Genomic DNA, 136,861 nt, shown 5'->3' with positions numbered 1-136,861 from the left:
GCTTCTCTAATGCATTTCACTGCCTAACACTTTAGTTTCATTGCTTGAAAATTCAATCTAAGCTTTCATTTAGACTTCGAAGAAAAAAAAAAAAAAAAAGAAATTCTGTACTCAGATGCCCAAGCATGAGGGTCATTTGAAGGCACAAAGTAATTCATACACTCCACTGAACAACAGCCAGTGTTTCAGTGGAATCTGGGAGACTTTTTCCAGCTGCTGTGCATCTGGAAATGAGCAGGGAGGATGACTAAATAGAAAACATGAGAACACATGTAATCTCTGTCACTGGAGATTGGCAACATGTTAAAAAAAAAAAAAAAAGTGTGTTGTTTGAATCCTGTCAGCCCTCTCTGTCTCTTTCAGCCCTGGAAGCTCAGACATATATACATATAAAATATATATTTTATATATGTGTGTGTGTATGTATATAACTATATATATGTATTATATATTTATATATTTTTATATGTGTGTATATATTTATATCTTTTTAATATATATATTTTTTATATTTTTATATATATAACTGAGACACATATAAACTAAGCACTGAGTCTCAAGTGGGACATACAGGTTTGTGTATATTAGGCCCAAGCTCAACGTTTATAGCAGGAAAATCAGGTTGCCAGTTTTCATATTTTAAAACTGTTATTGCTGCATTTGGACAGTCCTGTATGTTCTGGCTCCACAAGTCCTCACTTAGATGAGAACCCCCATTCTCCTTGAAAAAAATAAAGTTATTTCCAGTCCTCATGGTTTCAGAGGAAGGTCTAAAAGTGTGGCTGTCCAGGAGGCTCCTAAAGCAGAAGGTGACACATCACTGGTGTGCCTTCACTCCATTGCTGCTGGGACAGGGAACTCCTGCCTTTGCATGCTTGGGGTTCCCAATTCAAGGGAAGAAAAAAACAAAACAAAACAAAAAGCACAAAAAGGAAACCAAAAAAAAGTCTGCTCTGAACTCCATTCCAACATTCAGGTCACCACCCTGCTCCTTTCTTCCCCACACCCAAAGACCACACACTTGCGCTCGCAGCCCCAGGCACACGCCTGCCTGCCAACGAAACCGAGGTTGCAATCTCACTGCAGTCCTGGTTATCTTTCAAAGGAAAACGTCCTAAAAGAAACCCCAGGAGCTCCGTGGTGCAGCCCCACCCCCGGCCATGGAGCACGACCACACTGGCAGCTCACAGGCTGTGCAGAAAAGGGATTTCTTCTCCTTGGGAAAGTGGCCAAGGGGTTGTTAGAGGAAGCAGCTGCTTGGAGGCAAGTCACTGCTGTTAAAACATTTTCTGCTCTGAGGGAATGAGAAGCATTGAGACAGGCTGGGGCATCTCTGGCCAGCGCAAGAATCACTGGGGAATTTCAGTTTTTCTTCTCCAGATTTATTTATTTATTTTATGTTAAGTGCAGGAGCGTTCCATGACACCTGCAATACTTTGTTGTATTATCAGTTTGAGAAAGAGGAAAATGGGGATTCCTTGTTTGAACACTGGTGTCTTCATTCTGCAGGACTAATAACATTATTTTAGTTTAAAAATCCCTGTGAATATCTACTGGGCTGACCACTGTGTTGCTTTGTCTTAAATGGGGGACAAAATGGCATTTCCAGAGACAGAGAACAATATTGCTACTGTGAGTTATGTTTGATGAAGAGATTTCTGCCAGGGGTAGTATTTTGGTCCTGTAGAAAGGACAGTAGTGAAAATAACTACTGGGCACTGACTGAAGTAAAACCTAAAAGCTTTCACCTTGAAGAGAACTTGCCTTGAAAACATTTATTCTTTCAGAGGTGCCTGCCAGCACTGGAGAAGCCGTCCGAGGGAAGCTTCCCAGAGAATGCAGTAACACATGCAATAAAGAGATTTTTCTAGTGAAATACCCACTTGTGAACTGTTCATGGGTGTAAGAAAAATGGATCCGAGGTCTTGCCACCTGAGTTCCCTTCCTCTCCCTCAGTAGGTTATCAGCATGAAAACAGGAAATGAATTGGACACCATTAATAAAACATGAAGCCTTCGTGTTCAGGTTCTGTGCTCTGTCGTTCAAGTGTAGAAGACACTGTGTGAGAAGGAAACAGAGGAGTCACATCCACAAGTTCATTTACTCTTTTTAACCACACAGCAAACTTTGGCTTAGACTTGGAAGTAAAGCATTCTTTTCTTCCCCTGAATTTATTGAAAAGCTTTTAAGCCCTCGTACAGAAAACCTGAGGGATTGTTGCTGAACTGTGAGTAGTCTTTCAGAACATAAAACGTTTTCCTAATGGATTTCACCAATAATTAGATATTGTCAATACTGATTTTTTTTTACTCAAAAGTGTCTTTCAGTGTGATATAACATTTTGGACCTTGTTTTCTCGCATTTCTGTTTGGCGCTGTTGGCACGGCACAGATTTTTTTTCACTGTTATAAATGTCCTTTTTTTTTTTTTTGCCCGTTGCTGGTTTGTGATTTTGGCCACATCCCGAGATGGGTACTTTACTCTTTTGGGGGGCTCATTTAAATGTATATGATTCACCCATCTCATAAAAATCTTTTTTTTTTTTTTCACCAAAGAACAAATTACTAACCTCAAAGAACAAAGACCTGTATGAAGCAGACTGAAAGATCCCCCTCCCCAGCATCACCTCCTTTTCTGTCTGTGCTTTAAAACCATCTCACGAAAGCTTTTGGTCCCAGCAGCAATCCAGGGATGAGAGCTTGCAAACTTGTTAGGAAAAAGTCATGGGAACCAAAGCAGAAGACCCGGTTCAGCCAGACAAAGAAGCCTTCTGCAGCTGTAATAAAGGCTTGGTTTGCTCTATGGGGGAGTTTAATTGCAAAATACTTAGCATAGGTGAATCATAAGAAGCCTAACTATAGGAAGAGGTTAACCACAGTTATAGGAAAGATTCATCTGAGGCTACAATAAACAAGTTTTTTGGTGGGAAGGAACCAGAAGATTCTCCTCAGCTGTGGCCAGGTCCACTCCCGAAACTCAAGGGTTGAGCTGTGAGTCCAAAGCAGGTCCCTGCTGACTTTAGACAGCTCTTTTAGGAAGTAGTTAAGTAGAAGGTCAGGTGGAAAGATAAGATATTTATTGTTAGTGGGAGTTTTTATCAGGCTGCTGTGGCTGGAACCACTAGTTCATCTCCCATGGGAGACAGTGCTTCTCATTAAACCCTACCACAACTGTAAATGTAACCTTGAGATTATTAGAACGTCCATATTTTTGAACGAACTGACCTATTCTCACTGTTAAATAAATATGGAAGCACTGGTTCCTGGCTCCTGTCAGGAAAAGGAGGCTCCAGTCTCAGAGATTTTAGGCCAGGTCCAAATTCCTTCAATTATTCCTGCGCAGTCTCCTTCAAAATAACCTGTTTGCCCGATGTGCCTCTTGCTTAATTCCTGAAATGCAGAAGACTCAGAATAGGAGAGAAACCTGGGCAGTGAAACAATCCACAATCAGCAAACTCAAAAATTCAGTGTTAAAGTTTAACTCAAACATTTTTCTTTGCAGCCATCTACAAGTTTGATGATAGGAAATCGGATTTAACTCATTACATACAAAGGGATAAACTGGTAAATGTTCATTCTCACCCAAAACCATCAGTTCACTAACAGGGTAGAATCACGTTTTCACTGAAATTTATGTTGCCACTTGGTTTACTTGTTCTTGTTGTCTGGCTCCATCCATAACAAGTGCAGCCAAGCTCTAATTCTCAAACTCTTTGAAGTTAGTCTCATGAGAGATAGGCTAGACAATTCACTGGAAAATATTAAAATTATTAATAAGGTTATTCCTAATTGTGCAAAAGGTTCCATATTAACATTTTTTAATTATTATTTTAGCACATCTTTTGTTACTTGGGGTTTGGATCACAGGATTTGCTTTTCTACATTATTTCATCTGCTGTATCCAGGAACCACCTTCTGTTTGCAGTTTGGGGTTATTGGAAATAAAAACTGCAAACGTCTGTGGATACTGAAAAATAATGCAGCTGCAGGCTGGGATGGGTGAGTGGAAGTCTGAGTGAACGTGATCAGTTGAGTGGATGTTTAACTGGGTGTGCTCATGGAGGGGTACCTTGATATGACAGAGGGGATGTGAGGCTGAGCATGATTTATGGAGAGTAATCAGCACTGCAGCTCCAACAGGAGTCTCTTAACTCAGATTAAAACACAGCAGCACCTGGTGCTTGCTGCAAATACATTTTTTTTTCCTGGAAAAAAAGAGAGCGTTTGCCTTCTGGAGGGTTTTCTAAATAACACATCTCTGTTCTTTTTTAAATATTAGTATGTTAAATGTCCAAAGAATTCGTGCTGAAAACGATGCCTTGGTTACATGATCATTTTCCCAGTAGAGTACCCAGGGCTGTCTGGAAGCCACCAGCAGTGTCTGAGGAGGGTGGGCTGGGATGGACCCCTCTGAGGCAGGCCCTTGACTGAATCATTCATGCCAACTTCCCTGCTCAAACTGCATCTGACTTGTATGGAAATATTTCCTGTGACTACGTTTTCAGCCCGCTGCCTGTAGGAATGTCTTACATCAGCCATTTTTAAGGCCTTTTTTTTTCCCCTTTGCATCTAACCTAAACTCTCCCTTCCCTAGCTCCAGACCTGTGCTTCTCATGCTTGTGTCACCTGCCCCTCCCTCTCCTCATCCTCCTGCATATTCACATTAACTGCGAGGTAATTAGGGACTGATCCTGTCCTCTGAGTCTTTGTTTCTCCAGACTGTGACTTAAATTCTACCCTCCTGCAGCAAACTCCACTGAGATCTTAAGGACTGGTCCTTTTGGGGGGGCACTTGCTGTTGTATCTAGTTCTCAACGCAAAGTTCTTTGATATTATAATGTTGTAGTGGCAGGAGACCCTGGTTAAGCAAAACCAGAACTGGCTGTCCCTCCCTCCCTCCCTCCCTCGGGGGTTTCAGGTTATTAACAGGGCTTTGCTCAGCTGAGCTGAGGGATCCGTCAGGTCTCTGCCCACATTCCTGTCTTGCAGCTTCCCAATTCTCAGACTATTTTAAAAAGCAGGAACAAGGTAGCTTGGATGATCCCAGCAGATCCTCTGCATGCCATGGACACTGATCTTTTGAAGTTAGAGGCTCAGGACATCCTGCTGTCCATCTCTGCCCACAAGAGGAATGTGTCTGTGAACTAGACCCTCTGTGGGTTCAGTCTGCACCCCAGCAGTGGCTTGGCAGTGCCAGCTCCCAGGGCAGGGGATGAACCTGGGGATGAACCTCGCCTGCCCACCAGCCCCTGCTGCTCTGCCCCTTGGGAGCTGTGCTCTGAGTCCCCTGCTTTAACCTCATAAGGCAGCATTATATCAGCTGTTTTATTGCAATAAAAATTAATCCTAGCAACTGCAAAGTCGTTGTCTTGGGTGAAGCAGCATTTTGGAATTGTTTGGCACAACCTGCTTTCAATAAGCCCCTGTTACACAGGTGTTTCACACTGTTTACTCCACTGTGTAATGTGGAACTGACAGCAGCATGAAATGGTTTGCAATCTCTTGCTTCTCCCTTTCCTGAGCATCCTCACAAGCAGCAAAGTTGCTTCGTGTGCTCATTGAAAAACCCTCCAAAATTTGTGCTGGAGCATTCCCTGTTCTGGGAATCTCACCAGACCATTCCCATTCTGTGCTCTTCTTTTCAGGATGTGCACTGCTCTTTAAGTCACATCAACAGAAGCTACCAGATCTCTGATACTTCTCAGCCCTGTTTCAGGGGGAAAAATATAGTGGCACTGGAGCCAGAAAAAGAGTTTGGTTCTTTCGAATCACGTCTTGCTTTGGGATCTTTTCATTTGCCTCTGGCACTGTACGAGCCCTCCCCTGAGTTTTTCATCCTCTTTCAAGGTGCTGTAACAAACCTCCTGCTCAGCTGGCTCAGCTTGCAGTCTGTGGTGGGTCTCCTGCTCTGTGCACAGGTGTGCCCTGGGACTGGGACAAGCATCCGCTGGCACTCGGGGCTGAGAGGCTGCTGGCCTGCCTGTGCTGCAGCACGGGGTGGGTCTGGCAGCAGCACCTGAATGACTGAAAGCTCGGTGGCCCAGATGCCACCCTCCTGCCCTGCTGGAGCTGTGCAGCACCGTTTTTGGGGTTTTTGTTTGTTTGTTTGTGCCTGGTGAGCAGGCTGGGTGGTGATGCTCAGGACTACATAAACTGGGTGCAGCCCAAGACTTCCACGTCTGCGGAAATCCAGGAGGCTGCATCTCCCTGCTCCACTTACAGCCTGTGCACCACAGGGCAGCACTGCCAGCACCAGGGAGAGGGCTGGCGTCTGGTTTTTTCTCAGGATTAGTCCACCACAGCCAAGCGTGCCCAGATTCTCCTCAGTGGCCTCTGTGCCCAGCACCATCCTGTGCTGAAGAGGGTCTCTGCTGGGTGGCTCTTCCAGCTGGGGATCAGCAGGCCCTGGACAGAGTCTGGAGTGCAGCAGTGATCAGAACTACTTAGAAAGTCTCCTTGAAGAGTTCTGTGACATCTATGTCTTGGTGGACCAGGTCTAGGACAGTGGCCTGCCAGGCACTGGGCATAATTCCTGCTGTAAACTTGTGATATCTGGAGCAGGGAGTCTGACTTCAGCATCTTCCAGACAATCCCAGTGGCAGAAAGTATCTGAGGAATCCCACAGACTCACACCCAATTTTCAAGGCCAGCGTTTCTCCCAGCATACACAGCCCTGCCCAGGAGGCTAGCCAGGCTACATTATCTGCAGTTTGAATCTGGACATGAGGAGGCAGGTGCTGGGAAAAACAGGCAGGCACATGAGTAGTCAAAGGCAAGAGCAAGTGTTTCAGGTCTGCACACTCAGCACATTGTGCCCCATCCAAACTGGGCTGGGGATGTTGGAGCAGGGAAACAGGGAACAGCAAGGAGTGGTGCAGGGCTTCTGCCAGGCTGAGCACAAGGCCCCACTAACGCTCTGAGAGATGGGGAAGGGAATTTCTAACAGTGAGATTCAAAGAGGAGAATTATAGGGAAAAAGCCGAGCACATTGGGCTGAAGTTGCTGAGGGCTGTGATGAGAGACCCTCTGCCCCCTCAGTGCCAGGGCAAGGGGTCAGCATCCCACACCAGACTGGTGTCTCCATGGGATGCCCAGCTCCAGCCAGTGCCTGGAGAGCTGCACTGGGACTGGCACCCTATGAGGACTCTGTGTGTGATTGTTCAGCTTCCAAATAGAGCCTTGGCAAGGAGAAAGTTGATGGAATTTAAATGGGGGAGCCAAGGACTGATCTGTGCTGGGGAGGGTCTCAGGCCATGGCCAGGAAACGTCAGGTGCACGGCAGGGGAGTTGGTTCCTGTGCTGCCAGCACAAATCTCTTAATAGTCTTTTAGTCTCAGCAAGGCCTTAAAATCAATCAAAGGATTAGCTAAGCAAATCTGGTTTTGTGGTACGTGATCCAGCTTTGTGCAATTGGATCTAACATTGCTCAGACTCTCCCTGGTGACAGGGGCTGCCCCTGTGCCACCCCCAGCTGCAGGGCCGTGCAGGAATGGCTGCAGCTGGCAGGGAGCAGGGAGGGGAGCGGGGTCCCACCCCTGGAGTAACCTGCTCAGGGGCAGGAATGCCAGAGCACAGCAGGGCAGCGTGGCTTGTGCCAGCCCATCACTCCCCTTCACTCAGCATTTCTCCCTGCAGAAGCTCTCAGGAGGGAACAGGAGCCACTGACCCCTTCTCATGAGCCACTGACCCCTTCTTATGAGCCCCTGACCCCTTCTCATGAGCTACTGGCTTCATGTGGCTTCTGAGACACTTTTCTCTCAGGAACAGGTAAACACTGTGATCCCTTTTCCCTCACAGTGGTGGCTCCCTGGCTTTCAGAGCTGAGCTGCAGACAGGGACCAGGTAGACCCTTCCCCTACCACATGCACTGCTAAGCCTCATCCCCACAGGACCATTTTGGAGCTGCCAGCAGTGAGGGAAACAACAAGTTTCCCTTGACATTCTGGCTCCTGGCAGATCAATACTTTAATTCATTTGATGACAAGAGCAGCAATCCACCCAGCTGACACCTGGCAGCGTCTGTTTCCAGCCTGGTGTAGGAGTGTTTGTGCAGCTTCTGACAAAGCAGTTTGCTCTCTCTCCACCTTAAAGTTACTCCAAGGGACAACATGAGACCTCAGCCCCCTGCCAGGGCCTGAATCCCCCAAACACACTGTAGCTGCAGATCTGCATGTGGTCACTGGACTTGCTAAGCAGTCATAATGGCAAAGTGATGTGAGGAATCACGACATATCGCCTCCAGAAGTCAGCAGCCTCAGTTCTCTGGCAAAATTCTCCTCTGCCCCTTTTTTTTTTTTTTTTTTTTCCCAGGCTCTTCCACAACCTGTGGGCCAGGCTGGTTCAGTCTTGGTGCAACATAACACGAAGTGAAGCCTGGCTGCTGGATTATCCAGCTCCCTGTAACCGTGCTGACTCGTGAGCCTCACAGCTCTGGCCTGTCATCCACTGGGAGCTCATCTATGCAAATTTGCTACAAGAAAATGAGGTCTATAAATAATGGACACCTTGGGCCTGCATGTCGGTACAAGGTAATCCATTGCCTTGCTTGAAATGTATCCGGCTATATTTCATGCTTCTACGTGAAAGTTACAAGGAAGGAAAAGTACCCAGGATAAAATCCAACCTGGGCTCGCCTTCTGACCTAAAAAAAAAAGAGGCGAAAAGTTCCTTGGCACAAACTGGAACTAGTTTGGAGACCAGTCCTTGCAGTCTGTGCTGAGGGGGGCTGTGCTGAACGCTCTGCCTCCCTCACAGCGCCTGCCCGCCTCCCCAGTGGTTTGTTCAGAGGGAATGTGAGAACGCTTATTGACACCATTTGCCCAGCAAAGGGCTACCTTAGATGCTAACAAAAACCAGCCTGTTCCGTTTTGTTCCCTTTAAATATTTTCAAATGGAACGTATTTTTGCCCCACGGCAGTTTCGACCCCCTGAGAGGCACTTCTCTCCTGGCTGCTGCTTTGGGTGGCCCAGGAGTCTTGGGAAGACAGGTCACAGAAATCCAGCTAAATTGTTCAATTCTTTCTCTCTCCTGGCTGATAAGAAATTTATATACATGGAAAATATTCAGAAATGTGCATCAAGGCTGATGTGGGGTATAGAACAGCATCCACAGGAGGCACAGCTCCACAAACTCTGATTCCTCAGCATGAGAAGATGTGACTGCAGGACTGTGAGAAGTCTCTGGAATTGTGAGTAGCATGAAGAAGTCACTCAGAGGTGACTTGTTCACTGGTTCTGGTTCTCCAAACAGAAGAAGGCTGGCTCTCTGCACAGTGTGTCGTTTATCTGCAGAAATGTTTGCTGCAGAATGTTGTGCATGCTGAAGGTTTACATAAATAGAAAAAAAAAATAAACCAGACAAGTTGTGGAAGGGTTAAAAAAGGCTAGTGGCTATGGAATAACAACCCTCACTTCTGTCAAGGGAGATCTCTGCAAGCTGTCAGGCCCTGGGACTATTCTGGAGAGGCACTGGGGCGAGCTTTGTGCTGTCCTGACAGTCCTCCCTACACCTCTGCTGCTGGACAGAGCATTTTCCCTCTGACCTCCTGTAGGCATCTGATGTTATGTTCCTGTGCCTCTCCTCACCCATGATTTCCACCCCGATTAGCTTTTTGTAAAAATCACAGATTTAGTGTGATTTACACTTAAATTCTGCACTAAATATATTTTTTTTTTTACTTTGAAAAGCATCTGGACAATTCTTTCTGAAAGCACCTTCTGGCTACCCACAGAGCATTCTGAAAAGGATGAGCCTTTAGATAGGCTGGCAAGTCCCATAAATAGTAAATACTATTGGTTCTGAGAATTGAATTTTCCCTGGGAAGTCTGAATCTCTAGTTCTATAACGGCTTGGTTATCAAATAGATGATTTATATCTCATTAGGTATTTCCATCTGTGGATGGAAAAAGCTTCTATTGCATAACATTCCCTGTGCTCCTGCTTCATCTCTCACCGCTGGCAGAAGTGTTTTGGGGGCCCCAGATCAGCCTATTTAAATATTCAGCTCAGATTTTGGGGTGCTCAGGCTGCTGGGTTTACAGGGAGTCACATGCCTCAAGGACAGAGCTCTGCCCCAGAGCTCCTGCCTCTTCCCAGGATGCTTTTTCCAAGCTTGGATGCAAATCTCAGTTGGTTCTTTTCCAGCATGTGTTTGTCCACTTTTGGTCCAGCTTGACCACAGGACAGAATCTGGGTTTCTTGCAGTTGCAGGGGAGTTTTGCAGTGCAGTTGCTCACAGGTGTTCAGCCTTGCAGGTGCCTGGGGAAAAGGACAATATCTGCAAAGCCAAGTGCATTCCCACATTGCTCTCCCCATCTTCCACCTCGTCCATCTGCATGTGGACTGCTCTGCTTCTGGGGGATAAACTGGAAAACAGCAGTGCCAGTGGTAATCATTTGTGGAGAGAAAATCACATTGCTAAAGAACCCTGAGAATTTTAATTACTCACAAGTACCACAGGATGCCTGGCTTTGAGCAGTCACTGGGAATAGATTGTCCTTACGTGCACAACAAAGAACCTGCAAACCGTATTCACAGGCAGGTTAAACAGGGAATATTTAAAGAGTAAAAGGAGGGAGAGTGTTGACATGAGCGAAAAGAGGAGGGGAATACTGGGCTCAGTGCCTGATTCCTAATCCCTAAACTGCCTTTACTATAGGATTGTGAAAGCAAGGAGGAATAAACCTAATACCACAGTTCCTTGCCATCCAGCAACTGTGTATTAATACAGTACTGCTAAGGTAATTAACCAAATCAGACTTAGTCCGGTGCTGAAAGGGATTTCTTCCCCCAGGGATAAGCAGATGTCTCAATCTAATTATACAAGTTATTTAATCAGAACCAGAGGTCGGGTATCTAATGAAAATACTCCGTGGTGTCAGGGGGGCAGTTGCAGCTCTGAGGCAGTGCAAAGGGGGAGTACAACCTTCCACACCAGTGCACTTCCTCATGTTCTACCTTTAAGTCAGGATCCTTCAGGATCTCAGGACTGAAAGAAAAAAGAATATATTCTAGCAAAAGTCAGCTTCACTGCCTGGTATGGAAAGAAAATTCTTCTAAATAATGTGACTGGTGCTCCACCCACCCAGAGTGCTGACACAGAACAAACAGCTGTTGTGTCTGAGGCAGCTGAGAGGTCTGCAGAACCGTTTTGTGAGCCTTGCCTCGCCCAGATAAGAACTGTAACAGGTGTCTAAACCTGCCCATGGCCCAAGCCTGCCAGCTGTGGGGGTGCAGTTGTTAACAGCACAGGCCTGCAGGGGAGAGCTCACTGTGCTCTCAGGAACAGGCAGAGCCCCTGAACCCATCATTCCTGGGACACCCGGGTGTCTGAAAGGCAAGAGGAGTACCAGTCCCACTGGGAAGGCTGTGCTGCTGTCACCAGAACTTCGGACAATCACAGACTGGGACACAGCCAAGCTGCAGCAGGAAGAAAGCAAGTCTTCCGTGGTGCTGCTAAGGATTTTGTTGAGAAGGTTGCAGGAAATGTTGACCCAAATAAGTGAGGCTGGGATAGAAAAGAGTTCAGAACAGTAGCAGAGTGAAGAGATGACACATCATTGCAGCATGACTGGAGAGAAAGAGCAGATCCTGAGGGCCTGTCGACTGCAGTGGGAGTTTGATGGCCCACAGTACAGTTAAACAAAACACAAGAAATACAAGTTGTGGCACTGATCAGAGCTTGGATGAGACGCTCCTGTAACCAGTCTGAGAAGTCCTGGGCCCATGCCAGTAAGCTACTTGCAACACACAGGAACAAAGAGAACTTTGACTTTGAACTCTGCTGTCCTACATCCACAATGACAGAATATATCACAGAATAAGCTGAGTTTGAAGGACCCACAAGGATCATCGAGTCCAACTCCTGGCCCTGCACAGGACCATCCCCAGGAGTCACACCATGTGCCTGAGAGTGTTGTCCAAACACTTCCTGAACTCTGTCAGGCTTGGTGCTCTAACCGCTGCCCTGAGGAGCCTGTCCAGTGTCCAACCACCCTCTGGGGTGAAGAACCTTTTCCTAATATCCAACCAAAACCTCCCCTGACACAACTTCAGGCCGTTCCCTCAGGTGCTGTCACTGGACACCAGAGAGATCAGTACCTGCCCCTCCTTTTCCCCTCACAAGGAAGCTGTGACGGTGATGAGTCTCCCCTCAGTCTCCTCCAGCTGAACAGACCAAATGATTTCAGCTGCTCCTCATACAGCTTCCCCTCAAGGCCCTTCACCTTCCTCATTGCCCTCCTTTGGCCGCTCCTTAATAGTTTATTTATATTGCAGCGCTCAAAACTGCACCCAGAACAGCTGCATTTTCATTTGCTCTATAAATGATATCACTTCTTTCATCACCTTGTACCTATTCCACACCAAATACCCAAGCAATCTGCCCATAAAAAAACCCCCCAGCTGCTTGTGCAGAATACAATGGCTTACGACTTCAGAACCTGTGCAAAGACATGTCTGGAGTGTTGCACCAGGTGACGGCACTGAACTTGCTCCTGTAACACAGCAGGAACCACTCCTGCCTCATCAACAATGCAGCCCAGTGGGACACAGACAGCCTTCATCCAGTCCTCTGCCTTCTTTGAAGCCCAAATAGTCTATGAAAATGAGACTGAGGAACAGTTCTTTTCGAAGGCTTGCCCACTTGCCAGCTCTGTGGAGCTGCAACAGCCTCTGCCTGTGGAGGTTTCTCTTCTAGAAGCAAAACTGTCTGATGTCTGTCATTTCAGATGTGATGATCCCTCTTTGAAAATTCAATTAACTAAAGCTGGTTCAGTTGGAAAGGTGAAGAGCTCAGGGTTTGTCTTCACAGGGAGCAGCAGAATGGAAGTTTGAGCTCAGGCAGGGGAGCAAGGTCTTGGCAGTGACTACAGTGAATGGTCACTTGGTCCATTGGCACTGGAAGCAGCAGAAACAATTCTCTGAAGGCAATTCATCCCCCTAAGGCAGGTGCTGGTTGGGAAGAGGGGCTGCACTCAGAGGCACAGCCCTCCTGGCAGCGACCACGCTCCAGGCTGGAAGCAAACGTGGAATTAATGTCTCTTCCCATCCAAGTCTGTGGAGGGATTTTACAGGCGTCAGTGGCAACAGGATCAGAGTAGAATCTTAAGGCTCTTCCCCTGGAGCTTAGAGGAGTTTAATGGAATAAAGTCTAAGTTGTAATTAATTGGCTTCTACGTCTCCTGCAGGAAAGAGTTAATGAAGGCAAAGCTTGTCTGGCCAAGGGGCTGGTGTGACTCCTGTGGAGCTGTGACTCACAGATGGAACACCCTGCCAAAGCATTGGGCAGGCTCCTCATCCTCATCCTCATCCTCATCCTCATCCTCATCCTCAGCTCCTCCTGTCCCAACAGCAGCAGTGTGGATTTGCCCAGCAGTGTGGCTGTAAATCCCTTTACAGCACCTGCTCTTCCCACTCACTTCAATGCTGTTTGTTTGCACAAGAAAACATTGTCTCCCAGGTAAGACCCTACACATTTTTGATGTTTCTGTGGTGCTGACCCCCATAAGTGGGACTGAAGGAAGTCCAGGTTAATAAAACTATTTAAATGATTAACAAACTGGCCCAAGGGAGGGCAGAAACCTGTGGGCTGCTGAGAAGCAACACACAAAGAGAAGTTGCTGTGTGAGCTGGTCAAAGATGAGCCTCAGAACTGGCCAGGTCTGATATTTTCATCACTGACCTTGGCTCAAAAAGAGATAAAGAAATTAATTTTTTTGGTGGCGTCATGGTTACAAAAGAGCCCTGACTTAGTGAGATGCTGTCCCAGGCATTATCTGCTCACCACTTCCCTTTCTCTGAAGAGAACGGGACCAGTGAAAAGCCACCAGCAGCATCAGCTCTCCACAGATGATTCCAGGTCCTTGTTCCCAGCGTGAGAAGAGCCATGGTGGGGTCCTGGGTGTGCTGGGGTGCAGGCAGGGAGAAGCAGAGTAACCTGAAGGCTGCTGCCCGATTCCTGCTCTCCAGAAGCACATTGTCACCTGAGAAGTTAATTTCGTTAAAAATGGATGCTTTCCTTCTTTCTGAACTCACCCTCTGCCTCAGTTAGCACAAAAAGGCTGATGAAAAGTCACCTAAAGTGCAACAATTATCACCCAGTGACAGTTCAGGCAGAAGATAGGAAGGACTCTTGACAATAACCTGAATTATATCACTTTAAATCCATACTGGCAAAACATAAATATATGGATTAGCACCAATATAGCAGATCAAAGCCTGAGGTGGAGTGTTTAAACAAGGCATAATTTGTAGTAACAACAAAATTACAGGGATTCATCCCTTCATCTCCCAACACTTGCACCTCAGCCTTGCCACAAAGAAAATTTCTGCCTCCCTGTTTTTTCTGTATCTGTACGTTTCTCAAAACATCTCAGTTTGGGAAGCCAAGCTGGGAAGTGTGGCCTGTCAATATGGTGAGAGAGGTCTGGAACTGTGCATCATTGGAGTAATCAGTGTGGAGTGGGGTGAATAAACACCCATGTCCTACACCAAATACGACTGGAAAATGTGAAAGTTAACCATTCTCCGTACAATTCCTCTTCCTCAGCAATGGGTCTTTGCAGGTTGCTGTGCTGGCTGCAGAGGGACAAGCACAAGAGAGTTCCTGAGTCTGAGCAGGTGCAGGGATTCCCGAGATCCTGTCACTGCACTCCAGTAAAATAACAGCTGCTTCTGCTCCACGAGCTGAAATTAGATTGACAGGATCAAGTGATGGCACAACCACAGTCACCTTTACCTGCTGAATGCATAACCTTTCTTGCTGAACCCCCACCAAACTCACCCCCCGGTCTTATCTGTTCTAAACTATTTATTCATGTGGTTGCTTTATGTGAACTGCAAAGATCCTCCTTAAACAGAAACCAAAAAACTTCATTATTAAGGTGGAACTGAGCTGGGAAGACACAGAGTGAAGTCACCAACCTCCTGGGTTATTTTGGGAAGAAACACTTAGTGCCTCAGGCAGCTGGTGCTAAGCCCTCCTGTTACCCCTGACCTCACTCAGGAATGACTCTGGGTTTAAGATGAAGATTTTTTTTGGCCCTTATGCAGAGGTAGGGAGGACTTCCCCAGGATGAGGGGAGCAGAGCTCTCCAGGGGTGACAGGCAGGGACACCAACTGCAGCAAAGGAGGAGAGGGGACACTGGACCCTGCCCTACCCCAGCAAACCAGGAAAATCCCATTTGGCTTTTGGAGAAGGGGGATGGGGAGAGGCCAGGGCAGGCAGGTTCACAGCAGCTATCACCCTCTTTTCTGCCTGCAGCACCACCACAGCTGGATGACTGTAGCCCTGGTTTCGTGCCTGAGATGTTTTGGTTTTCTGAAATTCTTTTCCCGGGGAATTTTCTGTAAACCAGAGACATGTTTTTTGTAATTGTAACTTTGTTTTTCATTCCTTTTCCTAGGAGGGACTAATTCTTGATGTCCCTCTGGTCTGAGCAATGTGAGGGAAGAAGTTTGCCTGTCACAAATCAAATTGGTCCATGTAAAATAATATATAAAGGAGACACATCCCAAAAATAAAGGAGTCATTTTCAGCCGTCTGAAGTTCAGAGTCTGTGTCATTGTGGTGTACAACAGCGTCAGATGACCACACAGGAGCTCTGGGCAAGGATGAGTTTTGTGCACACAAAACTCCACAGCACTTGAGTGCTGGCCTTCACTGAGGGTGAATACCAATACTCCTGTGCTTCTGCATTCTCATTTATATTATAAACACTAATCGAAGGGTTTGAAGCAAAAGACACACAGAGAATTCAGAATGGATGGGCAGCAAATGTCTTTCTCTAAAGCTGAAAATTAAATCTGTTTTCCCTTTCTTACTTTTCCTGAATCCAATATAGATTTTACCCAACCACCAGAATTGCAAAACTCAGGCTTCACCAGACAAGACTCATAACATTTTGTTCCCAAGCTATGGGTAGTTGCAAAGACAAGATAAAATTTCAGAAGGGAAGAAATCAGTCTCCAAAATTCACACTTCTGAATAATCAGCTTTTCAGAAGCAGCTTGCTTTCCACGGTAAAGAACAGCTTTTTTTAAATTCAAACCCTTCAGCAACATTAACATTCATACCTCTTATCTCAAGGACAGCACCTCGACAGCAAAATGCCACATCCATCACATGGGAATATCAGCAACTGTCCGGTCTTCTCGAGTAGGAATAAAGTGCATGGAATAAAGTTCCATGTCCTAACAGCTGCTTTCTAAAGCTGCCACATACACCTCAAAACACGGGTAGGACTGTTATTGTTTCATTATGGCACTTCCTGGGCATCCAGGATGAACCAATACTGTATCTGTGAAGAAAGATCAGGAGAGGCATAATGCAGAGAGACACTGCAGTGCCACCCACGTGCTCCAAGCCATGCGGAGCCACTTGTGGAGATGGGAATGTGCATGTTTTCATCTCTGTGCACATGCACAAACCCTGCTGGAGGTGGAGAGAGGTGAGGAGAGCTGGTGGGTTATCCCTGCCTCCTCCTGCGTGTGATAATCCTGAAGGCTGCGGTGCATGTTGGTGGATGTGTGTGTACATCTTTTTTCCCCTTTGTTTTGTTTATTACTTTTGATCCCCTGGGGCATATCTCTGAGCTGAAGAACTTTAGAGCTGATATAGCTTTTTAAAGTGGGGATTATGTAAATGCATATTATGGGGCTTTCATAAATAGGGATTATTTGTCGGCTACATTTGAGCGCTTCCTTTGGAGCCATTAAGGCCTGTTGTGTAAACAGGAATTTAGTGACTGCCTAATCTAAATTTCATTGATTCAATAAAAGATCACAACGGCATTTTTTGCATTCATTTTGGTCTCATGAGAACATATTTCTGGACAATTTTCAAATAATTACAGGACTGTATATGACTACAGCTAATCACAGTGAGCATACACATTTGTATTAACTGTTCTCCGTGATTTATTCTCTAGTTCTCTTCCTCTCTTGTTTTATGGCTAAATGCACTGTGTAACCTGTTAACTGTCACTCACCAAATTAAGAATTCCGCATGTTTAGATGAGCAAGGCAAAAATAAGATTTTGCCAAAATGCATAGCCACCCCAAAAGTTGTAAAAATTTATCTGTGCTCTTCGATGTCCTAGATGAAAGACATTTAGGCAACGTGCTAAAAATTCTGGGAAACGATGCCTCTTGTCCGGGCAGTTTCAACCTTACAGGCAGATTCTACTTGGAGAATTGACTCTTGGCCTCCTCTGAGCTGACAGGTGATGCTGGTGTCTTTCCTTGACACAGAAATGGTGCAAAGCCCCTGCTCCAATATTTGATCCAGATGTTCCAACTGATGTCCAGGATGGGCCCAGCCAGGAGCAGCAGCTGCTCACTCAGTGCAGGAGGCCCAGAGGTGAGGCAGTTCCCCTGGGATGTCCTGACAGGACGCAGCTCCTCATCACTCTCATCCCAAGCCATCCTGAGCCTCCTCCCCATTCCCTGGGGCTGGCCAGGGGAGCGGAGCACGTGCCGCAATCACCAGCAGGTCCCTGGCTGTGCACAGCACTCCCAGCTCTTCCCCTCCGTGCAGAGCCTCCTCGTTATTTCAGTCCTCCCACCAGCCTCGGATCCAGCTGCATTAGGCAGGTTCTGATGCTGTCACAGTCACACAGAGAATGAATCATATCGAACATTGCCCATGGGGTTGTTTATTCCTTGAACAGGGAATGGACTGCATGCCAATATCCCTGGCAAGGCTTAATGAAGGAACTAGCTTTTGCTAGGAAACCTGGATGCCCTCCTACAGGGATCTGCTGGATGGTATGGCTCTGAAAAGCTATGTAAAAATAAGAATAGATATAATAAAAATTATTTTTAAAAAAACAACAAAGGGAAGACAGTTTAGACATTTTCAACATAATGAAATCTTAGCAGGGTCTTTCAAGCTGTGCAGCTCCTCAGTCCCAGACCTCAGTGGGGACAGGGAGACCAGGAACTCAAATATGCAGGTCTGGCTCTTGAAGTGCTTATACAGGCATCTTATTCCTCCCTGTCCTCTTCACTTAGGGTCAGCACCCTCTCCTTCGCTTTTATCTCCTTCTTGTTGTTTAATAAAATGGATAACTTTGCCACTTGGCTCTGACTTCTGGAGCTGGGAATCACTGAGAGAGGAGTTAAATGGGACTTTCACATCTTCCTCTGCTGTTTGCTGCTCCCAGTTTTTAAACTGTACTTCCATTAAGCAGAACAAGCCCAAAGCACAATGGGTGCACAATGCCTTGGTTTACAAAAATCATTTGATCAAACATAAATAAACCAGCACTGCTGTGTGAACAGTCTGTGATGGGGACCTCAGCTATCACACACGATGTGTTTTCTCCTTTGGTAATTTCTGAAACATACCGAACGGATGAAAGTTTGAAATGCAATCCAGTCTTCAGCCTTTGGAAATTATTCATTCTATTAATGATTTACTGATTTATACACAGCTTATTTTGCATAAAGTTAGAGCTGGGCACATTTATTCATTGTGATTCCCTTAAAAACGGATATAAATATCAAAAGCAATTGGCTACCAAAAATTTTAATATTATAGCACTTTATCAAGGAGAGTTGACATGAATATGAGTCTGGGTCGGAAAAAATACACAGAAAATGCTTAACCAAGTATGATATTTTACAGCACGTCACTGAATCATTTGAAAGGCTTCTATTCATTACAAACGTATGCAGCGTGTGCAAAGGATTCCTCAGGAAAATAAGGAAGATAAATTATTCTCCAAATGAAATATGCTCCATGATCTATTGGAACCCATGTTTCCTACCAAGTCCAGCCTTTCTCCAGGGCTTAAAAGAGACACAGAGTTCAGTGAAAGGAACTAATTACATGTAATTCCACAAAATGCACGTGCTCAGTCCCAAACTTCTCCCCTAAGACAGTGGATAGCTGAGGCTGCCAGCAGCAAGGTGTGTCACTCTCGAAGCTGTTCTTCCCATGATTCAGCAAAGCAAGGCCTCCCCAGGCCCCTGATGGGATGCTGAGCTCTCAGCAGGAACCAGCACCAACCCCGCGGCTGCAGGTTTGGCCCTGGGCTGCCGAAAGGCAGGAGCGGCTCCTGCGGGGCTGGGAGGTGCCACCCGCCCACTGCAAGCCCGGAGGAGGAGCCGGACCTTCCCAGCCCTGTGTGATCCCACCCAGGAGCTGCGTGAACCAGGGCGAGGTCAGTGCGGGGATCACAGGGTGGTTGTGGGCAGCATTTTCACCCCGTGGCACCGTCAGTGCCACCACTGCACCAGGACAAGGCGCCAGTGAAGGCAGAGGTGGGCACTGTGCTGCACGTGTGCCAGTTTGGGGGGTTACAGCAGCCCTGCTTGGTCCCCCCAAACCCAGAAACCAAAACTGGTTCTTCTGTCTGCTGGCTCCAACAGTCCCAGCATGGGACTGGAGAACCCAAGTCCAAACCAGTGCTTTGGAACACCGAAATGACAAAGTGCCTCCAGCGCACAGGGAAGGGATGTGGCACCTGACAAAAAGCCCTTCAGGAGGCTGCAGCTAATGTCCTTAAGAGCAGCAAGGCACCCTGCCCAGCTGAGGAGAGTGCCGGGCATCTGTGTGCGGCCATTGACATGTTACACTCGTACACATATTGATCCGACGGTTCATTGTTCGCCCAAGCCCTTGGCAAAGGTCACTCTCTCTGCTCCCATCTTACAGACAGAGCACAGAGACACAGATTAATTTTTAGAAGTGATGAATGTTCCTGGTGCCCACCCTGATTCACTTTGGGCCTCAAGCCCCAGATGAAGTCTGGAGCTGGCTTAATTAAGGCATCCCTTGCCCCTTTCCCAGCACCGCCAGACATGTCTGTTTCTTGTTGTCATTGTCTTTTCCCACAAATTCCTCCACCCTTTATCCTGTGCCAACCCTCAAACCGGCTCAGAGACTTGCCTCTGAGGCAGCATCCAAGACCCACATTTCCCATGACGCCCAAACAATCTCAGATCCTCATTCCTTGGCCCTCGCTGCTGTATCCTATGGAGCGTTTAGGAAGGCGCTCCCACCTTTCCGGGGTCCAAGTTTACCAAAAAGCTCCATCACGACTTTTAACGTCCCGAGTCGGTCGTGATTACCGGTGGCTAAGCACCAGTGGCACACGGGCCGCGGGAACCATGGCTCCCCACCTGCCGCCCCGCAGCCAAAATCCAAAGGGCAGCGGGTCCGCGCCGCCCCCGCGCCCGGCCCGTGCGCCCGGCTCGGCTCGGCATGAATGAACCGCGCTCCTCCAATCAGCGGCCGCTCCGCCGCGGGCCGCCCCTCCCCTCGCCCCCGCCGGCCAATCCCGTGGGCAGCGCCCCTCCCGCCGCCGTCCAATGGCGAGCGGGGACGGCGGGGCGGCGCCCCCGCGGCCGGCGGCGCCCTATGGCGGGGCGGCGCGCGCCTCCCGCGGCGGCGGGCGGGCCAATGGGGCGCGGGGGCGGGGCGGGCGCGCGGCGGCCCCGCGCCCCGGCGCGCGGCTCTAAAGCGCGGCGCAGGCGGCGCGGCGCACACGCCATGGCCGCCGCCGCGCAGTACCTGCCGCGCTCCGCCGCGCTCATGCACCCCGACGGCGACCGCCTGCACCAGGGCACCACGTACCGCGAGGTGCAGAAGATGATGCACCACGAGTACCTGCAGGGACTGGCCCCCGCCGCCGGGCACGCCGTCGGGCTGGCGCATCACCAGTGGCTGCCCAGCGCCGGCACGGACTGGGGCAGCGGTGGGGGCGGCGGGGGCGCGCACCTTCCGCCCGCCGACCACGCCAAGGGCGGCCCGCCGGGGCCCCGTGAAGAGCTGTCCGCCGCCGCCTTCCACCACCGCCCGCACCTGGTGCACCAGCCGGCGGCGGGCGGCGCGGCGGGCGGCTGGGCGCAGGGCGGTGCGCATCACCTGCCGCCCATGTCGCCGCCGTCGGGGCAGCCGCTGCTCTACGCGCAGCCCTACGCGGGCCTCAACGGGATGCTGGGCCCGCCGGCGCCGGCGCTGCACCACGGGCTGCGCGACCCGCTGGGCGCCGAGGAGGCGGGCGGGCACGAACTGGCGGCTTCGCCGCCGCCGCTGGGGCCGCCCGAGCCGTCGGACGAGGACGCGCCCAGCTCCGACGACCTGGAGCAGTTCGCCAAGCAGTTCAAGCAGCGGCGGATCAAGCTGGGCTTCACGCAGGCCGATGTGGGGCTGGCGCTGGGCACCCTGTACGGGAACGTCTTCTCGCAGACCACCATCTGCCGGTTCGAGGCGCTGCAGCTGAGCTTCAAGAACATGTGCAAGCTGAAGCCGCTGCTCAACAAGTGGCTGGAGGAGACGGACTCCAGCACGGGCAGCCCCACCAACCTGGACAAGATTGCGGCGCAGGGCCGGAAGCGCAAGAAGCGGACGTCCATCGAGGTGGGCGTCAAGGGCGCCCTGGAGAACCACTTCCTCAAGTGCCCCAAGCCCTCGGCGCACGAGATCACCTCCCTGGCGGACTCCCTGCAGCTGGAGAAAGAGGTGGTGCGGGTCTGGTTCTGCAACCGGCGGCAGAAGGAGAAGCGGATGACGCCGGCCGGGGTCCCGCATCCCCCCATGGAGGACGTTTACGCACAGGCGGACACTTCGCCGCTGCACCACGCGCTGCCCGGCGCCGTGCAGTGACTGCCCGGCCCCCCGCGGGCCCCGACGGCGGCGCAGCGGGCGCGGGCAGCGGGGGGACGCGTTTTAATTTATTCTCTCAGACTTGGCCCGGCCGCCCGCTCCGCGCCCCGCGCTCTTTATTTATATTCGCCCGCCGGAGCCGCAGCGGCCGCCGCAGCAGTAGCCAAAGGTTTGCGATCTCTAATTTATTCCCTTCCTCGCGCGGCCGGGAGGCGGCGGAGCCCCCGGCTCGGCCCCTCCCGCTCTGCCCGGCCCGGCCCGCCCGGGGGGACGCTTCGAAAAACCATTTCCCGGCCCGTCTCTCTATTTATTTCTAACCGTGCGCGGAGCTCGCACCCTCCCGTTGGTGGGTTCAGTCCGGTCCCTTCCCCTGGGGTTTTCGGTTTGTTTTTTTTTTTTTTTTTTTTTTTGTTTGTATCTCTTATTTGCAAAACCAATGTAGACTGCGAGGGTACGTTTCTATTTATGTTATAGTAAATATTTTATTACTTACATAAACCATTTACCCAGGAACCAACCGGTCTCGTGTCGTCTTTGCAGGCTGAGCGCCCGGCCGGGGGAGCGCGGCCGTCGGGGCCGGTGGCGGCGGCGCTGCCTTAGCCCGAGATCCCCGTTCCCGGTGGCCGCCGAGCCCTTGGGGAGCTCCGTTCCCGGTGGCCGGAGAGCCCCCGGGGAGCTCCGTTCTCGGTGCCCCGCGGTAGGGCTTTGCGCACCCGGTAACGCGCTTTGGACGAGCCGCTTCCCTTTGTGGATGCGCTGCCGCGTTCCCCGCACCTTCCGCCGTGTTTTTGACCCATCCGAAGGGAACTCTCCGCGGTTTGAATGGAAAAGCAGCCCGCACGTAACTTTTCCTCCCGCATATCGCAGGGGTAATACATGCACACTGAGTAGATTTCCGTCTACTCAAACCACGCTCTTGCTTTTTCTGATGTCACCAGCTTTCCTTTTCGTGGTTTCACGCCCGAATATTTTTGTGGTTGTGCCAAGAAAGGCTGAAAATACAGGTTTTTTGCATTCTCAGTTCTTTGAAGAATGATCCTGTATCTCTACTTTAAACCTTCTCTTGCAGCACCAAGGAAAGTCTCATGAGAGGATTGTTTGCCTTTGCAGGTCCTTGGATTCCTGCGGTGTTTTGTGTGTTGGGAGAACTTTTGAAATATGTCCCCATACAGAGCTCTTGCACTGATTAAATACTTGATCGAAATCTGGTAGTAAAGGACCAAATTCTTTTTAGTTGGCAGAGAATTTACTGATGTTCTCAGACATCTGGCACTGGATGGTTCCCCCACTTTATTCAGTACAAATGATGTGCTGTGAAAACAGAAGCTTTAAAGGGGATTTTCTAGTGAAAGCGCTGCGTTGTGCATTGCAATTCGTGTATAAATCTTTTTAATATATATAAAAAATTCTAACACACCAAATGTAACTTACTCTTGAAAATTTATACTTGAAAATTCTTGTCTTCCTTGCAGTTTGATTTTTGTTGCATCTTGTGCCTTTGGTGGGGGTGTATATTACTTGTCTAAACAATGTCACATTTGCCATTGACGATGTTATAATTTACTGCATTTTCAATGTTTCTGATAATGTAGCAATTCTACATCAGCTAATACAAGACTACCAAGTTCTCATTCAAAATTCTAGTAAACTGATTTTTTTGAGATTTTAAAATAAAGTCACTTTGAGCAGTTATTGAATCAAATACTCTGTAAAGAAATGGTTCACTTTGTGATAAAAACAAGCTAGTGAATGCTGTGGGTTAGGGTACTAATAACTTCCCTTGGCATACAGAGCATAATACAGAATCTCACTTAAAGGGTTTAGTGTACAGTGTGTGTTGTGTCTGCTTTTGCTACAGGCTTGGCTTCCTTTTTTGTAATGAGACTGGTTTTTATAGAAGAGCAGAGAATGGTAGGGCTGTTGTAGAGAGCCTGAATTCAAAAAGTTTTGCTGTTTTTGCTGAATATTTACTAATTTCTAAATAGCTAAGCACATGTAGTAGCTTAGATGATACACTCCAGTAAAAAAAAGTAAAGGACGAGGATGATTGAAGGGTTTGAGTCAATGTATGGTGACAGCATTTAAATTAATTTCCAACTCTGAGAATCTGTCTTTAGCTGTTACCTCGTGTGTTCCCCACACATGTACCATTGTTTTTAGTGTTTTGTCATGCTGTAATTGCAGCCTTTGCTTGAGAATTTCTGTGTGACAGCCAGGTTTTAAAGGGAAGAAGAAACAAAATCAAAACTGAACAAAAGAGGGAGGTCTTTTTGTTTGCTTGTTTCTTAAAGAAAACAAACTCTTTTGCACTGAACGTTTAAATGTGCTGATTTTCTATGGGAGGAGAAAATTCAGTAACCTCTTCACTCTGAGCTAACCTGGATGGCAAACAGGATTTGTATTGATACTCGGAAGGGAAGGGTCAGTTTTCACATTGGGTTCTCCTAATGGATGAGATGTGCAGTGAGTGCTGGGGAGGATGAGCACCCTTGGGTTGTTCTCTGTGTCACATTGGATAAGGCACTGGCAGCCCCGCTGCATTAGCTCTTTTCGTGCTGTTGAGCAGCAAAAATAAAATTCTCTTTGTACATCTCCTTTCTGCGGTGCCGCAGCGCTCAGCTGTGCTAAAAATCAAATGCCCCAAAGGTTTGCCTATCTTAGAAATAACTTGTTAGTTTTCCTGGTCAGGGATTAAATAGCAATTACTGGAGAGAGCCTTTTTTTTTTTCCTTCTTTTTTTTTTTTTTCTGGTGGTTGTTTCTCACTAAGGTGAAAGCATGACCTCATGCTACTACACCAGTAGTAAAGCCAGGAAAGGTAGGACTCTGGTGTTGCTGCATTAAAGAAAAGCAGATGTACAAATACTTATTTAACAGTGCTCAAACAAAGTAAATGGTAAACAAACAAAGTAGGAAGTGTAGATAAGGACCGGGAGCACTGGCAGTGCAGTTAAAGAGGGGTTTAGGTCTGTGCTGATGGGAAATCTTTGCTCTGACCCAGGAGCACTCTGCCCCAGCAGATGCCCTTCAGAGCATTCAGGCTCTGGTTAATCCCATGGTGGCACTGGGCTGTGCTCTTTGCACTTGGGACAGATGTCGTCCATCACCAGGGGCTGGGGTGATCTGCTTGCCTTGCCCAGAGGGGCTGGTGACCCAGGGTTTACATCTCAGGCTGCCCAGGGGAGCTGAGGTGGTGACCAGGGGGTCTCTGGCCGGATGGGGAAGTTGGTACCAGGTGAATGCAGCCCTGGTCTGGGCTCAGCCCTCCTTGTGCTCACAGAAGGGTGTGAGCTGTGCTGTGCCACCCTTGCCCGGGCAGAGAGCCTGTCTCTGCTCCAGGGGCATGGGAGGACAGCTGTGCCTCCCAAATGCTGTCATCTTATACATTGGCTGTCGGTAATTTCAGGACATTGCTGTTTGCTGTAAGGCAGACAATATTCACTGGGGCAGCACTTTTCCCCTTTTACTTGTAAAAAGATGGACAGTTGCAGATCAGCTCTAGGAGAAGGTTGTAGTATTCCAGGATCCAATCTTCTCCAGGTTTCTTGTCTTAGACTGTTATTGCTGCCACTTGCAGGAGCAGGGAATGCATGCTGTATAACAACTGCCGAAGTGACTACAGCACAGCAGTTTGCCTGGCGAGGCACAGTCGCTCGTAATTAGCAATGCCGTGTTCATCTTATGCTTTCCACTGAATCTGGTCTCTTCTGAGGGCTGCCCAGCCAGAGCTGTGCCTGATCCCAGCACAGCGCTGCAATGCAACTGGCCCCTAATGAGCTAAGGCAGCAGCTGAAACACTGTAATCTCTCCACATGAAAATCCAGAGCATCGGCGTTAACACCATAGTCTTGTTCCCAATTTTGCCCAGTCCTGCTTGCTCTCTCCCCTAGAAGGAGAGTTCCAGTACCGTGGGGTTAAGCAAATCTTGTAATTCTGTGCTAATGTCGTTTGCATATATTTTAATTTGATGCTAATTCTACCGTTGGTTGTTTGGAGCTGGATCAGCCCCAGGACAGCTCAGAGTTGTCATTTCACAGGTACTGGGAGCAGACTTGGGTCCTGCCCCAGGGCAGAGCTCCACAACTCTGGAATTACTTCTCCTTAGCTGCCTTGTGTTTTTCTTACAGCTGGGTTGTTTGAAAGGAGCACATCCTGGCTGGTGCTTGCCCGTTGTCGTGCGCGGAGGACGGGCACTCGGTGGCTGCAGCTCCCATGGGGGCTCTGCCTGCTGCCAGCACCTGCTGTCCCCTTTTCCTCTGGAGCAGATCAGCCCCAGCAGGGTCAGGAGCAAGCTGAGGTGGCGTGGGGGGTGTTTTGGTTCTGTTTAAAAATGCTAAATGTCTATAGATGACAGTGTCTGTTCTCGCCGAGTTTCATATTGCTGCTCAGGGGGACCAAGGGCAATGTTCCTTCCTGAAACGGGCAGCTCCAAAAGAGCAGGTTTCCTGCAGGCTCCCACCAGCCAGTACAAGGTGGGCTCTGAGCAGCAGCATCCCTGTTCTGCATGTATGTGCCTACAGAGGAAACACACAGAGAAGGAGCTCGTTAAAGCCTCTCCTGGGAGCCACCACTGCGCTTTGCCGAGCTGATTTATGGGCACTCAGCTTTGCTCCCACTTGTGATTTGTTGCCAGTGCATGCCAAACTTTAAAGGTATTTCTTTATTTTCCTTTTTCTCGCCTTTCTTCTGGAGCATTCTGCCTGAGCAAGGCATTTTTGCAGCATGCAGGACCCGTTTCCTTGTGGACATTGGCTTCTCTCGGCTCCACGGGGGCAATCAATCTGCTTTCCATCACTGTACCAGACTCTCTAGGGCCAAAACTCTCAGCAGTTACCAGAGCCACACAAAAGGATTTCCTACAGAAGGTTTCCAAGCTGGCTGTTCTGTCAGCATGTTCAAGGAAGGTGGATGGCTCACTGAAGCTGCTCAGCTGTGTGTCAGGAGCTGCACCCTAAAAGCTGTGTCCTTCAAAGTAAATCAGTGAACAAGTGCACAAAAATCCTCTTGCAAATATCACGTACATGCACAAGAGGTGTTGGATGCTGCATGGAAATGGCAGCTCTCATGTGGATCAGTCGAAGGTGTGAGAGAGCCAATGGGCAAATGGGCATCTTTACATTTTACTGTACTGCTTTGGTTTGTTTGGTTTGGGGTTTTTTGTTCGTTTTTTGGTTTTGTTTTGGTTTTTTGTTTGGGTTTGTTGGTTTGGTTTTGTTTGGATTTTGTATTTTTGTTTGGTTTTGTTTTGTTGGGGGGTTTTTTGTTGTTGTTTTTTTGGGGGGGTTTTGTTTGGTTTTTTGGGGTTTGGGGGGGTTTTTTGTGGGTTTGGGGGGGGTTTTTTTGAGAAAATCTGTCCTGTGATTTTTATTACCTGGAGTTCACTGTGTATTAGTACCTCTCAGTCACACTAAAGGCTATAAGACTGAGATTATGCTGGATCATAAATTTGTAGCCAGACAAAAAACTGTAGGAAATGAATTTACACATTTGCATCTCTGGCAGTGATTTGCAGGATAAAGAGTCAGGCTGTTGCATTGGATAACTTTATGTTTGGAGATGTTTTAAATAAATCATTAGTTTTAAATTGGAGATGTTTTTTCAGTCATGTTTAAGACTATCCTGGTTACAGACCAACCAACAGAAGGATGGGCAGTGAGGGAGTTGTAGTACACGAGGGTGATTTTGAGATCTGCTACAATACAGGCTTTCCTCTAAAATGCTCCCAGAGCTACTGGATTTTACTCCCAGATCTCCTGTTCATTTTCTTAAGGACTGTGAGAAATGTTCAGGATTTCCCCCCCTCCCCGGTGTTCTTACTTCTCACGAAGTGATGTCATAAAACATGACATTAAGCTGCAAGGGTTAATTTGCACGGGTTGCTGAGCCACCTCAGCAAAAAGAGCTGCAGCAGTGTGAGCTGCAGAGGGATTTCTCAGTCCCTCTGGTGGGGAAGAGCATTCCCGTGTGCTCGGCTCAGAACTGCGCTGCCGGGACGGAAAATCGCTGCGCTGCTTCCTTCTCCCACCGGGATGGGAACACTCCTAATCTAGTAAAAGTCTTCCTGATCTGGTAAAAGTGCTTCTGCCCCTCCTGCCCAGGGCTGTGGAGAGCAGGACGGGCTGTTTGCCTTGAGGATAAGCGCTGTGGAAGGGCATCACCCACCGCTGGAGCGCTCCCCATCAGCCGGGAGCCGCGCGGAGCCGCAGCTCGGGCTGACAAGCGCAGCCCAGCGCCGTCTCCGCGGCTCCCGGCTGACTCACGGCAGCGCGGGGTTATTTTTACGCACATGGCCCGTGGCGTGTATCTGGCAGAGCTGTCTGGAGGAGCGATGACATGCCGTGGGGTTGGACATTGTCGCCTGCCCTCATTCCTGCCAGGTCGGGGTCAGGATGCGGCTCTGAATTTCTCTTCTTCAGGACCGAGGTCCACATCCCGTGTGCCTCTGTGTGCTCTGCAGAGCTGGAAGTGCCAGGAGCTTGAGAATGCTCAGCGTTCAGGACGGTTCTCATGATGTTTATTTTCCCCGTGCCATGCCATGGGCTCGGGTGTCAAAGCATTTGGGAGCAAAGGGATGAAAGCTGTCACCAAACCTGACCTCCCTTGTGCTCCCCTCAGAGTCCAGGTCTGTGCTCACAGGATGGGCCAAGCACTGAGGCTCAGAGTGCCTCAGACTTGGAGCTGACAGCTAAAAGCTGCCTGTCCCAGAGCCCTGTGCTGTTCTCCACCCTGTGCCCAGGGCAGGGGCTGGCTCTGCCCCCAGCGGGGCTCTCTGCCTTGCAGGCTGGCCCAGCCTGGCTGGTGTTGGGGACAGGCGCAGGTCAACGTCATCAAAAGGGAGAGAATCGAATCAATATCTGGAGTGCTTGATATTCTGCCTAGTGGAACACTTGTAATGTCTTTAATTACTATTTCTAAAAGCACCGTGGAATGGAAGGCAAAAGGCAGAAATAAGTAGCGAGGGGGTGATCAATTGGGCGTGAAACCCTTGTTATTGATCACCTTTAACCTCTGCTTAAACTAATGACAGAGCTACCATTTAACTGTCCCCAGGCACAAAGCACATCAATTGTACAAGTGCCACATAAATCATGGTGGGCTGCAGCACGTTGTGAGTGGCCCCTGGGGCCAGGCTGCCCGTGGGGAGGGCAGGGTCCCCTGAGCTGCAGGGGACACTCCCAGGGGGGCACCTGCTGCAGGTGTGCTCGGCTGAGCTGCTGCTCCGATGTTTTGCACAAAAAGGCTCCCGAGAGCAAAGCCACATCGCAGCTCTGAGGGCAGCACGGGGCTGGAGAAATGTCAATATTTCCCCTCCATGCCTCTTTCCCTATAGAGATAAAAGAAGATTTATGCTGCTGGGGATCCCCTTGTTGCCTGCTCCTAACCTCCACGTGCCGTGGCTGGGGCAGCACTGCTGAGGCTGGGTGAGTTTGCAGGAAGGACAGAGAGGACTCCAAACAACAATCCCGGGTCAGCAGGGGTTGGAAGCAGCAGAGTTTGGGGAGGCAGTGACGTAGGCACAGAAAGAATCACCTTTTCCCATATGTCTTCTGCTGGCTGCCTGACTTACCAGCTGTGCCGGAATTGTCTATGCTGCTTGTTATAGGGGTAAAAAAAGTCAAAATCAAGATTTGCAATGGGCAACACAGTCAGCACAGCCTTGCAAGATAACAACAACAATATTCATTAACATTCAATCTACAAATTATCCCATGAAGCCCCAGCCTGGAGATTTGCCAATTTTCAATACATGACAATGTTGTCTAATATGTTTCCAGCACAAGAGCATTTCCAAGGCTGTGCTGGATATGTGGCATCACAAAACCATCAGCTGAATCTCCTGCCGTGCACAGGGCGAGGGCTGTGCCTGCCTTTTGAGGGGAATGTTTATCTTCAAGACAGGATGCCTGTTCTGCAAATTCAGTTCCCCAAAGAACTAGGAGATGATCTTTTTCTTGATGTTCCCTATTCTTGATGTTAGTGAAAGCAGAGGGCTTTTATTGCAGCTTTCGAAAAGCTGTTTGTTCCCAGAGCTGTTTAGGAAGATTTGCACTGAGCCCTGGGAAGGAAAAGGGCAGTGGGGGGTCACATGAAGCAGTGTGTCTGTCTGTCCATTCCTCTTGGGACACTCTCAGGATCCCTCCTGTCCCTGCAGGAATGAGGAAAAATCCTGTCTCATCTGCTGCTTGATGGGCTGGATGATGCTGAGCACACGTTTGGCCCACGCCTGGCATGGCTGTGCACATCCCTGGAGGATTTTCTCAGGAGACCCTGGGTTAATAAACATTTTGCCATTGTGCTGCCATTTGGAGGGTTTCTACTGAAATCTTAAAAATCTTTTGGGTGTCCTCATCCATCAGCCACTGGAAACATTATTGATAATACAATCATGCCTTTTTTGGTCACTCTGATTCACTTTTTTTTTTTTTTTTTTCCTGCTGAAGATCCTGTAATTTGTCACTGCTGGAAGGTTGAGAGATGATTGGAATGTGCCCAGGTGCAGCAAAGGCAGCCCAGGGAGGGGAGGCCTCTTGCATCCCTCTACACCCACACTGACAGGTACAGCTGAGGGAAGCCTGACACAGCCCTGGGGGAGAGCAGGTTTGACATCTCAATCTCTGCTGTGGCCAGACTCGGGTTCTGGTCTGTGCCAGGGGATCCCCCTCTGGGGTGTCACCAGTTTGGGTCTCTGAAGCACCTTGTCCCCTCAGTTCGGGGTACTTACAGTGACCTGGATGATCTCTGGTTTCCCAGGTGTGTCTGCTGACCCCAGCGACAGGGCTGCTGTGGGAGAAGTGTGAACAGAACCGCTGCTGCATTGGCCCCACAGCCTGCAGGGATGTGACTCCCCTGCTGCCCTGGGCAGCCTGGGCCAGGACTTGTGTTGGTACAGGCACTGCTGCTGCTCCTCCGTGAAGGAATAAGCCATGGGTGCCATTAGCTCCCACTTTCTAGAGGCTTCTGAGGCCTGGGAATCTCAGAGCAGAGGGACATCCCACAGAACCTGCACTGGGCCCTGCTTCTGCCGTGGAGGGTTCACCTGGATGCTTGTGGTGGCTGTGGAGGACACCAGAGGCTGCAGCCCCTGCACAGTGAGCAGAGAGAGCGTCTCAGTGCTCAATAAAATCTCCTTCCATGTCAGTCCAGAGGGGCAGAGCTCCCCACTGACAGCAGCTGCACTGAGAGCTTGGCATGGATTTGCATAGATGAAATGATTTCTCCTGCCATTCATTCAGTCTCTCTGTCTGCCAGCTTCCCTGCTCCTCTCTGGAATCTGAAGTCCACACAGGGAGCATTCAGCTGGCCACGAGCTCTTTACTGAGCGTTGCTTTGCACAGATGTCCCCAAGCAATGCCATGAATTGTTGCTCTATAGTCACTAAGCTGTTTGGGAAAACATTTCGGATAACTGTCCTACGCATTGGGGTGACTGAATTGATGGCATTTGAATGGTCAAAAAGATAGTGTGAATTGGAAACAATGCTGTCCCTGTCACAGGCAGCAGGAGAATTCCAGCTGGTATTTTCATTGTTAATGATCAAACCCAGAGCACTGTGTGGCCTTAATACCTTGGAAGGGGCTGGAGAAACGCACAAACCGGCCTGTCACTTCCCCTTCTGGATTTTCCAAATGCCAGGGAAGGAATGCTTTTAAAATTGCCTTTCAGGGCTCCACAAGTGACACTGTAGCTTGCCTGTGGGGAGGGGAGGAAAGGGACCACAGTCCTGGCAGTTGCCAGAGAACTTGTGGCGGCCACTAAGTTTGGGAGCTCCCCCACCCTTGAGTGGCAAGGCAGCACCTCTGCCCACAAAGGTGGGAGCAAACAGCCAGTGGTGCATCCCATGCAGTGGCAGGCAACGCTCCTGGAGGTGCTTGGCAGTCAGGAGAGCTTTGCTGCTGCATCTGGGCTTGGCAGAGCACAGCCACCCTCGCCATACATCATCCGCAGGAATGGGCACTGGGGTAACACATTACAATAATACATCATTAGAGTGCTGTTGCTATGGTGATGTATTAGGGCAATACATCATTACATACCTTCCATCCGTGATGTATTACTGCAAACATGGCTCCTGCCAGCCCCAGCACAAGGACCACAGGGGAAGGCTTGTCTTTTTGCAGAAACTTTACCCTTCCCCTAAGGATAAAATATCTGAGAGTAGTGAGGAGACACAGGGCAGGGGCTGGCCCCTCTCTGCTGAGCCCCTTTCCTGTGTGACTTGCTCCATGCTGAGCCTCGTGCTGTTTTCTGGGGACCCAGTGTCTGCATTTTAGTGCTGCTGGGCAGAGGGATCTGCCAGTGCTGCTGGGCAGAGGGGTGGGATCTGTGCAGGCCCTGCCTGAGCCAGAGGGTCTGGAGCACCTGTGGGTGCACCCTGCAGTGCTGCTGGAGGGTTGGGGCACGGCTGGGACCCTCCTGTGAGATGCTGCCCTGGGCTCCTGCTCCCCGTGTCCCTTACGCTGTGCCCTCGTGCAGGGGCTGCATCACCCTGAGGAAACTCCTCCTCTCCTGTTCCCCAGGCAGCCAAACCTGCTGGTGGCATTGGTGGTGCCCAGGCCCGGGGCAGAGGGGGCAGATGGACCCAAAAAGGAGCAGCCAAGGCTGCTGCCGCCCACCTCCCCATGAGCAGCTCCCTTGGGATCACTTTTCGCTCACTCTTCCCCTCAGCCCTGGGGGTCCCTGCCTCTGGGCTGGAATGGAACCAAAAAGGTGAGCCCAGGAGAAGTTCCAGCCAGCTGGGTCCTCAGCATCCCTGGGGTCTTTGCAGGGCTGCACTCTTTTCAGCTCAGTGGGCTAAATAAATTGCTTCAGAGAGCAGACTGGGGAAGGAGGTTTCTTTCCCTGCAAAGTCTGTTGTGTGCATCAGATATAATTTGATTTTAATTAGTGGACAAGAAAGCAGCATAGTTAATAAAGTATGCACTGCCTTTTGCAGGGATGCCAGTCTTGAATTCCTAGAAAATGGAATCAAATCAGAACGCCCAGTGCAAGGTGAGCCAAGGCTGAGCATGTGTGGGCAGGGGCATTATAAACAGAGTCCCAGGAGACATCCCTGACCCCTGTGGTATCCCGTGGTCAGGATCACAGCAGAAAAGCAGTTTGTGGAGCTCATGCTGTTGTTTGGTGTGGAGATGCCCCAGCAGCCTGAGACAGAGTTGTGTGCCAGCTGCATCCAGGGACTTTTCAGCTGGCTCCCCTGCCTGCTCTCAGCTCGGGCATGGACAAAGGTGCAGCTGCCCATCGCTTCCCTCCCTTTTTCCTGCACCTGGAGGAGCCTCAGTGCCTGTCCCCCTCCCTCGTAGGGCACAGCTGTGACAGGGCTGCTCCCGGATCCTCCCATCTCCAGCTCTGCTCGGGGGATGCAGGCTCCCAGGCAGCCCTGGCTGCGGCCGCTCACACACAGCAGCTCGTGTTTGGGCACCAGGTCGTCTGGGCTCCCTTCCCAGCAGTGTGGGCTCGTGGTTAGACCACTTAAGAGCCAGGCTGCCCCCACATCGCCCTGCAGATGCACACTTCCTTCCCCTGAAATCTCTGTGGGAGCACAGCCTGCCCACTGAGGGCAGCAGGGCAAGAATAAGAGCTTGGTTGTGCAGACTTGAAGCATGAAATAATATCCCCTGGAACGGCCCTGCTGCTGGTTCCCGAGCACTGTGAGATGTGAGACACTTTAGGAGAGCAAAGCTGTGCCTGCCCTCGATGCCAATGCTTTTAAGGGTTCAGCACACTGCCCTGCTCCCCAGCACCATCGAAGCCAAGGCTGCTTTTAGCTCCTCAATCAATTGGATTCAATTAAGTGATAACGTGAGCCTGTGGGCAGAGCAGCGATTGCTTATCCCTGTATCAGCAAATCCTCCCCAGGTAGTGCAGAGGGGTTTGTGTGCCCTGGGCGGGAGCTGGGCTGTGAAGTCCTGGTGAAACCTCTCCTGGGAGAGAGGAGAGGAGAGGAGAGGAGAGGAGAGGAGAGGAGAGGAGAGGAGAGGAGAGGAGAGGAGAGGAGAGGAGAGGAGAGGAGAGGAGAGGAGAGGAGAGGAGAGGAGAGGAGAGGAGAGGAGAGGAGAGGAGAGGAGAGGAGAGGAGAGGAGAGGAGAGGAGAGGAGAGGAGAGGAGAGGAGAGGAGAGGAGAGGAGAAGGGGCTGCCCAGCGCTGCTGTGACAGTGCAGCCCCCGGGAGGCCGAGGTAGGGTTATTTAAAGCGCTGTTTTCACTCTGTTCGCACCAGGAGGCTCAGCTAGCCCCCACCCTGACACGTCTGGAAGCGTTTTGGGGAGGCTCGTGGGCATCCGAGAGCAGCAGAGCTGCCTCTGCCGCTGTCCCCCTGCTCCCCGGCCATGGGGTGTGCGGGGCACCGCGGCGCTCTGAGGCCAGACCTGGCTGTGAGGGATGTCACACATCAGTAAACATCACTGTCAAAAAGGACAGCGAAAGGTTATTTATCAGAAAAAAACCAGGCCGGGCGGCGGGATTGCAGCGGCGGTGACATGTGCTGCTGCCGGGGCTGCGTCCCGCGGGGGCTCGGAGGGCTCGGGGGAAGCGCTGCGGTGCCGCTCCCATCCCCGCACCGCTGGGAGCGCCTGCAGCCCCGCACGGGGCCTGTGGCCAGCCTGGGGCCACCAGCCTGCCCGCAGCACAAGGTTTCTCTCACTTTCCCCGGTGCAATTAAAGCTCTGGAGGAGCGATGGTGTGCTCGGAGCAAGCCAGGCTTGGAGGGGCTGAGATTTTGGACTTGGAGTGTTGCCCTGACTCCTGAGCTCCTGAGCACACACAGGGATTTGTGTGCTCCGGGACTTGAGGAGCTGCTGTCCGTGCAGAGACAGGGGTCTCTTCATCTGCTGGGGCTGCGGGAAACTCTGTGTGCATGTGAGTGTGCTTCTCTGTGACGTGCTGGGGATTTGAGGACAACGTTTCGCAAAACAAAGCCAGGCAAGGTTATTAATTTTCAAGGCAACACCAACGAGAACACGGAGTCGCTGTTGAATTGCTGATCGTTTTCTGGTGGCTGCAGTAAAGAGATTTGTGTGCCACGTTCGCCTGTGGCCTGGTGCGCCTGCTCTGCCTCCACAGGTGATGCTGCACAGGTGGTGCTGGAGCTCTGTGGGGCTGGGGCTGGTGAGTGGTGGGGCAGAAAGCCCCAGTGCCTCAGAGCTGGGCTGGGGAGCAGGGCCAGGGCCAGGCACAGGACATCTGCTGGTGCTCCCGATGCCAGGGCTGTTCCCAGAGGAGCACTCATGGCCTCAGGGATGCCCTCAGCACATCCCTGGCACAGCTGGGAAGTTTTGCATCCTCCAAACCTGTCCTGACGCCGCAGTTCAAGGTAGAGCCCCAGTGCTGTACCCTCCCTCTCCCCATCGCCTACCTCTGATTAGAGCCCTCAGAACAAACCTGCTAATGCCTTTCCCAAGCTCTCGCCCCCACACTTTTTGCCATATAAATCACTATAATTAAAGTGTTTGGAAAATGCTTTGGGAGCCCAGACAAGCATCCCCACATGCTACACACCCAGCTTGGCAAGCCTGACTTCCTGCTGCACCCACCCTGCTGCCCCGGGCGCTGCATCCCTTCCCTCCCCAAGCACCCAGCAGGACAGGAGAGAGGACCCAGGATGTTCCCAGGCTGTGAACCTGCTCGGTGCCTGCCCAGGGCACTGCACAGAGCAGCCTCCCAAAGAGAGAGGCCACAGGGATGGGACAGGACCCCTGCCAGCCCCTGCACCACCAGGACAAGGCTGTGAGGGGAGGTGGGCAGGGCTGCTCTGGGGACTGGCAGAGCCTGCTGGGATGGCCTGGGCACCAGGATGCAGCCCCAGCTTCCCCCTCCAGCACAGCTCTGCAGGGCAGGAGCAGGTCCCATCCTGCCCTAAACCAAGGCATGAGGAACACAAGGGGTTTCGGCCTGTCGTTTTAACTTGGGGCAGAGCAGTCCTTCAGGAGCTGGTGTGAGCCACCACCTGGGGGGGAAAAAAAAAGCCATTTTTCAAGCCATGGGCAGCAACATCCATGAGACATTAATTTTTAACACCGAGCCCCTGGAGTGCAGATCAAAGCAACTGCATGAAGAGGCAAAGGGAAGGAACAGAGCAGCCGGAGAGGAGACACAGCTGCCTGAATGGGAGTGGCACAGGCAGGCAGCGACTCTCAGGAGCCCTGTGGATGTGGCCAGGCAGGCACAGTGGCCTGAGCAGAGCAGCTCCTGGCAGGGGGAGCCTCTTGGGACACCAGTGTCTTTGTGGCTCCTCTTGTCACCACCCCTGGTGGCCTGGCCCCCTCCTGCCCTTCCTTCCTCCAGTGACCATTGATGGTGTCCCCAGGCCCCTCATCCCCACCCTCTGAGCTCCGCAGCTCTCTGCCCAGACTCCACTCCTGCCTGTTTGTCCTCCTCTCTCCCACTGTGCTCAGCTGCCACCACCTGTGCTCTGTGCCAGGAATATTTGAGTCACCTGCACTTTCCAGTTCTATTCCCAAGAGCCCTGCTGCTCCCTGGTGCCAGCACTGCTGGCCCTGCCACAGCAGCCCAGGTGCAGCAAAGGGCACCTTCCCACCCATCCCCCTGGCCCCCGGAGCTGTGGGAGGGTGGGGAGTGACCCCCCCAGGTTCTCCCCAGGGTTCACCTCCACAGCCGGGTCCCAGTTGCACTCCAGCCCTGTGCTGGCTGCCAGGAGCTGGTGGCTGTGCTGCAGGCAGCACCTTTTGCTGACCCCGCCAACCCTGCCCAGCTGCACCAGGGCAGCATGCAGGGCCATTCCTGCATCCCCTGCACCTTGACTCTCCCCCTCTGTGGGAAGCTTAGATTTTAAGGCTTTAGACTATATATGGTCCAGAATATATATGGGGCAATATGGAGGATTTAGAGCGTTGTCCAAGTCCTTCTTCTTCATGGTTTTGAGTGGTTTTTTATTATTGGGTGAAAGGGTCTGCACTGCCGACCTTGGGTGGTCAATTATGGGGTCAAAAGTATAAATAATACAGGTGTCATCTCGTTATTGGGTGATGAGCGCTTAAATAACCTTGGAAAGAGTTAGACATCTCCATTTTCTACCTTACTCGTTAGACCTCACAACTTGTGAGGCTGTAATATAGATAAGAATTAATAAAGACTGAATCCAAACATGAAACTGCAACTCCCGTGTATTAATCCTGGCTCTAACCCGAAGAAAAGAAAAAAAGATAAGGAAGCAACGTTTTAACGGTGCCACTGGTGTGAGGAGGAACTCACGACCTTCAGTCCCCTCTGCTTTCCCAGTCACCCAAAAAGACTGAGATCCACATGCAAAGATCTCCAACTGTCCTGAAGAGTGGCCACTGTGGGGATTTCACAGCCTGACAGAGCCTGTGACCATGGCAAGCTGCTGTTTGCTGCCCCTTATCCTCCCTCAGCAGGGAGGGCTTGGCAGCCCTGCTCTCCGTGCAGGCAGAGCCCAGTCCTGCTCCCAGCTCCTGCTCAGCGTGTATTTTTACCTTCTAATGAAAGCCACTGAACTGCCTGAAGTTGCCTCTCAACTCTTCTCTGGGGCTTGGATTGCCAAGAAATGATTGACGCGTTTAATAGAGGCAGTGGGTGCAGAGGAATTTGGCAGGAGCCCAGGCTCATGATACACAAAGGATACTGCCGTTCCTGCTGGGGCTCTCTGAGCTCTGCTCGCCCAGAACACGCTGTCCTGTGGGGGGATGCTGCTCTCTGGCTGAGGAGCTGCGAGCTCAGGAGCCCTGGGAACAGGGCAGGGGCTGAGCTGTGGGATTGGGGAGAAGGTTTGGGGCAGGGAGGGCTGTGTAGGGCTGCAGGGCACAGCCCTGAGTGCAGCCTGGAGAAGCCAAACCTCTCTCGGGGCCTTTTTGGTTTTTCTGCTCCTTTGTCCGGGGTTTGTCCCCACACTGGGGCTGATGTGTACAGCAGATACTTGCCTGGTTTTGCATACACACACTCCTGTGTGAACCTGCAGGTGAAAGGTGGGGTTTTTTGTTTGTTTTTTTTTGTTTGGTTTTGGTTTTTTTCCTTACATTTCCTGGAGAGAACCCCCCCTGCCGTGCATGGACTAGTTTGGGGCCAGCCCACACAGATTGCATTCAGCACACACACACACCTGTGCATGCGTGCTCACATGCACACGTGTGAGCTCCCCTGCACCTGTGGGTGTTCTCCCTGCTCCCTGTCCCACCCCTGAGCGCTGGCATGTGCCATGAGACACCCACACGCCAGACAGGTGTCACTCAGAAACAAATACATCCCTTGGCACTGAGGAAGAGGTGCTGCAGCCTCCCCTTCACACTGGAGCACTGTGTCAGCCAACTCCAAGGTTTAGACCAGCACAGTCTGAAGGCTTTTGTCTCTGCAGCCTTCTGGGAGGTATCAGAGAGTGACCCTTGGCCGTTTCTTCAGCTCAGGAGCGGGGTTAGGAACAAAGGAACAAAGCTGCCTGTCAGTCCCTGACCATGGGGGCTGACCTCGGCTTAGCTTTGTCCCGTTTGAAAGGCATCGTGAAACCACCACTAAAATTACTAATACCTCACCCTTGGGTGTTCTCAGAGGGGCACCCATTCCAGATGTCTCTGGAGAGTGATTTCCAGGAGCAGGCTAGAATTGAATTCTTGTGTATTCAGTGTATGCATTGCTCATCCCCTGGAGCTTCCCTTCTCCTGCAGATATAAAGGGCAATTTGTAGAGCTTACAAAAGGCTTATTAAAATATCATTGTGAAAGGGTGACATAAGCACCTGAACAGAAAAGAATAGGAAATATTTGTCTCATTAACCGGAGACTTAGATGTCTCTTTTCCTCCTCCTTGTGTCTCCATCCTATAGGAGGGTGACGGTCACTTATTATCGCGTGTGGAGAGAAAAGCCTCACTCCTGGCAAGATGTGCTGATTTCCATGAAGCCTCTGCACCTGGCCTGTGCTCTGCGGCGGGCAGGCTTGGGAGAGAGCCTGCCTGGTGCTCAGAGGGCTGGCACATTCTTTCAAATAATGCCAAAAGAGCAGCATTATCCCAAAGCAGCCCAGGCTGAGCCCCGTTTGTGTGGCCGCAGCCAGTGTGGGCTGGAGCACAGCACGGGCTATTAGCATGTAATGAACACAACAATTACTCTGTAAGGGGGAGAAAGGGTTAGGGCCAGGCGGAGTTTGAAGAATAAAGGCTTGTTTGGGGGAATTATTCACTCGGTCCCTGCTGTAGGTGGACGGCAGCAGATTAGAAGGAAACATTATCTCTCAGGGCAAGTTCAGAAGGACAAATGAAGCCAAACTGGCACGGGCTGAGAGTCTCAATACATTATTCTCTTTGCTCTACAAATCTGTGAGAACAAAGTGCTCAGTGTAAATGTTCACCAGGGCCTTTTTTACCCTTGTAGGACCACAAAAGTTCAGCATGAGATGAAGGGACACGTGTTGGCTATTAGTCCACTACAAAGAGCATTTCAGTTTAGAATTTAGAGTCTCATAAAAACATTATTGTCTGTATCCCAGGACATTTGTTTGTTAGGGCAACACGGACTGAAAAAAATGTGCCCCTCTGAGGCACAGCTGTGTGCCTCACCAGCCTCACCATGGCTAGCCCACCTCAGGGGCCACCTCAGGCCAGCCCTGACACCCTGAGGACAGCCCCTGAGCCTCAACAGCAGTCCTGTCATCTCTGCAGGCCAAGAAGGATTGCTGCCCTGAAGAACACTTGGTCTGGTGTGTTTTGCTGTGGCAGGAGGTTGCACCTTGCTCAGGGTCCTCTCACCCAACCTGCAGTCCTTCATGAAGCCTCCACTGCCATTTCTGGCCCTGCTCTGCTCATGCAGGTCTGTAGTTTATACATTCGCCAGGTCTGAGGCAAGGGAGAAGTTTATGTCCAAGTGAAAATGCCAAGGGTCACGGAGTTCTTGCCTTCCCCTGCCCCAGAGATCACAGTTAGCTCTTGGGAGCACCGAGGCATCTTTCCCCTCAGCACTTCTCTCCCATCAGGAGCCCTCCTTCCTGAGGGTGCTTCCCTCAGGACTGACAACCCAAAACCCAGCTGGAGCTGCTGGACTTGGTCCTGGCTCTCTGGGTGAAGTGCAGTGGATGGCAGCACAGAGAGGATCAGAACACAGGATCTGACAGCCCCTCCTGGACTTGCAGACTGGAATAAACAAAATTATGGACAAGCATTCACAAGTACATCTGTGACACTTCTGGGTTGTGAGCTGCTTGCTGCCTTCCTGGTTTAGAACGATTTTGACAAAAAGCATCCATATGATTCTGATATACTTAAGCCCATGGCCAGGCTTTATAAGATGCTCGACAATCTATGGGACAGTTTTTAGAAGCATTTTGTTTTGCATTTGGATTGTCTTCCAGCTACCAAGACGATCAGCTCTGGGCTTAGTCAGCAGTGGGAGGAAGGTTCTGAGGACTTGTGCAGTAGGAGACTCAGCAGGGCCACCCCAGGTCTGTGGCTGCCCCAGGACAGTGCCAGGAGCTGTGGGCTCAGAGCAATCCTCATCTCTCCCCCAGATCTGTTTGTCCTCCCAGCCTCAAAGGCAGCCAGCACACAGCATCCCCTGCTCCCTCCAACTGCACAGGGAGCATGTGCTTTTAAAAGGCTAAAAAAAAAAAAAAAAAAAAGGTGGAATATATTATCTATTCACAAAGTCATTGTAAATATTAAAGAGCCCATGAGGGGAAATGTCTCTGATGATGTCTTTTCAGGAGTGTGGGAGAAAAATCCATGCAAAGGCACTATTGAGGGGTATGGCCAAAAGGCAAGCCATGCTTTGAACTTGTTCAAAGCCGCAGGGTCGGCAGTCTTCCTGGGACTGCAGCTACCCAGCCCTCCGCAGAGCCAGCTAAAAGGTCACTTCAGCAAATCCACAATTTAAATAAAAGATACTAAGTCCCAGAGAGAGCTATTTGAAAATAAAAGGCATCAAAAGTGAGACGGATGCATCTTTCTGAGTGGCAGAGGGGCCTGGAGAGCTTCAGCTCAGTGACAGAGTGTCTGCGCAGCGCAGGGAGAGGACAGGTAGCCCAGGGGCTTCCAAGGGGTGCACCTGCAAGCACCTGTCCCAGCAGGAATGGAAAGGGAGCCTCCATCCCCCTGTCTCCATGCCCCACCAGCCCCCTTGGCTGCACAGGGCCCTGGGAGTCTCTCCTGCCCTGCCCCACCACTATACCCAGCATACCAGGGCTGGAGAACCCTGCCCCTGCTGCCACAGCAGCTGTCATGGCCAGGAGGACAGAAGCATCTCTGGAGAGGATCTCTCCATCACCTGGGAGAGAGTTGTGGCTTTGGAGGACTCATCTCCTGTGCTCCTGAGGTGTCCCAGAAAAGGACAGAAGATCACTAAGAGCTCTGAGGAGACACTTTGATTGGAGAGGCAGGCAGAGTAAAGCAGCCCGTGGTGTTATGTAATGCAGCTCTGTTGAAACAGTGCAGGAAAGTTGCCTTGTGCCAATAAATCAGGCGGCCACGGAGGAGCAGATGTGAATCACACCTTGCTTCATATGCCCTGCAGTGTTTTCACTTATTGTTCCAGTTTTAAAGATTAATGGCACTCAGAGATGAGTATTAGCTACGCTTCCATTTCATACTCATTATCAGAAGAGCTTTTTTCAGCATAATTAGCATGGATCAAATTTTCCAAGTGGTTCGGCAGTCTTGCTGCTGTTCCTTGGCTGCTCAGAATGCCTGGGACGTCCCACTGCTGCTGCTGCTGGGTGCACTGCGCCCCTAAAGCACCACGGAGAGAGAAGGGGCACTACTGAGATGACAGCAGCCCAGAAATGGGGGTTCCCTGACGTGGGCTGCCAGGAACCCCCGCGTTCTGACACAGCTGGAGGGGCTGGCAGCCTCTCCATCGCTGAACAGGAGGTTCTGGCCGCTGTGGGTCAGCCAGGGGCAGGTGCTGGGGCTCCCCAGCCCGGGCAGCAGCAGCCCTGAAGCCCCAGTGCTGGGGCTGATCTCGGCTCCAGGCTGCTTTGTGTTATCAGGGCACCCGTGCCTGGTGCCCAGCAGGTCAGGGCGTGAATTATTTGATACCCAGAGGAGTAACAGAGGTGGGTTACCCACACCAGGAGCCCGGCCTGGCCGTGGGGCAGGAGGTCTGGGAGGGAGGATGTGGGGCTGGAAGAGGTGGTGGCTGGGGAAGAAAAACTTGCTGGGATCTCCCAGGGCTTGTCTGGGACTGCTCTGTGGGGCTGGGGCACGCTGTCCCTGCTGTGTCCCCCGCAGGGCTGTGTGTGTGGGTGCTGTGCCTGCAGGGGAAGGTGTTGGCAGTGTTGGGGGGGAGATCAGTGGGGAGCAAGTAGGCTGTGGGCGCTGGTGTGTGCCTGCCAGTGGTCTGGAGAAGGCCAGGGAGCACAGTGCAGAGCTCCCTGCTACACCCAATCAACCCGTGATCGTTTCTATCATGAAGATAAACTGGCCATTGTTGCCAAAAATAAATGTTAGTGTTCCAAATCCACACTTCAATAGCACCAGCTCATTAGAGATGCATATCATTTGGCTCCAGTCCCACACCTTCTAGCTCGTTATAAATATGCAGTTGCTGCTGGCTCTACCCCAATCATCTCTGCAATCAGAGCTTTTAATTAGGTTAATTAAATTGTATCAAACCTCGCAGGGACGCAGTTCACTGATGCTGATGAGGCAGCCAAAACAGACCTTAACTCTAGCTCTAATGAAGGCCCTGCTGCAGCTAATAACAATGCATAATAAATTAGTGCTTCCCTAGAAAGGTGCACCGGGGCTTGTGTTTCAGTAAATGATGATCTGTATGCACTAATTCACTATTGCAGTCTTTAGGTCTGCCAAGCCAGGGACATCCTGGGAATAGGTTCTCACTAAATAATGGGCTCCTGCCTGCTTGGAGCAATGCTGCTCACCTGGGTCCTCTCAAGGCACTAACGGCTTCAGGTGCACAACTGTGAGACCACAAAGCAAATATTTGCTGCTTTCACCTTGCCCAGCCCCGGTCCTCTCTTGATGCCTGGCATCTCTCAACAGAAGCAGCAGCAGGTATTTCTTTATTTATTTGAAACCTTCTGCAGTGGAATTTGGAGGGAAATGGGTGGCTGTGTATAAGTGTGGCAGCATGAATGGGGACAGTGCCCTGTGCCCAGGCTCTTCCCAGACATCACCCTAATCAGGTGGGGGAAGGTCCAGGTGGCCAAGGAGCTGAGGAACAGAGAGGTTTAGGGCAGCCATGCTGAGCAGCAATTAGTCATTCCTGATTTACATTCTGCTCTTTCAACTCCCTGCTGTGAAGCTGCTCAGGCTTGAGCGGAGGAACTTCGCCACCCTTTTCTCCTTGGTGCCCTTGGGCAAGGCACCTCAGCTGAACCTGGCTGAGGGATCCTGGGGAACAGCGGGGCCAGGGCAGCCACTCCTGCAGCTGGAGACCCTGAGCCCACAGTGCCGCTGGTGACCCTGGGCTGGCAGCAGCTGCTGGGTGAGCAGCGGGATGATGCAGAGGGTGCCTGGGAAGCAGATGGTAACACACAGGGCAGCACTGTGGGCAGTGGGATGGGTGGGATCAAGCCTCCCTGCTCTCCTTTGTTGAAAGAACGCAGCTTGGGGGGTCTGCAGAGGCTCTGGGGGTCCCTCTGGCTGCCACAGCTCACGGCCACTGATGGACACCCCCACAGTGACTGTCCTGGGGGGATCCAGAGCCTCCTCAGGCAAGTCAGCTGCTGTTACCATGCCCTGGGGACCCCACTGTGCTCTGCAGTCTGGTTCAGGAAAATGGGGCCTACAGGAAAGCAGCTGAGAAGCCTAAGGGCTGGTGATGGTTCTCCTGCTAGTAAAATATATTGCTGCAGCTGCCTAGAGATAATCCTGCAAGCGTAGTCTGCTATTAATGTTTATAGACACTCATTATCAATTGAGTTCTTCAGGACCTGAACAAGGAATTACACAAGATTATTATATGGCACAATATTATTGAGTCACCTAAAATCTGAGCCGTGAATCTCTGGGGAATTTTGATATCTGTATCTTTCAAGCTGCAGGGAATCTCCTTGCTAAATAACCTGTTGGTTCAGCTTTTGATGCTATAATTATCACAAACAAAAAATAGCTGTGGGCATTTTCTCGCTGTCCTTCCCCATGAGGGCCCAGCTAGAGGATGGCAGATCCCACCCATGTCTCACTTTAAATCCTGTGCTGTGGCCCAGTGAGCTGGGTTTTTGATTCAGTTATAAGGTATTGGCTCTTTCCAGATCCGTGCAGAAACATTTCAGTCCTTTAGTATGAGGATACCAAGCTAAAGTCTTTGGGAGTCAAAGAGCAAGGTCTTTGAGAAGGTCTGGATTTTTTTTTTTTTCCTGGAAGCCACTGGGAACTCTGCCGGGCAGCAGGTGTGAGTCAGCCCTGTCTGCTAACGTAGAAGCTCAGAGATCAGCACCTGGCAAATCCTTCACTACTGCAGGCAGGAGTAGGTGAAAAATGTTTGTGCACAAGAGCTGGTACCTCCTTTTAGTCTGTTTTGGCCACAAGATGATAAACCACTCCACAGGCTGTGGGATTAGTACCCAGGCTTTGGAGGTCAGGCTCCAGCAGGCAGCCTGCTCAGTGTGAGCACCACACATGTCACAGTGCTCTGCTTTCCCTTTGGGAAAACCTTCATGTTTTCCCAGGGAAAAGTGAATCACAACAGGCACAACTTTTGCCACCGAGACCCCACCTTGTGATCACGAGACTGTGTGTTCTGGCTGGTTCCTCAGCTCCCAGGTGCCAGGGGACACTAGCACCCCTGGGACAAGCAGTGTGTCCCTTGACCAGTGACTGCTCAAAGAAAACCTCACAGCCACCTGCTGCATCCCGTGACACCAAACTGGGAAGAGATGCCTTTCTTCCAGGGAAGAGGGCACCTGTGCCCATCCCAGCACCTACTGTGCCGTGGCACAGGGGTGGACAAGGCAATTGCTGGGCCAGGTTGCTGCTCTTCAATTCCCGCTCCAGGATTCCTTGAGGGTCTCCCAGCAGAACTGCTGCTTGCCTTTCCCAGCCTTTCCAGCGGCGCTCTGGATGCAGGTAAAATCAATCAAGGGCAAGGATTAAACAGTTACCTGTTTAAACCTCAGCCGAAAGGATCTCCGCTGGCAGGCGGCGGTGACCCCGCGGGAACGTCCCCGCTGGGACACGGCCCCGCCGCGCGCCGCTGCTGCCCCCTGCCGGCCGGGCCCGGCACCGCGCCCGCCCCGCCGCCGCCGGGAGAGGGATGAGCGGGCTGGGCCCGAGCGCCCGGACCGAACTGAGCCGGACCAAACCGAGCTGAACTGAACTGAGCCGAGCTGGACCAAGCCAAGCCAGAGCGGACCGAACAGAGCCGGACCAAACTGAGCTGAGTCAGAACGAGCCGAACCGGACCAAGCCGAGCTGGACTGGACTGAGCTGAACCAGACCGAGCTGGACTGAACTGAGCCGGGCCAGACTGAGCCCGACCAAACCAAACTGGACCAAGCCGAACCGGACTGAGCTGAGCTGGACTGGACCGAGCTGGACCGGAGCGAACCGAGCCAAAGCATTCCCACACCCTGGGTTTTGTTTTCCCCTCCCGCTCACCCCATTACAGAAGCCGCACACTCCGAGTTCTGCAGACTCCGTGGATGCTCCCTTGTAAGATTCTCCCCAGAGCTCTCTCTGCATGGCAGGAACAACTGGAGCTGTGTTTAAGCACGTAAAACCATCGTGTTTTATCGCCGAGCTGCTTGGAAAGCTCCTAAGTAGCTCAGGGCCTGAGAAGAGCATCTTTTTTTTTCCTTCCCCCCTTGAAGACCATGTGCTCATTGCTGGCAGGGACAGGACGATGGAGAGAGATAAGAAAAGGAATGTTCACACGGAGGGAACGTGCCTGGGCTGCTCCAGGACACTCAGGATGTGACTGCACTTCCCCCATCCCTGGCAATGCAACGGCCCAAGGAGAACCCAGAAGACAAACTCTTGTCCCACACTTGGCTGCTGCATTGCTCCTCCTCACACAGAATGTTGGCACTGCCTCAGTTTGAACTGAAGCAACTCTGGAGGAAAAGCACACAATGGAATAGAGTGCAGCTAGGCAAATGGGAGGGATTGTGGGATGTTGGGGAAACGACCAGAGGGTAATTCACCTTTAACCTGCTTGCAAAGACAGCTGAAAAAGCTGAGCTCCACTCTCATGGGTTTGGACAGGTCTGCTCAGCCCCAGAGCTGACAATCCCCAAGTATCCTCCCTGTCCCTGGGCTGTGCTTAACCCACCACCCTAACATTCCACCACGACCTTGACTGTTCACTGATTCTTTATGGTGCATCTCACCAGGACACTTAGGCAAACCTCATGGCTTCCCACTGTAAATATCAAGAGAACACACTTTGATTTATTAATCAATTAATTAGGATGAAACACACTGATGGCTACCACAGGCCCACAGGGATTTGTTTTAACAAAGTGCTGAGCTGCAGTCAAAAGCAGGCTGGCACCAGTCCTTCTCCAGGGGATGTGGCTCCTCCTTTCTGAGCAAAGACTGTAACAATTATTCCATGAAATTAACGTTTCCTCTGAAACTTGAACTTGTAAATAGCTGGACCAGTCTTTGTTTCTTTCTTCACCTTTACCTTATGAGTTTTGTCCTGGAAAAAAAGAACAAGTATAAATATTTGCTGCCATGCAAGGTGAAAAAAAAAACAACCACCCACACAAATCCGAGTGCCTGTCAGGGTCTGACCATAAAAGAAAAATTGTCACTTTGCACTGTTTAGGAGAGGATTATAATTTTATCTGCTCTTTTCCCCTTCAGGCTGTCAGGCACAATCTGCTTTGCTCACAAGCACCAGAGAACAGGAGTCCCATTGAGACAAAGTAATTTCTGTGGTCATTTGGCTTTTTAAGACCTCCTCATAACTTACAGAAATGGTTCCCTGCTTCTGACTCCTAGTGACACTATTTTGGACTCCTTGTGAGCACCATTTTACAGCTGAGTCTTTGTCCTTGCTGACAAGGTGAGACCTGGACTAGCAGATACAATTTACTGGAATGCTTCATCTCCTTGCTTTTTCCATACTAAAGGAGGATTACTTTTCTTTAGGAGTTACCACTATTAAACCAGAATGAAGAAACAAATACAACATACACAACACAGACAATACCAGAGCTAATGGCCTGAACAGGACAGACTTGGGAGAACCAGAACCAAACCCCTCACCAGCAGATCTTTCCGTGTCTGGATTTTCTGGGAGATGACAAACATGGCTTTCTCTCTCTCGATGCGCTGCCTCAGGAGGTCATACTGGTTCTTCCTCTGCTGGGCTAATTTCTGGAAACAAGAAAAAAAAGCTGTTTTAAGACAGAGGTGAACAAGACATTATGGTCTAAATCTTCCAAATTTCAATGTTGAATGCAAGAAAACATTTGGCCCCCTAACTAAAATCCACTTTATCCAGAGGAGGGAGAACAAAAAAAAAAAAAAAAGACAGATCAGAGACCAATTCCTGAAGTGCTCAGAACTTACAGAGGCCTCTCAAAATGCAACTTGTTGGGTCAAGTTTGCCTAATGAGAGTGGATAGCTTTCCCAGCACAGGAACAGCATTACTGCAGGTGTGATCTAAGTAATTAAATTAGGGAGAACAGATCCCAACATGCTTAAAATATGACTCAGACATTTAGGAGAAAACTAGTCAGTCTACGACTCGTCCAACTGCTTTACTGACAAGTCAAATTGAGACAGCTGGCAAGAGGAAAGGGACCACAGGGTGTTTATTATCTGACACCTGAGTCACAAAAAAACAGGTTAAAAATTTACCACTCGGCAATTTTAAGACAACTATTTTTACCTTACACACAACTGACTTGTACTCACAGCACTGTCCAACAGATCTGAGTTACCTGAGCAGAATCTACAGCAGTAAAGCCAAGCAGGGAAAGAGTACTCTGTGTTAGACCAGGAGATGTAACTGCAGGCTCCAGGCAGTCACCTGCTGATTGAGTGACATCCACTGCTGCCTTGTTGCCAATAAAAATTTTAAGAAAATGTGGGAAGAAAGATAGAGATAGTGCTAAAGGCAATCCTGCCTCCCATATAATGCAGCTGTGTTAATTACCAAAGAGTGGGAACAGCCTTGCCCTCACAGCTGGGTGTGATAAAGAGTGAGTTAGTTGGTAGAGAGTTCAGTTGGAGTCTGCTGGCTGTGCTGTGAGGAGGAATGGACAGGAGGTTGTGCAAGGGACAGACAAGGTTAGGTGGCTGTGTGAGGGACAGAGAGCAGCAAGCTGAAACTGCAGAAGGAAGAGAGAAGGAGAGAAAGAGCCAGAGCTGTGTGGAGCTGCCTGTAGCATTGCTACATAGAAAAGGTATGGAAGACTTCTACATGACATACTGCTGATACTTGAGGCCCTCTGAAGTTTTTAATGAAGCACTCTGACTGCAGTGGCCATCTCGACTACAACAAGAAAACAATTCTGTTCATCTCCACAATGGTGCAATTAATCCTTTTTAGTGCTTGTAATATAAAAGATGTAAACTATGAAGAACTCTATAGGACAAACAGCAGCAATACCTTGAGGTGGACAGGATCAGTAGGTCCCTTCACTGTCTCTCTCTGCAGTGTTGCAATGGTTGGTCGGTTGTACACTCTATCCACGAGCTCAGGAACCGTGTCCAGGTGAGCAGCAACATCAAACTCCTTAACTACAGAGAAAAAAACATTAGGAATAAACTCCCATGACTCCTTTGATAAGCAAACGTGTTGCTACAGTCAGCAACAGGAGCCCCAGCAACACAGCTCCTGCACAAGTGATGTCTCAGCTAGTAACCAAAAAGGATTTCTAAAACTTTTATTCCTTAAAAAAAAACAAAGTGTTTTTCTTTTACGACAGTGACAGAACGAGCTCTGTCACCGGTTCCAGGCTCACCTTCCCGCCCCGTGTCCACGAAGAAGAGATGCTGGCGCGGGCCGCTCCCCGCCGCGTCCAGCAGGTGGAGCTCTGCCTTCAAGCGCTCGATTTTCTGCGGAAAGTCCAAGTTTGGCCAAATTCAGAGAGAGAAAAATCAAGTCTCCCCCGAGGACGTTTCTGCCTGTTCCTCCGGGTTACAAACAGCTGACATACATATATAGTCTATATTTATGACATGTCTTCACAACCTTTCCAGACAGAGGGTCACAATCCACACATGCACAAATGGCTCCTCTGTTTGGCAAAGGGGAATTATTGCCACGGAACCACCAGCAAAAGAATGAAGGAAAGTTTAAAACCGGCTTTGATTTTTTATGCCCAGTGAGAATTTGATTCTGTTTCGTGAATCAACATCAGAGCGTACAACATCTTCAGAAGAGGATCGTATTTTTGTGGATTGCTGACCTACCATATTCCAACAACCCACTTCAGATTATTGTCCTCAGCCGGGAGAGGAGAACACTCTTTAACTTCCTGTAACTTCTCATCCTCTATAACTCCCTGACAGGAGAGTGCAGCCTGGTGGCAGTTGGTCACTTCTCTCAAGTGACAAGTGTTTTCCCCTGTCCTCAGCACTGGTACGGCTGCACCTCGAGTGCTGTGTCCAGTCCTGGGCCCCTCAGTTTAGCAAGGACATTGAGATGCTCAGATGTGTCCAGAGAAGGGCAGCAAGGCTGGTGAAGGGTCTAGAACATAAACTTTATGAAGAATAGCCAAGGGAGCTGTTTAGCCAGGAGAAAAGGAAGTTCAGAGGAGACCTGATCACTCTCTACAGCTGCCTGAAAGGAGGCTGTAGCCAGGTGGGGAGTAGGTCTCTGCTCCCAGGCAACCAGTGACAGAATGAGAAGACACAACCTTAAGCTGCACCAGGGGAAGAAAGTTTAGGCTGGACACTAGGGAAAAAAAATCTCCAGGCACTGGAATGAGCTGCCCAGGGAGTGGGGGAGTCACCATGCCTGGAGGTGTTATAAAACAGAGATGTGATGCTCAGTGCCATGGTCTGGTTGACAAGGTGCTGTTAGATCAGAGGTTGAACTTGATGATCTCAAAGGTCTTTTCCAGCATAGTTAATTCTGTGATGCTGTGACAGGACAGGAGGAAACAGCCTCAAGCTATGCTGGGGGAGGTTCAGGTTTGGTATTAGGAAAAATCTCTTCCCTGAAAGGGTAGTCAGGCATTGGAACAGGCTGCTCAGAGAAATGTTGGAATCACCACGGTTGGAAGCGTTCAAAAGGTGTGTGGCTGTGACACTGGGGACACACAGGTTAGTGGTGGCTGAGTGAACAGCTGGACTTCATGATCTGAGAGCACTCCTCCAACCTTAGGGACTTGTCAATTTCTCTATGAACATGCTAAGCAGAAATACATGCTTCAAGTCTTGAAATTTATGTAGAAATCACTGTGTTTTATAACGATGCACAGTGTCATTTTTGATAATCACCACACCTTTAGGTTCTACACCCAGCACTCCACTGAAACTTCCACTGTCCTTTCCAGCACTGTACAAATCAGACTTCAGTGAACAAACACAATACCCAGCAGCAACGATAAGAACAGCACAGTAAAAACCCAATTCTGAGCAAACTAGAAAAGACTAAAAATGAGAGTTATTACCTTGGCTTCCGCAACTCTTTTCATTTCCACGTATTTAATATCCTGTGTCCTCATCAGTTTCACCTGCTCCGGGGTGATTTCATCCTTTTGCTGCTTTATTACATGGACTCCATCCTACAACCAGACAAACACAGCACTTATGGACAGCCCATCCCACCTGGAGAGCCCTGTGGGGCCTGCTAACAGCAGATTCTCGTCCCTCATTCTCTTCAAAGCCTTCCACAGGCATCAAACCAATTTTCTCATTTATCTAATAATTCATGCATCTAAATCGAAACAAGGTAAGGGGAAAATAATGTTACTTAGAGCAACAAAGTGTAATCCTGCTTGAAGGCAATGGAGGAGCTCACCTTGACCTCTGCACGTATCATTTTAAAATAGAACTCATCGGGGTTCTTGTCCAGCGCTTTCTTCTGCAGCGCCCTGAGAGCATTCTGCTTCTTGTGGTAGTCACTGGGGAGGATAAAAGCAACAATCACGAGCTATTCAGCCGATTCTCCGTGCTCACGCCGGCTGAGGCGCCGGGTCTTTCCCAGCGAGGCGCAGAGCTCCGAGTCAGCCCAGGGAAACCCTCGGGACGCGGGGAGACCCACCCAGGGCTGCCCGCCCCTCACGGCCGCACTCACTGGGCACGGAGCCGGTAATCCTTCTTCTTCTCCAGCAAGCCGAGCTTCGTCCGGGCGGCGGGCTACGAGAGAGACGGGGAGAGTGAGGGGGAGACAGCGCGGAGGGCCCGGCGGGGAGGGATGGCGGGGAGGGACGGCGGAGGGCTCCGCTCGGGGCCCGGCCCGGCGCACTGACCTGGGCCCGCTCGCGGTGCGGGCGCTGCCGCGCCTTGGCGGCTTTCCTGAAGGCGGCCGACATGGCTGAGGACGGCGACGGCGGCGGCGGCGGCCGCTCCGAGCGCCGCGAACGCGCGTCCACACGCGGGGAGCGCGCCGGAACAGGCGGGGCCTGGGTCAGGAGTCAGACCCGCGCGCGCCCCCGCCTGGAGGCGCCGCGTCCATGGCGACGGCGGGAACGCGCGCGCGGCCCCGAGCGCGGCCCCGCGGGGACCCCCGGGCACGGGCGGGTCCGGCCGCCGCCGCCGGGACGGCCCCACGGTCTCTCCGCCGCCGGTCCCTCCACCACGGCCCGGGGCCCTCCCGCCGAGCCCCCGTTCCCGCCCGCGGGAGGCGAAGCGCCGGAGCCGCCGCCTGGAGACGGGGCTCATCCCGCCGCCGGCCGCACGGGGAGCACGGCGGGCGGGACCGACCCGCAGCGCCTCCCGCCGCCCCAGCGCCGAGCTGGGCGGGCACCGGCCCCGGGCCGCCCCCGGCCCCGCCCCGGGCCGGGCTCCGCGCTCCGGGCTGGGGAGCAGCGCCGAGCCGAGCCGGGTCTGCACAGCGGCGGGGCAGCGGGAGCGGCAGCGGCTCCGGGACGGAGAGCAGGTGGGTCAGGCCGGGCCGAACCGGACCGCACCGGACCGCACCGGACCGCACCGGGGGCGGGAAGCGCTGCCCGCCGGGGCCCCACAGCCCTGGACGGGTCGGGTGGTGGCGGGGGTGCCCCGGGGGGCCGGAGGGAAGGCACCGCGTCCCCGGTGCCGGCTGGGGTCCGGGCATCCCCCGGGAGCCTGCCGGGGTCTCGGTGGCGGTCCTGGGACGTGGCTCGCCGGAGAGCTCTGCCCCGGCAGCGCGGCGCGCAGCGCTTTTCTGGAGGAGAAAACCACAGTCTTTGGGCCGTGCCCCTTCGCCAGGCTGCGAAGTTGGGAGCTTGAGCAGTGTTTTATGGAAAGAGTACTGAGACTTTACCCGAGCAGCAGGACCGGGAGTAAACTGCGACCAAATGTTCAAATGTAGCACAGGAAAATTTTCAACGCATCAGGAGTGATTGCTGTTTTTCCAGAGAATCCCAGGGTAGCGATGGGAAAAGGCTCTAAGCCCTGCTTTGTGTGTGTGTGTGTGTTAGACAAAGACTCGGAAGTCACAGTTTGGATCTCACATTGAAAAGTAGCTCAGGATCTTTGCAAATTTTTTTCCCCTCAACACAGTTATGTTTCAGATTTTATTTTCTTACAGGTAACTTTTTACTGTTTTCTTTATCCGTTTCCAGTTCTGTAGCTGCGGTTGCTTTAACCACTGACACTTTCATTGAGAACTCCTGGGGACTTGGGATACATTTTCCAGTTAGCCCGGGTGAAGCGTGGTGGTAGGAATTTCTCTCCACAGACTCGCAGCACAATCGGATGGCGTGTGCCAGGGTTACGTATCTTCGTGGGGCAGGATTTAGTACTGAGGTCTCTTCTCTTAAATGTGAACTTGCTATGTTCAGTGTTTCCCAGTTTTGAAAACGATAAAAGGAATCTTTCCAAAGCAGAAAACCTATTCTTAGGAGCAGAGAAAGGGCAAAGCTCTTTTGGATGCAGCATCCTGGTGGCAGCACTGGCCTTTAGGGAAGAGTGTAGGGACATTCCTTTAACTTTTCTGACTCCTCTACCAAGCAGTAGAAATCTGTGGCTCTCCTAGCTGCCCAGGTGTTCAAACTGCCCCATTTCCCTGATTTGCTTTGTCAACATGTGGTTTAATTTCATGATAGGCAAAGAGGAAAGAGGAAGTCTGACATTTCTCCTATCTTATTTTTGTGCCATCCTCTTTCCTTTTCCTAACATGGAGACTGTATTGTTCCCTTGCTTTTCTTGCTGACCATTTCCTTTGAGGCATAGAATTGTCAGCAGTAGTTTCATTCTTTCCCAGCTCAGTCTGTAATTTTGTACACTTTTAAATTTGGTGGCATAGCACGGGAGACAAAAATATAGGTGATATGGTTAGTTGTGGGCACTAATTATAGCAGATGCTCCACAGCAAAAGGTGTGTTTTGGAATATGAACTCCATAAACTCCATAGGGAGTGGTGGGACACACTGGAGGCAGGGCAGTGTGTAGAAACAACCACAATTCCCTAGCAGGAAACCCTATGAAGTGTTCCATGATCTCAGCTTCTGGAGCATCCCTGTCTCTCTCTGTCCTGGATTTTTTGGGGTAAAATCTGTGCTTTTCCCCTGCCTGCAGAACACCTGAAGAGCTGAGCAGTGAGTAGGGTGCTGAAGGTCACTGCGTCTCCCCAGCCTTTGGGAGGACAGGCGGTCACTGCTGTTCCAGCAGCACATCTGCCCTCAGCTCAGCTCCTGGTTTGTGCTGTGGTTTCTCCTGGGGCAGGTGCTGGAACAGCCCTGCTGTCTGAGAACACAGCTGGCAGTGGGATAGCTCATATGGGAAAAGCTGGAGTCTCTTTCCTGGCTGGTGTCGTCATCAACCCTGATGACGCATGGGTTTTTGTCTGTAGTGTACCAGTCTTGTATGACTGTAGGCAGTGTTCACTGGTTGTCAATTGATTTCTGAGGAGTATGAGTTTAGCCATGTTCTTTTCTGGTTTTGGACAAAGCAGCTTCAAGACTGAGGTGAACCCTTAACTGAGCCAGAAAAAAACTTCCCTGCAGGCAGGTTACCAAAATTCCCAGTGTACCAACTTTGGAAGCACTGGCTTCTGTTCCCAGCCAGGACTTGCTTGCTCTATTGCTTGCCTGATGAGGTAAGATGCTTTCTGCTGTGTTCCTAATTGCAGCTGAGTTTCTGCTGTTACACGGTTGGCTGGTGTTTGAAATGCCAGCAGAAAGGTGGAAAAAATTGATTAGTCTCAATGCTCAAAGTGTTTCCAACACCCTCTGCCTTAAAAAGGACTTTTATGGTAATTGCAGCACTGATGCACAAGATTTTCTTGGTGGTAGAGCAGGATCCTCATTGATGTCTGTAGGATTTTTGCTGCCTGTATCTTACATGAGGCTGTGCTTGATGAGCCACTGCTGCAGCAGTAACCTCAGGAGAGAGACAGGAGTATAAACCTTGTTGCTCTGCTTCACCTTTTGCGTGATAAAAAAGGTACCCAGAAAACTGAGCTCTGGCTGCTCTGAATGAAAGCCAAACAGCTCCATAATTCCTTGTAATTGCTCAAGTGAGAGATCATTTTTTCCTCTGGTGTTGAGTGTTCAGTATCCCTGGCTGACATGTGCTGTTCTCAGATTGCCCGTGCCCACCACAGTGCCCAGGTGCTCTGGCAGGAAGGTGCTGCCAATGATGTTTGCCGTTTTGCTCCGAGTGCAAGTGGCTCATTCCTTAGGGCACTTTGACTGCTTCTGCCTGAAATAGGTGCAATTCCTATGGCCAAACTGGAAAAATTCAGAGACACCTTCATAGTGTTTTAACCTTAGTGATGTCATCAAAACCGATTTAAGCATTTTTACCCAGGTGAGTTCTTTTTTCAAAAGGAGGGGATAGCTATAACCCTAAATACCAGCTGTATCTAGGAGAGGGAGAAGAACAATTGTTAGGAGGCAGAGAAGCTTTACCAGGAGTACTTAATCTTCAGATTAGTACTTCCAAGAGCTTTAGGGTCACTTTTAAGGTGAGGTTGTGGGCAGAAGGGCCAAGCTGCATGGGCTGTTTTGGTTTTGGGGCTGCTCTCTGGGAAGCTGCTGCTGTCCTGCAGCCAGTGAGGAGGGGGCATTTCCCACAAAGGCTGGGGTGTGTTTACTGGACTCTGCTGTGAAGTGGGAAAAGGAAAATACTTCATTCTGTGGAGATGCAGTTGCTGAGAAAAAAATCCTTGGTCTTTGTTTCTTCTCTTCCTTCCGTTTTGCTCTGGTTTTACCAGGTGTAAAATACAATTGTCAGCAGTTTACAAGGAAGGGGAATGTCAGTTTTCCTGTTGAAGAAAATATCAAGGGTCTGATTGTGAAAGGGGAAATTGAAGAATGGCACATGGCTTCCACCTTCCTGTATTTCACCCCGGAGAACTGCCTCTGCTTTGTTGATACTTGCTAAATAGAGAACGATTTTAACAAATGATTCTGCCCTTACTCACAGGGGAATAACATCACTCCGGGAGGAATCAGAAGGACACATCCATTAGGGCTAAATTAATAGCTAAGAATTATTTACTAATGTCTTAACACAGAATCCAAAGAGCAATGGAATAAAAATCCTGAAATTTACGTTTTTGTTCTTAATGTAGTCTCACTTGGACTTGATTTGGCCTGTGTGATCTGATTGTTAATATTAGTACATTTTATTTTTAATTGCCTCTGAGTGTGTTACTGTAGATCGTCCCACACTTGCAAACTGCAGAGTTCTTTTATATAAAGTATTTTGAACTTCCCAAATATTAAAAAAAAATAAGTTAGCGGCATGGATAGATATTAATTCTGGACCCTTCTGCTTGGTGTCATGGCTGGAACAGCAGTTTGTTGATGTTTATGGCCAACCTGCCCAGTGCCAGTTCTGCTCAGGAATATAAATTACCTTCCAGCACCAACCTGGTGCTGATGCCAAGGACATGATCTTGACTGCTTCCTAACTTAGCTTTGAACATCTGAGCTGTGAGGAATGAGGAATGTGCTGCCTCTAACCTGGAGCTGTTGGCGGCCGCCAATGTCATGAATCCAGTGAGTGGAGAAGCCAGCGCAGGTGACTGGACAGCTGGAGCTGTTTTCCCTGCACAGGAGGGGCAAAGAGAACTCTGAATAGCTCAAGGAAATGCTTGGTGTTGTTTGAACAGTCAGAGATCTGCTTCCCTAGTGCTTCCTTCAGCACATGTTACACTTGACCCTGCCAGCACTACACACAAATAGGAGTCAAGTCTTTGTCCCCAGTGGTAGATTAAACTGCTTGGCCATTGTTGCGAGTCCAAGATTTTCCTCTCTCACCCTGTTTAAATGACTGCTTGGATGTGCAGCCAAAGTAAATATGAACTAATAAAAACTAGAGATAACACATGGAGAATAGTTGTTACGGGCTAACTGTAGCACAAAGAGGCACAAGTTTTGCTGGCAGCTTTTCTGCTTAAGTTTTGAAGCTCAATTACCTGAAAAAGAGTTGGTACGGGTCAAGTATAACTTCCTTTCTATTGCAATAGGGGAACTGTATCTGTGTGTCTTCGGAATAAGAAAGGCATCTGTTAGGCTGCTGAGGCTCTAGTGCCTGCCTTGCAAGGTGTAGTGCAGTAGCCCCAGGTAAGCGCTTCCTCACCTGAAAGCTGGAAGTGCTGTGGCAGGCCATGCAGCTTTGGAATACTTCTCTCTATTTCCACACAGTCACTTTCCTTGTTGGCAATAAATGTGTTTTCAATCGAGTTTTCAGTTCCTCAGCACACAGCCTGTGAGGCCACTGCCATAAGGTATCACTGACATCCGTAGTCTGCTAGGGGTTGGAAGGATAGGAGATAATTGTGTGGCTTTTGGAAGTGCCTCAGCTGACAGTGAAGGGAAGAATGAGATTGGGAGAGTATCACTGTGGAGTGACAGGGATGGGATTGCCCCTGTATTCCAGTCATGCAGTGCTGTTGGACACCTGAGTTACAGATGGTGCTGTAGGGAAGAGCTGGAGAGGTCTGTAATTGTCTGGGGACGAGGCTGCTTTAAGTGCCTATGTGTTACCAGCACACACGCTCACTGTGTGTCAGGAGAGGGCTGACCTGTTGAAGCCCTTCTACAGTGGCTGTCTTTGCTTTTCCCTTCCTGAGGCTTTTGGCTCTGCAGGGACAGTGTGCTCCTGCACCCTGTCCTTCAGCCCCTTCTGCACTGGAATCATCCGTGATGACCAAAAGGTTAGAGAGAACTGAGGGCTGAGAGTGCGACATGGCACTAAAGGATTAATGGCTACTGAGCAATAATTACCATAAATTATGCAGACTAAGTCCAGATCTAGGAACAGTTCTACCTCTTTCATTCCAAGCCAGTCACGGCTCATGCTGCCAGCACACCTGGAAATGAGGTAACTGAGTAATCTGCCCACATTGTTCAGATCTGCTGGGGCTTGGGCACAGACTTAGTAAGTGTTTTCCCTGCTCCTGGGCAACCTTTATTCTCCTGCAGCCAGGAAGTCTCCCTGATGGGATAAGACAGGGTACTTCTGTTCCTTTCCTGAGAAGGACGCTGTTAATTCACCTGCGGTGCGACTTCCCTGTGAAATTCCCTTTCCAGATGCGAAGATCTCACTGTTCTTGCAGTATGAGATGGAAACACTTCCAGTGCTGCCTGAACATGTTATTTAGGTCAGTTGCAAGGAGGATGGCAACGTGAATCAGAGGAGTTGGAAGAGAAAGAAAGTCATTAGACAGCACCTTGACATCCCCTGCCAACGCAGGGATTTTCTCTGCTGACGCAGAAGCCCGGCTGGAGCACACATTTCATTGTCTTGTGCTTTTGGTATGGTCCTGTGGCTGAGGAGCTGGACTGGCAGTGAACCAGTGGGCTGCGAAGACAGACCTTGCCTTTGCCACTCTGTCTCAGCACCTAGATCCTTGTGGGTGTATGAACTAATCTCTGAAAGAGAGAGAGCAAGGTCTCCTCCTTATTGCTCTGGAAAACAAGGTACACCAGGATCATTGACCTGACTGCATCCATTTTGGGTGAACGAGCCTCCAGAAGGGGGTTTTACATTTATCATGTTGTTGTAACGTTGACCAGAGCAGCTCAGGGATGTTCCATCCCAGTAATGGGCGTGCGGTGCCCAGTACACTGCAGCAGCTCTGGGGGAACTCAGCAGAGCCAATGGCCTGAGTGTGCTGGGCCAGCCTTGGGCTGGGGGACTGTCAGTGATGGTGGGAAACCCCTGAAAATATCCCACTGGGCAGGGCTCTGCCAGACACTCCGTTTCCCTTCCCAAAGGAAGTAGCCTGAATTTACCCAGTGCTCTGTAGAGACCTGTAGGCTAAAACAAATTATTTTTACACAGTAGGAAACATTGAGACCAACCTTAACTGATGAAGCAATTTGCCAGCTTTTAGCCTCAAGGTCCCTAGTCCCTCAGGGCTTTCCAGCATAATGGCTTGGGTTGGTTTCCCAGAAAGATTCTCTTGGATATGTGCTGTTGGCTCATTACTAGCTGCTTTATTTTTCCAAGAGCCAGCTCTCGTTAGCTTCGTTCTCACAGCATTGTTTTCTTTCTAGAAGAAGCTTTTGCTGGCTCTCCTAAACTATTGCATGGGAATTGCTTACTGGCTTACATTTTTTTTGTTTGTTTTGACCCAAAGCTGTGCTTTGCTCCCCTCTGTAACACTGCCAACATAATTTCCAGTCTCTTTTAAGCATATGTTTTGCAATAATATCTAAAGTCTTGGCTCCAAGTAACTGCCTTACAGAGAGATTAGTATCTTCTAACGAAGGAATTGAGAGGCAAATAGTGAGAACAAAAGCAATATCTTGAGAGCCTGTAAGACTATCCTGACCTTTCCCAAAGGCCTCAGCCTGGCCTTCAGTGTTGAGCAGATGGCAGAAATCAGGGTGGACTTTGATTTGTAGAGGCCTCTGCCTTGCTGCTGTGTTTGCGGGAAATGTGCTCAGCACATTGTGGCCATCTGGGCTTGACTGTACTATTCTGATAATCCCCAGGGAGCCTTCTCCAGCAGAGCTCATCCTTGATGGAAGTCCTCTTTGGCTGACCTTGTGGAAGGGTAGTATTAGCAGTGTGGATTTTTGAGATTTGACGGCAGCATTCCTCATAGGAAGAAAGTGGGCTTGGGAAATGCTTTGTCCTGGCCAGGAGGGAAGGTGCCACTCGCCCAGGTATCCACGTGGGCACGCAGCTGGAATTAAACAGGAGGGTGAGGAGGTTAGTGTTAACGTTTTCTAAACTCCAGGAGGAAGTGTTACAGGAATGCAAAGGCCATCAGAAAACCCAACTGGAAAATTGCCTTGCTTTAGATGGGAGAACCAGATGTGGGGGAGCTGAGAGTCTCAAAGTTGCAAGGGAGCTGAGTGACTGGCCGCTCACAGGGAGACAAGAGTCAGGTGAGGGGGTCCTGGCAGGAGCTGGAATCTTCATCTGGATCTCAAGGAAGGTCTCCTTTTCAGAAGAACTGAGCTGGCTTTACCTGAAATCAAAAGAATGATTGGGTGCTCAGCATCCCTGGAACTGAGAGGTCAAAATACAGGCTGCCAAATTCAAGAACTAAGGGAAGAACAAAACCAAACCCTCTTCCAGGCTGTGTTCTGAGGCTGTAACTGCTCTGTCTCAGATATTTGGCATTTCAGGTGTGGGAGGGTGTGTGGCAGCTTGAGTGGCCAGTCCCACGGGCAGTGCTGTCCTCAGGGAGCAGGATGTCTGCCCTGCCCTTTGCACTGCGCATGTGGCAGTGTGTGCCTGCAGACCCCTGTTTGCTTCTAAACCGAACACTCTCTGCTCATGACCCACCCACCATGGGCACCCATTCTGCTCCCTCCTGCCTGTCCCTGGCCACCCATAGTGACAAGCCTCAACCCTTTTCCTGACTTTTGACTCTTCGCCTGTGCAGTGTGTGGAGCTTGCTCCAGGCTGCTCGTGAATCAAACTCCCAGGAGAGTTTGTGTGATGGTGCCACAGAGGCTCCTCTCCCCGTCTGTCCCATGGCAGTTTGTCCCTGTGCAGGCAGAAGGGACTCTCCTGCCTCTCAGCCTCTCTGCTGGCCAGCCCTCGTCAGCCACACTCTTGAGAAATCCTGGTGGAGATGTCGACCTGGCAGATGGAGGCTGTTACCTCATTCCACAAAAATGCTTTGTTATTGAGAAAATGGAAACTGTCTGAGGTTTGGGAGCTGAATAGAGTCATTGGTGTCTGTTTTAACCGCAGTTTAGTGGTGACTGCTCAAAAGTTCCCCTCTCTGAGCATTCCCTTCTCCTACACCCATAATCTTCAAGCCATTGGAGAGCTGCGATGACTTAACTCGTTAGCTGAGCAAAAAAATGTTGAATGCTGTTGCATGCTCTGCAGAAACCTCACTAAAACCTCAGCATCTTCCAGCAAAACAAAAATGGTGAGCCAAGAAATAACCCTTTGCAAGCTGTTGGCCAGAGAAGTGATCCCTATGGATACTAAGCCAAATTCAACCCTTTTTACAGTTTCAGCTGTGTGTCTTGTTTACTTGACTTTGAAAAGCTCCATGAAGATTATGCAGGAACTTCTTGGAGAGAAAAGACATGCTTGGAGACTTAGGTCTTGTAATTCTTAAACACGGGTATCTGAACCCCAGTCCCAAAGAGAAATTTCTTTTCATCAATTTTTAAAAGCAGATTTCAGCCTTGTGGATTTGAGAGCATAGGAGAAAGACTAAAAATAGGGATTGAAGTGTTTGCAAGCTAGTTTTTGTATTGCTGTGAATAATGACTTGGGTTAGTCCAGAAGAGCATTAACCTAAACACAGGCCTTGTTTTACTTAACAGATATTTGTGAAACTCTCATCTGGTACCTCTTTTTGAGAACCTTCCATAAGCATTAATCACCAGCACCCTAACAGAACCAAGAGCAGCAGCTTTTTGGAAATAAAATGAACACTTTATTTATGTGTTTTTAAACTAATTAATCTTGGCAGGCCAAATGAATGTCTTCCAGCTGCTACAGATGGTTTTCACATGACTAAATATTTTGGTGTGTAGAAAAACCTAGAACAGTGGAACCACAAGAAATTAAGTATTTAATTATTACCCTGGAATGTAAATATGACCCTGATATTTTAAATTTGTTTGCCCAAATTTCAAGTGTTCTCTTAGAAATTCATCAAACAATGCAGTTCTGATCTTGTTATTTGTGAAGCAGAGTGACTATTCAGCATCTTCTCCTAATTTATTTAAATATCAGAGTGGGTTTTTAGAAAAAGGAATTTGCTTAACTGGAGAAATAATCCCAGCTGCTTGAGGCAAAACCCTCGAGGATCAAGATCCTTGAGGGTCAAGATTTGAGATATAATGGACTAGATCTATTCTTGATCCCTGCTTTCAGGTTTAGCCATAAAAACCCCTCCTAGGCTCAACTCTGCCTCCTGACGTCTTCAGGAGGTTTTTTAATGCAAAATACAAACTGTAAAAACAATTAGCAGTTGATTTGCAGCCTGTATCTTACCCGTTTAGAACTCATCCTGGCCATGTGTTGTTCCTGTAGCTGTAAAGCAACCTTATTTCTTGAATGATCCAAGCCCAGGAGGTTTCCCTCATGTGAGTGTGTCAGAGGTAATTTCTGTTGTGGTTCAGGTCTGTGTGGCTGCAGATCATCCACGACCTGCGTGTAAACTCGGGCTTCTTGTAGAAAACGTCTTTTTGTAGTTCTTCTAATGGAACAAAAGGAAGGGAGTCATATAAAATATGTGTCTGAACGGCCTAACCTTCAGCACGGTTGAAGACAAAAAATTCCTCCCTGCGGTCCACACCGGATGGCACCGTTCCTGGATATTGCTGAGGATGGGAAGACAGCAAAAAAAGAATAGCAACAAAAAACACGGGTCCTGAGCTGTCCCTGAGTGCAAGGACTGCATTTGTCAGCATCATGAGCCCCAGTTCCAGCCTGAACTCCTGACTTTAGCCAGGCTTTTGGCCTCACCTTGCAGTTCCACTACCCTCATTTAAGGAAAAGGTGGCTTTTTCCTTTTCTTAAAAACGAACCCATTTTGAACTGGTGCATAACTTGCTGGTGCTGCCTTGTTCCAGCTCAGCCTGCTCACTGCTAAACCCCCAAGTTTAAATAGAGCCGCAGCAGAGGCATGGCGTTGGTTGAGAATCTGCTCTCTGGATTAGCTGTGCTCTGTAACAGCACGGCGCTGTGTCTGTCTGTTACAGGGTTGGAAAGGACCTTAAAGACCATGTCCCCTCTCTTCCTTCTCCCTTTCCTCCTGCTTTTCACAGAGTTAGGGTTGTGCAATCTATAGATGCAGGTCTGTGACTCGTTAGTGGGTGTCACAGTTTCCACTGACAGGGGTATGTGCTGCATCTCGGAAGGAGAAGAAAGATGGGACTTCAATCTTGGTTCCATTTTTAGTTCTACAGGCCCTGCCTAGTGCCAGAACCCTCTGAGGTGCAAATCCAGGAGGGAGATAGCATTACTCCCTGACTTGCAGGTATTCCAAGGGTAAATAATGTTTTTGCTGCTGACAGCTGTTAGGGAATTGAGGAAGCCACAATCCAATGAGAGGTGTGGGATGTCAGCTCTGTGGAAACTGAGGACCTTTTGCATTAATGATCTTGCACTGGATCATCATATATGCTTGTGTTGCTGGCAGTAGAGTCAGTGAGCTAAACTGCTTCCCAGGTCAATCTTTAGTTTGTGTCCTTAAATTTGGGTTATTTATTCTCGTCTGCCTCTTTCCTTGGCACATGGACATTTTCAAAAAGAAAACTCAGCATTTAAATCTAAAGGCATTTCAGTGGCTCCTTTTAACTCTGAACAGTTCACACCAAGAAAATCACTGTGTGCCTAACTCAGAACATTCTGGAACACACAGACTAGTAGTGGTACTCACCAAGAGTCATTAAAAGCAAAAAGTGCGCAGCACGTATGTCAGCCAAGAGAAGTTTTGTTTCTGCTATTTCTCAACCCTGTGCAAACACCATGTAACTCACAGAAAGATTAAATCTGGCCCAATGTGCATGTGGGGAAGTCTTGGATGTGTTGCTTTTGGAGAGCCCAGAGCTGAGTGTGGGAAATCATGACTGCACATGACACGTCAGGTTGGTGAAGGTGCACGGATTGTGCTGTGCTTGGTGCCGTGTGAAAGAGCAGCAACTCCAGGATGATGAAATAATGCTTTCTGGTCCTTGATAGCTTTGAGTTTTAATTTTAGAAGAAGATATAGAGCAGATCTTTGAATAAGAATGGGAGAGGGCAGTGCAGAGACTTGAACAATGGGGCCCTGAGTAGATCATGCTGTTTGAGCCACACTGACCCTTTCAAGTGACAATCCTGTTCTACTGCTCACCTTGTTAGCACCTAATAATGATGTTCAGGAGTTTTTCACTTTAACTTCGGAGTTTTGCTTCTTCTCTTTTGGTTGTTTGGGGGTTTTTTTCCGTCATCATAACATTGAGCAATAGAAAGGCTTTGGAAGTGAAATATGTCTAGAGAAAACTGGAATCATGTCTCTTGTGAAAATTTAGAGTAACTTTTATTGCAAGTGTCCAATTTCTAGTCACAAGTAATGACATTTAAACCCCTTTTGGAAATACAATCCCTGTGCTGATGTCACCCTTGGTTTATGATGTGGCTGCTTTTGTTGGTGGACAAGCACTTGAGTGTTTGCTGGTGAAGTGATGATTTACTGGTGAGAGTGCCTGGCTGGTGGCACCTGCTGTAGCTGCCCCTGAGGTGAGGGGCTGGAGGAGGACCCTGGCACAGCTGGATTCCTGCTGCTCCATCGCTTCCAGCAATGCAAGGTAACGGGGTTGGGCTGAGCTTTTATCTCCAGGGTTTGCCACTTTGGGACAAATTGTTCTGATCAGTTCGAGAATAGAGGGAGGGTTGTTGGCATTGCAGTGATGCCCCTGATCCTCGGGCTGCTTGAGCTTGTGAACAGCTTTGGGAACTTTTTTCCCAACTTCCATCAGCATCAATGAGTGTGGAGCACCTTCCCTGCAGCAAAGAAACGAGGCATTGCTTCACATCTGCTGCTTCAAGGGCTGAGACAGCTGCTCTTCTTGGTCTTCAGCTGAAAGCTGCCAAGAGAGGAGCCTCTGTTAGTGAAAATTCTGGTCTTTCTGATCCTTTTTAACCTGTGAGAGGTGTGCTTCATGTAGGTTTCCTTGTAAATCTCGGATGGGAATGAGAGAATGAGGTTCTGTAAAGGAGCCACGGACCTGGATGTTTGATCACAGCCTCTTGATGTTGTCACTTCTTTTCCGTTCATGTGGGACTCTTTTTTTTCTGTAAAGAAACAGCTCTTCCTCTCTTCCTGAGTTTTTAGGCACAGTCAGTCCACATGTTTACTGAGCTGCCTGCCAGCAGCAGCTCCTGTTCTGAGATGGACATGTCCAGTGTGCAGGGGCATGGGCTTGGAAACTCCATGTGTAGCTGCGTGATATAAATGCATTAATACATTTTATGAGCATTTGTGTCTCTTAAAATAGCTGTTTCCACATAGTCTTTTGGATGTGGCACAGTTTTCCCTTCCATGGGTTCCACCAAAGGCTATCTGCACAGCAGAAACAGGAGCACGCGTTACATCTTGCAAATTTCTTTTTAGTACTTGCAAGGAGTTATTTTGTAGAGATTTTATGTGAAATACGTGACAATTGCAACTGACAGCTTCTATTATTTAAATCGTGCAGTACTTAAGAGTAATTTAAAGGTGTCAGTGAGAATGGTTTGAAGATAACCAGCTCTGTATGGTGAAAGTAAACGACACGTGCTGACCAGATCACCTGGCGGAGAAGTCTTCGGTCACAAAAGGGACCTTGATCACTTCTAGGCTGGCAAGGCCGTGCCTAGAAGGTGTGTTCTCTTCCCCTCTCAGCCATCCCATCTGTCCCCGTCCCGCACTTCGCCTCGGCTGTGCTGCCCTTGAGAGCGCTGCCCTGTTTCGGGAGGGCTGCAGCTGGCACACACAGCATCTCCCGGGCAACAAATGATCCCAGGTTTTGTTTCGGAGAACCGTCAAGCCGTTCCCGGGGTGGTAACATGAGACAATTTGTCTTTGCCAGGATTCAGTCCTCCCCCAGATTTAGAAGCTGCTCGCATGCTTCGTGCTGCAGGGCTGGCGTTGCCTTTGCTTGCAAGGGACACCAGCAGCTGTAAAAAGCGCTTTATAGGGAGACTGTCCGTGTTCCTTGGGCTAAGAGCCAGCGCAGGTGGAGGGGCCCTCAGTGGTCTGTGAGAGAGAGGGAGTGCACAAGTGTCACTGCAGCCTCTCCTGTCACCTTCCTGGCTTTCTCTTCTCTCTGCGGATTTTGGAGAGCCCCAAGAGGCACAAAACTGCACATTACCTCTCTCCATCAACAGATTCTGCTTATGTGCAAGAAACCAACTGCGAATAGTTGTGCTCGGGAGGCAAAAGAATCAAAACGGAAGAGGGAGTATTTTGCCCAAATTTGGTGAAAAAATTCACTTTGCCCTTTAAGTAATAGGCGTGCATTAAATAAAGCATGTCTGGGATATGTGTCTTTTCCTGCTACTGGAAGTCAAAGTTGCTTTGTTTATTGAAAAAGAAACATGAAGCTGAGCAGAGCCTTAATGAGCAAAAGAGCTTTCAGGCTTGTTGGGGAGACAGGGAATTGAGGACTGGGCTCACATTGTACAGGTTGGTTTTCAGCACGTGAGCAAAAAAAAGAAACACCATCCCTAGGGCTGTGTCCAGTGCTTGAGGCAGTCCCTTGATTGCCTTTTTGGGCAAAACAGAGGCATAATCTTGTAAGTGTATTTTATTAAGGATTGCAAAAAGCTTTGTAAATACTAACTTATGTATCAACTCAGAAATAAGAATGGCTTCATCCTCAATTCAAAAGGCGTCTGTCTCTAAGGGAAGGAAAAGTGCAAACTACAGTGTAAGGATTCAGCTGTGAGAGAACTTCAGGGAAATAGAGCGGAATTACATTATTTTGCAGTAATATCTACTCTGAGATGCTCAGGCCCCAAGAACTAGCAACTGGAGCAGTCAGATTATTTTTTCTGCATATAGGCTGTGATGTCTGTTTGAGTTGCAAGATCCTTGTGTGCTGAGCTGATCCAAGATGAAGGTACACTGGCCTCAGTGTGCAGTTAGTCATTTCCTGTCACGCTTTCATGTTTGAATTCTGTTGTACTGAATGTGACCTTTATTTTGTGGGGCAAAGAGATCTTGAAAACACAATTGCCAGGGATCCTCGGATTGTTAAGTTGGATAAGCAGTGAGGCGTTTATATGGCTGTGGGTTGTTACAGGGGTATAAAGCAATTCGGTCCAAAATGAAACTTTCAGTGCTAGATTGTAACATGCTCACAACACGCTTATTGAGAATAATTACACACCTGTCCCTTGCTCCTTTTTAAGAGCTGACAGGAGCAGCTCTTTCCCCGGACTGCAGCTCTTGCTCCTCCGGTCACACCAACGCTCCTGTGATCAGTCACATTCCCTGAAACTTGGCTTCGGCATCTTTCTTCCTCTTATGGCCACCGTGACCATGTGTGCAGCTGCTGCCCTCAGCCAACCCCCTGCCTCAGTGGTGGCTGTCCCCTGCTGCCAGTGTCCCCTGCTTGCCACTGGCACGTGGCAGGAAAGGTACCTGTCACGAGGAGTTTCGGCCAGGCTTTCTCTGTTTTCTCTGCAGCCTCCTCAGAGACAAGCCAGAATCTCTCCTGGCGTGTTTTTAAGCCGTGGGTTTCTTAACTGCCTGACGGAAGGGTCTGTGCTGAGCTGAGCAGAAGTTTCTGGCGTGTTCCTATCTTGCTCCTCTGCTCTCAGTCTTCCTCCATCAATTCATGGTCTGTTTGAATGTGATGGGTCCAAAGTGCTCAAATTATTTCAATTCCTGACTTCCTGTTGAGTGCACAGAATTTGCTTACTTTGTGCTCATTTTGAATAAGATTAACAGTTGATCTCTTGAGCAAACATTCCAATTTAATGTCAGCAGAATGACATAGGCTGCCTGCTCTGCTTGTTCCCAAACGGTTTTACTGCTGTTAGCTACACCTCTGAAGGGCCAGGATTTTGTTCAGAACCCAAAATAATTAGTTAACCCCTAGAGATGTTCAGTACTAAATTTTTAACTCTGAAACCATTCCCTCCATTTTTTCCTAGGCACAGTTTTTCATTTTATGGTTGCGTAGTAGGGACTCTTCAGCTTCTTTCTCAGACCCTGGTAGAATTATCTTTCCTTAAAGAAAGTAAGTCCAGAGCAAGGGCTGAATTTTCTCTTGTGCCGCTCGCTGCCTGTCTGCTGGTACCTCAGGAGCCCAGCACAGCAGTGGTGAGTTTGCTCTTACTCACCTTGGGCCGGGTGTGATGTCTCCATCAGGGCTGTGCAAACAGTGCAGCGTTTCCTGCGGGCACCTCCGGGCAGGTGGGGCTGGAGGCAGGTGTGATTCTCTTACTGATGGTATTCTGTTTGTGGGGTAGGTGTGTTTCTGGCACTGTCCTTTACCTATATGCAGAGCTGTCAGGAGGAGTCTGTGATGCGGCTTTGTTCTTTGGATGGGGCGCCTCAGAGATCCCTTCTGAACAATGGGAATCCCTTATTTTGACACTTTAAGACTGTATTAAAATCATGCAACAGTTTAGGTCTTGTGGCCTGTCAGATTCTGCTACTTCAATTTTAACGGATTCTGCTCCTTCTTCCTCTCAAAGTTGTGGGCATTTTCAGAAAGCCTCTTACCTTGCCGACAGCACGTTATTTTATTTCAAATGCAAGGTGTTTCTTCACAGTGCTGCCAGCCGTTTTACTCAATCTGTTGCAGAGCCTGGAGCAACCCGTGACTGCTCTGGGCAGGAGGGTGTCCTGCCCACGCTTGGGGGAAAGGCTGAGGTACAGCTTGCTCAGCAGAGCTCGCCGAATGCACATGCATGAGCACAACACCCCAGTGGTGCAGGGAGGCTGTGGCCATGCACCCAGCTCATCTGCTTATCTCCTGCCTCTGAGGCTGCCTGTAAGAACCAAACTTTCCCTGTGTGTTGGAGAAATGACCTGCAGCATCCTCTGGTTGTGCTGGCGATGGAGAAGCCGCTGTGTGTGGCCTGGAGCTGTCCTGATGGTCCCTGCAAAGAATCTACTCCTTGGCCATGCTGGAGCCCTCCTTCCTGCTTAAGCTTTCCGAGCTGTCCCAGGGAAGGCTGAGGCTGGATGGCAGCTTGGAGGCCAGAGCTGAGGGCAGGAAGTGACTCACTGGTGCTGCAAGCAGGCGGGTGAAGGTTTGATGCAACTCTGCTCCCAAGGGTGCCTCTTGCAGGCTGGCTCACCCCGAGGGAGCTCTGGGACCTCTCCCCAGCTGCCTCAAGCTCTCCTCTGACAGCCCCGGGGACGCCCCAGGTGTGCAGCAGTGCTGGTGGGTTTGGCAGTGACAGGGTACAGGTAGGGCCAGGGTGTTCAGTGACCCTGTGCAGATCCCCAGGAGTGGTGTCAGGAAACGTGGAATGAAAGCTCTCCCAGCACAACGGAGGGGCCGGAGCTGCTCCTCAGAGCAAGCAGTTGGTTTGCCTTTTAGGGTCGGCAGCAGGCCGAAATAATTTCATGCGGATTCCAGGACCCATAATGGTTCTGGAAAGCTAGCAGGAACAAAAAGTGTTCTTCTCCTCTGCTGACCTTGGAGTGCTTTGAGGACTGTTTCAAAGCCATGTCCCTGGACGGTTTCATCCTTACATGGGGAATACTTGCCTGCCCCAGCGAGGTCGTGCTTTCTCTTCTGTGTCTGTTTAGGTGTGAACTGCAACTGCTTATATTTCTGCTCAGACAGCCCTGGGGAGGTGACAATAGGCAGGGACCTGACAGACAGTCAAAAGCAGGTCTTTTCCTGTGTCCTGGAAAGATTAAGTGTTTCCCTAGGAATAGCCCCGTGGATTACTCTGGGGTGACTCTGTGGAGCAGCTGGTGGTGAGCTGAAAACAAACTGGTGTGAAGTTACATGGGGTTACAAGTTCACCACACACACAAGACTCGGCACCGAAGGAGTTCATTGTAGGAGGAACCGTCTCAAAAGGCCAGTTAAACTCTTCAGTGATTGTGTGCATCAGGCCCTACTGTCTGTGTCGCCTCCTTTGCATAGCAAATCGCCGGTTTATTGGTGCTAAAATTAATGTAATGATCTCCTGGGGCTGTTGCTAAGCCATCGGCTTTGGACAATGACACCAGGCTGGTGTTGGGTGCATGTTACTCTCTAATTAGAAAGTGGACTTTGCTGTGCTTCCTTGACAAATTGCTGACCTTTCCCATACATGAGGCTATTCTGAGCTCCGCTCCAGACTGATCAGATTTGCATCGTGGAGCACTTCGTTGTTTGTGAGCGGAGCTCTTGTTCCTAAAGCTGTTCATGGGCACAGGAGAGGAACTGAACTTCCTTTGCTCCACAACTACATCTTTCAGAGGCAAAGAGGAGGCAGCTGGCAGGCATATATCTGTGTTTATTTTTGCCCTCCAACAGCTAAGGAGACAGCTGAGCAATATCCCACATCCAGCTCCACCATCCCCCTGTACAAGGGACCGGCTTCAGCAAGCCTTGTCCCCGCGGACCGGCGCCATCTGGCAATGGGCAAACACTCTATTTGCAACTGCAATCCCATCATTATGGGGCAACACCTTGGTTAGCATTTGAAGGCGTTCCTGACATCAGCCCAGCACACCCAGCGCACAGCTGATGTTTACAGGGTGGTGCAGAGGATGAGCACATGCTCACTGGCACAAGAGCGATTGCCTCTATTGTACCTTCTATGTCTGAGCCTCCGTTAAAGGGTTTTTTTAATGCATTTTAAAACTCTACCTCTTTCCTTCGTGAGGAAGGCAATTCCCAGGTTCATCATTACAATCACAGTAAGAATTGTGGGCTTTTCTACTGTTTCTTGTACTCCCTTTCTTTTGTCCCACCTTCCTCTTCCCGGTGCCTTGGGTCTCACAGCACCACATCTCAGGGAGGAGGATGCTGCATTTGCTTTGGCGCTGCCCGGGCTTCGAGGCCCCTGCCCAGCTCTGCATGTGAGAGCAGAACAAAGGGAGCAAACAGCTTATCTAACACAAATAACCCTGAGCAAACTTCCTGGGCCTGTTCTTGTTCTGTTGAAAAGGCAGCACAAAGTCTGTGTCCTGTGTGTGCTGTCTGCAGCCTTGGCCCACGTGAGGCTCCCGGGCCTGGCTCTGCTGCACCCACAGCCTGGGGACCACAGTGTGCAGGACTACAGAGAATTTGGGGAGAAACTTCTCAAAGTGCAGGCAAGCCTGGCCCACCTCTTTGGGGTACTCCTTGGTATATAATTCCCGGAGGGTTTGTTTTTCACTTTCTCTTCTGACAGCATCCAGGTCAGGGTAGTGGTGCTCAGGAGGCTAAAACCCCAGCTCATCGGTAAAACCCCAGCCTTCTTCATTCGGGTTGTCTTTTCTTCCTTGGTGTTTTCTGATGTCCTCTGAGCCTGTGTTACTGGACCGCAGGGCTGAAGTGCAGCCCACTGGGAAACATGGAAGTTCCCTGCTCTGGCGGTGCCTCAGCTCCCAGGCCAGGAGTGCTCATTAGAGGTCCACTTATTACAGACACACCTTGGAAAGTTCCCTTCACCAGGGCTGGGAGGGGGAGGAGGAGAGTTGGAAATTTCATTTCATTCTTTGCCAGTGAGAAAGGTCCCAGGTAGCTTCAGGGAGCGAAGGGAAGTGGCAGAGAAGGCAGCAGTGGGTGAGGAACAGCCAGGAGCTGTGTGGGGGTCAGGAGAGCTGCTCCCCATCACAGGAGCCACCTCAGGGGGTGCCCCAGAGGAGAGGGACACTGGAGGGGCCAGCACAAGCTGGAGCAGAGTTGGAGCAGCAGGTCCAGTTCAGCACCTTGCAGCAAACCACCACGTGCCTGCCTCGTGTCCAGTAGCAGACTGGACGTTGCCTTGTTCTGCAGGCAGCACACAGGGCTGCTGCTTGGAGCTTTGGGGGAGGCTTGGTGTGGCCCAAAGCCCGTGTTGCTGGCAGGGACATGCTGTGGAGCCACAGCCACACAGGCTGGAGGGCACGGAGCGGGCAGTGGCCTGGGTGGCAGCTGGTAACGAGTGTCTGAAAAGGGACTTTGTTCCCCCTCGGTTGGTCACGTAGCCATGTGGGAGCACTGGATTTATTCTCCATCAGTCCTATCGGCACATACCAGGCTTGACAACAGCTGGGAGCTGTGTGGCTTGGCCAAGAATAGCCCTGGGGAGCTCTGGGCTGTGAGTCAGAGCTGTCTGGATCAGCTCCTGCCCTGGAGCTGCCTCCCAACCTACAGCCGCCTGTGGGGAGGGGGTGCAGGGGCTGGTAGGGAGCTCCCTGACCATTAAATGCTTAACTGCAGGTTGAGCTGAAATTGCTCTTTGTGAAGTGGGTGGGTTCCTGAAGAACAGGGCAGTGGAGGTGCTCTGCTGCTGACAGTTCCCATGTAACTCAGTGGGCTTGTCTACACTTGACAGCAACCTGGGTTAAAGAAGGGTGTGATTTTGCAAGTGGAAAACTCCATGTTTAGGAATAACCAGGCTAAATTAAACAGGAGGATCCTCCTGTTCTGGAGTTAATGCTCCAAAGAAAGCAAAATATTTCCACAACCCCGTTGTCTGTGAGGGAGATAAGGAGCAAGGAGAGATGTCAGGTCTCCTTCATGCCAAGCCCCAACAGGTGCTTGTTGAACATCCATCTGCCCCTATAGCTTCTCCCTGGAGAGTGTTTGTAGTTGGAACAACACATGTAGAACAGTTTGCTGGGTCAAGGCTCCACAGCCAAGGCACAGTGCAGAATGCCTGATTCCTGCTTCCCTGTGGAACAGCTGCTTTAAACTTCTGGAGAAGTTCCAGGGTTTGAGCTGCTAGCAGCCCCTCAGGCAGAGCTTGCCGCCGTCGTGAGGAATCCTGCCCCAGACCATGCGGGGCTGAGCGTGGGTATCTGAAGGGCAGCTGGGCAGACAGATCTCCCTTAGGGTGCCTGGCTCTCAGACCTCACAGTGGACACACGGCCACGTGGCATGCGCATGGTTTTGGTGCCAAACCAAAACTTTTCATGCAGGAAACTTCTCCCTTTTTATTTTACGCTTCCCCGGAAGGCAGCAAAGAGTGAGGAGCTTAGCTGCATTCTGACATGTCCAGGTTTTCTGAGTGCTGCTGCCAAATTGCTCCAGCTGTCAACTGGAGTATAAGCCTGAAGCAAGGTTTATTGCAGGCTCTTAGGGCAGTGCCTGCAGCCCCAGAGCAGGAGCACAGCGTGGGTCTGTCCCCTGTGCTGACAGCAGCTGTTGGCTCAGTGCAGGACTCTGGCCCTCGGCCTCTGGAGGTGGCAGGTTGCACAGGGACACCTCAGACAGCCTAAGCTGATCCTGATCCCAGCAGGTGAAGGAGGCCCTCAGACCGGCACCATGACAGAGTGCTTCGACTGTGACAACTGCAAGGAGTCCCTGTACGGGCGCAAGTACATCCAGATGGACAACGGCCCGTACTGCATCCCCTGCTACGACGCGCACTTCGCCAACACCTGCGACGAGTGCAAGGAGCTCATCGGCCACGACTGCAGGGTGAGTAGGGGCCCTGCAGACAAGCAGGTCAGTTCCTGGTGCTCTGGTGCCCTCCTCATGCTGGCTGTACTCCCAGGAGCTGTACTACGAGGACCGCCATTACCATGAGCACTGCTTCCGTTGCTTCCGCTGCGACCGCTCCCTGGCTGACGAGCCCTTCACCTGCCAGGGCAAGGAGCTGCTGTGCAACGACTGCTACTGCAGCGAGTTCTCCTCCAAATGCATCGCCTGCGAGAAGACTGTCATGCCAGGTAGGAGCAGGCAGACCTGAGCATTGCAGTCTCTGGTCCCTTGGTGTCAACTGGGGAGGCAGGTCCAGCGTGAGAGCAGAATGGAAGAGAGTTGGGTCACTGTTTTCCTGCCCTCCTGTCGCTGCATGGACAGGGCTGGGTGCTTTTCTTGTCCAGGAAGACTGCAAGCTGTGATGACCACAGCAGCCCTATCTATCTGTTCCCCTTTTTCATGGGGAAGTGAATGAGGGAGGAGATAACAAAGGGTTTCCTGGGCATTTTCTGCTGTGTGCTGACAAGAAGAGACAGAATGACTGAAGATGTGTGAGTGTCTCTGGAGAAGGCCTGAGGCAAAGGCGTGTGTGTCTTTACTTGGCTATTTTGGCACCATCTGCAGATGTAAGTTACGTCAGGCATCTCTGCCATGGCCTTTGTGCCAGTGCTGGGGACATGTTCCTGCAGCCCTCCCCTTGTGGCTGTGCTCTGGGCCTGAGGCGCCCTCTCCAGCTGCCTATGTTCCTGAGCTGCCATGAGGAGGGGAAGCATAGAGCATAGAGCCACAGGTGTGCAGGGCCACAGTTCATCCTGCCAGCCCCCCAGGTCCCTGTGTGCCGCTCCCTTGTGTCACTGCAGAGCTCTCTTTGCAGGCTCCCGTAAGCTGGAGTACAACGGACAGACCTGGCATGAACATTGCTTCATATGCAGCAGCTGCCAGCAGCCCATTGGGTCACGGTCCTTCATCCCAGACAAGAAGGATTATTACTGTGTCCCCTGTTACGAGAGCAAGTTCGCTCCTCGCTGCACTCGATGCAAAAAGGTACGTGTGGCCTGGCAGCCCTGACAGCATCCAGCCCTGATGCAGGGACAGGGAATCCCTGCTCCTGCCTGAACTCAGAGGAGGGTTCAGGTGCCAGCACCCCAGCTGGGCTGTTTCCCTTTGCCTGTGCGTCACCAGCGTGTGCTCTCTTGCTGCAGACCCTCACCAAGGGAGGAGTGACCTACCGGGATGAGCCCTGGCACAAGGAGTGCTTTGTCTGCACGGGCTGCAAGACCCCCTTGGCTGGGCAGCAGTTCACCTCCCAGGATGACAACCCGTACTGCATCAAGTGCTTTGGGAACCTCTATGCCAAGAAGTGCAGTGCCTGCACAAAGCCCATCACAGGTGAGCACAGCAGCCCTCTGAGGAACCCCGTGGTCCTGGGGCTACTTCTGTCCCTTCACGTCTTTCACAGTGGTGAACTGTGACCTGGGCAAGGAATTCCCTCTTCCCGCAGGTAAAGGCTCCAAAGTGTCCCCTCAAAGCATGATCTCATGTCTCTAGCTTGCCTTTTTTGATACTGATTGCCATGTCCTGTGCAAAGGTTGTTCACAGACAGGGAAAGCCTAGAGCAGCACCTGGTGCAGGGGAGTCTGGACCTGCTGTACCTGCCTAAGGCAAGGGAAGCAAGGGATCCTCTTCTGCAGAACCCCCTACGAGAGTCTGCCTTTCTTCCTGCCCTCCCCCACTTGACCTTCCCCCTTGCAACTCCCAGGTTCCTGCTGCTGGGAAGGCAGGAGAAGCTGTGAATCAGCTGGTGACTCAGAGGATGGTTCTGGCTGAGGACAGCTCCCAGGCACCCACTTCCCCTCTGGTCCTTATCAGTTTGTTGCAGTCCTGGGGAGAAGAGGGTCACAGCTCACCGGTCCAACAACTGCCAGCAGAGAAAGGAAGCTCCTGTGGAGCCTCTGCAGGAGCCTGGGCCTCAGCTGGTGGCAGGATGGCTCTTCCCAGGATCTGAGTAGTTCTGTCTGCCTTCATCCACTGTCATAGTGCAGCTCCTCTCCCTGCTCCTCCTAGGGGAGAAAATCATGATTCTGATCCTAATCTGTCAACCCTGCAAGGTCTGCTCTGAAGCAGTTTTAGTGCTTTTCCCTCACCAGAGTAGAGATTCGCATTTCAGATCTCTTTGATCCTGGGGTGTGCGTCTTCACCGGTGCCACGTGTGAACACCTGACCTGGAGATGAGCGGGCCAGGGCTCGGTCTGTTTGTGAAGCTCATCCCAGTTTCCCCAGAGACTCTGACCTTGCCCTCTGTCTCCCTCACAGGCTTTGGAGGTGGCAAATACGTCTCCTTCGAGGACCGTCACTGGCACCACAACTGCTTCAACTGCGCGCGCTGCAGCACCTCTCTGGTGGGGAAAGGCTTCATCCCCGACAACGACGAGATCCTGTGCCGTGACTGCAGCAGCGACCTATGAGCCCCCCAGGACACCACGGGCCAGGGGCTGCCTCTCTTCTTCAGGGCCTTGGTGCCACATTCCCCGGCAGCATTTCAGGGGCAGAGCACAAGGCACAGGAGATGGGGGCTGACCCCGAGCTCTGCGGTGTGTTCAGGGGGGTCCTGTGCCCCCTCCCTGAAGGCTAGAGTACGCTGTGCTATGGCTCTGTGCAGTCAAAGCTAAATCAAGCTGAAAAAGGAGCTTCGAGACCCCCCCCCATTATTTACTCTTTCTTTTCGCTTCCAGTCTAACCAGGCACGAGCCCAGGCCCCCAGCTGAGCAAAGGGCAAGGAGTGGCTTCAGCACTGGGCTGCTGGATCTGCACGCTGGCAAGCATGTATTCACCCCCTGGCACAGCTCTGACTTCTCTTCTTTCTCCATGTGCTTCCCTCGCTCTAGGTGACACAAGGCAGCGTGGCAGGGCCATGCAGCTTGGCCATGCTGACCTGTGTCACAGCTGGCTTTGCACAGCCTTCCCATATGCACAGCTGGCCCGGGAATGAAGGGCACTGCCTTCTGTTCTGGAGGTTTGGGGACACCAGGCTGGAGTGTGGCCAGGAGAAGAGCATACATCCTGTCAGATGGGATCCACCTCTGGAATTCTGTTGTCCCTCAGTCTTTGCAGGCCAGACCCTTTGCTCAGCACCTCCATGGAGGTGCTCTCTTAGCTGTGAATGAGGAGTTCAAGTCACTTGTAGGTACGGGGCGTTCTGCCCACCCACACCTGCCCCATTCCCGTCCACCTGTGCTGTGACCTCCCATGGCTGGGATGGCTGAGCTGGAGCTGGCAGTGCTGGCCTGCTGATGCTCAGATGTACCTGGGTGAGCCCTAGAGAAGGGCATGCTGAAAGCTGAGGGCACTCAGGGCTTTGTTCCTTCTCCATCCCTCTCATGAGGATCCATGGGATGGGCACTGCTATACAGAGCCCTGCTGTCAGCAGCACTGGGAACACCAGAGACCTCTGTTAATTCAGGGAAGGGAGCGTTGCCCACAGACTGTGCCTGTGATCAGTAGCTGCTGGGAGGGTCTGCAGGAGCACAGGGCTCCAGCATAGAGAGCAGCTGAGGGGGCAGCAGGATGTCCACAACCTGCTCCCCCAGGGCTGCCTGTGTCCCTAGTGGTAGGCAGGGAGGGTGTGGTGGCTCCTTCCAGCCACACTTACCCTTCCCTGTGTCCCAAACAAGAAGCAAAGCAAAGATGGCACCTGTGGTGGAGGACTTTGCATTGCCCAGGTCCCAGCTGGCCCTATCTGCAAAATAGGGTGTGTTGAGCCATCCCAGACTCACACGAGGCCTTGAGAATCCTTGCCCAAAGGCTGAGCTGGCCCTGGGCTAAGGCCCCTCTCAGTGGGATGCTCATGCCTGCCTTGTCGCTACATCCTTCTGCTTCTGTCTCGCTGGGCCACTTTTGCCAACCCTGCTTTCCTGCTTAGTCAGCCACATGCTTTTCTGAAAACCCATTCTTGTAGGTTTTTTCCCTTTTGTACTCATTTGTCATAAATATCCATCATTTTGTACACAACTACAGGATGAAGGGGCTAGCCCCCCACCCAGGCCTCACTTAGGAACAGACAATGTTATGCATGTTGAAGTGTTATTACTCTTTGTTGAGATCCTTGTTGAATCCTTGTTTGGAAGCTTTGATGACAGCAAATCAGAGTTTGTGTGTTTGCTATTATGAGAGGAGCTTGGAGCCATCTCCAGAAGGAATTGTCCTAAATAAACCTCAGCGTCCTCTGTATTTCCTACAGCTTTATACAATAAACCATTTTCGTGATGTTTGCTCTTCTGTGTGCCTTGAACAGCAGGCACAGGGCAGAGTGCTGAGTTGGTGCTGGGCTCTGCTCAGCCCTGCCTCGCCCCTAATCCCATTCTGGGGACAGGCAATCTGTGCAGTGCTGCTGCCTGCCTTCCCAAACCACAGCCCATCATCAGCTGTGCCGGCCCTGTGCTTGTGGCAGAGCAACAGCATCTCCCTCCTCCTGCTGGGGGCTGCTGTGGGTTCCTGGGGCTGGGGGTGTCCATCTGTCCGTCCTTGCTGTCTGTACAGGCAGACAGTCCTGCGTGGGCACCACTCTGTGCTGCCAGGCTGGCTGTGGGTCTGTCTGGGTTGTTATGGTACCAAACCAACCCCGCAGCGCAGAGCAGCCTCCCTGCCCTGCAGCATCCACTGCCTGCCCAGGCCACGACATTCCAAGGAGTAGCTGTTGCTGCAGCCTCCAGCCAGGATATCCGTGGTCCCTCTTGGCAGCCTTCCCTGGAGTGCTGCACGCTCTTTACTCATGTTTATCAGTCGGGGAGCCATTTATTCCCTAACACATGAAACCATTTTACACAGAGCCTTTACATTTACTAACAGCTGCCGTGACTTCCTCTGGATCTGCCTCTTCCAGCCCCTCCAGCACAGTGGCTGGGCTCCCGTGGGTGCTGCTCCAGTGGCAGGATGGGCACGGCCCACGGGGTGACTCCGTGTAGGAGCATGGCACTGGTGTGTGCACATTCCTGGCTCCTGCACACTGGTGTGTGCACATTCCTGGCTCCTGCTCTGGTAGCTGATGGAGTTCTAGCAGGATTTTTGTTGCTTTTGCTGCCCTGTGACCTGGGCTGGGCTCTGGGTGCTGTGCTGAGCCTTGGAGGGTGAGTGAGCAGCTCCAGCCCAGAGGTTCCTGTCCTCCAGCAGCAGCAGCAGCACAAGCCGGGCTTTCTGCAGTGCCGTTTCCAGGGATTAACCGCAAAAGGTTTCTGTACAAAGGGCCCCCGGGCTCCTCTTTCAGTCAGCCTCCAGAGCCTCACGTTTTTAGCCAAAAAAGGAAATGACCCAGCTGCACGTAGCACTGGAACATCTGGATTTTATCCCTGTCATGAATGGGTCATGGCTGTACATGGCCCAGTGCCTGATTTACAGGAGGGGGAGGGTGATGTCATGCACAAACATCCCCCGAGACTCTGGAGTGTGGGTCTGAAACAGTCATGGAAATTTTATTAAGCACGAGGAGCAGTGTGAGGGGGGTCAGGCCAGGGCTGTTGCCGGTTGAGGTGGGAGTGGGGAAGCTGCTGAGGACATGGGGCAGCACTGCAGGGGTACAAAGAGACCCGGGCATTGACCAAATCTGCCCAAGCTGTGCTTTCCTGCACCACTGTGGACCAGGGACAGCGTTTGCAGCCTCAATGGACAGAGACAGATCCAAGCCACTGCTTGGGGAGTCCTGTGCAGGGCCAGGAGCTGGACTTTGATGATCCTCATGGGGCCCTTCCAGTTCAGGATATTCTGTGATTCTGCGCGTTTCAGCTCCCAGCCCCTGTCAGGCTGCGCTGCTGCCCTGAAATGAAAGTGTCTCTTCAGCCAACTTGATCCCACTCTCTCCCACCTCCTCCCATGTGCACTGCCATTTGTGGGGTGAGGAGGAGGGTGGTCATGCAAGGGCTGGTCTTGTCCCACCTCGATCCTCCTGATGCCAGCAGCCCAAAATAAGGAGGCCATGTGGCTGGATGGGACATTGCTGGAGTTCAGTTCCTTCCCTTGAGGAAATTTCATGCAAAGAGAAATGGAAGAACATTAAGTTCAGAATCTTATCATTGTTTTTATTTTTAGACAGGCATTCATGGAGAAAAGTGATGTACTTTGGAGCAGCCTATAATGCAAGGGGGTAATTAAAGACAATATTCTAACCTGCAGCATCACCCTCTCCCTCAGTGAAGGATCATCTTTGTCTACCATTAAGACAGATTTTTTTTCTTGCTTTTGGCTTAGAGTAATTTATCGTGCATGGCACAAAAATACGAATAATTTATTCATACACAGTGAGTTAAAATGTAATTACAACTTTGCATTTGGCAGCGCGGGGGCAAGGCACGGGTACGATCCGTCCTTGGATCTGAAGGAGGCAGCGGAAACCCAAGTGGAAGGTCGCAGCCAGGGTGTCTGTGGGAGCACCGGCAATGTGATTGTGTCGCTGAAAGCAAAGGCACCGGCCCGGCTCGGCCCCGCGGGACGCTGCTGGGCAGCGCCGGGCCCAAACCCGAACCGGCACCGCGGGCCGCTCCGTGCCGCCAAGCGCCGCGCTCGGCCACTGAGCTCGGACACCGCGCTCGGACACCGAGCTCGGACACCGCGCTCGGACACCGAGCTCGGACACCGCGCTCGGCCACTGAGCTCGGACACCGCGCTCGGACACCGAGCTCGGACACCGCGCTCGGCCACTGAGCTCGGACACCGCGCTCGGACACCGCGCTCGGACACCGAGCTCGGACACCGCGCTCGGACACCGAGCTCGGACACCGCGCTCGGCCACCGCGCTCGGCCACTGAGCCCGGCCACCGCGCTCGGCCACTGAGCCCGGCCACCGCGCTCGGCCACTGAGCTCGGACACTGAGCTCGGACACCGCGCTCGGCCACTGAGCTCGGACACCGCGCTCGGCCACTGAGCCCGGACACCGCGCTCGGCCACTGAGCTCGGACACCGCACTCGGCCACTGAGCTCGGACACCGCGCTCGGACACTGAGCTCGGACACCGCGCTCGGCCACTGAGCCCGGACACCGCGCTCAGCCACTGAGCTCGGACACTGAGCTCGGACACCGCGCTCGGCCACTGAGCCCGGACACCGCGCTCGGCCACTGAGCTCGGCCACTGAGCTCGGACACCGCGCTCGGCCACTGAGCCCGGACACCGCGCTCGGCCACTGAGCCCGGACACCGCGCTCGGCCACTGAGCTCGGACACCGAGTTCGGACACCGCGCTCGGCCACTGAGCCCGGCCACCGCGCTCGGCCACTGAGTTCGGACACCGCGCTCGGACACTGAGCTCGGACACCGCGCTCGGCCACTGAGCTCGGACACCGCGCTCGGCCACCGCGCCCGGCCACGGCCCCGAGCTCGGACACCGCGCTCAGGCACCGCTCTGGGACACGGCCCCGCTCTGGGACATGGCCCCGCTCCCGGGCACCGCTCTGGGACACGGCCCCGCTCTGGGACATGGCCCCGCTCCCGGGCACCGCTCTGGGACACGGCCCCGCTCTGGGACACGGCCCCGCTCTGGGACATGGCCCCGCTCCCGGGCACCGCTCTGGGACACGGCCCCGCTCCCGGACACCGCTCCGCTCCCGGGCACCGCTCCGGGACACGGCCCCTCTCCGGGACACGGCCCCGCTCTGGGACACCGCTCCGGGACACGGCCCCGCTCCCGGACACCGCTCCGGGACACGGCCCCGATCCGCACACGGCCCCGCCGCAGGCGCGGAGGGACACGGCCGGGCCGCAGCCGCCCCCTGCCGGCCGCCTCGGGCACCGCGCCGCGCCCCGGAAGCGGAAGCTTCCCTCACACAGCCGGGCTCACCGCGGCCTTCCGGCGGGAGCGGGAGCCGAGCGCGGGATGGAGACCATCCTGGAGCAGCAGCGGCGGTACCATGAGGAGCGGGAGCGGCTCATGGACGTGATGGTGAAGGAGATGCTCACCAAGAAGTCCACGGTGCGCCCGGGGCCTTGCGGGGGTGGGTGGGGGAGGCCGCGTCCCCGGGCCCGCGCTCACCGCCTCGGCTCTCCCCGCAGCTCCGCGACCAGATCAACTCGGACCATCGCACCCGGGCCATGCAGGACGTGAGTGCTCCGGGGCCGGGGCGGGAGCGGGGCTGGGGCCGGCCGGGCTCCCCGCAGCCGGAACGGGCTCTGAGGCGCCGGGGCCTCTCCTTTGTTCCGCAGAGGTACATGGAGGTCAGCGGCAACCTGCGGGACCTGTACGACGACAAGGACGGGTGAGTGTGCCCGGGGCCCTCCTGTGCCTGAGCTGTTTTCAGTCAGTGTAAACGTCTGAGGAATAACACACGAATCGAGATGTAGCGACTAAATGCAGGGCAAGGACCCGACTGCACACGGGAAGCGTCCGTGTTGGATGGACACGTTTTGTTATGTTATGTTATGTCTTTGGGATGCCCTGGCTGCTCCGGGGGCTTGTCAGGGGCTGCAGCGTGTGTGTGGGGATGTGGCCCCGAGCCCGGTGGGCTGGGAGGTCCTTCAGGACTCGAAGGTTTGCAGTCAGACACTGCAGCATAGACCTGGACTAAGGCTGTGTCAGTGTCACACTTGTTTTCCCTTCCCTTCCCTTCCCTTCCCTTCCCTTCCCTTCCCTTCCCTTCCCTTCCCTTCCCTTCCCTTCCCTTCCCTTCCCTTCCCTTCCCTTCCCTTCCCTTCCCTTCCCTTCCCCTCTGTTGCTGTCCATGACCTCGCAGCCTCCGTAAGGAAGAGCTCAGTGCCATTTCCGGGCCCAATGAATTTGCGGAGTTTTACAACAGACTGAAGCAAATTAAGGAATTTCACCGCAAGCACCCAAATGAGGTGAGTAGTTTCCTGCTCCATAGGAACAGGTGAGATGTGCCCTGGGGCATCTCATCCCTACAGGAAACAGCCTTTGTGGCTAAAGCCACACTTTTGCCTTTGTGCAGAAAGAAAGGTGCAAAGCCTCGAGTCTCTTTTGTGTTTGCAGTTTGATTATTTGCCATCTAGCGTGATTTTGTATTAGTTATTCTGGGAGCTGAAGTAAATCACTGTGTGGCTTGTATCTGCCCATGCAGATCTGTGTTCCTATGTCAGTGGAGTTTGAGGAGCTGCTGAAGGCCAGAGACAACCCAAGTGAAGAAGCTCAGAGTAAGTTTGTAGTTTGCTTGAGCTCTGGCATTATTTAATGTGTTGTTTGATCAGGTTTGCATGTTTCAAGGCCTCACCTCCCTTTTACTAAATGAATTCTGAATATTCTCCTGTCATCTAAATGCTTCTGAGCTGCAGTCCCTGGAATGTTCCCCAGTGAAGCTGCTGTTCCTGAGGAATGTTCTGGTGCTTGCACAGAGCAGCAGCTGGAGCTGCTCAGTGAGTGTCAGAGCCATTGTAGCGCTTTCTTTAAGCATAAAAGATTTCACAACTAATCCTTTTCCAGCTCCAAAACGGTTGTATAATAAGTAGGGAATCTTAAACTCATAATAAAGCTTTTCATGATCTTTCCTACAGATCTGGTGGAGTTCACAGATGAGGAAGGGTATGGAAGATACTTGGATTTGCATGATTGTTACCTCAAGTACATTAACCTGAAATCATCAGAGGTGAGTGGCTGCTGTGTGTGGGCCCAGGCATCTCCAGGCCCTGCACAGGCTGGGGCTTTTCTTTTCTGGGAACTGTGTGTTAATTTGGCTGTGTAGGAACTCTGACTCAGACTTTCTGTTCGTAGAAATTGGATTATATCACTTACTTATCCACATTTGACCAACTCTTCGATATTCCCAAGGAGAGAAAAAATGCTGAATATAAGAGGTGAGCCTGTTTGCCTGCCTGCTTCCTTTGTGGCACTTGGTGAGAAGGAATTTGCTTCTGAAGTGTTCAGCTGCAGAGATTATATTTAACAGCCAAACTTAACCCACATAAATTGGGTCCCTGAGCTCCAAGAAAACTTACAGTGCAGCAGAGATGTATTCAGCTCAGAGCAAAAGCTTTAATGTACCCTTGGAAGTGCTGTGTCAAGAAAAACCTGTGTGGAAAACTGACCTGACCTTGGTCACGTCCGTCTGCAGCACTGGGGGGTAGTGACTGTCCAAAGATGTGGTTACAGGGTGACAGGGAATTACCTGTGCTCATGATTCCCCTGCCAGGTATCTTGAAATGCTCCTTGAGTACCTGCAGGATTACACAGATCGAGTGAAGCCGTTACTGGACCAGAATGAACTTTTTGGGAAGATTCAGACGGAGTTTGAGAAGAAGTGGGAGAACGGCACGTTCCCGGGCTGGCCGGTGAGCAGCCTGAGCCTGGGGGATGTTCCTGCCTTTGTGAGGGGGTTGTGTGAGTCATTTGTGCTGGGGGTGACCATGACAGCGAGGGCTGCAGCTCTGTGTCACCAGGGTGCAGGGTGACACTGACCTCAAGTTAAAACCCAGCACAACTGGTTTAAAAGAAGCTTTGTTTCGGGTTGGCTTATGTTGCATCTTTACTATTGCACTGTTTTCAGTTTAGTGAGAGGATTTTTCTCTGTGAAGTGAACTGCTTTTCTTGAGGTTAAAATGTTCTATGGCTAGAAGTGTTGCAGTATGTTGTGCAGCTCTTGCATGTGGTTTTTTTTGGCAGAAAGAGACCAGTAGTGCCCTCACCCATGCTGGTGCCCACCTGGACCTCTCGGCCTTCTCCTCCTGGGAGGTATGTTTCCAGTGCCCTGCACTTACTGCCACATTTTTAGCAGGTGGAAGTGCAGTCATTTGGGGGGGTTTTGTGTAATTTTAGTGCTGTGTTTTCATCCCTGGCTCTGTGCTGTCTCGGTAAAACTTTGATGGTGCTGATGATGTAATTTCTTCCACTGGGGGATGTAACTTGAAAGACTTGGTTAATTTTTTCACATTCCTCATTTTCCTGGGAGGAGGGGTACACTGTTGACAGTCCTTTCTTGAATACTGTTCATCAGGGTTTTTCTTCATTAATAAGCTAAAGTGGGCTTTATCCATATTGTATGTGTTGAACAGCTTGTGTCTTACAATGCTTTGTTTAATTGGACAGGAATTGGCCTCCCTGGGACTGGACAGGTTAAAATCAGCTTTGCTGGCTCTGGGCCTGAAGTGTGGCGGGTAAGGTGCAGTCTTTGTAGAGTTCCTTTCAGTTCCTGAGGTGTTCCTGTATCACATTTCTTTCTGGGATACTTGTGTGGTTCTTTCTGTTGTACTAGAATTATCTTAATGAGTTTTAAAAGATAAAACATTAGGAACCAAGCAGTGGGATCTGCTGCTCTGAGCTGATCCTTGTATGGTCCAGCTCTCTGGTCCAGTAGACTTTGACTTGAGGAATGAAGACAAAGATAAAGGAATCTTATGGTTTCCTAAAAGCTACATTTAGAATTTTATTGCATGAGTTCAGATAGCTCTCAGGAAATGTAAATCTGCAGTCTAGACTAATCCCCTCCCTGCTTCCCTGCAGGACTCTGGAGGAGCGTGCTCAGAGGCTTTTTAGCACTAAAGGCAAATCCCTGGAAGCACTTGATCCTTCCTTGTTTGCTAAGAATCCAAAGACTAAAGGAAGCAAAAGGTGAGTTCTTAGAGGTCATTCTGCAGCTGGCAATGTTCTCCTCTTGGATGAGGAGTGTTCTATAGTCACCATTCTTGTGCAGTTAGGACAGGGATTCTGGAGTGTTAGGAGCTTTTCATGTTGGACCAAATAGTGCTGAACCAAAGGAAGGTATCAGAGCTGAACTTGTGTGTTTAATGAGGATACCTCATCTGTTTCAGAGACACTGAAAGAAATAAAGATCTTGCATTCCTGGAAGCTCAGATTTATGAGTATGTGGAAGTTCTTGGGGTAAGGACTTTATTTTGTTTTTGAGCTTTTTATTTCAGAGCTGTCAGGTAGTGACTGGAATGTTGTCCTCATCTTTAGGCAGTGCTTTCATAGACAGCTTCACATCAGTGTGCTGCACCACATCTGTTTTGTGCATAAGTCACACAGTACTGCAAACCTTTACTTGGTCTGCCTTGCTCCTTGCCTTTTTGGGGGATTGTTTTCAGGATGGCTGCTGCTGTAGTAACACTGGAGGTGCTAATAGGTGATACAAAGCTTCATTCTTTGCCAGTAGGAAATGTCAGGGTACTAAAAACTGCATTATTTGGCTGAGTAAGGTGGGAGTTCTTTGCTTCACACTGGTCTTCTGGTTCGTCCCTCTGTACACTGAAAAAGTTGTTCACTACAAGAGTTTGCCCTGAGTTTTTGCTGCCATGGTGTGTGGACAATCCCTTCTTTTCTCTCACTCCAGGAGCAAAGACACCTCACCCACGAGAACGTGCAGCGTAAGCAGGCACGGACAGGGGAGGAGAGAGAGGAGGAGGAGGAAGAGCAGATCAGTGAGAGCGAGAGTGAAGATGAAGAAAATGAAATCATTTATAACCCTAAAAATTTGCCTCTTGGCTGGGATGGGAAGGTAACTGAGACTATCAGGCCTGGAGAAGTGGGAGAGGTCACTGACTCCACTCTGCTTCTCTGAGTTTCTTTGCCGTGCAGCCTGATCCTCGTGTCTCCTTGTTTGCAGCCCATCCCATACTGGTTGTATAAACTCCATGGTCTGAACATCAACTACAACTGTGAGATCTGTGGTAACTACACCTACCGAGGGCCCAAGGCGTTCCAGAGGCACTTTGCAGTAAGTGACATTCCCTGCAGGAATTCACAGCCCTGCTGCATGCATTCAGTCACTGTAATGAGCCGCTGCTGAGTCCCTGAGCAGCACTTCTGCCATGTGGGTCTGAGCTTGTGCTGCAGGGCCATACAGCAGGGCCCAGAGATGGTGTTAGGCGTACAGGGATCTCTTTTGCTGATGCTGTACCATCCCTGCCTCTTTGAACACCCATTCCAGTGCTCAGGTCTGATGGGTGCAGGGTGGCTGTTGATGGCTGGTGTGGTGTTACTGTCTACAGGACAAGAAAATAATGTTTTTATAGAGGACTGGTAGATTTGTGCTTTGATAGTGTGTTTTTCACCCTGTTCAGCTGTTGATGCCTTGTGCTGCTCTCATCTCTCTCCCCAGGAGTGGAGACACGCCCATGGGATGCGGTGCCTGGGCATTCCCAACACTGCACACTTTGCCAATGTCACACAGATTGAGGATGCAGTCTCGTGTAAGTGGTGGTGGTAGAGCAAGGAACATGCTAAAGAACACCACCTTTTCTGAATGAGTGGCTTTGGATCTTGGTCTCATGTCCCATCCTGAGCAATCCCTTCAAAGTCTTGTTTGATGAAGCTCAGTGCCTTTCAGTAACCACACAGTGGAATGATAACCTTGTAATGGATGTTAGATACATTCCTGGGCTGCTGAAGTGATGGTTTTAAAAGGGAAAAAAGCTCATGTGTATATTTTATTGGATTAAAAGCCAGCATCTTGAGGAAAGTGACACAGATCCTGTTTGTGTTTGCAGTATGGGCGAAGCTGAAACAGCAGAAGGCTTCAGAGAGGTGGCAGCCCGATACAGAGGTGAGCAGTGAGAGCCATTCAGCGTCTCCACTCCTGTGTCCATGGTAACCCCTGGTTCCTGGGTGTGAGCAGTATCCTCATTTACACTGGTGCCTTTTCCTAAACCCCTGTTCCAAAGCCATTTTCCAGCGGTGTGCAGGGCAAGAGTGGGAAGTAAAATCTGTGGTACAACCTGTAATGACTCTGGCCCTGGCTGAGCTCTTCCTCCAGGACCTGCTGGCAGATCCACTGCCTGCCCTCCTGCACAGAGGTTCTGGCAGGCTGCTCTTGGAGCTAACACTGAGTGCTGTCTCTAAACTGTTGGTTCTGTTCCAGGAGGAATATGAGGATTCCAGTGGGAACGTGGTGAATAAAAAGACCTATGAGGACCTGAAGCGCCAAGGGCTGCTGTAGCTGTCCCCAGGTGGAGGATCACACATCTGCACAGAGAGTGGGTCTGGCAGCAGCTCTAACTCTTCATTTGTCTGGATTTTGTATGTGCATGAATATAGATTTCAAGAATACTTTATATAGAGTTACTTTCTAGTTAAGCCCCTTAGACTTGTGACTTAATTGTTTTATATTAAAAAATACCTTGAAAAATAAAGTCATTGTAATTTAGGAAGTGCTGAGAGACTTGTCTTCTTTTCGTATGCTGGAAGGAATAGTTTTGATTACAGTGTGTTTAACATGCTTTTTACACAGCTGTCAGAAACAATTCCTTGTCTCATTTCCACTCTGCTGGAAATGTTTTTGGTGAGGGTTGACTCTCTGAAGCACATGGACACTGTGCTGACAGGTACTGCTCCGTTTCTAGATCTTGGTGTGAACTTGTGGTTTCTTTTACATAACAAGCTGACCTGCCTTACAGAACTGTTTTTACCTTGGGTCTGTCTCCCTGGGGAGCTTTGGCCATTGTTTTTTTCAGGGAATAACCAAACGAGCCTCAGGTTTGGCTCTGGGGTGATTTCTGTGGCGCTGCTGTTGGCTTGAATGACCTGTTATGTCGTTTGTGTGCAGATCTATGGTGCAGGAGGATGGAGATGGGAACAGCGAATGTGTTTAGAGGTGCCTGTTGTGGCTTCAGGAGCATCCCTGGCCCCTGGTGTCACACTCAGAGGTGTCTGGACATACCCCATGGATTCATGACACCTCCAGAACTGCAGGTCCATTGTGCAGAGGCCACTCACATCACGCGTGGCAGTGGCAGTTGTGGTGCCCCCCAGTCCCCTTGTGTGACATGTCCAGCCTCACAAGCCCTTTCTCCACTGCTGTTCAGGGCCCTTTGTGTCCCTGCTGCTGTGGAGGCACATGTGACACTCCCCCGGGGGTTGGCTGGCAGGGGTGGGGCTGGCCTGTGGGGCAGGTGCCACAGCAGCTGCTCAGAGGTGCTCCAGTGCTGGCAGGGACTGCAGGTGCTCCGGGGCTTCGGGAACAGGCAGACAGGTGAGTGCTCCGGGCTCTTTCCCTGCCTGGGGGGAAGGATGTTCTGGGATGAGGCCACATCAGGCAGATGTTGGTTCCTTGCCCGCCCTGGGGCTGGGCTGGCACTGGGCTCAGTGAGGATGTCCAGAGCTGTTCTGGGAGGTGGCTGGGCTGCTTTGCAGGGTGAGGTGCCAGCTGCCTCTTGTCTTTTCTGCCACTGAGGGAACAGCCTTGGAGGTCTCTGTATGAGCTTCAGCCCCTGCAGGTCCTGGGGGAATGGTGACTCAGCCTAAATCATAAAGCAGGAGGGGAGTATTACCATTCTCCATGGAGAATTTGGCTTTGGAGCCTGCTTGGAGTCACATCACCATTTCCTTAGCAAAACAGGTAAACATTTGGAATGCAAACAGAGGATGCAGAGCCAGGTCCCATCTTCACTTGCAGCAGGAGCAGCAGCAGCAAACTGCACTTTTCCCTGTGCCACCCTGACTCCTGCAGGGCTGTGCTGCCTGTGAGCTCCACAGGGGAGGGTTGTTGCCACACCAACAGCACACAGAGCTCCCCAGGGCTCCTGCTCCCCGTCAGCAGCCACGGCAGCCTCGGTGGGTTTGGGGAGCCGCAGGAGGGGTCACTGGTTGTCCTGGGGCTGAGTACTGGAGGTTGGGCACAGAGCTGCACTGGGGTGTCCACCCTGCACCTCGGGGGAGCAGCTCTGACCTTGCCCCTTCTGCCAGGTGCGGGTGCAGCTGCTGGTGGATGAGGATGGCTGGACACCGATGGCTCGTGTCCCCTGCTCGAGGTAATGGGGCTCTGGTGCAGCAGGGAGAGCAGTGTCTGTCTGTCTGTCTGTCTGTTCCCCTTCCTAGATCCATCTCTGCTCCAGGTGTTGGGGGCTGTTCCAGAGGCCTCCCTGGGGTGAGGGATGGCTGCTGGTCACCTGGGGCTTTGGGAAGGTGGAGGAGTATCCCTGCTTCTCTGTTTCAAGAGAAGCCTTTCAGCCGGTGCTGCTGGGGAGGCTCTCTGGGCTGTGGGTAAAGCAGGCAGCAGGTGTGGTGCTCTCAGTCATTCCCGCTCCATTCCAGGCTTGCTGCTCTGCATCTTGGCTCTGCAACTCTGTCTTCAGGACTCTCTTGGCACAGCAGGTGAGCTCTGTATCCCAAGGGGAAAGCGGGGGGCCTGCAGGGAGTGGGGCAAAGGCAGCGTGGTGCACCAGGGACTTTGTCTGTCCTCTCCAGGCTGTGCTCTGTAGGACAGAGCTGCAGGACAGGTCAGGAACCTTTCCTCATGGTTTAAAAGCCTGTTCTTCCCAGGCAATATGGCTGGAAGTGGAAGGGAGAGGCCGTTGTAACATCTGTCCATAGTGCTGCTGTGTGGGCTCTTGGCTCTGAGCTGCTTCTTGGGCTGCCCAGTTGGTGGCTGCAAGTGGACCCTGTTGGGGACATCCTGTCACTGCCACTTCACCTCCCAGCCACAGTGTGACAGAGGCATCCCACAGGTCCCTCTGGACTGTGCCATGGCTCAGGAAGGGACACAGGGCTTACCGAGCACGTTTTCCCTTGGTGCTTCCTTCACCAAGCAGGAGCTTTTGTTTTTCAGAGAACAACACAGCCGCCAATACCATGGTGGCCGCCAAGAACACCTCAGCAGCCACCAAGAACACCTTGGTAGGGGCAGTGACCACCAAGAAGGCCTCATTGGTGGCTGTGACCACGAAGAACGCTTCAGTGGCCACCCGGAATGCCACAGTGGTGGCGGTCACCAAGACTGCCATAGTGGTGGCCACCACCAAGAATGCTGCAGTGGTGGCCACTGCCAACACCTCTGTTGCCACCAAGAATACCTCGGTGACAGTCAAGGCCACCAAGAACGCATTGGCAACCACCAAGAACATCTCAGTGGTGGCCATGGCCACCAAGAACACCTCGGTAACAGTCAAGGCCACCAAGAACGCATTGGCAACCACCAAGAACATCTCAGTGGTGGCCATGGCCACCAAGAACACCTCGGTAACAGTCAAGGCCACCAAGAACGCATTGGCAACCACCAAGAACATCTCAGTGGTGGCTATGGCCACCAAGAACACCTCGGTGACAGTCAAGGCCACCAAGAATGCATTGGCAACCACCAAGAACACCTTGGCAGCCATCAAGAATGCCTTGGTGGTGGTAACTACCAAGGAGGCCTTGGTAGCCACCAAGAACACTCCAGTGGTGCCCATGGCCACCAAGAACACCTCAGCAGCCACCAAGAATTCCTTGATGGTGGTGGCAACTACCAAGGAGGCCTTGGCAGCCGCCAAGAACACCTCAATGGTGGTGGCCACCAACAATGCCTCTCTGGTGGCCACCAACACCTCTATGAAGGGAGCAGAAGAGACAATGGTAAGGCAAGGAATGGAAAGAGGGGTATTGCTGGGCCATTGCACCCTGTGGACAGTGCCTGGCTGGTCACAAGATCCAGGAGTGCCATGGGAGCATCTCCTGTGGTGGAAGGGTGGCCGGGTGGGGTGGCCCCTCCAGACACTGAGGCTGTGGTTGGGGACAGCCCTGCAGTGCTGTGTGAGGAGGCTCTGCTGCAAGGTGACACCTTGGTGTCTCTCCAGCAAACCTGCCAGAGCTTTCAGTGCTCCGGAGAGAGGTGCTACCAGGATGGAGCCCACGCCAACGGGACAACCACCTGCCACAACGAGACTTACTGCGAGGTATGGAGGTGCAAGGGGGCTGCAAGAGGGAAAGCCTTCCCTTTCTTTATCTCAGGAATCCACCGTGCTCTATTGCTGTGTCCATCTCCCATCTCCCTTTCCTCTCTGACAGCCTGTCAGTTAGTTTTGCTCTTTTCTGACAGCACCTCCTCACACTCATTCCATCCTTTGACTCTGCCCGTTGCAGCTTTATCGTTTCTCCAGCACCAACTACACAGCCCGGTGCAGCAGCGGGTGCAGGGAGCCGTGCAGCACCAACGGCAGCCTGAGCAGGCAGCGCTGTGCCCTGGAGTGCTGTGCTGGCCCTCTCTGCCTGCAGCTCAACGCCACTGCCTACGGTATCACCCAGCTTTGTTCTGCAGCACAGGTGGGAGGTGGGCGGGCAGAATGGTGGAGGGGCTGTGGCTGCATTGCTGCATGTCCTCTGCCCCGGGGTTTGCTCTGCCCTTGGCGCTGGGTGAGGGGCAGGGTGGCCCTGGCAGCTCTGGCCACGGTGTGAGCAGTGCTGGTGAATCTGGCCCCGTGTGGGCTGTGTGTGCAGCCTCACGGGGCTCCTCGTGTGTCCGCAGGTGACCTGGCACCCACCAGCACCGCCGTGCCACTGACAACCACCACCACCACCACCCCTCGGCCTCCCCCACAAAACGTAGGTACCACAGGAGAAGAGGCTGCTGCACCCTTGGGTTCTGGGGTCTGTGGCTGCTGGGATGGCCGAGGTCCCACCTGAGCAGGGGACAGGAAAAGGCCCCTCCTCCACTTCCTTTATGGGGTAAAAGGCAGACTCTGGAAAGGCAACAAATCCTGAATGAGCGCAGGAAGTGAGGAGTCCATAAGGAGCCCTGTGCAGTGGGCCTTATCCCTGTCCATCAGGCCTGTTCCCCACACCAGTGCTTGCACCAGCTCAGGCACTTTGATCTGACCATGGGATGAGCCGTCCTGCAGCTGCACGAAGGGTGCAGCACCCACTGGGCTCTGCAGCCCCTTCCTGAGCCTAGCGGAGGGGAAGATGGTTATCTTTGCAGAGACCACTTAAGAGGAAGGAAAAGGAGGCTTGAAACTTGCTTGCTCTGCTGGTCTTTCAGTGGTTTCTTGCAGTTTCAGAATACTCCTTTATCTCTGGATCTAAAATGCCTGAGAGCACAAATACCAGCAGAACAGAGGGGGGTGGAGAGGAGCCCTCGGCTGTCTGAAATGCAGTTTTTGTCCTGCGAGTCTGATGGACAATTGGTGTCTCCCCGGTCCTTTCTCTCATAGGGGAAAGTGTGTACAGCATTTTCCTGTCAAGGGAATGAGTGTTTCAAAGGCAAGAAGACCATCTCTAAATGCATTTTGGGGCAGGACTTCTGTGAGGTATGGCCTGGGGCTGCAGAGCATTCTGTTCCTGTAATGCCAGCACTAAAGGCTCGGCATGACCCCCAGGCTAATGTGTCTCTGCTTTCAGATGAAGAAGACGGGCTTGAATTACATGGCAGGATGTAGCAAAGCCTGCAAGGCCGCCAAACCAGTCTGTGCTGGTGGGATGAAGGCTGCCTGTTACCAGGAGTGCTGCCCTGCCAGCCCAAAAGCCAGCTGTCTGAAACTGGACGGCAAAGTCCACGTCAACAGCGCCGGGCAGGTGACACTGGCCCCGCTCCTGAAGGTCGTGGCATGTGGGGTGGTCCTTCTGCTGAGTTACAGGGTCTCCACCTCCCTCTGGGGTTAGGCAGCAGTCAGGCAGCTCCACACCCACTCCTGCAGGGTCAGTAGGATCCTGCTGCTCTGATTTCAGCCAAGGTTGCCCGCAAACCCCCTCTGTCCTGTCCCTGTCCCATCAACAACGTGTCCTGGGCCCTCTGCATCTGCTCATGGGCAGCTGCACACCCTTGGGAGTCACTTTGCTTGCCCTGCTCAGGCCCCTGCTGTTGATCCTAACCCACCCTTAAGCTGCACCCTGAATCCTGCACCACCCCAGGATAGGTGAGTCCTGCCATTTCAGTAAATTTTAAGTAGTTGAGAACAAGATTCCCCTTTTCCCAGAGGAAAAGCACTTGATCTGTGCACTTAGGAAGCTACATCAAGGGATTCTACCCTACCCTGCCCAAATTCTGTAGATCTGAGAGACCTGCAAACTAATTGTGCATCCTGGGAGTGGTGCAGGGTGTGCTTCTGTGCTGCTGGAATGGGGGACCTCAGGATCTGGAACAAGAGACCTCTTTAAACCCCAGAAAATTCTGCATTGACTGGGGCACACGGGCTGCTCTCATCAGTGACCTGCTTGTGGCAGCCTCCCTGCACCCCCTCTGACCTGTTAGTTCCAAAGTGCTCTGGCAGTGAAATGTTTCTTGTCCATGTAGGTAAAATAGCAACCTCATGTTTCATCTCCCAGTTTTAGGCAGGGAAGTGGGATTAATCTAAAAGCATCTCACGTTTTAGGTGATTCTGTTTCACACCTCTGGCTCTCTACTGCTAAAGGCAGAGCGCGGAGGTGAGCACACAGAGCTCGGGTGGAGCTGGCCAGGCAGAATTACCCGGAGTCAATGCACTGCCACGGTGCTGCTCCCTGCCACCCCTGTCCTCTGCTCCCACCGGCTCCTTAGAGAAAAGACTGCAAAACATTAAAATCTTTGTGTCAGCCCCCTTTGGTGCTGCTGTTCTGTGTGTGGCTGGACACAGTGTGACCTGTGGGAGGGCGGGAGAGCTGGGCTGAGCTGGTTTGAGCCCTCGGAGCCTCGTGTACTTTCCCAGCAAGAAAGTTCTGTGGTGCTGGCCCTCATGGAGCACTGCCAGCCCTAACGGGCTGGATGTGGGGCTGCATGGAAAACACGTCACTGTCCCACAGCCGGCCCCTGCCACGCTGCAGTGCCGGTTCTGGGACAGCGAAACCGCAGCTCAGCGTTTGGGGTGTGTGTTCACTTTGTTTTGGGCCACTGTCAGTGTATTCATGTCAAAGGTTCTTCTATCTCAAAAACACAGCCCAGCACCACAATTCTTGCCAGGTTTGGTGCTTAGAGCAGCGTCTTCAGCCTGTTCCCTTGTCCACTGGTGAGCAGAGAGGGGAAGTGGTGCAGAGCTGTCACTGACCGAGACCACTCGGGTTTTTCCCTTTGAGATGTCTTTCGATTTACATCTCCTACGACCGTGGAAGGAGCTGATTTAGCCCAAATTCCGTCTCTACAGTGCAAAAGGTGATATTTTACAGCACTTACTTCTGCACTCCGCATTAATTGATTTGAAGAAAAGCCCGGCTCCTGTGCTGGGTCGTCTTGAAATTCAACAACAACAACCAAAAAAAAAAAAAAAAAAAAAAAAAAAAAAAAAAAAAAACCCAAAAAACCAAACCACCAAAAAAACAAACAAAAAACCCCAAGAAAACAAACAAACAAAAACCCCCAAACCAAAACAAAACCAAAAAAACCCCGAAAAAACAAAACAAACAAAAAAAATCCAAAACACACACACACACAAAAAAACCCCCCCACCAAATCCCCCCCCCCCCCAAAAAAAAAACAACAACCACGAAACAAAAAGTAATTCACAGGGCTACTGAAAATACGAGCATCTCGCGATTTTCGGTGGAAATCATCCTTTCCCATGCCTGCCGGCCCGAGAGGTTCCCCCTCTCAGTGTCCCTTTCCTTCCGGGAGGGGCCAGCCGGGGACGCGGCGTTCGGGCAGGGCCGTGCCGAGCCTCCCCCGTCCCCCGCATCCCGCCGGGCAGCGTCCGCTCGGCCGCCGTCCCTGCCGGGCCAGACCGCTCCCAGCGCCGGTTCCTGCCGCGGCCCCGTTATTTCCGGAGCGCAGCGATAACGGAGCCGCCGCCGCCGCCGCCGCCGAGCAGCATCGCGTTACCCCGGCCGCCCTGAGCGCGCAGCCGCCGCCGCCGGGGGGGAGGGAAGGGAGAGCCTCCGGTCCCGGCCCCGGGGAGCGCCGTCCGCCGCGCTGCCGGGGCGGAGATGGACCAGTCGGTGGCCATCCAGGAGAGCCTAGGGAGGGGGGCGACCTGCCGGATCGTATCCTTTAATCGGCCCCGGCGTCGCGGTGCAGCTCCGGGCTGTCCCTGTCGCTCCCTCCGGCCTGTCCCCCTGTCCCCTGCGGGTTGTTCCCGCTGTTCCCTCCCGCTGTCCCCGCCGCTCCATCCCGCTGTCCCCGTCCCTCCCTCGGGCTGTCCCCGTCCCCCTGCGGGTTGTCCCCGCCGCTCCATCCCGCTGTCCCCGCCGCGCTCCCTCCGGTCCGTCCCCTGTCCCTCCGGTTTGTCCCGGCCGATCCCCCCGCACCGATCTCGGCTCCGTCCCCGCTCGCTGCCGCTCGTCCCAGCGTTCCTTGACCCGCAGCCGCAGGCGGTGCAGGGCCTCCTGGCGTCGGGGGAGAGCGTGGAGAGCCGGCTGCTGGGCCTGGTGGAGTGCCGCGGGCAGCACGCGTGGGTGCCGTACCGGAGCGCGGGGCGGGCAGGGAGAGCGCCCGAGAGAACTCTGCGGGTCCCTCAGGAGCCCCGACAGCCGCCTGAGAGCCCCCTCCCATCCCACGGGCTTTTCAGCAGGGTGCAGTCCTGTAGGGCAGCCGTTTGAAGGCGTGGTGCCTCGATGGTGTGGGTGGTCAGTGAAGAGCCCCAGAGCTGCTCTGCTCTGCCAGGAATGTGAACACAGTATCTGAGGGGTGGGGTGAGCAGGTGGGTGGGCACTTGGTTGAGGAGCTCCTTTGGGATTCGCATGAGGCTGTGCTGGCAGGTGCTGCAGGGTGGGATGGGGTCTGTGCCTGTCTGTGTGCAGACATGCCAGGACTGAGGAGGCTTTGCCTGCACGTCTGCTCTGTGCTTGCAGGATCTATGTGTACACCCACCGGCGGATGGCCATCACAGCCGAGGACGTCTGGCTGGAGAGGGTGATCCCCATCACAGACGGGTTTGCAGTGGAAGAAGGTACTGACACACCGTGGCGCCTCAGTGGCCAGTTCCAAAGAATGGGATTGAAGGGGTTTGGAGTTCATCTTCTGCTCCTCTGCTTCCTGAAATTTGCAGTCTGTTCTGCCTGCACATTTTTGCAACAGTTTGTTATCCTTGGTGAAACTTGTGCATCACAAGGCATCTCTGGCAGGGCTGTGTGAGGACCAGAGCTCCTCTATAGTCCCATCAGGCCCAGCCACGGCCTCTGCCCAGCAGATTTTGTTCTGCCTGCCTCTGTTCCTGCAGGGAACATTTGGGGTTTGGAGAAGTTGCCCAGCTCACTAATCTCAGAGTATCAGCGTGGTCTGCAAATCTGTTGCTTAGCTTTCAACTGAACTTTGTCTTACTTTTGCAGTTGTACTCGACAGTGACCTTCGCGTCATCGGTGAGTTCTGTGCTTGATTTGGCGGCTGGGTTACAGATGCTCTGGGCTCTGTGCCAGCTGCATGCAGTGGGGCAGGAGTGGGGAGTTTTGGCTGACTGGGGAGGGGTTGTGCCCTGTGGCTCCCGGGGCAGTTGCCATGCTGTTGGTCGTTGTTAGCTGGTGCTAATGCGCACTGCCAGCCCCATTCAACCAAGGGAACTAATTTTCCCTATGTTTTTAAACTGCTGCTGGAAGGTTAATAATTGTCCCTGAACAAGCAGAATAAATTTTTTTATAAATTACGATTTTTATATTTTAAGTGGCATTCTCATGTAAAATTTTGGAAAGGAAGGTGATAAGAAGGCATGGGGCAGAGGCTGGGTGCATGTGCACACCCGTTGTAGAGCAGAGGAAAGCTCAGTTTGTGAAGGCTTTGTCAGCACGACCCTCAGGAGCTCTCTCTCCCCATGTCCTCAGGCTCGGACGTGACTGTCCAGATCAGCTCAGCGGACGAGCGGCTGACAGTGCAGCTGCCTTTCGGCTCCCACACGCGCACGTTCCTGCAGGAGGTCAGCAGGTGCAGCGCAGGTACGAGCTCCGTGCGTGCGGATGTGACGGTTCCCCTTCGCCTCCGGCCGCGCAGGTGCTGCCTCCGCTCGCCCCTCCCGCCTGCGGAGGAGCAGCGCTGGCCTCTCCCTGCTGAAACTCGCTCAGCACTGTCGCGAGTCGCGATTCCGCACCGTCAGGCGTCCGGGCAGCGACGGTCGGTGTTTCGGGGCGCAGAGGCGGGTGCTCTGTGCGGGCCCGAGGCCGGACGGGCGCGGGGCGCGGCTGCCGGGGGCGGGTCGGGGCGGGCTGGGGCGGGCGCCGGGGCCGCGCCGGGGCCGGGGCGGCCGTGGGGCCGAGCTGCGGCGATGTCCGCGGGCGGCCGGCCGCGCCGAGGTGAGCGCGGGGACCCGCCGGGGTGGGTCTGTCCGGGGAGGCGAGGCCGGAGCGGGGCTGAGCGCCCGCCCGGAGCTCGGCGGCGCTGCCGGGGCCGGGAGGCGGAGGGGCCGCTCCGTCGCTGCTCCCGCGGCGCTCCGGGGCCGCTCCGCCGCGGGCAGCGGGCGCGGAGCTGCCGCCGGGCTCTGCCCGCCGGGGCTCCGGTGGGTTTGTGACCCGGTGCCCGCCCCGGGTGGGCTCCGCCGGGCGGGCCGCGCTCTTCCGGCGCCTCCTCCGCCGCTCGCTGTGCTCGGTGGTGTTTCCCGCTTTGCAGAGTGCACGTGTGACAAGATTCAGAGCTAAAGCGATTCCTGGAAGTCAGTGTGGGGTTCCAAAACCGAATGTTGGCGTTTCGCTTGTAGTTGCATGAAGGCTAATTGAATTCTCTCCTTTGGACTCTGAGCGTGAATCCTGTTTTGTCCAGGAGATACGATACGTTTTCCTGCTGTACCATAATGGCACTGCACATTTTTAACATTAATGCCTTTATTACTGCTTGAATCTCATTTAACTGCAAATCCTGTGCAATTGAGACCTCCTGTAATCGCTGCATGTTGCTCTGTATTTCTGTGCTCAGTTCAATTACTGAACAAGGTAATTATTCCACTTCAGAGTGCTGCCATATAGATCCCTCTGACTACAGAAGTCTGGGGCTAGATATAAATTTACCTAAAGGAAGCAGCCCTTTTCCAAAGCTAATCTGTTTCTTAGGAGGATCCTCCCTAAAGCTGCTTTCTGCCCATGAGGTTAGAATGCAAGGTGTGATGTATTTAACTTTGGATCAGGTAGCAGTTGTGTCAGCAGCAGACTCACGTGTCTTTCCACTCTGCAATAATGCCTTCTGCAGATTGGCAAGTGGCATGGACCCATGTAGGTAATAACGCCAAGGAATCTGCTCTTTTCTTGGCACAAAAGTAACCATTGTCCATCGAGGTGAAGGTTCAGGTTGGTTCCTGTCACTCACTCTCAAGGGATGTTGCGTGGTTGTTTTTGGGAGGGCTTGCAGAGGCCCAAGGAGTAGTAACTGAGTTCTCAAAGCCCATGGAGAAACTGCTGTGCCCCTGGGCCCACACTTCCCAGTGCATCCCTGTGTGCTCCTGGTCAATTCTGCTTGGCTGGAGCTGGGTGATCTGCAGTGAGGTTTCAGTCATGTGCTCTTCTGTGTCCCAGCTCTGATAAATCCTCTTACACAGTCTATTCTCAGAAGGCTCTTGGGCAGAAGAGGTTTTCCAGGCTGAGAATTTGGCCACTTCTTGCCATCTGGTTTGTATCCCGAGGGCCTGGGGATTTTCTGGTCTATTTCTGTTTTGTGCTCTTGTTCTGCACAATGTTCTGTGACACCAATAGCATCTTACTTTTATCTGGGCTGTGTTGACTGGAGGAGAAGCTCAGCTGAATGCCCAAAACCCAACAGTCCTAACAATTTCTACATCATCATTAGATTTGTGTGCCGAGGAGCATGGTTTTAAGATTGCTGGGTTTGCATCTTAAACACAGAGACGAATCCTCTCATTTAACTGTTATTTTGCAACTTGTAGGAGCAGAATATTGTAACTGAAAGGAAATGCTGAAAGGCTGGTCAAATTTTTCTAAGGTAGTGTGCTGTGTTTAGTGTCCTTTGTTTTAACCACAGCGTTTAACTCCTGTGGTTAGTTTGGTGTGAGTGGTAGCAGTCCTGTTACTGTTTTAGGAATGTGCAGTTTGCATTGAGGCAGATGTTTCTGCTGAGGTTCAGTGGTGTGACTCCTCATGGCCCTCAGGGTGTCGTGACACGTGTGCCTTGCTGTGTATTTACATATAGGTAGAAACCCTTTAAATGATACTGTGGGGTTTGTTTGTTTGTTTGTTTCCCCTCTTTTCCCCTTTCTTTGTACTTCCTGTCTTGCTTCAGAAAGGAAAAATCTGCTATTAACATAAATTTTTCAGATTCCTGGGGTAAAGCCTTGGATTTTGTGCTGCTAAGTCGTGCTTCAGCTTAGCTGTAAAGGAGATCCAGCAGCAAGTGCTGGAGGACAGTGGTTCTGCTGCTCTCTGTGGCTCCTGTCATTTCTTCCTCTGCAGGGGAAGCTGCCTCATCACAGAACACTTGGGTCAGAGTAAGCTAAATCTATCAGACAGCTGAAAGAGAGACTGTGGGGTACTTTGTCTTTTCACACAATTCTGAATTATTTTCTGCCCACAGATTTTTGCCGGTGTTTACATAAGCATGTTGATAAATTGAAGAACACTTTGTATTTAAAGTGTAACTTTTCGTTGTTTGTTTGTTTGTTTGTTTTTCCAGAAGCGGTTGCCTCTGAAGGTGTCAAACAAAATGGAAAAAAAGCAGCAGTCAGTCAGAGCTGCAGCCACAACAGCAGTGATAGAAACCCTCCCAGGTCAGTGCACAGAGGTGGGGGGGTCTAGAGCAGAAGCTGGCAACTTTTTGAGATGAGAATCTGCAGGTTCTAGTTAAGAGAGAAAAAAGTTCAGCATAAGCATGCTGTCAAAACATTAGTGGAAATTTCGTTCTACTCCCTCAGAGAGGATCCTTCCAGTCCCCTGTTTGGGCATATTTTGGCTGTTTAGTGGGACAGGACCTGCTAGCATTGTTTATTTTGAATTCAGAGAGCTTTGGCTTAAAGCCACCATGTCTCATAGATACACTCTTAAAATGTTGCAGTTTCATTTTCCAGTTCCCAGGACTTTGTGGACCCTGATGGAAATCATTCCGAGCCTGTCTGTGTGCTGTCCTTGGCACTGGTATGCAGGTTGCTGACCTTAAATTTATACCATCCACTTGCTGCTGGGAATTCCCAAACTGGGGCATTATTCCTTTGCAAAAGGAGATCGCAGAGCCAGGAGACAGAAAGTAAAACCACCTCTACCTCCACCCACTCGGGGCAGATCTGGATGATTTCCACCGGGAGGTTTTCTAAACAAACACAATTCTTCATTCTCTGGCTGAGGTCGGAAGGGCTGAGCAGAGGCAGAGGGAGATGAGATTTCCCTCTCCTTGCCCCAGTAAACAGGGAAGATGTACAGGTTTTGTATCATTTTCCAGGTGTGAGTAAGGCCTGCTCTGCATCAACAGGCTGCATCAGGATGGGGAAAACCATTTGTTATTTTAGTTAGTTAAACTGGTTTTGTCTGGAGATCTCAAGCCTGCTGAGAACTGCTCTTTTCAATTTCCTTGGCTTATCCCAAAAGTTATCTGTCTTTAGTGAACAGACAGAAAAATGTGAATTAAGGCCTTGGTGGCAGGAATATCCTAGTCAGGGTGTGGGGATATCCTGGGCTTCATCTGCAGTTTTGTTTTTATTTTCAGGCTAAACAAACTCAAGCCTGAAGTGAGAACTGAACAGGTTCGGGCCTCCCGTGTCATGGCTTCCAACAAGGCCTCCATGTTATCAGAGCCAAAGTTTGGACTCAGAGATACTATTGTTAAATCTCAGCTTGCACAGATGGAGGACTCCTACACAGACATCCAGAGCTACAGGTAATCATCATTCCTGAGGAGAACTTACTTCTGTGGGTTGTAACTTGGCATAGACCATTGGAATAACTCATCTATTATTTCATCCTGCGTCCCCACAAACAAGAAATTCTGTAGAAAAGTATGATCCATACTTTCCAGAACAGTTTTCTTTCCATGTTTAGGCATGAGCAGAGCAGAATTTCATTCATGTCTCTATCAAGACTTGCCTTTGGAAATCGCCTTTGAGAAATCACTTTTTTTCTGTGCTTATTTTAGACAGTGTCTGGAAATGCATCAGCTCTGTGCGCTCCAGCCTTCTCCCTCCCCATTTCTGTCCACTGCTTATCCATGCAGTTCTTCCAATAATCTCATAAGAGAGAGCTTGAGTGAAATATGTAATTAGGACCAAAACTTTACTGTGTTTGAAGTCGTTTTATGCATCTCACCCTGTGAATCTGTAATTTCAAACTGCTCAGCTACAGCCCTATTTTTGTTTTTTTTTTCTTTAACACTTTGTGTGTAACAGTGTGTCCTTCTGTAAGAATGTGTCTGTGAAGGTGCAGCTGTAGTTAAATCACTTTAGGGATTTAAACTTTGTCACCTTTCGTAATTTTCCCTGGCAACATGTTAGTTATATGGGACATTATTTACCTGGTTAACAGCAGTGCTGTTTCCTGGGCTCTGCAGTTTGCAGCTCTGGGATCCTGTCCCTGTCTTTGCAGGGTTTTTGTGGGGACATACAACGTGAACGGTCAGTCACCCACAGAGAGCCTCCAGCCTTGGCTGAGGTGTGATGCTGAACCTCCAGACATTTACTGCGTGGGGTGAGTGTCTGTCCCTGCCCCATCCTCACCAGCCTGGGCTGTGCTGGTGGATCTGTCACCCAGAGGAGCTGGGCCAGGACACCACAGGAATGTTGGCACTGGTGGTGTGCATTGCACAGCTCCAGGGTGGGTGTGTCCACAGCCGGTCAGGGTTGTTGGTCTTGTAGGGTTTGGTTTGTTTCAAAATCCTTAATGCCTTTTGATGTAATAATGACAGGGATTTAGCTTTACATTTAACATACATCTACGATCAGCATAACTGAATTTGAGTTTTCAGTTATGAGTTTAGGGAGTATAAGCTGATTTAGTTCTTTCCCAGAGAAGGGGTTGGAGAGTTATAAACAAGTGCATGCATCCATGGGTTCCTTCCTCTAACACAGTTTCCAGGAGCTTGATCTGACTAAAGAAGCCTTCTTTTTCAATGACACACCGAAGGAAGAAGAATGGTTTAAAGCTGTAACTGATAGTCTTCACCCAGATGCCAAATATGCAAAGGTAAATGTGGCTTTTGGGGAGGTTTGAGTGTGGAATCGTTTCCCACTTGGCTCTCTTTTCCCGTTGCTTTCTCTTGTTCTCAGTGGCTGTGTCTTCTGAGGCTGTGCAGGTTCTTTAGGTAGTGTTTCTGCGCAGGGTGCAGGGACAGGATGGGAAACAAAGCCAGGCTTCCCCACTTAAAGGGAGCTCCTGCTGTCTTGGGGACAGAGAATAGGAAGTTTTGTACCTTCTCCCATGTCTGCCCACAATGTATGGTGGAATGAATTGTGAAGGTATTCTGATAGGAATACTGCTTGTGTTTTAGCTCCTGCTCCATAGGTCTGCTTCATCTCTTGTCTCTGTTGTTGAAGGGAATCTCCTTCCATGAGCTTTTGTCTGTGCTGTAGCTCTTGCTTTGGGCTTCAACTTCCTTTACTGATGTTGCTCCCAGCTCCTTCCTGGGCTGTGCTGCTGGGGGCCTGTGCACTGCGAGCCCTGCTGATGCACTGGATGATCCTGAAACTTCCTTTTTGGTGACCCACGTTGTGGATGGATGTGCCTTCTCTCAGTAAACCCCTTCCATGACAGCATTGAATGGACCAGGGTCTGTTTTTCAGGTGAAACTTGTGCGGCTGGTGGGGATCATGCTCCTGTTGTATGTGAAGGCAGAACTCGCTTTGAACATCTCCGAGGTGGAAGTTGAGACTGTGGGAACTGGAATCATGGGGAGGATGGTAAGAATGGCAGCTGTGCATGGGAAGGGGTGAGATTTGGAAGAGCCCTCCTTCTTTGATGCAATGGTTATTCCTCCAGCTAAGGGCTGTGGCTGCCTCTGGAAGCAGATAGTGCTATCCCCATGCACTGTGAGAGGGAACTGCCAGCTGTTCACCAATGTTCAAATAATCACTAATTAGGATTTTCAGCCTATTCCTTCCTCCAGAATTAAACAGTCTGTCTCAAAATCTTCTGGCTTGTCCATTGCTAGTAACTCATCTGCAGTGTAGAAGCTTCTAACCAATGTCTTTGTTTTCCAGGGTAACAAAGGCGGTGTTGCCATCAGGTTTAAATTCCACAACACCAGCGTGTGCATTGTGAATTCTCACCTGGCAGCTCACACGGAGGAATACGAGCGGAGGAACCAGGACTTCAAAGACATCTGCTCTCGGATGCAGTTCTGCCAGTCGGATCCCAATCTGCCCCCTCTCACTATTGGCAAACACGAGTATGTTTCCCATCTGGCTGTGGGAGTCATGGCATGTGCAAGGGAGCACTCTGTGGATGTGCTGGGGGTGAGGAGTGGGGCTCTTTATGCTCAGTGGCATAAATGTCAGCTGGAGGGGCCACAAAAGCTTTCCGTGGTTTGGACAGGGCTCAGCCACACAGTTCTGATGGGTCACTTGTCACCTTATGCCACTCTTCACCTTAACAGCTGAAAAGCTCTGACTGCTGTGGCGAGCTCAACAATTTGAGGAGAGCCCTCTACTGTTTGAATATCTGATTTTCATGTTTTGGTTGTTTGGCTTTGCCACATTACTACTGATTTATGTGTTTTCATTGATCCATCAGTGAAGAGAGTTATAGCACTCAAGGGCTCTTCACTTCGCATAGGTTTTCCTCTGAAACTCAATTTTGCTTGTAACAATTTGTGGCCTGGATAATGAACAGAACAAACATCTGAATAGTTAAACAATGCATTCTGCAAATCCGCTGAATTTTGCAAAGCCCAATCAAGATAATCTTTTTTCAAAGGTAAATAGATAATTACAAAGTCTTGGCCCGCTGCAGCCAGCAGTCTCGTTCTAGCTGTAATTATAATTTGAGCTGCCATCTCCATAATGGTAAAGACTGTTTTTGGAGACCTAAAGGGAAGAAAAACTCACTGGGGCAGGAATAAGCACTGCCTTCCCCAGCTGTGGAATTCAGTCACTGTGGAAGAATAACAGCACCAGTCATTAAGGGATAGTGACAAACATGCAGAACAGTGATTAATAATGGCAAAAATAGAAAAGGCAGCTTCTCTTTTTAGTTTTCACTGTTGTTACTCCTGATGAGAGCAGCTCATCAGAGGGTTTGTGATGGGGAGAGCCCTGGGGCTGCAGAGTGGAGCTGCTGTCCATGGCTGGCTGCACCCTGGGGCAGCTTCAGGCCCCTGCACATCCTGGTGTGTGTTCTGCTCTGCACATTCTGGTGTATGTTCTCTTTCAGTGTGATCCTGTGGTTGGGCGACCTCAACTATCGTCTGGAGGAACTGGATGTGGCAAAAGTGAAGCAGCTTGTAGAAGAGAAAGCATTTCTAGAGCTCTGCCAGTACGACCAGGTACTGATGTCCCACCTGCCTGCACATGGTGCTGAGGGTGCTTGGTACAAACCACACGACTCCTTGGCCTTTTCTGGGCTCAGTGTCTCCCTTTTACTCCATATGGAAGTTGTGCTTGGGATTATCTAAAATTAAACTTTTCATCTTCTTTTGTAGCTGAAGAGGCAAATTAAGGCAAATGCAGCCTTTGAAGGCTTCACAGAGGGAGAGATCTCTTTCCAGCCAACATACAAGTATGACGCTGGCTGTGATGACTGGGACACAAGGTATGGTGATTGTCTCAGATGAGATGCTACAAATGGCTGATGTTATCATTGAAGGAAGTAAAAACAAGGCTAAAAAATATTGCAGGTCTAATGGCTGTAAATAGGAACAGTTCTGAGATTATTTCTGGTTCTCTCCCTTCACTCCAAAATTCATCTCCTGTTTACATCTATTTATGTTGTTTTTTCTCCCACAGCTATTTGTCAGATACTCCTAATATTTTTTCCCAATAATAATCTTATTAGGTTTCCTCTTAGAGGTGTACAAAGTTAATGAATCCTTTTAGCTGATTTAATTCTTTTTTGTCTGGTTTGTTGGGTTTTTCCCCCAAGTAAAATTTTTAGGATCTCATTTTTGCTGATCTCTCCTGTGCCTGCTCAGGTGAGACCAGCCAGGGTTGATGTGGAGTCAATTGTGCTGTTCTTCAAAAGCCTCTGAGAACCATCCTTCTTGTAATGCTCTTTACACAGACCAGCTCCTCTAGTCTCAGCAAACCAGGAACTTCAGCTGCAAGTGCAGAAATTATATCTGTGCAGCTGTCAGTGAAAACAATAAATGCAAACAAATGTAGAGCCTGAGTTTTTATTTTTCATGGCTCTCGTGGTCAAAAATACCTGAGTATTGCTTTGTATGTTATTTGTGTCTTGCACCTTTGAAGAAATAGAAGGTAAAGCAGGAGCTAGAGATACCTTATGGCAAGCACTCAAAGTTTTTATATCTATGTGAAGAAACTGTTAAAAATCCCACTTGGATAGAGAATGAGCTCCAGGCCATGGCAGGAAGCCCTGATCTCTGGGTGAGCAGTGTTGTGCCCTGTGTTGTTACTGCATCTGCACTGTGCCTGGAAATGGTGATTTCTTTCCCTCTGTTTCAGTGAGAAGTGTCGTGTTCCAGCGTGGTGTGATCGGATACTCTGGAAAGGGCAGAACATTGCCCAGCTGAGCTATCGCAGCCACATGGCTCTGAAGCTCAGTGACCACAAGCCAGTGAGCTCTGTGTTTGATATTGGGGTAGGTATGTCAGTGCTGGATGAAGTAACTCTGCTCACCTCATCCCCTGGGTGCTGGTTTTTCTCTCCTGCTTTTATGGCATCCACAGAGAACAATGGCTTGAAAGGCAGGTTGGATCAGATATGGAGATGGGATTGTTGATCACAGTAAACAAGAGTTGTGTAAATGATACTGCAGTTAAGCTGGACAAGCCTGAATATCTGTCAGTGTTCTTTGGGAACACAGTAGTGTGTTGTCAATCTTCTAATTTTTTCTGGGGGGGGGAAAAAAAAAAGGTTGACCTAGTACTGACTGAGTGACTCTTGTTAGTTATGGCAAGGTCCTTTACTGTTGGATCATGAGAAGATCTTGGAGATTAGTGCTCCAAGCAGCTCTGCCCATTCCCTGTGTTGTTTACTCTGGTGTGCTGCTAAAATCAAATTACTTCCCATGTTTCCAGCTGTGGACCAGCAGTCCTGCAAAGGCACAGTCATTGCTAGCTGGTCCAGTGTGTGTTCTTTTCAGGTGAAGGTTGTGAATGAAGAGCTCTATCGAAAAGCCTTTGAGGAAATAGTCCGCTCCCTGGACAAGCTGGAGAATGCCAACATCCCCTCGGTGACCCTGTCCCGCAGAGAGGTAGGGCATGGTGGTGTGCCAGCACTCCCTGAAGGAACTGAGCAACCCTAGACCCCAGCAGGAGGAGATGGATCCTAGTCCCTTGGGTCTGCTTCCAAAAATGTAGAATATTTTGACTTCCAACTGCTGTTTACAAGCCCTAGGAATCTTTGTTCCTGTTTAGATGCTGGTGAATTCCATTCACAGTGCAAGGCTGAAACACAGGGTGTGTCATTCCCTGAGGTGGGAAGAGAGAAAGTAAAAAGGTGGTTTGTGACCCTTGCTCTGACTTGTGCTTTCAGACATAAAACGTAAAATTGTAAGGGTCTGGAGAAGGTCACACACCAGCTTTTGCTTTGTGTGTTGGGATTATAAAGATAAGCTCAGGAGACATTTGAGGCTACAGCTATCTCATTCTCAATTTTATTGTAGTTATTTGAGGGCAGCATTTGTTTTAAAGGGCCCCCTGATGCAAAGGACTTTGGCATTCAGAGTAAGCAAGTGTGATCCTATGCAGTCCTGGAAGAGAGGGGAGTGGGAGCAAGGGGTTAATCTAGTTGTCTTGCTGCTTAATAATTAAACCACAGGACAGGAATTCCTGCTCGGCAAGGTGGAATGGCTGATGATGTTGACTGACATTTGTTTCCAGATCCAGTTTAAGGATGTTAAATACATGCAGCTGCAGGTAGAGAGGTTTACAATCCGCAATGGCCAAGTGCCCTGCCAGTTCGAATTTATCACCAAACCAGATGAGGAAACCTACTGCAAGAAGTGGCTGACTGCTAATCCCAGTAAGGGCTTCTTGCTCTCAGGTGAGCTCCTCCTCCTTGTTTGTCTCATGTTAATGAGCTGATATTGTCCCCTTCTGGCTCAGCTGCTTCTGCACTCCTGAGAGTGCTGTGCCTGTTTGCAGGCTCTTGGTTTAACACTGGTTTTAACTGAGTTTTTTATCATTTTCTGGCAGATGCTGAGATCACAGTTGAGCTGGAAGTGTTTGTTAATAAATCAACAGCTACTCGCCTAAACTCTGGAGAGGAAAAACTTGAAGATATCTTAGTCTTGCATCTTGTCAGAGGGAAGGATTATTTTCTGTCTGTAACAGGCAACTATTTGCCAAGTTGCTTTGGGTCTCCCATCCACACACTGTGTTACATGAAGGAACCAATCCAGGACATGTCAGCAGAATCCATTCGGAGACTTGTGAGTTAAAGACAAGATTCTCTTCCAAACACACAAGAGCATTAAAACTAGATGCTAAGGCCTGTCTGTTTTTATTAAGAAGTCTCAATTCTCAGGTATAAGCTTTGTGAAGTATTTTTGCCAAGTTGAATCAGGACTTGGCTAGCTACCTTTTGTTTGTCTCCCTCCTGCCCACACTGCCCTCCCTCAGACCCTGATGCCAGTAGACATGAGTGATGATCCTGCCCAAGCTGAAAAGCCTATGGACATCCCAAAAGAGCTGTGGATGATGGTGGATCACTTGAATCGCAACGCTTCCCAGCAGGTTGGCACTGGAAACACAAAGTGGGATGTTTGCATTAGGTGAAGTTTTGAAGAAGATACTGGTAATAGCAGTCTCTGTGAGCTGGGTGTGTTTGGCCGAAGGCCACGGGAGATAAGTGGTCCTGGTGCCCCAGGTAGTGTTTGGTGCTAGTGACAGTGTCTGTGTGTCCAGGCGTCAGCAGTGTCCTCCTGCACTGCTCTCACTGCAGTGCCACTGCCTTCCTAGAGCTGTTTGTGCTGAGACTTGGGTGGTAACCACCAGTTTGGAGGGACTTTCCAGGCACATTATAAGGACATTGTTCTGTTTACCCAAAATTCTTCTCTTTTCCTTGGACTGATAAAGGGTTGTCTTTGCAGGAGGACCTGTTTCAGCAGCCAGGCCTCAGATCTGAATTTGAGCAAATCCGAGACTGTTTGGACACTGGGATGTATGATACCTTCTGTATCCTTTTGGACTGATGGCCAGGAGGGCTCACTGTGCCGGAGTGCCAAAACTGAGAGAGGTTTTTAAGTTCCTGTCTCTCCTCCCAGGGTCACTGAGCTCTGCATTTCCTCGTGGCTCTGTGTCATCCTCTGCTGAGTCCTGGCGATGTCAATGAATTTCACAAGTGGCCAACTGCTAACAGCACCAGTGGCCAGGGGATTAACCCAAAGCTGGGAGCTGTAGGCAGAGTTCTGGGACACCTAACCAAAAATTCATTCATGTTTCAGCAGAAATAGGACCAGCAGGTCATGCTGTGCTCTTCCTTAACCGTGTTTGGATCAGTGGGCAGCAACCACTCAGTGGCAGAAGCCCTGCTGCTGTTTTTGGAGAGCCTCCCCGAGCCTGTCATCTGCTCCAGGTTCTACAGCTCCTGCCTGGAGAGCGCCAGCAACTACAGCCTGAGCTGCCAGGTACTGCTGCCTTCCTGAGGGAGCAGCCCCAGTTCCAGAGGGAGGGCAGGCAAACTGGCCTCTGGCACACCAAATCACTGTGTTTTGCTCTCACTAGCTTAATCCTCTGTTAAACGATCTGGAATTGGTGCTCCTGGGTTATAAATCTCCCTGCAGACACGGGGGTTTGGGGGGCAGGTGCAGCTGGAAGGCATTGCTGTGTCTGCAATATAAATGTTGGTGTTTTTCCCCCCTCCTCAGATTATCTCTGAACTACCGGCGTGCCACAGGAACGTGTTTGAATATCTGATGGCATTCCTACGAGAACTACTGAAGAATTCAGGGAAAAACCATTTGGATGTGAACATTCTTGGTAAGGCAAGCAAAATAACCCTCTGTTCAGAGGGGCTGCACAGAGTTAGGGCAACAAAACACTTCATAGCCGAGTGCAGTCGCGGCTTGTACCGCTTTGAACCTTTTATTATAAGTGAATAGTCCAAAGAAAAGCAGGAGTCTGGGAAAGGGACCCAAAAATCTTCAGCTTTGTCCTGCCTCGTTCCAAAGCCAGGGGTTGGTGGCGTGGCCCTCATGTCCTGCTCTCAGTGTGTGCTTTTCCCTGCAGCCAGCGTGTTCGGTGGCTTGTTACTGCGACCTGCTCCGGGACATCCCACGCCTGACATCGCCGGCAAGAGGAAAGCTCAGCAGTTCATCCAGCAGTTCCTCCTGAGAGAAGATGATTTACCATGAAAATCAACTGAATTTTAGACGTTGAATTACTGTAAAAATATTTTTTGTACATTATACCGGCGCTTTTTTTTTGTTTTTTTTTGATATCGCGGTGTTTTATACAATCTGTTGCTTTTGAAGGCAGCGATCAGGCTGATTGACGCCTGGTTATGCTGTAAAGCACACAAAAGCTTCCCAATAAGCTGTACGTAGACAAGATAAAAAACCCACGAGAGCTGATATTTACACTGTATTTTATTTAACTTGTTAAAACGAACGAGAGTTTTTAAGCCCCTGCTATTTAAATAAAACCGTCTGGAGCCGTTTGGCCGCCTGGGCCCGGGTGTCGCTGGGGGCGCTGAGGGGGCGCGCGCGGCCGCGCGGGGGCGCTGTGCTCCGCCCTCCCGTCAGCCCCCGCGGCGGGCGCGGCGCTCCCGGAAGCGGAAGTGGGGTCGCGGCGATCATGGTGCCGCTGGGGCGGGGAAGGAGCCGCCGCCGGCACCCGGTGAGCGGGCGGGGGGAGCGGGGCCGGGGAAGGACGGGCCGAGCCGAGCCCTGGGGAGGGCACTGCGGCTCGCGCAGGCACCCGTAGTGGCTCTTCGCGGCACCGGGTGGGGTGGGGGTAGTGCCTCGCTCGGGGCGGGACCGCGGCGCTCGGCCCGGCCCGGCCCGGCCCCGCCGCCACCGGCCGCCCCAGGGCTGTGCCTGCGAGCGGAACGGGCCCGGCCCCGCCGCCACCGGCCGCCCCGGGGGCTGTGCGAGCGGAACGGGCCTGGCCCCGCCGCCACCGGCCGCCCCGGGGCTGTGCCTGCGAGCGGAACGGGCCCGGCCCCGGCCCCGCCGCCACCGGCCGCCCCAGGGCTGTGCCTGCGAGCGGAACGGGCCCGACCACCCCGGGGCTGTGCCTGCGAGCGGAACGGGCCCGGCCCTGCCACCGGCCACCCCGGGGCTGTGCCTGCGAGCGGAACGGGCCCGGCCCTGCCACCGGCCACCCCGGGGCTGTGCCTGCGAGCGGAACGGGCCCGGCCCTGCCACCGGCCACCCCGGGGCTGTGCCTGCGAGCGGAACGGGCCCGGCCCCGCCGCCACCGGCCGCCCCGGGGCTGTGCCTGCGGGCGGAACGGGCCCGGCCCCGCCGCCACCGGCCGCCCCGGGGCTGTGCCTGCGAGCGGAACGGGCCCGGCCCCGCCGCCACCGGCCGCCCCGGGGCTGTGCCTGCGGGCGGAACGGGCCCGGGCCGGCCCCGCCGCCTGACCCCCGCCTTCCCCCGCCCGCGGTTGTGTTGCAGATGAGCCGTTCCGGGGGCAGCTCCTCCCGGTAGCGCGGCGAGAGGCGCGGAGCCATGGGCGAGAACAGCCCCGAGGGCAACGCCGTGTACTATGAAGCGGAGGAAGACGACTTAGCCCAGGATGAAAATATGCTGAGGTTTGCCGACAAAAACGGGCTGGTGTCCTCCTCGTCCGGGACGGTTTATGACAGGACAACTGTGCTCATCGAGCAGGACCACAGCGTGCTGGAGGATGAGGAGGATGAAGGACAGTGTGCTGATCACTTGCCTTTTTTACCCGAGGGTCACGAAGAAGGATTTCATTTGATAGCAGATCATGAAGGGATGTCACAGGGTTATGTGCAACACATTATTTCTCCAGATCAGATTCATCTAACGATAAATCCTGGTTCCACTCCCATGCCCAGAAACATCGAGGGAGCAACACTCACTCTGCAGTCTGAGTGCCCAGAAACCAAACGTAAGGAGGTGAGTACATGTGTTTGAATGGAATTCTGGGCTTTGTGTTCCTTAAAGGCTTTGGAAATGGCTTTTCCCGAGGCTGGTTTTCAGGAGAGGGGCAGGAGTTTTGCTCATTTTGGAGGGGTTTGTGTAGCAGAGTGAATTGCCCTGCACTAAATGTGCTCTCATTGTGGTGCTGGGGAGAATGGAGGGACATCCCTGTCCCCTCTGCCACCCCCTGCTGCCCCAGGACCCTGCCAGGAGGCACTTGGTGACCCTGCATGGCAGGAGGGTGTGGCACTGACACGTGTTTGTGTGTAATTTTAGTGATCTTCAGGTTCTCTTCTGGTCAGGTCGTTTCTTTGTGAGTTCAGGGGCAGCTGGAACAACCTGAGCTGTTGCTCTGGGGTTGGGCACATTCTCAGGTCACAGTTAAGGGCCAGGCCATTGCTGGCAGCTGGAGTACCAGATTTGAGAGGCCAAATTTTAAATTATTTGTAGTTTTACTGCGTCACAGGGAGTCTGTGAGGAGAAGAGGGATGCTTTAAGCTGCCATCCGATGTGTTTTGAGAGCTCAGGTCAGCCTGCATGGCTAAAATGGAGTTTACTCCTCATTCTGTTTCCCTGATGAATTCTGTGGGGAGAGCGTGTCCTGGCACTCTCCTTTTTGGGTGCAAAGGGGAGGTGACTGTGACAGCAGCTCAGGGACAGCTCAGTGCTCCTGTTCTGCCTGAGTTCTGTGAGGGGTGCTGAGTGCAGGTGTCTGTGCTGTGACACTGGGTCCTGTCCCTCAGCACAGAACTGTCACCGTCTCACCATCCTGGCTCAGGAGCTGGGGCTCAGGGGTGTCAGCTCTGCTGCTGGGGAACTTCTGGACTGAGGTGTGAGCCTGTTTGAGTCTCCTTCTGTCACTTACTCGAGTTACCAACTGCTGCAGCCTGGAGCTGCTGAAGGATTTCACTTTCTTCTCCTCTTTGTGTGACCCTGAGCCACAAAAGGGGTGGGAGCTAAACAGGGTCAATGGCCGTGTGTGCAATTAAATTCAGTTTTTCACCCTTGTGCTTTAGAGAAGCCTTGTAAGACGTGGCATTTCCTAGTGAAATGCTTTATACGAATTTATTTTCCATTTCTGGAATTAATTTCCCAGAACAGAGGGCAGTGATGCCACACTGTGACAGCAGTGGCACTGAGCACGTGTGCAAGGCCCTGTTGCTGTCTCAGAGCCTGATGAGTTGTCTGGAGGTGAGGAGGGGAAAGCTCTGAAGCTCCCAAACGCCTGGGTCATCTCTGAAAACCAGCAGCTCTGTTCTTTGGTGCTCCCAAAATGTTTATAACAGTTTTAACGCTTGAGGTAATTGTTTTAAAGTCTTAGGTTTTTCAGGTCAGCTTTAGACATCTGTGAAGCTAAAAAGGAGGTTTTGCACTTCAGTTACCTTTGGCTTTTTTTTTTTTTTTTGTTCTAATTCTGTTATATCTCTCAGTGTAATTGTGCTGGTAAAAACAAACATGATTACAGTTTCATATTTCAGATTCAGCTGTCCTTTGTTCAGCATGACACAGAAAATGTAGCCATTTCGGGGGGGCGTGGAAAGCTCGGGAAGAGTTAAAGGCAAACAGAGCAGTTACTGTAGACTTTGAACCAAGGTGTGAGGCTCTGCTTCCTCCAGCCCCGTTGGTTATTGCACAATGAGTTCCCATTTCTGAGGGAAAGGCTGGATCACGTCTCTTCCAGCGTCCCCTGGCAGAAGCAGCAGCTCAGTGTCCCTGGCCAAAAGCCACAGCCTTTGTCCTCAGAGTCCCTGGGCCCCATCCTGCCTCCCCAGGCCTTGGCCTCTGTTGCCTTGTTGGTTTTCTGGGGTGCTGTGGCAGCCTGGAGCTCTTGCTGCTGTCTCTGTGAGCCTTTCAAGTCATGATTTGAGGCTTTCAAATCAACCTCTGGTGGTTTTGTGTGTTTAAGCTGTGCTGTGCTAATGTGAAAAGAGAATTAAATGCTGTGGTGCTTCACACAGAAAGGTTTGTTTTGTTCAGAACGTGGTGGTGATGTTGCTGCTGCCTGTGGTGTGCTCAGAAGGGTTTGTGAAATAAAGATTTGGCCTTTGAGGGAGGGGGAGTGCTGCATTGTCGGAGTTCAGGCCATTAAACTGCTGTTGCTGCTGCCACCTTCCCTCACACACAGGCGGTGACAGCTGGGAACCAAACAGCTTAATCAGTAATCAATACTGTGCTTTTTCTTCTAGACCTAAATGTAAATACCTAGAAAGCTTAACAGAACCCTCCCTTGATTTTCAGCTGGTTCCTGCCTGTGTCAGATCCCTTGTGTACCGTGGGGAATGTTCTGTAAAGTGTTCATTTCCAGCTGCCTTAAAGCTGTCACAGGGAACATTTCCTTCAGCACTGAGACAGGAACTGTGCTGGATCTGGTGATCCTGGGGGAGCATTTTGTACCCTCCTCATGCAATAAAATGCTTTCTGATGTTGGTGTCTTAGTGCTCTGTGTTGTGGCTGCCCCAGCACAGCCAGCCTTACTAACTGCACTGTAACCATGCTGCAGTTCTTTAGTGGTAACTTCTGCCTCATTTGAGCTGTAAATTAAGGGCAGATTGCTTAGAGTGAAATTACTGCTCCCTTCTCTGAGAATGCTGAGTGACTGGTTGAAAATGTGAAGGGGTGAATTCCTTGCTTCCCGTGGCAGGTGCGAGCTCAGCCATGCCCAGGAAAACCAGGCTGAGCGCACCTAACAGAGACTGGGGAGCACAGAATGTTTCCCCTTCCTCCTCCTTCCCCAGCTTTCTATTTCTGTACATGGTCTGGGATATCCCTGGATCAGTCAGGGTCCGCTGTCCTGGCTGTGTCCCCCCCAGCCCCTCGCTGGTGGGGCAGAATGAGAAAGGACTAAAAAATTCCATCTCTATCATCAGCCCTGTGTTGAGCACAAATCCAGAACATGCTGTGCACAAGTGAAGAAAATGTGCTCTGTCACAGCCAAACCCAGCACATGATGGTATTTCTGTGCCCTGGGTGAAGGTCTCTTGGATGTCTCACAGGAGGGTTTAACGTTCTGCAAATGTGAAGGTTTTATTGAGGCAAGGTGAAGGTGAATGCCAGCCTGTTGTGGGAGCAACAAGAGACCATGGATTGAGATACACAAAAGTTCATTCAGCTTTATAGAATTTTCTTAAAGGGGTGCTGCTGGCAGTTTTGTCCCCTGCAAAAGAGGTTGGGACTAACCATTTCTCTTTCATTATGGAGAACTGTCTAGAACCTGATTTAGAGCTGGTGTGACTTGCCAAGTCCTCTCTTGGGCTCCTCAGTCATTTTTAGGTGTTGAGGGTTCTGAACTTTGTCAAATGAAAGCCATCAGTCTGGTAATTAATGGTGGAGGATAACTTTATTCAGGCAGATCAGGGGGTGTATTCCTTCTGCTTCACGAGAGAGGATGAGATTTCATTAGCTGTTACCACTTGCACTCTGGAGGCTTCTAAACCATCCCTTGTGCCTGCTGCACAAGTGGGGAAGGTACCAAATCTAGTTCCATGTGAGCTTGTCCTAGGGATCTCAATGGCTCACTGAGAAACCTGTGACACCTTTATTGGGGTGTCCTTGTGACCAAGTGTGATCCGTTACACTTGAGGCATTGACTGTTACAGCAGCCACAGAGGGAAAGAGCAAGGCTCAGTGAAGGCTGTTTTGGGATAAAGTGATGAATGGACTGGTGGTTAGTCCATGGGAGATGGTAAAAACCGTTTTGCTCAGGGTGTTGATGGGAATTGAGCACACGGGCAGTGGGTTTGAGCACTGTGACAGTGCATTTTCCTTTGTCTCCCTGCTCCACAAATAAGTAGCTCTGCAGGAAGCATCGAACTGAAGTGCAGGTGCTACACATGCAGGTAGTGCAAGATTTGATGGCTCCTCAGTGTTCTTTCCAACTGTGTTATCAGATTTTTAGCTAGAAAAATTTTGGATTATGTTTTTTCCTTCTTCCCCTTGTGTTAGATTCCTGTTCTGCAGGGCCACCTGCTTTCCCATGTGCCACTCCTTCCTCACAGAACGCAACAGAAATGTTGTTGTCAGAGAATTCAGCAGCAGCAAATATTCTGGGGGGGCTTTGGGGTCAAAATCTGTTGCATTGTCTTTGATGTCTGACTGCCTCAAAGCACTGCACCCATATCTGGATTCCAGAAATCATTAAAAAAGGTGAAGCATGCAGCGTTCTGTCCTTCAGGTGAAGCGCTACCAGTGCACCTTTGAGGGCTGTCCCCGCACCTACAGCACCGCCGGCAACCTGCGCACTCACCAGAAAACCCACCGGGGGGAGTACACCTTTGTCTGCAACCAGGAGGGCTGTGGCAAGGCCTTCCTCACCTCCTACAGCCTCAAAATCCACGTCAGGGTGCACACCAAGGAGAAACCCTTTGAGTGCGACGTGCAGGGCTGTGAGAAGGCCTTCAACACATTGTACAGGTGAGAAAGTGTTCAACTGTACAGCTGAGGTGTTCAACACACTGTGCAGGTGAGGGGTGTTCAACTGTACAGGTGAGAGGGTGTTTAACACTACAGGTGAGAGGGAGTTCAACACTGTACAGGTGAGAGGTGTCCAGCCCTGTACAGGTGAGGGGACATTGAACCCTGTACAGGTGAGAAGGTATTCAGCACTACAGGTGGGAAGGCTCTGGCAAGTTTCCTTGTAGGTATGGCTGTTGCAGTTGTGCAAGTTGCATCTCCTTGGCGTTTGAATACAATTATTTTGGTTCTTCCATGTACAGGTATGAATATAAACCTCTCAAGTGTGGCAATGCTGTCCAAAGGGTGGGATAACAGAACTGTGATGACTTCTCTATATTCCAGTAGCACTGAAGGTGGTGCATGAACACAGGGGTCTCTCAGACCTGTTGGAGGGCTTTGGAACTGATTGCAGTCACTTCCACGAGCTCATTACCTTCTTCTCAGGATATGTTAAGCCTTTGATCCTGTCCTGCACGTTTGAAAGAGTGGCTTGCTTGCCTCAGGCCGGCGCTGTCTTATCCTACCAGTCCTAAGAGGGATTTTTTTGACACGTTTTTTAGGTTGAAAGCACATCAAAGGCTTCACACAGGGAAAACATTTAACTGTGAATCAGAAGGCTGCAGCAAATACTTCACAACGCACAGTGACCTGAGGAAGCACATTCGAACACACACAGGAGAAAAGCCATTTCGGTGAGTCCTGTGCCTTACGTGGCTTCTGTGCCTCAGGTAATGAGGCACCTGAGCCAAAAAGCAGCTGTTACTGCTCTGAATGGAGTGGGGTTCTGAGAAATGAGTGAAGGTGGCTGACTGGCATTGGAGCTTGTTTGTTCTCCAGCTCCCACAGCTGCCTTTGACAGTGGGTGCAGTGATTGTCCTAAAAGACAAGAATAGTTAAAGTAGATTTTTAAACATAAACCTACGCCATGATGAGCATCTTTTAAAACACATGGCTGCTCTCTGCTGGGCTGCAGTGTGTATTCCATGAAGGAATCCCCCAACTATTGCCTTTGTGCTTGGATTTTTAAGTCCTTCTCAGAGCCCTGCTGTGATGTGTGTAGCAGGCACAGCAGCTGCTGGGAGATACCTGGTTGCTAACTGAGCTTAGCTTAGCTTTGGGCCTGCTTTTTAGAGTCCTGGAACTATTGCAAAGCATCATTTAAGGTTGTAGCTAATGCGTTGAAGGGGCTGATGCTGACTCTTCCGTGGTGCCTCATTCAGGTGTGAGCATGATGGCTGTGGGAAGGCTTTTGCTGCAAGCCACCACCTCAAAACACACGTTAGGACACATACTGGTAAGTTCTATGTTATTTTTTTTTTAATTTTCTTTAATTGAGCTTATTCAGTTTATACTAACTTTCAGAATCCTAATATGACTTTATAGTTCCATATAATATGGGAGTGACACCAAGCTGAGTGGCTCAGGTGACATGTGTGAGGGAGGGGATGGCATCCAGAGAGACCTTGGCAGGCTGGAGGAGTGTGCCCATGTGAACCTCATGTGTTTAAAAAGGCCAAGCGCAAACTCCTGCACCTGCATCAGGCCAACCCAAATTTTCCATTTATGGAGTTATATTTATGCTTGACAGGTCCTGAATTCAATGAAAATGTTTTCACAAATGTATCAGTAAGGATGCGCAACAATTAAATATTGTGTTGTGTGTCAGTTCCCATGGTGAAATGGGAGCACTCACCTGCAGGATTCCCAGGAACACTCACTGTGTGAAGGGGCATTAAACACCTTGTTTGTATGAAACACTGCTCTCCCAGGTGCTTTAGAAGTGTCTGATAGGATGTTTTTAAGTCTGTTAAATGTGTTCTGTGCTGCCTCTAGGGGAGAAACCCTTCTTCTGTCCTAGCAATGGTTGTGAGAAGACTTTCAGTACCCAGTACAGTCTCAAGAGTCACATGAAAGGTCATGAGAAGGGACATACCTATAATGCACTTCCCAATAACAATGTGTCTGAGGTTAGTAACACTTCTTAATTCCCCTGTGTTAGATGGATATAAACCATACCTTGGGGACGAAATCATTTGATCTGCAGCTGGTAGCATTTAAGACTGGGATTTTCAAAGGGAGTTGTAAGTGCTCACTTTGCCAACGTGTGCATGTGGGCAGTTGTGTCCGTCAGGGTTTCCTTGTGTGTGCTTCAGTTGGAATTAATACTGTGGGGTAAACATGTGAAGTAGAATAGACACTAACTAAAAGTACGTACTGGGAAGGTTTATTTTTTATTATTTTCTTAAAGTTGATTTGTTCCTATGCTAATTTAAAATTCTGGGTTATATGACTTTTTGGAAGTATTTTGACAGACATGTTAAGAATCCTTGATAGCTGCTTAATATCCTTTGCTTAAAAATCTTGCTCCTTTGATTTTAGAACTGAGATCTGGGTCCAATATAAGCTGAGGATTCTCAGAAGTAATTTAAAACATCCCTGACATACTTCTTTTAATATATAATTCAAACTGTTTTTCTTTTTTCACAGGATACAAGTCACTCACTTTGTCTGAGTGATTTAAGCCTCATATCAACAGATTCAGAATTGCGGGAGAACTCTAATCCAGTGAGTTACTGTCCTGGAATTGCCTCATCCTCATTTGAGTCCTGATTTTGTCCTCCAGAATGTGCAGTGCTTAGTTCAACTTGCTGTAGAAGGCTCTGCAGCTGATTTTACCAGAACAGTGTTCTTGCTTCCTGATAAGTGTTGACTGAGCTTAGATTTTACACAGAGGAAAATGAGATGTTGAGGAGACTGTGTTGTTCTTTGTGCTGAGCAGGGTGCAGCTCTGGTGTATATTCTGCTCTTTGAGCAGTGTGGGTGACTACAATTGCATAGTCCAGGATGCAATCTAAATAGAGCTTTTTTTTTTCTGCTCCAGAAAAGGTTCTGCAAGCAGCCAGTTAATATCTGTTTCTAATGGAGTACTGCAAGAAATAAGGGTTAAACAAAGTGTGGATGCAGAGGAATATATTTTACTTTTGAAGCAGTTACTTATTTTTGTAGGGGGTTGCTCATTATGTTGGTAAATTTGATTACAGGCAATAAAAACTAGGTGTAAATTTATAGCGTGTAAGATTTATGTGTTGCCATTCCTGAAGGTGGCTGGTTCATTGGAGGAGTGTTTCTGACGCTGCTTGACTAGGGTTTGTGGAGACCTGAGATACCGCGTTGTCTGATGTCTTCGTCTTTGTTTTCTGTTTGTCAGACACATGGACAGGACCTCAGTACAATCTCACCAGCAAGCATCTTTGAGTCTATGTTTCAGAGCCCAGACCACACTGCGAATCAGGATGACTCTCAGCAGACAGGTACCAGTTATATCTGCACTGCTGTTAAGGAGTGCAGCTCTTTCTGACAGCTCTGCGTGCATGTACTGAACCCAGCATTTCAGAATGAAGGTTAATGCCCAATGTAACTCTTAAGAAGCAAAAAGAACTTTAATTCCAGGGTTGAATTTGTTGGTGTTGGGATGCGTGGTGTGCACAGATGGTGTGACACCCAGTGACAGGGAGGTGACCCAGCACTCTGTCCTCAGTACCGGAGTTCTCAAGCAGTCCACATCATCCTGTTTTCAAGGTTCCTTCTTAAAGTTGCTGTACAACCCAGCTGATTAAAAGGCTTATTAGAGGGAGCTGATGAGACTGATCAGGCTCAGTGTAGAGAGCCCAGCGTTACAAACTTTCTGAATTTGCAGCTACTTTTAGATTTCACTGTCTAGGATTGTTTTGGACCTCTAGTCGTGGTAATGCTTTGCTTGGCAAAAAATCCATCAGCTAGCTGATAAGTTCATTGAAAAAGCAGTTCATTCAGACTTTTTGAGAAGGGATGTATTGACATTTTTTCTGCTTCTCTTCCAGCAGCTTCCTTGATTGAAGGGTTTAACGGCGACGCGGACTCGGTGGCTGCGGTCCCGCCCCCAGCAGCCGACGCCGCCTCCTTGTCCCTCCCCTTGGTCCTGCAGCTCGGCCTCCCTGAGCCCGCCCAGGCAGCGCTGCAAGCCTCGGCAGCCCCCGCTGCTCCCTCCTCCATAGCACCCAGCTCACAGCCGGCTGCGTTTGGGAATCCTGCAACTGTTTTACAATCCCCAGAAGTGCCTGTTCCTCACAGCACAGCGTTTGCAGGCGGTCGCCAAGACTTCCTGCAGCACAGCCAGCCTCCGCAGCAGCCCTTGGTGCAGGGACTGTCCGTGGTTGCTGGGGCTCCTGCCCCCACAGCCCCCAGTGCAGCTGAGCCCCTGCCAGCTGTAGTTCAGACTGTGCCTGTTGGTGCAAACCCTGTTTTGACCAGTAACCCCACTATAACCATTACACCTTCTCCAAGCACCGCCATCCTGCAGTCCAGCATTGTCATGGGAGAGCAGAACTTACAATGGATCTTAAATGGTGCCACTGGTTCCCCACAAAGCCAAGAACAAATGGTCAGTACATCCAGCAGGGCTTTGCAACGGCTTGAACCATTCCTACTAGAGCCTTGGCTTTTGAACAGGGAGAGGGTCAAACCTGTAAGATAAACCCCAGGATGCAGTGTGGTATGATGCTTGTCATGTTAATGTGTATACACATCACCAGTGCAGCCCCTGGAATAGACTGGGAGAGAAACAGAGCACAGAGAAACACAGAAAGATCTTTCTTCCTTCTTTCCCCTCGTGGTGCAGCTATCAGCGTGTTTATCCAGCACAGGGCACCACCAGGCCTGAGGATATACATGGGCTTTAATATATTGCTTTTAATGCATAGAAACACAAAAGGTTGTGTTTAGTCATTTTGTAATCTCTGCCTAATTTTGACTGATAATGAAAAGAGCTTTAATGAAAAGAGAATGTTTGTGGTTTTCTAGTAAATCTGGATAGCTGAAACTTGAGGAGTTTTCTCTTTGACAGTATTGGTGCCACTTCAGGCTCTCAGCTGTAGGTGGACACGAGGGAGTGGCTGCAGGTACAGGCAGTGGGAGCACACAGAGCAGTGTTTAAGAATTCAGTCATTGAATTGTCAAAACCCACAAGCTGAGTTTGCCAGCAAATAATGCAGGGGATGTTCTGCCCAATTTTGAGGACCACTGAAACAATACTTATGCCCAGTTTTCCTTTGTGTTTCTTTGGAATATGCATATAGCTGTTTAGAATTTGAACAGCAGAAATTCGATTCGAGTCAATTCACACTTTTTTCTTGTTTTTCTTTTCTTTCAAGCCACAAGTTCCAAAAGTAGTAGAAAAGGTGTTTTTTACCACTGCATTACCAGTAGCTGGTAACACAGGTAAGCCTGACACTGAACTAATTCAACAAAGCTGATTTCTCTCTCCCTGCAGTGAAATTATGTAGTTGCATTGTGTTTTGTCTCTGTCTCACCTTCAGGAAACCCCGTTCAGCAGATCGGTCTCAGCGTTCCTGTTATTATTATAAAGCAGGAAGAGGCCTGCCAGTGCCAGTGTGCCTGCCGAGACTCTGCCAAGGACAAAGCCACCTCCACCGTTAAGAAGGAATGTTCCTCACCTGATTCAAAAACTTTGGAGCAGCCAGCTTCCCAGCTGCAGCCTCAGACCTTTCCTTCCTCCTCTGCTCCTCCTCCTCCTTGTGGGCAGAGCAGTCAGATAGTTAACCCTTCAGACTCCCAGACTGAAACATTAAGTGCCATGGATGTATCGGACTTCCTGTCCCTCCAAAGCCCTGAAACCCCGTCTAATATAATTCCAATCGAAGCACTACTGCAGGGTGAGGAAGAAATTGGTTTGAATAGCAGCTTCTCTAAGTGAAGATGTTCCAGATTTTTTTCCTTTGCACCTGGAGGGTAAAACCCTTCTCCTTAGAAGCAGAAACTGAAGGATCGATTCTTATTCCTTCCTCTTTGGAAGTTTTGTGGCTTATTTCTGCTTCACGGATGTCATCTTAGTCACGTCCCAGGTACATCCACCTTCGAGATTCTATCTTAAAAAAAAAAAAAAAGGTAAAAAAAAAAGAAATAGTTAAGTTATATATGAACTGTTTTGGCTGCACTGTCTGTCACTTTTGCTTGTCATATGTGAACACAGAAGTTAAGGTTACTCGTGTGCAAAATGATTTCTAAAAGGAAAAGGGGGGTTACTTTGTCTCCAATTGCACATCACTCACTTTTGGGATTAAGGTACTGGCAGCAAGCGGGTCTTTGTTACAACTTCTTGGGTCTCTGATTTTCTCCTGTCTCTCGTGTCTCTACTAACCATGCACTAAAGGGGAGCCCAGGAAAGGAGGCTGCAGGGGAGGAGGTGGCATCGCTGGGGGAGAGGGTTTATCTGCAGTGTGGTTTGAAGGTGGTTGTCACGTACCTGATGAGGAGCTGCTGCCTGGTTTCGCTGTGTACTAAAGCTCTTACTAAAGCCTCCAAGAGCTTTGGGGGCGTTCATTTCAGCAGGGCACAGGTACCTTGTGCCTCTAATAGATGTGTTCATTTAATTCCACTAGGGCTCAAGTGTGTTGCAGACACTGTATCACAGCATGGAAGCACAGTTGGAGCCACTGCTGGCTCTGGCTCCAGAGTCTGTTTTCTTGGCCTCTCCAAAGGGTACAGTGAGTCCCAGGTGTGGTCAGGTTGGTGCCTGCTGCTCTTTTGATTTCTTAGGCTCTGTTCAGCTACAAAGTCATCATCCTAACCCTGGGACTGTTGAATCAGGAGCACGGTGCCTTTGCTGGTTACTCTCATCTTTTGTGAAGAACTACCCTTAAGAAAATTTTGTGAAAGATTCAACGTAAATTCAGTTTGAATTCAGTGAGTCTGTCCTTCAGTTGTCCACACATCCTTCTTTTTTTTTTTTTTTTTTTTTTTTTTTCTCTCCAGTGAGCTATATAATTTCTGCCTGACTCTGCCTCCAGCCTACTGCAATGCCAGCTTTTTGTGCACGGGGCTATTTCTTGACTAAAAGATGTTACTCAACAGAATAGTTTTTCATATCAAACTGAGAGTCTATATTCTAACCTACTCAGGGTAAATCAAATCCAAACCCCCCCTTCCACCAAAAAGCCTGTAATGTTGCAATAAATGCAGTCTCATTCTAAATGGTTTATTTATGCTGCATTATTTTAAAAGATGTAATTTTATAGTTTTTATCCATCTTTCTGGCTTTGGCTGTCAGTCGTCTTGTGTTAAAGGAAAGAATATTAAATAGTCTTTATTCAGTTTACAGTGTTGTCATTAGTGAGATACAAAGATAATGACTGTAAGCCAATTAGTGGGGAGTGTCCCTGCACTCAGTTTAGGAATGCAAACTGTAGTGGATAGAGGTCTTTCACTCTTGGTGTTTGATCAGAGCTGCTCTCTGTACCTCCGGGGAGGGGAGAACCCTGTGAGTGCTGCCTGGTGATCAGCAGGTGTTTGATCCTCCTGTGACATGCTCAGTGTAGCCTGACCACCCCTGGTACTGAGAGCACAACCTCTCCTGCCGTTCCCTGAGAATGCACTGCCCAGGCAGGGGTGGAAGGGACTGAAGGGAGCTGGCCTTCCCCTCCTGGACAGCTTTGGTGAAGTGCAGAGGGGGCAGAACCGTGTCCTGTGAGGGCAGACAGGAACACTCTGTGCCTGGGACATGCCGTGTGTCTGTGCTGGGGCAGAGAGCTGGCTGTTGGCAGCTGCAGGGATGATGAACTCCAGGGCTGAACACTCCAGGGCATCACCACACATATGCTGGTGGTGTTTCCTCTGGGAGTGTGGCAAGGCTGTTGGAGCAGGGCTGTAAGTCCTGCAGCAACAGGGTTTGGCATCCACAAAACTGATTAACAAAGCATTTCTTGTTTTGTTGCTGTAATGGCAATCCTTGGAGGGCAGGGAAGTGGTGGCCCCTTTGCTTTTCTCCTACAGCTTCATTTTGTGCTGCAGTTGGGTTGCACGGCAGCAAGAACTGCTTTGAACACACAAAACACAGTCCCAAGCCTGCATGGTTGGGATTGTCCTTGCAGAGGGGTCTCCTGCCAGCTGCTCTGCATAGAGCTCCACTTTTGGGAGAGGAGTGAGCACAGCCTGGAGCTGTGTGGGGGTCCCTGTGGTGCCTCTCACTCTGGCCTCAGGCATTTTCTTTGGTGAAGTGCAGCTGTGGTGTTGGAGGGTGAGTGGGTGTGTGCCTGTGGGGGACTGCTGAGGCAGGAGTGTGAAGATTCCCCAGGAGTTGTGGGGGTTACCTCTGGTGGGGGACAAGGGGCCCAGGTGTGGCCTGCACTGTGACAGCTGGGCAATTTAGCAACTGCTTCTGAGCCTTCACAGCCTTCAGGGAGGCTTTTTTACTTTTGCTACTTACGACTTAGTCAACCTAAAACACGCTTCTGGTTGGACCAGAGAGCATCTTCAGAAACTCTTTTGTGGCTGAAGTGAGTAGAAGAAACTACCAAAGTCTCTGGACTGGGGAGCTCAGTGTGGAGCTGCAGTGATGGGCAGCTGTGCCCAGGGTCAATCTCTGCTGTTTCTCTTCACAGCTACTGGGGTTTTTTTTTGTTGTGTTCCAGGAAAAGCACTACATCCTGCTGATTCTTCGGTGCATTGGGTTTGCCAGTGCCCTCTTACACATGCATCAGGCAGGCTGCATTTCAGGTGGAACTGGTTAGAGCTTCTACTGAGGCAGGAGCGTGTGATTCTGTGAGCACACAGGCTGTGCATCCACTGCATTTTACAGGTGTGTGCTTTTGTTGTTTGTCGTCCATCTGCTTTCCAGAGTGTTTGTGCTGCGTGTGTCTGAGATGTTTTCACATTTGCATCATCCCCAGTACTGTGTGATCAGACTGGGCTCCAGGGCAGTCTGTGCCATGCTGGGGTGGGAGGAGATCCAAGGGCAGCTGCAGCAAAGCCCTGAGATCCTGCAAGGCCAGAGATTTTCCTGTCCTCTCCTTGCTGCCCCAGCATTTAGCATATTCACTATTATTACATGGTTAATAAAAGGGAGAGTTTCTGCCCTTCCAGATGTGGTGAGACATTGGATTCCCAGAAAAGGGTTAATGTGCTGGAGCCTCTGGGAACAGCGTGCCTGCCTCTACAAAGTCTGCATGAACCCCTTTAATTATCAGTCAGAGAGCAAAACTGCACCTGTTTTGTGCTAGTGGGGGTTTACTTGGTCACTCATAGTTTCTAGATGGGTGTAGAAGCTGAAATATGTAGAAAGGATCAAGTTACTGACTTTGGTATCTTTGGTCACCAAGCAAGGACCCAAGCAAGCAGACTTGGAGTGCAGCTGAAGGTTGGAGAAATTGCTTTTTGTGCTTTGTAGGTGGGGGGTGGGGGGCTGGGGTAGAAAATCAGCACTGATTGAATGCTGGTACTGAATTACATGGAACAAAGTACGAGCTGGACACTTGTGTAATGCTGAGTGTGCCCAGGAAGACAAGTTCGCAGAACCTCATACTGGTATCTAAAATGCACTTTAGGTTATTTTATCTTTAACCCAATTGCTGCAATTTCTTTTGTATATACTTTCACAAAGTTTATTTTTGCTCTGAGTAAAAGTTAACAGGGGTGTGCAAAGATGAGCACTTAACTTGGTGCAATACCTGTAGCTAAAGATCCTTGTCCCTCGTGGTCCGTGTGTGTCCGTCTGACAGAACAGGTGTGGTGGGTGCTGTGCTGCCCTTCCCCCCGTGCCCCAGACTAATTATGCATCGTTAGCAAACGTCCAATCTATGCAAATAACCCTCTGAGAGCACTGTGCTTCGGCAGCCTTTTCTCTCACGCTTTCTGGGGGCTGCGTGTGGCTCCTGTTGGACATGCTGTGTGTCCCTTGGTGTGTGTCCTTCTTCCCCTGTCCCCATCCTGTCACCCACGTGGGAACACAAGTGACGAGCTGCTTTCAAACAGGCATGTTGCACCTTTTGAAATTTGTCCTCAAGATGGTTTCTGATGTCCTGTTACTGCCTTATTTCTTGGGGGTGGCGTGGCCGTAGCCATCCACAACGTTGTCCTTGGTCTGCAGCGACGCTGTGAAGTGTTTCCAGCACTCCTGGATATTATCCTGGATCCAGGATAATAAACTGGGCTCAGAGCTGGAGCCAGCCTTGGCACGGAGCTGCAGGGGGAGCTGAGCCCAGCCTAGCTGTCCTTGGAAGTGATGTGGGATGAGCAGCTGTTGCTGGGGTGAGGCAGCCGGGTCAGTGGGGCAGAGCAGACACCAGCTCTGGTGTCACGTCCTCGGGCAAGGCACAGAACCTGGCACTTGCCTCGGATCCTCCCCACGGGATGAGGACAGGGTGTTTTGTTGTCTCCGAAATGGTTTTGAGATCTGTGGGTGAAAAGTTCTTGGCAGGAGTTACCTGAGCTAGCTGGGCAGAACTGTTGGGAGTCAGTTTGGACTGTAAGGCAAAAAAAAAAAAAAAAAAAAGAAGAGCATGTCTTTAATAAACCCTATGGATTTCTGACTGCAGAGTTTTTAATTGTATACTATTTTTTCCGTAACATATTTTGGAAGCAATGTCAAGTTTTTATAAATGTTACCTGTAGTCGATTCTCATGGACAGGGCTGAAGTTTTAACTTTTTTGTGTCTTGTCTTGATATCTATCACATGTTCTAGAAGTTGGATTCTGTGTCTGCACTGAGAAATGCAAATTAAACTGGATATTTATGTAGTAGTGTACATAGTCTAAGTGTGTGTTTTTGGAACTAGGTGAAACCCCACACCATGCTGCGGTGGTGTGCAAGCTGGCCAAAATTTGGTTCATTATGCAGTGTACACTTTCTCAAATAAATGCAGTTTCTACTTTTTCTTAAAAAGATTTTTTTTTTTCACATGACCTTTTCCAGCAGACTCGAGGGTGTGTTTGCAGTGCTGTAGTTGCAGTCGCTGGTGTGTTCCTGGTTTGTGACTCTTGTCCTCCCTCTGCTCAGGCTGACCCTGCTCTGTTTTGCCTCTCCCAGCCCAAACCCCAGCCTGGCTCCAGCTCCAGCTGAGCTGGCGGGGCTGGGGGGCTGCACTGCCTGGGGCTTTGGAGACAGCTGAACTAAACCCCAGTTTCTCAAGAATGTGTGTATGGTAATAAAGGAATTTATTTAACTCTGAAACGTGGGAACAAATGTGCTTACATTGAGCAATGTGAAGATGTTAGTTACAGGTACAGTACTTCCAAAGGAAGAGCATCTCCAAAACCCAAAAGAGTAAATATGAATTTGTATTTTTTGAAGAATGTGAAATAATGGTGTTTGCTTAATTGCTCATTTTGTATGAAGTTAATATTGTACTTTGAAATACCTGCAAAGAAGTGGAAATTAACCTTTTTGGAATTGAAAGCAATATTAATACTAATGGAATCCTAATTAAATGCTTATTTAAACATTGTGTTATAACAGTTTTTTTTTTTTTTCTGAGAGTATTCTTGTGGGAGAGGAGTGTGAGAGTGTGAGTATTCTACCCTGTCCCCTAAAGAAGAAGAATTCCAACCCTGAAAAAAAAAAAACCCCAGCGTTTGCCCTTTCACCCTCCTCCCTCTCCCAGCGCTGGCCCAGCTTGGCCGCTCTGGTGCTGTGAGTTGGGTGGGAGTTAAAACCCAGAACTGAGGACTCTCCCATCCCTCCATCCTCATCCCGCCGCTGGATCCTGCTCGGTCCCGGCTCCCCCAGGGCTGGCCAGGGGCTGAGCAGGGACCGCGGCGGGCTTTGTGCCTCGGCAGCTCCCGGCCCCCGAGCGGCCGGGGCACGACCGGCCTTGGGCACACACGGGCGCCGGTGCCTCCTCAGGGCACACGCGGGGCTGCGGAGATACACACCGGGCTCGTCTCGCTTTATTTTGGAGTGTAAATTTAATGCGATACTAAGGCACGAGCGCGGCGGGGGAGCCCGGCACCGCGCGGAGCCCCGAAGCCCTCGGTCCGTTCCGCGGGGCCGATCCTCGGTGCCGCCGCCGCCCCCGGGGCTCCTCAGGGCCCCGCGCCGCCCGCCGGGCCGGGGCTCAGCGCCGCCCGCAGCGCGGCCATCGCCGCCGTCAGCTCCTCGCAGGCGGCCATGCGGGACCGCAGCCGCCGCTGCCGGAGCTCCAGCAGCTCCCGGAGCTCCCGCAGCCTCCGCGGGTCGGCCGGAACCTGCGGGGAGACGGCGGGCTCACGGCGGGGCCGCGGTAGCGCCGGAGCCCCCGATCCCGCTCCGCTCTCCCGCTCCCTCCGTTCCTCCCTTTCCCCTCCCGTTCCCCCCGTTCCTGCCCTCTCCGCACCCGCCGCTCTCCCGCCGGCTCCGTCCGCCCCGCTGGCGGCTCCTGCGCGCCCGCGGTCTCCATGGGAACGGCGGCCCCGCCCCGCCGGCGCCGTCACCGCGCCGCGCCGGGGGTGACGCGCATGGCGCGGGCCGCGCGGCTGCTGGCGCTGGCGCGGGCGGCGGAGCGAGCGGCGGGGCCGGGGCCGGGGCCGGGGCCGGGGCCGGGGCCGGGGCCGGGGCCGGGGCCGGGGCCGGGGCCGGGGCCGGGCCGTGCCCGCCTGGTGCTGCTGCCGCCCGGCAGCGGGGCCCGGCCCGGCCCGCAGGGTGCCCGCGGGGAGCCAGCGGAGGGCGCAGGCTGGGCCGGCGGCGGGAGCGGCGCGGTGGAGCCGGGCTGGGCCGCAGCGGAGGGCGCAGGCCGCGGGCGGTGGCGGCAGGAGCCGGGCCGCCCCGCTGAGGGCTGGGGGGACGCGGTGGCGGCCGCGGCCGCTGCCCTGCGGGCGGGCGGGCTGGTGGCGGTGCCCACGGACACGGTGTACGGCGTGGCCTGCCTGGCCCAGGACTCGGCCGCCGTGCGCAGCATCTACAGCCTGAAGGGGCGGAACGGCGCCAAGCCGCTCGCCATCTGCCTCGGCGACGTGGAGCGGCTCTACCGGTGCGCGCGGGGATCGCGGCGGGCTGCGGCTCCTTCCCTCCCTCCCCTCTCCCCACGGAAGGGGTGAGAGCGCCGTGCCGGAGCTGCCCGGGGTCCGTGGCCCGGGTGACACCGTGTGCGCGCCCTGATCCGGCTGTCTGTGTCCCTGCAGGTACTGCCACGTCAATGTGCCCGACGAGCTGCTGCGGGACCTGCTCCCGGGACCAGTGACCCTGGTCTTGGAGCGTTCAGAGGAACTGAATAAAGACTTGAATCCCTTCACATCGGTAGGTCATGGCGACAGGATTGATCCCGGGGGGCGAGGGGGCTGGTCTCGTGCTGCTGCTGTGACATTTGTCCTTACCTGTCCCCAAAAGTGGTCCCTGTGTTGTCCTGCTCCCTGTGACTGACCTGGACATGGCATAAACCAGCGTTAGGGCCTGCCTTAAGTCTTGTGTTGTTGCTGGTTCAGCAGATGCAGATCTGTCAGTTCTCTGGAGTTTCAGCTTTAAGTCAAGAGAACTTTAGGCAACGCAGAATAAAAACCAATTTCTATGTGTAAAACCCTCCTCTCCTTCCCTGCAGCTGGTTGGTGTTCGCATTCCAGACTATCCCTTCATGAGAGACCTGGCACGGGCCTGCCCAGGACCCCTGGCTTTGACAAGTGCCAACATCAGCTCCCAGGGCAGCACCCTGACCGTGTTGGTGAGCTTCCTTCATCCCTCAGGGCTGCCCCAGCCTCTCTCAGCTGAACTCAGCTTTAGCAGCAAACCAAGGGTTGCTCTGCTGGTATATTTTTATTTCATTTAAATGATCCTCACAGACCACTGTCAGGACTGTTAACCCACAGCTCTCTTGCAGGAGTTCCAGGACTTGTGGCCTCAGCTGTCCTTGGTGATTGATGGAGGCCCCATAGGAGACATCCAGAGCCCAGAGTGTCGTTTGGGGTCAACTGTGGTTGACTTATCTGTGTCAGGGAAATTCTCCATCATCCGGCCTGGCTGGTGAGTGTAGCTGAGGCTTCTCCTTTGCTTTAAATGAAACAAAGCTTTTGGATAGGGGTGGGTCATGCATGACACATGCATAGAGTCATGCATGACTCTGCTTTGTTTTGCTTTGTTTTGTTTGCTTTGCTTCTCTTCCCACAGCAGCTCCACCTTCCCATTAATGTTAGCCTAATTATGAGCACACACAGAAATCCCCAGGAGTTCTCAGATTCCCCTTTCTCACAGCTTCTGTGTGAAGCTGTATTTTCTGGAGTTCATGCTCTCCATGGCTCTTAAGTGCAGTCCTGTGTCTTGCTGATTGCTCTTCCCCAGAAAATGCAGTTTTAATGCTCCAGACCCTTTGTTCTGATGGCTCTGTTTGTCCCTGCAGTGCACTGACGCCCACAGTTGAAATCCTGAAGAAGTATGGCTTGATACCAGAATCTTCCTAACCCTTGGGACTGGGAGCTGTTGGAGCTGGGCACTGTGTGCCTGTGCACTCAGGAGTGGGTGATCATGGCCTTGTTTAATAAGGTCGATGGGTTATGTCAAGGTAAATAAAAAAAAATTATTTAAAAAAAAAGACTGGAAAACCTTTTCTGACCTCTTTGTGCTGCTGTGCCATTCCCAAATGTCTGTTTTGTTATATATTTTGTTTTGATCAGGCTTTGTGAATACAGCGATTATGGAAGTTAAACTGTTGTCAGGATGGGGTGGGGAAGGCCCTGTGTGCCTCATCCACTTTGGCACAGTGGGTGTGTGATCTCTGGCTGCTTCCCCTTCTCTGCATCTCTGCTCTTACCCAGTCAAGTGTCCTGGGGGATGGAGGGGTGAGGGAAATCAGAGTGGGTCACTTTAGCCTGCACAGGACTCCTTGTCCTGCCTGCCTGTCCCCACAGTGCTGGGCACTGCTCTGAGCAGAGGGTCTGGTGCAGTAGAGGGGGCAGAGTGGGGCGCTGGGGGTCCCCCTGTGGGCCCTGGGGGTCAGTGGATCTGGGCAGGTGGGTCTGCACATCTCCCAGCTCACACCAGAGCCAGAACTGCTGCCCTGGTGCCCCCACGCCTGCAGGGCTGTAAGGGCTCTTTGGGGGCTCACTGTAACCTCCCACCACAGTGAGCAGTTTCCCTGCTGGATTTGCACAGTGAGCGAGCCCTGCCTCTTTCCTCAGCTCATCAGCTGTTCACTGATCCTTGCCGGGCTCCTCCAGTGCTCATCCATCACTCACACCCACCATCCACTTCCCAAACATTTCCTATTTTCCCAAGAATACATTTCCCTGCTCAGACGGGCTGACCTTGCAGCAGGGATCACGGGGAGCAGCTGTGCCCCTGCCCTCTGTGCTGGCACTGCCCCAGTGGCTCTGCCCTGCCCCAGTGGAGCAGCTGAGCCGTGGTCACTGAACCACGCACTGAGGGGCTGCCGGAGCTGCTTCCCTGCCTGTGGGGGCTCTGCTGCAGCTCTGCTGCTCCCCTTGGGGACTCTGAAACATGCAGGAAATGTGTCTCCATCCTAACTAGTGCCTCTGCCAATGGCTCATTCCCTGCTGTTCAGTGTCCCTGCAAGTGACGGCTTTATTTGTACCACTGGCATCAAGAGGATGAGCCGTGCATCAGGCATGGGTGAAAGGGCTGGTGCTGTCATTCCCCTGCAGGAACTGCAGGCACTATAAATTCCCTCTTTTCCCTGGCTTCTGGCTGGCTGTGGGGCTCTGTGCTGTCAGCGTGATGTGCTTGGCTCCAGCTGAGGTGACAAGCCTGTGTATCAGCACTGGGGCACTGTCAGCACCTCTGGAACGTGCTGGCACGGATCAAACCTGGGATTTGTTGCTTGTTCAGGTGTCCTTGGTACTTCCCACCCTGCTGGTACACCGAGTGACTGTGGAGAGTGTGCTGTGTGCTCTGTGTGGGACCTGAGTCACCAGGACACAGTGACCTGGCTGCTGGGACACGGTGAAAATCCCCCCCAGCCCAGCCAGGACAGGGGGATCAGACACACCTTCTGCTGGAGCGGGGAGGTGCCTCTGGAAATGTGCAGGCAGGACTATAAACACCTTCAAAAACCTACTCACAGACCAGGGTGACCCCGGTGTTTGCAGCCCTTGTGGAAATCACACTGGCGTGAGCAGCCAGAGCAGAGACACATGGTTTGCATTTTAATTAGCGCCTGCCTTGCAAACAAATGCAGCTGTAGAACCCCTCTAGCAGAGCCAGTTCAAACCCGTGCAGCAATGGCTGAAAGGAGCAGCACCAGGCCAGGCTGCCTGGGCCAGGGTTGGTGCTGGAGGTGAAGCTGCTGCGTGTCTGACCCATTCCAGCCCTGCTGGAGCTGTTGGAAGTGCTGCTGTCTGAGGCATCCAAGAGCCATAAGCAGGGAGAGGTTTTCCTCCATCACTGCAACCAGAGATCTGTGATGCTGCTGCTGCTGCCCCTGTTCTGCTTCCCAGTACAATGCAAACCAGACTCGGGCTAATGAAGCTGGAAACGCAAAATTGCAATTTGTAGCTGATTAAGCCTTTCAAACAACATTTATGTTAATCTTCTTCTGATTTATTTTCTTGTAATGCCTTGACTGCACGGTAGTCCACTGCCTGGGGAGATGCTTCCAAATGAAGCCCAGCCTGCCCTGCCAGATGCTGGGAGCTCAGAGTGAGGGTTTTGCACAGGCTACTCATTTAAGGAATTAGTTTATAGAAGTGTAGATGACATAGAAGGGACCTTGAGGTCATCTGCTTCCTCAGACAGAATTCCCTCTTCCAGGTCACCCCATGCACATCTGTCAGATTTGCTCTCAGCTGCCTTTCCTGGAGGATGTTCTGCCTGGCTGCTCTTCCTATTCTCCAATTCCTTAAAAAATTATTTATTTCTACTGGATTTTTTTCAGGGGCTTAAAGGTAACACGGTCTGTGTTCATCCTTCATTTTTCCCCTGTTTTTGTGGTTTACCCAGCCTGCTCTTGACACCTTGGGGATGGCTGCAGGAGTCCCTTTGGAGGGAGCTCTGGACAGAGTAGGTTGAGGTGGGGAAGTGCTGGAGTGCCGTGGGATGTCACTTCTGCAGGAGCCATGAAAAGTCCCTGCATGTCTAGAGGTCAAGGGCTTTTCACTCTGGAATTGTTAAATTAACTATTAATTTAATTTTGATTAAATTAGAACTTTTTTTTTTTCTCTCTCCTTACCAGCAAATGATTCTCTGCATAATTAATGCTGGCTGAGACTGCTGATTCACTTGCTGCTGCTGTGGGACAGAGCACTCTGTGTGCTGGGTTCCAGTCCTGTAGAAAAGCCCTGCATGGCCCTGGGGAGCACTTTGGTCCTCAGGACAGGGAAATCCCTGGATCAGTGCAATGAAACCATTCATTTTTATTGATGTGCCCACTCGCCCTGGTGATCACATCCTGGGGTGATGCTCCCCATTAACTCTGCCCACAGGGGCTGGGAGTGGCCTGGCTGCAGCTCTGTCACAGCTGATTGGATGAGATTTTTGGGGAACAAGGAGCTCCCAAGCTTGTGGCAGTTACCTGCCCAATGTGGGCAGAGGGGAATTTTCAGGTTGTTCTCCTTGGTTTATAACTGTATCCTCTAAACACCCTTCAAAGGCTGACAGGCTTCCCCAGGTGTGGAGAGAGCCCTTCTCTGCCTCCAGGTGTCTGATAGCAAAAGAAATAGTGAGTTCACAGGGATTTGGGGTTTTAATCGTGAAACATCTTATTTTAAAACCTGCTGTGAGCAGGACAGTTGGTTTCATTATTCTGAGCGTGTTTGGCCAAAATTCTCAGCTGGTTACCAGACATCCATTCCCCTCTGGTGTGTGGCTGCAGCTGTGGTGAGAGGGGTGGTGGGACAGGATGGAAGTGAAGCAGGGATTGATGGTGGGGCAGGGATCTATGGTGGGACAGGGATCTATGGTGGGGCAGGGATGGATGGTGGGACAGGGATGGATGGTAGAGCAGGGATGGATGGTGGGACAGGGATCTATGGTGGGGCAGGGATGGATGGTGGAACAGGGATGGATGGTAGAGCAGGGATGGATGGTGGGACAGGGATCTATGGTGGGGCAGGGATGGATGGTGGGACAGGGATCTGTGGAGGGGCAGGGATGGATGGTGGGACAGGGATCTGTGGTGGGGCAGGGATGGATGGTGGGACAGGGATCTGTGGTGGGGCAGGGTTGGATGGTGGGACAGGGATCTGTGGTGGGGCAGGGATGGATGGTGGGACAGGGATCTGTGGTGGGGCAGGGATGGATGGTGGGACAGGGATCTGTGGTGGGGCAGGGTTGGATGGTGGGACAGGGATCTGTGGTGGGGCAGGGATGGATGGTGGGACAGGGATCTGTGGTGGGGCAGGGATGGATGGTAGGACAGGGATCTGTGGTGGGGCAGGGATGGATGGTGGGACAGGGATCTGTGGTGGGGCAGGGTTGGATGGTGGGACAGGGATCTGTGGTGGGGCAGGGATGGATGGTGGAACAGGGATGGATGGTAGAGCAGGGATGGATGGTGGGACAGGGATCTATGGTGGGGCAGGGATGGATGGTGGGACAGGGATCTGTGGTGGGGCAGGGATGGATGGTGGAACAGGGATGGATGGTAGAGCAGGGATGGATGGTGGGACAGGGATCTGTGGAGGGGCAGGGATGGATGGTGGGACAGGGATCTATGGTGGGGCAGGGATGGATGGTGGAACAGGGATGGATGGTAGAGCAGGGATGGATGGTGGGACAGGGATCTGTGGAGGGGCAGGGATGGATGGTGGGACAGGGATCTGTGGTGGGGCAGGGATAGATGGTGGGACAGGGATCTGTGGTGGGGCAGGGATGGATGGTGGGACAGGGATCTGTGGTGGGGCAGGGATGGATGGTGGGACAGGGATCTGTGGTGGGGCAGGGATGGATGGTGGGACAGGGATCTGTGGTGGGGCAGGGATGGATGGTGGGACAGGGATCTGTGGTGGGGCAGGGTTGGATGGTGGGACAGGGATCTGTGGTGGGGCAGGGATGGATGGTGGAACAGGGATGGATGGTAGAGCAGGGATGGATGGTGGGACAGGGATCTGTGGAGGGGCAGGGATGGATGGTGGGACAGGGATCTGTGGTGGGGCAGGGATGGATGGTGGAACAGGGATGGATGGTAGAGCAGGGATGGATGGTGGGACAGGGATCTGTGGTGGGGCAGGGTTGGATGGTGGGACAGGGATCTGTGGTGGGGCAGGGATGGATGGTGGGACAGGGATGGATGGTAGAGCAGGGATGGATGGTGGGACAGTGATCTGTGGTGGGGCAGGGATGGATGGTGGAACAGGGATGGATGGTAGAGCAGGGATGGATGGTGGGACAGGGATCTATGGTGGGGCAGGGATGGATGGTGGAACAGGGATGGATGGTAGAGCAGGGATGGATGGTGGGACAGGGATCTATGGTGGGGCAGGGATGGATGGTGGGACAGGGATCTGTGGTGGGGCAGGGATGGATGGTGGGACAGGGATGGATGGTAGAGCAGGGATGGATGGTGGGACAGGGATCTGTGGTGGGGCAGGGATAGATGGTGGGGCAGGGATTACTGGCAGGGCAGGAACCACCACACCTGGCTGACGTGGGAGCCCCAGGGCTGGCAGAGGGAGCAGCCTGCAGTGCCTGGCTGAGGATGGCTGGGATTGCTGTAAAACTGAACTCAACATCCAGGATGTTCCTGAGACACACCATCAAGGTGCTGCTGGTGTTTGGAACAGGCTGGTCCTGCAGCCAAGGGGAGAATTTGGTGCGTAGACCATGTTTGCTCTGCTCATGTCCTCTGTGGTTAATGCTGTGCAAAGAACTTCCTGGCAATGACTCCAATTAGGCCAGGACATCTCCCTGTAATCTGGATCCCTGTTGTGCTGTCAGACTCAATTCAAATTTAATTTGCCAAAGGTGTATATCAGGCAGCTTTTTTCCTTAAAACAAAACGGAGGGGAAGATATCATTGATGGAAAAAATAATACAAGTTCATATTCTCCCTACCTTAAGGAAGGAAAAGAGATGCCAGAAAACAAGGCTGAATTTACATTTTAATGGGAAATGTTCTGACTGCCTGCTCTGAGAAACACAAATTGCTTTCTGGATGGGACCCTCACTTTATACCAAAGTTCAGGGAATTAAACCCAGCAGCCCCTGATGAGATGAAAGGGGTATCTGGAACCACAGTCCCCACTGCCAGCCACTGGCAAGGACAAGCCAGGCTCTGCTGCCCCAGCAGGACCATGGGCACAGGCCAGGTGGCTGCTGGGCTAAGGGACTGTTTGCTGCGTGTTCCAAACCCTGGGTGAGCGTGGCCCTGCCCCTGCTGGAGTACCCCAGCCCATTTTGGGGTGGTGGCAGAGGGAGGGCTGGCTCAGAGGGGTCTGTCCTCACTTCTGTGTGGCCAGGGGGGGTCTCAGTAGCAGAACTGCACTGGCACAAGCTCCACTTCAGCCTTTCCCACTGGCAGCTGCAGTGGGAGCCCCCCAGGAGCCCATGGCCAGGGCAGCTGTGCCCTCTGGGGTGTCCCTGCCCTCTTGTCTGCCCCTCATCAGAGCAGCTCAAGCTTGCATGCAGGTTCCTGTGGTGTCGCAGACCCCCATGTAGCCAAAAGCCGTGCCCAGGAGAAGCTGCTGTTAATTTCTTTGCATCCTAAATCATCTTTGAAGATGAAAGCACAGCACAGTGCTGTGTAGCGTTATCTCTGGCAAGGCCTGTCACCTGCAGACGTTTCTGGCACATTGATGAACACGGCAAAGACTTGTCCCTGCTGGGACTGAGTTCCTGGAGTGTGTCCCCACCCCATATGGTGCTTTTCCAGTTGTCAGAGCAGTTGTTTGCAGTGGATGGGATGTAAATTCAGTGTCACATGGCAAAGGCATCACTCAGACAAGGAGACAAGATGCTTATTGGGGATGCTTCCAATCCAATAAAATAAGCAAAACCATCCCTGTTAGAGGCTCAATCGGAGCAGATGTGCTGGCACCCACAGGGCTGCTTCCCTGGGGGAAACAGTACCACTGTCTGGAAAGCGAGGCAGTGATAAATCACACGTGACATCCAGTGATTTGTTACTGCCTCGTGCTGCCCCTCTGGGCCAGTCCTGGGCATCTGCCTGGGCCCACGATGATCCTGATCTTTACCATCACAATGGGTTTGTCATGGGTTAGGTAATGACAAAAGGCTGTGGGTGCAGGAGAACACAGATGTGCAGCTGCTGGAAGCAGAGCAGAGCATGGGCCAGTGGCAGGTTTGCTGTTTGCTGCTGTGGGAAGAGCTGTTGCTCTGCGTGTCCCTGAGTGACCCGTGCCTCGGGGGCCCGGAGCACTCTGCTGATAAAGCTGACCATAAACGTGAGGAGATGGGGTCCCGTTTGGAAATCTGAGGGCTCTTTATTATCTGCATTATGGGTACAGTCTCAAATCTGTTCCAGGGACCAGAGCCAGGAGGGCTGTGAGGGCACAGGGTTACAAACAGGACAGCAAGGGCAGGTCTTTAGGTCAGGGTCCAATGAGAATAGGAAAAAGTGGTGCAAAGGGGTAAATATGCACTGAGGGGATTAATGGGGTCCCAGCGGTGTAACACCGTGGCAAATTTAACCCAGTGGGGTTCAAAGGAAAGAAGAATATTCCGGCGTGGGTGCATATATGGGAAGAGGGTGTCATAAACTTAACAAACCAACAGAACAATGAAACCTAAGAAAGTGGCTGCAAAGCCCCACGGAAGGGAGGTTTTCCTCACCATGACCTAAAAGGGGATCTTTCCCCATTTGCCTCGTTCCCTCCAGGGTTGAGGCACAGCTACCTTGGGGGTAATCCCCTGTGCCCCCACAAAGAGCCGTCCCCAGCTGCTGGGTCTGCAGGGCTGCTCAGGGGCCCTGGTGGCTCTCGTGTGCTGGGCCAGGCAGAGGTGGATTCTGGTGTTTGCAGACTGCAGGCTCAGCCCTGCCCCACTGCCTTGGCAGCAGCAGCACTGATGCTGCTGGTGGGAGAAGCACGGAGCACTCGCAGCGTGTGCAGCACAGCAGATGTTCTGGGAAATAAAAGAGGTGGAGCAGCTCAAGGAGAGTGCTGGGGGGTTGGGTGTCACAGCGATGTGCTGAACTCATGCCCAAAACTGCCACGGTGGTGGGGTGGGAGCTGTGGAGTTTGTTGGTCACAGACAGGAGCTGTTGGGGTGAAGCTGTGTTGGAAGAGAGGGTGTTGGGCCCCTCAGAAACATCAATGGGCACCTGGTTGGTCCAAATTACAGGTTTCAGAGCTTCTCCTTGGACAGGCAGCCTTGCACTGTTCCCCCTGGCAGCAGGATGCTCTGCACTGAAATGCAGTGGGGGCTGGGACCCCTCCTGCCACGCTGGTGTGAGTGGCTCATGGTGCTCATGGGGTTGATTTGGAAGCCACACCAGCACTGAAGGGAGTTCCCAGGACTCCCTCCAATGACCCAGGCCAGACCCAGAAGCAGGTGCCTGAGTTCAACCAGCAAGTTTGTGTCACAAGGACTCTGTGGGTTTGGCTGCAGTGAATGTTATTTCTCCCCCAACAACCACAGGGAGACAAAACTCCGACTAAAACCCAAAACTCCTCATGATACTTCAGTTGTGAAGCAAAATTTACGCTTTGATTTTGGGAATCAATGGCAATTCACAAATTATCCTCCTGTGCTGCCACAGGTCATCCATCAGCGTTGGTCTCCGGCTGACAGGAGCCATCTGGGGTTTTGTTTGGTTGTTTGTTCGATATTTGTGGTTTGTTCAGCTGCTCTCCAGGTCGGTATGCTAATGACAAATTACAGGCTCCTGGGCTTTTTTTGCCAAACAGTTTAAGGAAATGCAGCCGGGTGACATCAGCGCAGTGCCACCGAGCACAGCAGCAGCAGCAGCACCTGGGATGCAGCAGTGTGGAGGAGGGCGTGTCCCCGTGCAGGTGAGCACCAGGTGAGTCTGGTGTGGGGCAGCAGGCTGGACGGA

The 136,861-nt window shown here is 51.3% G+C and overlaps 8 protein-coding genes and 1 long non-coding RNA gene across 12 annotated transcripts; 7 read left to right on the top strand and 2 right to left on the bottom strand.

The window, feature by feature from the left end:
* Positions 1 to 10,316: 10,316 nt before the first annotated feature.
* LOC136301468 (uncharacterized) lies at positions 10,317 to 11,021 on the bottom strand. Its single transcript, XR_010723880.1, has 3 exons — positions 10,957 to 11,021; positions 10,448 to 10,517; positions 10,317 to 10,364 (listed from the first exon to the last, which is right to left on the bottom strand). It is a non-coding gene; the product is annotated as an uncharacterized lncRNA (long non-coding RNA).
* A 9,477-nt stretch (positions 11,022 to 20,498) lies between these two features.
* On the top strand, positions 20,499 to 22,127 carry POU3F1 (POU class 3 homeobox 1). The gene has a single exon (XM_066204341.1). It carries the CDS (start codon positions 20,499 to 20,501, stop codon positions 21,612 to 21,614), a length of 1,116 nt encoding a protein of 371 aa, XP_066060438.1. The 3' UTR covers positions 21,615 to 22,127.
* Positions 22,128 to 45,890: 23,763 nt separating this feature from the next.
* On the bottom strand, positions 45,891 to 51,052 carry UTP11 (UTP11 small subunit processome component). The gene is made up of 8 exons (XM_066204457.1): positions 50,908 to 51,052; positions 50,733 to 50,794; positions 50,457 to 50,559; positions 50,107 to 50,220; positions 48,451 to 48,544; positions 48,096 to 48,226; positions 46,744 to 46,854; positions 45,891 to 46,171 (listed from the first exon to the last, which is right to left on the bottom strand). Exons 1-8 carry the CDS (start codon positions 50,968 to 50,970, stop codon positions 46,088 to 46,090), a joined length of 762 nt encoding a protein of 253 aa, XP_066060554.1. The 5' UTR covers positions 50,971 to 51,052; the 3' UTR covers positions 45,891 to 46,087.
* A 379-nt stretch (positions 51,053 to 51,431) lies between these two features.
* On the top strand, positions 51,432 to 76,325 carry FHL3 (four and a half LIM domains 3). 3 transcript variants are annotated; one of them, XM_066204237.1, is made up of 6 exons: positions 51,432 to 51,536; positions 71,873 to 72,057; positions 72,134 to 72,308; positions 72,935 to 73,104; positions 73,263 to 73,449; positions 74,374 to 76,325. In XM_066204237.1, exons 2-6 carry the CDS (start codon positions 71,902 to 71,904, stop codon positions 74,523 to 74,525), a joined length of 840 nt encoding a protein of 279 aa, XP_066060334.1. In that variant the 5' UTR covers positions 51,432 to 51,536; positions 71,873 to 71,901; the 3' UTR covers positions 74,526 to 76,325. The 3 variants fall into 3 exon arrangements, with proteins under 3 accessions (XP_066060334.1, XP_066060333.1, XP_066060332.1); XM_066204236.1 differs by having other exon boundaries at positions 51,457 to 51,536; positions 71,876 to 72,057; XM_066204235.1 differs by lacking the exon at positions 51,432 to 51,536 and adding an exon at positions 63,183 to 63,312 and having other exon boundaries at positions 71,876 to 72,057.
* Positions 76,326 to 79,878: 3,553 nt separating this feature from the next.
* SF3A3 (splicing factor 3a subunit 3) lies at positions 79,879 to 86,128 on the top strand. Its single transcript, XM_066204234.1, has 17 exons — positions 79,879 to 80,012; positions 80,093 to 80,140; positions 80,243 to 80,295; positions 80,770 to 80,875; positions 81,112 to 81,184; positions 81,542 to 81,633; positions 81,759 to 81,841; positions 82,177 to 82,315; positions 82,647 to 82,715; positions 83,070 to 83,137; positions 83,484 to 83,591; positions 83,792 to 83,861; positions 84,313 to 84,477; positions 84,586 to 84,696; positions 85,081 to 85,171; positions 85,469 to 85,524; positions 85,840 to 86,128. Exons 1-17 carry the CDS (start codon positions 79,917 to 79,919, stop codon positions 85,915 to 85,917), a joined length of 1,506 nt encoding a protein of 501 aa, XP_066060331.1. The 5' UTR covers positions 79,879 to 79,916; the 3' UTR covers positions 85,918 to 86,128.
* A 2,419-nt stretch (positions 86,129 to 88,547) lies between these two features.
* Positions 88,548 to 92,298, top strand: LOC136301586 (uncharacterized). Its single transcript, XM_066204724.1, has 5 exons — positions 88,548 to 89,309; positions 89,531 to 89,629; positions 89,817 to 89,967; positions 90,199 to 90,275; positions 90,884 to 92,298. The coding sequence occupies exons 1-5, from the start codon at positions 88,548 to 88,550 to the stop codon at positions 91,106 to 91,108; spliced, it is 1,314 nt and encodes a 437-aa protein (XP_066060821.1). The 3' UTR covers positions 91,109 to 92,298.
* Positions 92,299 to 93,466: 1,168 nt separating this feature from the next.
* Positions 93,467 to 108,256, top strand: INPP5B (inositol polyphosphate-5-phosphatase B). Its single transcript, XM_066204438.1, has 22 exons — positions 93,467 to 93,617; positions 93,945 to 94,024; positions 94,425 to 94,522; positions 94,902 to 94,931; positions 95,388 to 95,498; positions 98,173 to 98,266; positions 99,196 to 99,366; positions 100,068 to 100,169; positions 100,550 to 100,664; positions 101,261 to 101,377; positions 101,678 to 101,865; positions 102,849 to 102,960; positions 103,117 to 103,226; positions 104,099 to 104,234; positions 104,739 to 104,849; positions 105,478 to 105,640; positions 105,793 to 106,028; positions 106,219 to 106,332; positions 106,689 to 106,773; positions 107,098 to 107,225; positions 107,466 to 107,577; positions 107,827 to 108,256. Exons 1-22 carry the CDS (start codon positions 93,561 to 93,563, stop codon positions 107,949 to 107,951), a joined length of 2,595 nt encoding a protein of 864 aa, XP_066060535.1. The 5' UTR covers positions 93,467 to 93,560; the 3' UTR covers positions 107,952 to 108,256.
* Positions 108,257 to 108,376: 120 nt separating this feature from the next.
* MTF1 (metal regulatory transcription factor 1) lies at positions 108,377 to 125,432 on the top strand. Of its 2 annotated transcripts, none has more exons than XM_066204296.1 (11): positions 108,377 to 108,435; positions 109,218 to 109,685; positions 113,881 to 114,119; positions 114,722 to 114,853; positions 115,382 to 115,455; positions 115,995 to 116,128; positions 116,649 to 116,726; positions 117,370 to 117,472; positions 118,025 to 118,581; positions 119,351 to 119,417; positions 119,516 to 125,432. In XM_066204296.1, the coding sequence occupies exons 2-11, from the start codon at positions 109,272 to 109,274 to the stop codon at positions 119,911 to 119,913; spliced, it is 2,196 nt and encodes a 731-aa protein (XP_066060393.1). In that variant the 5' UTR covers positions 108,377 to 108,435; positions 109,218 to 109,271; the 3' UTR covers positions 119,914 to 125,432. The 2 variants fall into 2 exon arrangements, with proteins under 2 accessions (XP_066060393.1, XP_066060392.1); XM_066204295.1 differs by having other exon boundaries at positions 118,022 to 118,581.
* Positions 125,433 to 126,425: 993 nt separating this feature from the next.
* YRDC (yrdC N6-threonylcarbamoyltransferase domain containing) lies at positions 126,426 to 128,486 on the top strand. Its single transcript, XM_066204351.1, has 5 exons — positions 126,426 to 126,937; positions 127,089 to 127,203; positions 127,502 to 127,621; positions 127,778 to 127,920; positions 128,294 to 128,486. Exons 1-5 carry the CDS (start codon positions 126,426 to 126,428, stop codon positions 128,352 to 128,354), a joined length of 951 nt encoding a protein of 316 aa, XP_066060448.1. The 3' UTR covers positions 128,355 to 128,486.
* The last annotated feature ends 8,375 nt before the right edge of the window (positions 128,487 to 136,861 follow it).

This window comes from Chamaea fasciata, unplaced genomic scaffold (genome assembly GCF_029207755.1).
Source record: "Chamaea fasciata isolate MVZ Bird 193981 ecotype frontalis unplaced genomic scaffold, bChaFas1.0.hap1 SCAF_26, whole genome shotgun sequence".
Classification (NCBI taxonomy): Eukaryota; Metazoa; Chordata; class Aves; order Passeriformes; family Sylviidae; genus Chamaea; species Chamaea fasciata.
The sequence above is the reverse complement of the archived record's forward strand: the minus strand, read 5'-3'. Positions and strand labels throughout refer to the sequence as shown.

Coding starts and splice junctions, on each gene's coding strand:
- SF3A3 (XM_066204234.1), top strand. CDS start 79,917: ATGGAGACCATCCTGGAGCAGCAGCGGCGGTACCATGAGGAGCGGGAG. Junction 80,876..81,111: donor ACCGCAAGCACCCAAATGAG/GTGAGTAGTTTC, acceptor CTGCCCATGCAG/ATCTGTGTTCCTATGTCAGT. Junction 81,185..81,541: donor CCCAAGTGAAGAAGCTCAGA/GTAAGTTTGTAG, acceptor TCTTTCCTACAG/ATCTGGTGGAGTTCACAGAT.
- MTF1 (XM_066204295.1), top strand. CDS start 109,272: ATGGGCGAGAACAGCCCCGAGGGCAACGCCGTGTACTATGAAGCGGAG. Junction 109,686..113,880: donor CAGAAACCAAACGTAAGGAG/GTGAGTACATGT, acceptor TCTGTCCTTCAG/GTGAAGCGCTACCAGTGCAC. Junction 114,120..114,721: donor GCCTTCAACACATTGTACAG/GTGAGAAAGTGT, acceptor CACGTTTTTTAG/GTTGAAAGCACATCAAAGGC.
- LOC136301586 (XM_066204724.1), top strand. CDS start 88,548: ATGGTGGCCGCCAAGAACACCTCAGCAGCCACCAAGAACACCTTGGTA. Junction 89,310..89,530: donor AGGGAGCAGAAGAGACAATG/GTAAGGCAAGGA, acceptor GTGTCTCTCCAG/CAAACCTGCCAGAGCTTTCA. Junction 89,630..89,816: donor ACAACGAGACTTACTGCGAG/GTATGGAGGTGC, acceptor TGCCCGTTGCAG/CTTTATCGTTTCTCCAGCAC.
- YRDC (XM_066204351.1), top strand. CDS start 126,426: ATGGCGCGGGCCGCGCGGCTGCTGGCGCTGGCGCGGGCGGCGGAGCGA. Junction 126,938..127,088: donor GACGTGGAGCGGCTCTACCG/GTGCGCGCGGGG, acceptor GTGTCCCTGCAG/GTACTGCCACGTCAATGTGC. Junction 127,204..127,501: donor ACTTGAATCCCTTCACATCG/GTAGGTCATGGC, acceptor CCTTCCCTGCAG/CTGGTTGGTGTTCGCATTCC.
- UTP11 (XM_066204457.1), bottom strand. CDS start 50,970: ATGTCGGCCGCCTTCAGGAAAGCCGCCAAGGCGCGGCAGCGCCCGCAC. Junction 50,560..50,732: donor GATTACCGGCTCCGTGCCCA/GTGAGTGCGGCC, acceptor TATCCTCCCCAG/TGACTACCACAAGAAGCAGA. Junction 48,545..50,106: donor AAAGAGTTGCGGAAGCCAAG/GTAATAACTCTC, acceptor GACTTTCCGCAG/AAAATCGAGCGCTTGAAGGC.
- FHL3 (XM_066204235.1), top strand. Junction 72,058..72,133: donor TCATCGGCCACGACTGCAGG/GTGAGTAGGGGC, acceptor CTGTACTCCCAG/GAGCTGTACTACGAGGACCG. Junction 73,105..73,262: donor GCTGCACTCGATGCAAAAAG/GTACGTGTGGCC, acceptor CTCTTGCTGCAG/ACCCTCACCAAGGGAGGAGT.
- POU3F1 (XM_066204341.1), top strand. CDS start 20,499: ATGGCCGCCGCCGCGCAGTACCTGCCGCGCTCCGCCGCGCTCATGCAC.
- INPP5B (XM_066204438.1), top strand. CDS start 93,561: ATGGACCAGTCGGTGGCCATCCAGGAGAGCCTAGGGAGGGGGGCGACC. Junction 99,367..100,067: donor ACAGACATCCAGAGCTACAG/GTAATCATCATT, acceptor CTGTCTTTGCAG/GGTTTTTGTGGGGACATACA. Junction 103,227..104,098: donor TGTGATGACTGGGACACAAG/GTATGGTGATTG, acceptor CCTCTGTTTCAG/TGAGAAGTGTCGTGTTCCAG.